This window comes from Salvelinus sp. IW2-2015, linkage group LG1, assembly GCF_002910315.2.
Source record: "Salvelinus sp. IW2-2015 linkage group LG1, ASM291031v2, whole genome shotgun sequence".
Classification (NCBI taxonomy): Eukaryota; Metazoa; Chordata; class Actinopteri; order Salmoniformes; family Salmonidae; genus Salvelinus; species Salvelinus sp. IW2-2015.
Genome location: NC_036838.1, coordinates 31148975 through 31291672, shown reverse-complemented (window position 1 = coordinate 31291672; position 142698 = coordinate 31148975). Strand labels below are relative to the sequence as shown.

Below are 142698 nucleotides of genomic sequence, written 5' to 3'. Positions count from 1 at the left end.
TTCTATCTTGGCGGAAAATGTTATAGTTAGGGATGGAAATTTCAGGCTTTTGGTGGTTTTCCTAAGCCAGGATTCAGACACGGCTAAGACATCCAGGTTGCAGAATGTGCTAAAGCAGTGAATAAAGCAAACTTAGGGAGTAGGCTTCTAATGTTAACATGCATGAAACCAAGGCTTTTACGGTTACAGAAGTCAACAAATGAGAGCACCCGGGGAGTAGGAGTGGAGCTAGGCACTGCAGGTCCTGGATTAACCTCTACATCACCAGAGGAACAGAGGAGTAAGGATAAGGTACAGCTAAAGGCTATAAGCCTGGCCATCTAGCACGTTCGGAACAGAGAGTTAAAGAAAGAGGTTTTGGGAACGATAGATTCAAGGCATAATGTACAGACAAAGGTATGGTAGGAAGAGAGTACATTGGAGGTAAACCTAGGCATTGAGTAATGAGGAGAGAGATATAGTCTCTAGAGACGTTTAAACCAGGTGATGTCATCGCATATGTGGGAGGTGGAACAACATGGCTGGTTAAGGCATATTGAGCAGGGCTAGAGGCTCTACAGTGAAACAAGACAGTAATCACTAACCAGGACAGTAATGGACAAGCATATAGATATTAGGGAGAGGCATGCGCAACCAAGTGAATTGTATGGGTCCAGTGAGTGGTTTGGGTTGGCTGGGGACACGGCAATTCAGACAGTTAGCAGGCCGGGGCTAGCAAGCTAGCAGAAGTGCCTTAGAGGGACGTTGCAATGGGGGAAAGTCTGTTTTGCATCTCGTGCGGTGACGTCGATAGACCAGTCGTGGAATTAGTAGGGTTCCAAGTAGCAGAGGGGTCCAAGTCCAATTGGCAAAATGGGTATAGTGGTCCAAGAAACTGGCCGATGGATCAGCTAACAGTCCAATATGCTCTAGATAGCTAGCAGGCCGCGTTTAGCAGATGGGCCTTCAGGGGACGTCCGCGCCTGAGGGCCTGTTGGAATCCCTCGGGCAGATTTATTCGGTATTACAGTCGTGAAGGATCGGCGGGGTTCCGTGCCCCGTACCGGCAGTAGAAGGGGTCCGGATATTGTAGCCGAGGAGTGGGCTTCAGGAGTAGCCCAGGAGCCCTCGCCGGGAGATGGGCATAGCATGGGCTAGCTCTAGGCTAATTGGTGCTTGCTCTGGGACGGAAACGTTAGCCAGGAGTAGTCAACCTGGGTTGCGGTTAGCTAGCCGCAATGATCCAGATGAAAAGGTTCAGGGTTTGCGGTAGGAATCCTGGGATATGGGGAGAAAAATAGGTCCGGTATGCTCTGGTTTGAAACGCGTTGTACGAACTGGCGAGAGCTTTCCGAGCTAAAGGTTAGCTGATTACCGCTAGCAGTGGTTAGCTGACTGATAGCTGGTAGTTAGCTAGCTAGCTAGCTTCAGTTGAGGAATTCCAGTTCCGGTGTAAGGTCCATACAGAAATGTTTTATTGAGATCGGTGTGGAAGAAATTGACTGGCCTGCACAGAGCCCTGACCTCAACCCCATCAAACATCTTTGGGTGAATTGGAAAGCTGACTGCGAGCCAGGTCTAATCGCCCAACATCAGTGCCCAACCTCACTAATGCTCTTTTGGCTGAATGGAAGCAAGTTCCAACATCTAGTGGAAAGCCTTCCCCAAATAGTGGAGGCTGTTATAGTAGCAAAGGGGGGACCAACACAATATTAATGCCCATGGCTTTGGAATGAGATGTTCGACAAGGTGTCCACATACGTTTGGTTATGTAGTGTACCTGAAATCTAAATATTAAGTTGAATTAAAATATTATATTTCCTTAAGTACAACATTTAAAAAAAATCTTGCTCCAAGCTGATATTTCACTTTGGAACTAATTATCCAAATTACTTAAACTGGGTTACAAGCAATTACATAAATTCCATGTAAATCTACATATTTATATAAATGCAATCTAATATTTCTTGTAAATACAACCCATTTAAAAAAAATCTTGCGCCAAGTTCGTTTTTGACTTTGGAATTACCTATCTGAATAACTTCAACTGGGTTACAAGCAATTAAATCAGAATCATAACAAAGCCACGTCAATGTGTGCGCATCATTTTCATGATGTTGTCAGCCAACCCGTCTATGCAGTGTGCATGTGCTTAAGGTGTTGAAAGCAATTTAGAAACTTTCATTCAATTCAAAAAATCACATTGATCTGTCAAATTCGTTGTTTGATTTCAGACAAATTGAATAGAATAAATTGAACGAACMAACACGTAATTTTCAAATCATTCCAATCAGTAAAAGCACTTCAGATGAACAACAGCATCATCCCACTTTTTACTGTGTAGTAAGATAGAATACTTAGCAATATAACCCACATGAGAAAGATCAGGGAACACTTCTGCTTTTCACCCACTAATGGTTAGGGTTAGAATTGGGGGGTGGAGCTGGTCCTAGATCTGTACCTACCCCTCCCAAGTGGTACTCTTATTTTCTATCAATTTGTGTCAATTAAGAACTAGACCAGGGAAGTTTCTCACTAATCAATTGCCTTAATTGATCAATCAAGTACAAGGGAGGAGCAAAAACCCGCAGGTGCTCGGCCCTCCAGGAATTGAGCTGGGTATTCAGTTCCTGAATTCCGAGAATTTACCTTTAGAGAAGATGCCAACACCTTTAACTGTCATCATACTTTTTTTTAGGGCTGTAGGGATAGACCTGTCTGATCTTGTTGGCATAATACCTTGACGTAGCCACGTGCAGATTTTTTCCGCTTGTTGCGCTTCAAGCAGGGCTCAGCTTTTGTCTTGGCACACACACCCTCCACACACCAACACACCCACGCAAACTACCGTTTCTCAAGCTGCACCTACTCTGCACCCTTTTCCCTGAAGTATGCACTTGTGCACTCCCCATTGGTGTGAACTGTTACACCAATCCTATGCTTTTAAATCTATGCAGGGGAGTGCACAAGTGCACGTTGGGGAAAAGGGTTGAGATTTGGGACACAGGCTTTGTAGACTGTTAGGCTATAGGCTATGGTAATTATATAGGCCAAATCATTCATAAAAAGGCTTTAAATATTACAATATGTAACGTCATTAATGTCTTATGTCATTAATTAGGGTTACCCTTTACATTACAGTGCAATTATTACTGTGTAATTATTCATGTATGTACAGTTTAACAAGTATTGTAATTACTCATTGTTGTTACATTGTACTTAGAAGATAGGCCTACTGCTAGACCTTATAGCCATTGGGTTAGGCCTAACTGAGCAATTGTGTTTATAAACTCCTTATATGTATGTTCCTGTTTGCAAATTATTTGTTAGACTAGACATACTAGCCTATATATATATAGGCTACATCGTGTACAATTTGAATAGCCTATAGTGTAAATAGACTTAAACAAAACGACCCAGCATTTAGGCTTTACAAGGACTTCCTTGAGATGACAAACCTATAATTATTATTATTTCTGGCACTCATTTGTCAGTTATCAATTTTAAATTCCTTTTTAGCAATACAATGTCATCATCAGACGTTTATTTTTAGCCTATACCAGGCGGTAATAGCACCACGTATGTAAAAAGGTCTAAATTTAGATCAGACAACTCCGCAGGCGCTTGCGTCAATGGAATCCCGAGCGTGCGTCAGAGTGATGAGGACGTCTGTGTGAGAACGATGCCATTGGCTCCTGACCCGGAAAAGTCACCGCCCCGTTTGCCTTTTATGGGAAAAGACACGCCTAGAGCCGGGACTACCTGACGTAACGGCAAAATACAAGTGACTGTATATATTGCGCTGTACCTCAAGTCTGAAGATTTCATTCCCTTTCAGAATTGTAAACAGAGGTTGTAACACACTTGATGTTTATCCATCACTCGGAATAAATGAGACGTTGGCTAAGGAATTGAGGATTTATACAGCAGGTTAGTAAAAGTTATTTCTTATATTTTGCATGCATGCTTAGTGCGCTTCACTGTTTTTTATGGATCCRATTGGCAGGGATGCCTTTTTATTCTTTGAAAACTTTATCCCACTAAAACGCTTGCTTAATGTAATGATTTGTTGCATTTTAGCCTACTTGCAATTGCTTATTTTTGTTTTCTTGGTAATTAAAATGTTCTATTTTCTAATGGCATACAGCCAATTCAATGTATAGATGCTACGTTCCCATTCGAGTAGGCTACAGCTGCTGAAACTGTCAATCAAATAATAAGTAAATAACATGTCAGACCAAATGCTAGATGTCGTGTATATCGTTGTAGACTTGACTGCATTCAACATTGAGCGCTGTCACACTTGTGACTTGCGTATGTGTTGGTCAGTGTTGTGACCAGCCGCACACTCCCTGTTATAGGGCTATTTTATAGGTCCTTTTCTATGGGGCCAATAGGGGTGTATTGATGGTCTTGAAATAGCCCAAGTATTGTTTGCTGTGTAGCCTTTATGATTACATCATTTCGAGGCTTGAAATATTGAAAGGAAATAGTTGAGCATGTGAGTGGTTGGATATTTCTAGTTTTGTATGATTTGCTCTTCATGGTYGGTTATTTGAAACTTAATCCATCTGTATTATTTTAAATAAATAGGCTTATGCGTCACATTGCTACACATTTAGGCTACTATTATGAAAGGCAGACAGGTGGAGATATGGCCAGTCGTTTTACTGTGTTCAAGAGGCGGTGGCAGTATCAGATGTCTCATTGTTGTATCCTCTTGTCTTCAGCTTATCAGATGATGCACACATATCCTTTGCATGCATGTTCCACACAGAGTTCAGAAGTTAACTTGTGACCTTTTGATGTTGGCACCCTTTTCACAGGTCAACGATGTTTCTTACTTTAGTTTGTGTGCAACAGGTGTATAGTTCTCACCAAAGCACATGCTAAGAGATAAAAACAGTCACTGCTTAGGGGCAGAATAGGGCTATAGAGATTCCGTGAGATAACACCTCATGGAGAAAAGTCCACCAGATCCAAAATTGATCTGATATTGACAGTTCTGAGGTAGACATGAAACACACACACATGTCCAGCTGCTAAATACACCCTAGCACCCCCCCTCCCCCCGCCGGCAGGGCTGGGGGGGCCCAGCCCTGCCGTCCCTGTCACCTTCCCCTCTTCAGCTGGCATTTAGCCCACCCTGAAACCCAATCCCCCGGACTCCTTAGTACTGTCAGTCCTTGGGGAGGAGGGTTGCCCTGTTCATAATCGTAGCATTAAAAGCCAGTAACGCAATATCCTCCAGCAAGACTATCTCCCCATCATCCGGACAACTGGTTTTCCAGGCTTTCTCAGAATCACCAAAGGGGTACCAACAGGCCTAAAGCTGTGTCAGTGTGAGAAGGGGGGATGGAAGTGTTTCTGTATGGGATGGGATGATGTCAAGATGCACTGTTGGAGAGGTGTTAAAAAGGGATTCCTAAGAACGGTTAAGTTTCTTCAGTGTTGTTGACTTGTTTATGGTTATTGCACCTGGTTTGACTGGGGTGATGGTGAGCTTGGAGCGTACGGCAGGTTGGCCTACATTACTCAACATTACTGGCACCATTTCAATTATTTTCCTATGTGAATGTCTTTGGAATATTTTTATTAAATACTCTTTTCAATTTTTTTTCTAGCAATGCCCTGTGTTCAAACTCAGTATGGAACTGTGCCCTACGACAACAACTACTACAGCTCTGAGTTCCTGAACCCTGAACTCAGTGCTAAGCTGACCATGGACATTGGTGCCGAGCGGGACCAGCTCACCGCCTCCTCCCTCCCCAGCATCAACACCCTGGTGGGCAGCGGCTATGTGGGCGAGTTTGACACCTACTCCTGCCAGATCACCACCTCCGCCTCCACCGCCCCCTCCGGCTACTCAGCCGGCAGCGCCTCCAGCCCTCAGGCTCAGCACTCAGCCTTTAAACTGGACGACATCCAGGTATACAGCTGCTACCCGGGCTCCTTCGCCCTCAGCTACCTCGACGAGACGCTGTCCTCCTGCGGCTCCGATTACTATGGCAGCCCCGCATCAGCCGCCCCCTCCCCACCCAACCCGGGCTTCCAGAGCCAGCCTGGCCCAGTCTGGGACTCACCCTTCAGCCCCTACTCCCCAGACCCTGGGTGCTGGGTGCCCGATAAGTCAAGCCTGGCTCAGCAACCCTCCTTCTTCACCTTCATCCCCACCACAGAGCAGCACTCCCCCCTGGGGCAGCACCAGGGCCCCCAGCAGGGTGAGGAGGACCCTTTCTTTCAGCCCTCCCAGAGGCATGCCTCCCAGCTCCATTATGCCCCCTTGTCCCTAGACCAGGGGTCCATGGACAGCCCCGGGCTCATGGAGAGGCCCATGTTGTCCCCTAAGACCGGCAGCCCCGGGGCCAACGAGGGTCGCTGTGCGGTGTGTGGGGACAACGCCTCCTGTCAGCACTACGGGGTCCGCACCTGTGAGGGCTGCAAGGGCTTCTTTAAGGTAGGACGCTTCACAGTAGTTATATTATTATTATTATTTCATGATTTTTATGATTAATTTACAAATAATAACATCTTTAATATTCATACATTAACTTGGCTCCAGTTTCAGTAGAAGTGTTCACTAGTAAGAAACTGATTATAAAAGAGAAAGGGGAACTTTGACAAATGCGCAGGAAAATAATCACACTGTTCTTTGTTTTTTGTTCTTGCAGCGAACTGTACAGAAGAATGCTAAATATGTGTGCCTAGCCAACAAAGACTGTCCAGTAGACAAGCGGCGAAGGAACCGCTGCCAATTCTGCCGTTTCCAGAAGTGCCTGGGGGTGGGAATGGTGAAGGAAGGTAAATGCCATGTCACACTCCCTTAAAGCCTTCAGTGTCTAGTATATGTGACGTGAAAACTAAGTTGCAATGACAATCATGTGAAACCCAAGCTAAGAATGAAAGCCATGTGAAACTGAAGCTTTTTTATTTTATTTAACTAGGCAAGTTTACTGTGCCCAGTCATATAAAAAGATCAACTGAAATGGATATAGCCGTTATTCAGTGAAACGGAGGCTTGCGGTGACAGTCACATGAGAATCTCAGACAGGTACAGTCAGTGAGAGTAATTATTTTTTTCTCTCACTTACAGTCGTCCGCACAGACAACCTGAAAGGTCGCAGGGGTCGTCTGCCCTCTAAATCCAAGACAGTGCTAGAGTCAGTGTCCACCACCCCACCCGTCAACATCATCGCCTCTCTTGTCAGGGCTCACATAGACTCCAACCCCGCCATCGGAAAGCTGGACTACTCCAAGGTAAGACCTCCAGACGTGACTCATGGAACATCATATTATCGGTTGTCTGAATCTCTCTCAGAATTTAGCCAGTTGCTGTTGTTAAAGTTAAGCTTCTCGCTATAATATAGTTATGTAATTAAGCTTCTTTGATGGCAGTGATCTCGATCCCATTTCACACTACATGTTGTGAAGAGGACATCAGAGGCAGTGAGTCATCCCTTTCTTTCCTCTATCCACTCCTCAGTACCAGGAGACAGTGGCCAGCCTATCAGAGAAAGAGGATGCCAATGACATCCAGCAGTTCTACGACCTGCTGACAGGCACCATGGATGTGATTCGGAAATGGGCCGAGACCATCCCAGAATTCACCGCCTTCTGCCCGGAAGACCAGGAGCTGCTCCTGGAATCTGCTTTCGTGGAACTCTTTATCCTCCGGCTAGCATACAGGTATAATTACCACTGTAACCATTGTCTGCATCCCAAATGGCATCTTATTCCCTATGGGCACTGGTCAAAAGTATTGCAGTAAATAGGGAATAGTGCCATTTGGGATGCACACATTTACTCCGTAAAAAACACAAATGTGTGCCCAATGTTTCTACAATATATGTTAAGACTGTTCTGTGTCTAGGTCGAGTCCTGAGAAAGACAAGCTGATCTTCTGCAACGGCGTGGTACTTCACCGTATGCAGTGTGTGCGAGGCTTTGGCGACTGGATCGACTCCATCATGGACTTCTCCCAGAGCCTCCACCGCATGAACTTGGACGTGTCCTCATTCGCCTGCCTTGCAGCACTCGTCATCATCACAGGTGAGACACACACACACACACACTTTCACTATACAGTTTTAGTGAGCCACTTATTTGCTCCACTAGGAGCTGAAAGGAATAACCAAGTGTACAGTGCCTTCAGAAAGTATTCACACCCCTTCACATAAAATAGATTGAATTTAGATTGTGTGTCACTGGCCTACACATAAGGTCAAAGTGGAATAATGTTTTTAGAAGTTTTTACAAATGAATGAAAAATTAAAGGCTGAAATGTCTTAATAACCTTTTTGGGCTAGGGGGCAGTATTTTCACGTCCGGATGAAAAGCATGCCCAAAGTAAACTGCCTGTTACTCAGGCCCAGAAGGATAGGATATGCATATGCATATATAGTATTGGATAGAAAACACTCTAAAGTTTCTAAACCTGTTAAAATAATGTCTGTGAGTATAACAGAACTGATTTGGCAGGCGAAACCCCGAGCACAATCCATCCATGGAAACATTTTTTTGAGGTCATTGTGTTTTCCAATGCTTTTCTATGGGAAACCTGATTTATTAGGGCCCAGATTGCAGTTCCTATGGCTTCCACTAGATGTCAACAGTCTTTAGAAATTGTTCCATGATTTTCTTTTGAAAAATGAAGAAGTAGTCTTATTCTTTCTATGTGTCACTCAGGTGGACTCTAGTCTTTTTGTGCGTGTGAACAGGAGCGCGCTCCTCGTTGTTTTTCTCCGGTATTGGAAACAGTTTATTCCGTCTTAAATTTGATTGATTATTTACATTTTAGGGTACCTGAGGTTGGATTAGAAACGTTGTTTGAAATGTTTGGACCAAGTATACAGGTAACTTATTAGATACTTTGTAGTCATGTTGTGCGAGTTGGAACTGGTGTATTTCTGAATCAAACGTGCCAAATAAATTGACATTTTGGGGATATAAAGAAGGAATTTATCGAACAAAACAACCATTCATTGTGTCACTGAGACATTTGGGATTGCAAAAAGATGAAGATCTTCAAAGGGAAGGCATTTATTATATTGCTATTTCTTACTTCCGTGTCGCACCTGCCTGGTTGAAAAATGGTTTTCATGTTTTTGTACGCGGGGCGCTGTCCTCAGATAATCGCATGGTGTGCTTTCGCCTTAAAGCCCTTTTGAAATCTGACAGCGGCTGGATTAACAAGAAATTTTAAGCTTTATTTTGATGAATTACACTTGTATTTTCGTGAATGTTGAATATTTATATTTCTGTGGTTTGAATTTGGCGCTCTGCAATTTCACCAGATGTTGTCAAATCTATCCTGTTAACGGGATTTGATCCGTAAGAAGTTTTAAGTCAATAAGTATTCAACCCCTTTGTTATGGCAAACCTAAATAAGTTCAGGAGTAAACATTTGCGTAACAAGTCACATAATAAGTTGCATGGATTCACTCTGTGTGCAATAATAGTGTTTAACATGATGTTTTACTACCTCATCTCTCTACTCCACACATACAATTATCTCTAAGGTCCCTCAGTCGAGCAGTGAATTTCAAACACAGATTCAACCGCAAAGACCAGGGAGGTTTTCCAATGCCTCCAAAGAAGGGCACCTATTGGGTAAAATGGATAAATGAGTCCAAAAAATTATAATACAGACATTGATTATCCGTTTGAGCAGGGTGAAGTTATTAATTAAACTTTGGATGGTGTGTCAATACACCCAGTCACTACAAACATACAGGTGTCCTTCCTAACTCAATTGCCGAAGAGGAAGGAATCTGCTCAGGGATATATATCGTTTTTTTTGTATTTTACCCCCTATTTCTCTGAAAATCCCCAACAGTCTCGGGAGGCAAAGGTCGAGTCATGCGTCCTCCGAAACATGACCCGCCAAACCGTTGTTCTTAACAGCCGCCCGCTTAACCCGGAAGCCAATCGCACCAATGTGTTGGAGGAAACACCGTTCAACTGACGACCGGAGTTCAGCCTGCAGGCGCCCGGCCTGCCACAAGGAGTCGCTAGAGCGCAATGAGCCAATTAAATCCCCCCCAGCCAAACCCTCCCCTAACCTGGACGACGCTTGGCCAATTGTGTGCCGCCCTATGGAATTCCCGATCATGGCCGGTTGTGATACAGCCCAGGATCGAACCCGGGTCTGTAGTGACACCTCTAGCAGTGCCTTAGACCCCTGCGCCACTTGGGAGGCCCACCGCTCAGGGATTTCACCATGAGGCCAATTGTGACTTTAAAACCGTTACAGTTTAATGGCTGTGATAGGAGAAAACTGAGAATGGATCAACAACATTGTAGTAACTCCACAATACTAACCTAACTGACAGTGAAAAGAAGGAAGCCTGTACATAAATACAATTATATTCCAAAACATACATCCTGATTGCAACAAGGCACTAAAGTAATACTGCAAAACAAATGTAGCAAAGCAATTAACTTTTTGTCCTGAATACAAAGTGTTATGTTTGGGACAATTCCAAAACAACACATTGCTGAGTACCACTCTCCATATTTTCAAGCATTGTGGTGGCTGTGTCATGTTATGTGTATGCTTATAATCGTTAAGGACTCTGGAGTATTTCAGGATAAAAAATAAATGGAATAGAGCTAAGCACAGGAAAAAATCCTGGTTCAGTCTGCTTTCCACCAGACACTGGGAGATGAATTAATCTTTCAGCAGGACAATAACCTAAAACACAAGGCCAAATTCACACTGGAGTTGCTTACCAAAAAGACAGTGAATGTTCCTGAGCGGCAGAGTTACAGTTTTGTCTTAAATCTACTTGAAAATCTATGGGAAGACCTAAAAATGGTTGTCTAGCAATGATCAGCAACCAACCTTGAAGAATTTTGAAAAGAACGTGAGCAAATGTTGCGCACTCCAGGTGTGGAAGGCTCTTAGAGACTTACCCAGAAAGACTCACAGCTGTAATCTCTGCCAAAGGTGCTTCTACAAAGTATTGACTCAGGGGTGTGAATATATATGTAAATGAGATATTTCTGTATTTCATTTTCAATAAAGATGTTTTCTCTTCGTCATTATGGGGTATTGTGTGTAGATGGGGGAGAAATAAAATAAATTTCATACATTTTGAATACAGGCTGTAATTCAACAAAATGTGGACTAAGTCAAGGGGTATTAATATTTTCTGAAGGCACTGTAGTTCTAACACTGAAACAAGCATAACATATGCATGTGATATAGGCTATAGCCAAATCAAAATCAAAATCAAATGAATCAGAGTTTATTGCTCACGTGCACAGGATACAGCAGTTGTAAATGGTACAGTGAAATGCCCATTCACGTTTCTCATCAAGATGTTTCTCCTTTTGGTTTCTCCTCAGATCGCCATGGCCTTAAAGAGCCCAAACGGGTGGAGGAGTTCCAGAACTGCCTCATCACCTGTCTGAGGGACCATGTGAACAGCAGTGGCTCCGATGCGGGGAGGCCCCAGCCCAACTTCCTGTCCCGACTACTGGGGAAGCTCCCGGAGCTGCGCACCCTCTGCACCCAGGGCCTGCAGCGCATCTTCTACCTGAAGCTGGAGGACCTGGTTCCCCCACCGCCCATCGTAGACAAAATCTTCATGGATACCTTACCTTTCTGAAAGGACAGATAAAAAGATGAAGAGGAGTGATTAAGTGATGATGTGAGGGGACAAAAATACGATAAACTGAGGAGGTGAATAGGGGGCCGTTGTCCGAGTCCATTACATTTGGGACTTCTGAGTGATGAATATGGATAGGAGGCACCCCCCCTCCACTGAAGTGGCGTGGCCTTGCCCCTTTCCAGTGCACTGACTTAATGACAAGTGTCTGATTCTGCCTGTATTTTTCTCACATTTAGTTTTAAAAACAAAGACCTGTGGGTGGCAGAATTGGATGTCTATTTTCCAATCTGTGGAATTCTCATGGACATCATCCAACAAGAGAGAAGAAGACACAGACACGAGTGGACATTTCAAGTTTTTGGTCTCTTTTGTAAGTGTGAGTTTGTGGAGTGGCTTTATCGCTATGCAAAATGTTTACGTTTGTTTCTTTGTAGGTTGCAAAATATTGGGAGACAGTTGGTGTGTATGTACAGCTCTGAGGGAAATAAACTGCATTATGTTCACACCTGAACACCCACTTAAACCCAAGTTCTCAAAAATCCTATGGAGTCTTCACATCCCAATAGATTTAATTTAATAGCTGTTCAAAGTTGACGCGTCGAGAGACAAACAGAGTCAAACACTGGGGTCTCCAGTTCACAAGCCTTTCTTAACGACAACTGTTAGGTCTTACATTTCAAAAGTGAATATTTTCACTAAAACTGTTATAATAGCCATTTGTAGTCCTGATACCACACCTTTACAAGGTATTGGACCAAAGGGAAGCTTTCCATCTGTCTGCCTGCGGTGATAGCTGGCTATTGTTGTGACATTTACAGCTCATAAACCCCAAAGCCTTAATGTTTCTAAAAAGGTGCCATCATTTTTACTCAAACTACACCAACATTTCATGTGGGTTTTAATGGCAGGAAAATCATATTACTGAAACAAAACAGTTATTTTCCTTAACTCTAATGTTATAGCCATGAGTCCTTAAAAAGAGAAACATGCCAGCAGAATTATAATGTTTGAAAAGTGCCTTTAAAAAAAGTTTCAAATCATTAAATAGTGACGAACTCCTGTGTATTTAGGTTTTCATTCCAACCATCTCACTGCTATAAAGTCTGTAAATCTATAACATTCAAACAGACTTGGTGAAGTACGATTGGCTGAAATGAAAATGTGCATACCAAGAGATACTTGAAAACAGAGGTTAGAAACCCCATGATTTGGAATAGCCTAAGAATAGTCCAGGGATAAAAATCATAAATACATTTATTTTTATGAATGTGAACGATTATAGCATAGTATAGTTTCACAGTTTAGCTGTAACATGGATCCACTCACACATGTGACCCTATAGCTTTCTATCCTTAACTGTGTGTATATATAAACCTCTGCTACTGCAAATGTTGCCTTACACACGCTCCTTCAGGAGGAGTGTGTGCAGTTTTATTATATGTTGTTTTTATTTTGTTCTTGAAATTAACTTCAAGTGATTTCTTAAGTCATTACATGGTGAAATGTGACAAAACCACGAGCAGCTAAGAGCACTTCAGCGTTCTAACACAGTATATAGATTTATAAAAATGTTTCCTGCTTCTTTTTCTATGTTTGTTTGTGACACGTGTGTCTACTTATAACATAAATACTTTATATTTGTGAGTTTTCGTAATGTGGTACATATATATATTGAGGAAGAAAAAGTTTAATATTAAAATACAATTTCAAAATACAACATTTGTTGCCATTTTTCTTAAATGTCATGATATTATTTCACAGACATACTTTTATGATGATGTGTGTAGTAAATTATTATGAGCCGTCCTCTCCTCAGCAGCCTCCTGTGGATAAAACTCTTTCTCTAGTCTAGAGGCTGTTCTGCAGCCGAAGTTGTACACCATTGGTTTGATTTTCATGACATCATTACCGGGATCAGTTCCTTCCTTTCAGTAAAACCACTTGCTTAGTTTCTAGATAAGATTGATAGAAAGGGAACTTTCATGCTCTGTGCCACACAGGGGCACATGATGTCATAACTGTGTGGGCGTCTTCTTTTCCATAGTGTTGTCTAGGCATATTATATGATATACTCAAAGTAGCTGATACTAACACCTTACAATATGAATTTTGGTTGTTCCCCTTTGAGTTTCTTTGTTATTGGGCTGTATAAACCACACAATGTATTACTGTACATAGTATGGCAGAGCTTTTCTGTAGTATCCCATATGGGAAAATAATATAATTAAATAGATTGGGAAAATCTCTATATCAAATATATATGAAAAAAAAGACATGTACTTATATTTGTAAAATATATGCATACAATACACACACACACACCTCACAACCTTCCCGGATGGTAATGTTGAGTCTCTATTGACCTCTGGTACCTTAACATTAGGTTCTGAAATTTGTGTTTTACATGCAAAAGATGGATCATTGAGTTGTAGTTAAAAATGCATTCTACAGTTATTGAGGTATGGCCTACCTGCCACTTATGAAACAGTACAAATAAATTAGGTGTTTATTTCGAAAAGACACTTGAATCTATAACATATATTTTTCCGGGCTGTCAGTCAAAAGTTGTAATGTTCCCGAGCCCTGCCTTCAACCGACAGAGCAGCCATTGCAATTTAGAATTTTYTTCAGAAAGAGACGAGCAGCTGTCATCCCCAAAAATATCTCTTGGATAATGCCATTTTATTTGATTATACATTCTTAACATTGAATTAAAATACTTTTAACCTGGTGGGTGACATAGGAAGAAGTGATTTATTCAACTGCAAGCAAGAGTTTTTGTCGGGCTAGCTAGCTCCTTCTTTAGCTTGCCACAGAAGTGCAGTGTGACTGACCAAGGTAAGAATTGTTTTGAAAATGAAAGTTGAGTAGAGTTAATGTCATGTTTGTATTAGATATCATTTAATTGCCAAAGCTATTGTTTAATTTTCTAGGCTAACCAAGCAATGCGTTGCTTGCTAGCTAGCTAATTTAGCTAGTTTTAGTGAGGGTTGGGTGTCTCAGAACTGTCTAGCTAGATAGATTATTTCTAGCAAAAAATAATCATATTTTTCTCTCCTGCAGTGGATCCTTCTGGTCTGGATCCTCAGCTGCCAATGGACAGACCCCAGCCAATTTAAGTAGTATTTTGTATCATTTTGCTTTGATGTTCATGAACATTAACCCCTAATTTATTCTTCATCTTCTGTGGAATATTTTCACTGACTCTGTCTCTGCTTTATCCAAAGGGTCACTGTCAACTTGTGTGTCTGAAAATGGGCACGAGGTGAAGGAATCGGTTGTAATACAATACATTATTTTCACATACAGATGTTAAGTGCACAGAGATAATTTGTACATTATATTTGTGTTTCAGATGCGACTTTACAGTGACTCCCATGCCACAATTCACCAATGGTTATTTGAGCAAGAAATAAAGATTATTGAAAGCACTCTTTTAGTTGTCAGTCACGAGTCATTCATTCATAACTTTTTTAAGTATACCACATTATGCTAATGTAATTTAGTGCTGAAATGTGTAGTTTTATGCATTGGATTTTAATGTAGCCTAGCTACAGTATGTAAGGTAAAAATATACATTTTCCATTCACATGGCAACATATATTTATGAAATATATTTTGGAATATATTTTACTAGCTATCACAGCATGCTGTCAAAATGTATTCCCACAGCATATTTTTAAATATATAAACATATATGTCGAAATATATGAAAACAGGCAATTTTGTTATATGTTCATATATTTTTGTACATACACTGCTCAAAAAAATAAAGGGAACACTTAAACAACACAATGTAACTCCAAGTCAATCACACTTCTGTGAAATCAAACTGTCCACTTAGGAAGCAACACTGATTGACAATAMATTTCACATGCTGTTGTGCAAATGGAATAGACAACAGGTGGAAATTATAGCCAATTAGCAAGACACCCCCAATAAAGGAGTGGTTCTGCAGGTGGTGACCACAGACCACTTCTCAGTTCCTATGCTTCCTGGCTGATGTTTTGGTCACTTTTGAATGCTGGCGGTGCTTTCACTCTAGTGGTAGCATGAGACGGAGTCTACAACCCACACAAGTGGCTCAGGTAGTGCAGCTCATCCAGGATGGCACATCAATGCGAGCTGTGGCAAGAAGGTTTGCTGTKTCTGTCAGCGTAGTGTCCAGAGCATGGAGACAGTACCAGGAGACAGGCCAGTACATCAGGAGACGTGGAGGAGGCCGTAGGAGGGCAACAACCCACCAGCAGGACCACTACCTYCGCCTTTGTGCAAGGAGGAGCAGGAGGAGCACTGCCAGAGCCCTGCAAAATGACCTCCAGCAGGCCACAAATGTGCATGTGTCTGCTCAAACGGTCAGAAACAGACTCCATGAGGGTGGTATGAGGGCCCGACGTCCACAGGTGGGGGTTGTGCTTACAGCCCAACACCGTGCAGGACGTTTGGCATTTGCCAGAGAACACCAAGATTGGCAAATTCGCCACTGGCGCCCTGTGCTCTTCACAGATGAAAGCAGGTTCACACTGAGCACATGTGACAGACGTGACAGAGTCTGGAGACGCCGTGGAGAACGTTCTGCTGCCTGCAACATCCTCCAGCATGACCGGTTTGGCGGTGGGTCAGTCATGGTGTGGGGTGGCATTTCTTTGGGGGGCCGCACAGCCCTCCATGTGCTCGCCAGAGGTAGCCTGACTGCCATTAGGTACCGAGATGAGATCCTCAGACCCCTTGTGAGACCATATGCTGGTGCGGTTGGCCCTGGGTTCCTCCTAATGCAAGACAATGCTAGACCTCATGTGGCTGGAGTGTGTCAACAGTTCCTGCAAGAGGAAGGCATTGATGCTATGGACTGGCCCGCCCGTTCCCCAGACCTGAATCCAATTGAGCACATCTGGGACATCATGTCTCGCTCCATCCACCAACGCCACGTTGCACCACAGACTGTCCAGGAGTTGGCGGATGCTTTAGTCCAGGTCTGGGAGGAGATCCCTCAGGAGACCATCCGCCACCTCATCAGGAGCATGCCCAGGCGTTGTAGGGAGGTCATACAGGCACGTGGAGGCCCCACACACTACTGAGCCTCATTTTGACTTGTTTTAAGGACATTACATCAAAGTTGGATCAGCCTGTAGTGTGGTTTTCCACTTTAATTTTGGGTGTGACTCCAAATCCAGACCTCCATGGGTTGATAMATTTGATTTCCATTGATAATTTTTGTGTGATTTTGTTGTCAGCACATTCAACTATGTAAAGAAAAAAGTATTTAATACGAATATTTCCTTCATTCAGATCTAGGATGTGTTATTTTAGTGTTCCCTTTATTTTTTTGAGCAGTGTATATTTCAATATATGGACAATGGAGATTACTCACTCCATCCACTACCACTGTGTATCAACCCCCTGGCTGGATAAAAGAGGCTACAAAGCAGATAAATCAAGATCAGACATACAGTAGGGCAAGATGTGATCATGTGAGCACCGAGCTGTCTGCTTGAACTGCTGACGCACAGCTCGGACACCCATGCATACCCCACAAGACATGCCACAAGATGTCTCTTCACAGTCCCCAAGTCCAGACTATGGGAGGCGCACAGTACTACATAGAGCTATGACTACATGGAACTCTATTTCACATCAAGTAACTGATGCAAGCAGTAAAATTTGATATAAAAACAGATAMAAATACACCGTATGGAACAGAGGGGACTGTGAAGCAACACAAACATAGGCACAGACACATGCATACACACACGATAACATGCGCACTATACACACACACGTACACATGGATTTTGTACTGTAGATATGTGGTAGAGTAGTGTTGTGAAATCTGTGAATATATTGTTATGTATAACAGCTACTCTTCCTGGACCCCAGGAATAAATACAAATCAAAGCAAGCAATATGTTGCTGTTATCAAGACTTGCTATTACCACTGTGGTGCTTTTTGAAATTGGGCTGTCAAGGGGAGAGGTGCGCAAAATGTGTTCACATTGGCACAGCACCCATGATCGGCAGTCTGTCCTTTGCCAATCACAGCCCAGGGAAATTGGAAACCGTGTTCAGCCAATACTCCCCTGGACATCTGATCTCAGACCACACTCCAGCCATCTGGATTTTAATGTTGGCAGCCAGAGTGGAAAATGGGGGCATGAGGAGAAAAGAAGGGGAGGCTATATAAAAGCTCACACAGAGACATGTATTACAATTAAAAGGTCCAGTCATGCTGCCCACAATCTGATGGGTACAGTGAGTGGATGGACATATGGGTGTAGTCCCCATTCAGGGCTGACAGAGGCTAGACATCATCAGAGACCAGTGGAYATATAACCTAGGGACTATTCTGTACACCATCTCTACTTTCATTAGGAATACAGCGTATGACAATATACAGTCATATACACTTATGTAGTATACACTTGGCATCTGGTCATTTTGGCAGACGCTCCTATCCAGTGGGAGATTTACAGGAGTGCACATGGTGGTATCTAGCGGTAAAGGGAATGTTGACCTTTGTGGACAGATACTGTAAATGTTATCCAGAGTGACTTACAGTTCATTCAGTATACAGTGCATTCGGAAAGTACTCCGACCCCTTAACTTTTTCCACATTTTCTTACGTTAAAGCCTTATTCTAAAATGGATTCAATTCTTTTTTTCCTCATCAATCTACACAAAATACCCCACAAAATGTTCATTATGGGGTATTGTGTGTAGATTGATGAGGAAACAAAACAATTGAATCCATTTTAGAATAAGGCTCTAACATAACAAAATGTGGAAAAAGTCACGGGGTCTGAATACTTTCCGAATGCACTGTATGTGGAAATCAAATCCAGACCCCTCTGGTGATGTAAGAACCAAACTACAACCAACAGAGCCAGTGGAACAACATGTTCGAGCCAGTGGAACCACACAAAGGTAAAGGAGTCCAAACTTATTTGTTACTCATCATTTGAATGGGGATCGATGTACTGGATTTGTCCATTGTTTTTGATAGGCAAGCCTAAACTATAGATCAAATTTTGAAGATGGGTTAAAGCTGTAAAATAAGGTCATCCTGGAACGATGGTGATATAAAATCAACCCCTAAGGTTTGACCTGACAATAATTAATCCATTCCATTCCACCCAGACAACCCATACTGTATCATACTACTAAGATTTCACTCACATATCATACTACTAATGGGTAAAATATGTTCACCMTAATGACATAAACTGGTGGCCAGTTCTGGCCTTTAGAAGTGAAATGTTAACACGCACATAATCATTCTTCTCTTCTTTGTGGTGCAGGAAATAACAGCCCCAAAGTTGACTTAATTGTAGAAAACAATATGGTGTTGTTTAGTTTAGCTGGGGTTTAGAGTAAACATCTGAAAACCAGACACTTTGCTGGTTTAGCACGGCGCTTTGCCTTAAAGTAAACGACATAGCGACACTGCAACAGCCGCAGAAACTACTTCTGCACATTTATTGTGGATGTTTCGGTCAGAGACGTATGTTCTGGCCTGGCCATGACTGCCGGGGGGCAAGTGTCATTTTTAGGTAACAACAGCACTCCCCCGCCCCCCCCCCCCATGCATGTTATGGACCACACTCCAAATATTTGGGGTTACATTTCGGTCCATGTTAGTCATGCACAATGTGCGGCACCCCACCATATTCTTCCCAAAGTGGAAAGGTACCATCTGGAGCTGCTGCTGACCCACGGACCTCTGACCTCTGACCTCATGCAACACTCAGGACTTGGAGACGCGTTTAGCCTTATACCACCACCTAAAGGGGTAGTTATAACACTGATGTACTGTATATAAAAACCCTGGATTGCTGATGCTATATATTGGCCAATTAGAGGCTTTGAAGCCAACAGCCGCATATTGGCAATCCTCAGGAGTCCTCCATAGGAATGAATGGAATTCTACAGTATTTCAATAAAAAGAAAAACATTTATATTTTAGTATTTATTTGTTGTAGTGGGAACAGTAAAATTTGTACTCTCTACATAAAATACTTGAAAGAACAGGTTTCTATATATATCTTTTTTAATGTTCAGTTCATTTATAATTTAAAAGTATGCATTGAGCTGTCTGTAATGGAATATACTTGTCAAAAATGAATGCATTTTTATAGCTTCCAAAATCTTTTTTATAATGAAGGAGTACCAAAATGGCTGCATGGTGGCTTCAATACAGTGCCCCCTTTCAGTCATCCTGGGTTTATACACATYATTGATTTGGAGCTTAGCAGTGTTGCAATGTTGTTTTTCGTAACATAAGGCATGGCTCCTTGTAGTACACTCGACCATTCTACGTATTCCTGTGTGCCATGACATTTGGAACGCACAGTATAATTCCTTATGCAGCCGTGGGGGAAGTGTTGTGTAGGCAATGAAGCTGTATTTTAACACCAACTTGCTTGGTTCCTTGATCAGGGCCCGGTTTACCAAAAGCATCTTAAAGATAAGTTCATCATAAGAACCTTTGTAGGAGCATATTTAAATCTCAGTTGTTTCCCAAAACTATTGTTACTTAAGTTGAACTTGAAAACACTCGTTATTTACCGACTGCCTCCGAAGATCTCCGCTAAACATGCAAACAAGATGTTAATCTCTCTCTTTTTGACCGCAAATAACTTCAGAACAAAGTTGCCAATGTCTTTGCAATTGTCAGCCTACAAACAAGTAAAGTTTAAAAATATGTTTAAATGAAAACCGAGATGACTGTATTTTAAAAGATGAATACTGTGGGCCCATACATTTAAATCACATTAAAATCTCTCATGTTCATTCCATTGAGTTACATTTTGCTAACTGTAGGCTACTGTAATTTTTGCCTCAATATACACTACAGTGGGGCAAAAAAGTATTTAGTCAGCCACCAATCTGTCTCTTATACACATCTAGATGTGTATAAGAGACAGGATCATCTCCCTCGATCTGGGGCTCCACGCAAGATCTCACCTCGTGGGGTCAAAATGATGACAAGAACGGTGAGCAAAAATCCCAGAACCACACGGGGGGACCTAGTGAATGACCTGCAGAGAGCTGGGACCAAAGTAACAAAGCCTACCATCAGTAACACACTACGCCGCCAGGGACTCAAATCCTGCAGTGCCAGACGTGTCCCCCTGCTTAAGCCAGTACCTGTCTCTTATACACATCTAGATGTGTATAAGAGACAGACCTTAAACAGTCACACTCCAAACTCCATTATGGCCAAGACCAAAGAGCTGTCAAAGGACACCAGAAACAAAATTGTAGACCTGCACCAGGCTGGGAAGACTGAATCTGCAATAGGTAAGCAGCTTGGTTTGAAGAAATCAACTGTGGGAGCAATTATTAGGAAATGGAAGACATACAAGACCACTGATAATCCTGTCTCTTATACACATCTAGATGTGTATAAGAGACAGCATCAGTAACACACTACGCCGCCAGGGACTCAAATCCTGCAGTGCCAGACGTGTCCCCCTGCTTAAGCCAGTACATGTCCAGGCCCGTCTGAAGTTTGCTAGAGAGCATTTGGATGATCCAGAAGAAGATTGGGAGAATGTCATATGGTCAGATGAAACCAAAATAGAACTTTTTGGTAAAAACTCAACTCGTCGTGTTTGGAGGACAAAGAATGCTGAGTTACATCCAAAGAACACCATACCTACTGTGAAGCATGGGGGTGGAAACATCATGCTTTGGGGCTGTTTTTCTGCAAAGGGACCAGGACGACTGATCCGTGTAAAGGAAAGAATGAATGGGGCCATGTATCGTGAGATTTTGAGTGAAAACCTCCTTCCATCAGCAAGGGCATTGAAGATGAAACGTGGCTGGGTCTTTCAGCATGACAATGATCCCAAACACACCGCCCGGGCAACGAAGGAGTGGCTTCGTAAGAAGCATTTCAAGGTCCTGGAATGGCCTAGCCAGTCTCCAGATCTCAACCCCATAGAAAATCTTTGGAGGGAGTTGAAAGTCCGTGTTGCCCAGCAACAGCCCCAAAACATCCCTGCTCTAGAGGAGATCTGCATGGAAGAATGGGCCAAAATACCAGCAACAGTGTGTGAAAACCTTGTGAAGACTTACAGAAAACGTTTGACCTCTGTCATTGCCAACAAAGGGTATATAACAAAGTATTGAGATAAACTTTTGTTATTGACCAAATACTTATTTTCCACCATAATTTGCAAATAAATTCATTAAAAATCCTACAATGTGATTATCTGGATTTTTTTTCTTCTCATTTTGTCTGTCATAGTTGAAGTGTACCTATGATGAAAATTACAGGCCTCTCTCATCTTTTTAAGTGGGAGAACTTGCACAATTGGTGGCTGACTAAATACTTTTTTGCCCCACTGTATGTGGCATATTAAGAAGCTGATTAAACAGCATGATCATTACACAGGTGCACCTTTTGCTGGGGACAATAAAGAGCCTCTCTAAAATGTGCAGTTTTGTSWCAMMACAMWRYSMCASATATCTCAAGCTTTGAGGGAGTGTGCTAATGGCATGCTGACTGCAGGAATGTCCACCAGAGCTGTTGCCAGATAATTTCATGTTTATTTCTCTATTATAAGCTGCCTCCAACATAATTTTTGTAGAATTTGACAGTGCGTCCAAACGGCCTCACAACCGCAGACCACGTGCATGTTGCTGTGTGAGCGAGCGGATTGCTGATGTCAATGTCTGTTTAAATTCATCCTCCGCCATCACCTCATGTTTCAGCATGATAAWGCACGGCCCCATGTTACAAGGATCAGTACACAATTCCTGGAAGCTGAAGATGCCCTAGTTCTTCCAAGGCCTGTATACTCACCAGACATGTCAGCCATTGAGCTGTTTGGGATGCTCTGGATCGACGTGTATGACAGTGTGTTCCAGTTCCTGCCAATATCCAGCAACTTTGCACAGTCRTTGAAGAGGAGTGGGACAACATTCCACAGGCCACAATCAACAGCCTGATCAACTCTCTCCGAARGAGATGTTTTGCGGTGCATGAGGCAAATGGTGGTCATACCAGATACCGGACGGTTTTCTGATCCACGCCCCTACTTTTTTTTAAAGGTATCTGTGACCAACAGATGTATATCTGTATTCCCAGTCATGTGAAATCCAAAGATTAGAACCTAATAAATGTATTTCTATTGACGGATTTCCTTATATGAACTGTAACTCAGTAACATATTTGAAATTGTTGCATGTTGCGTTTATTTTTGTTCAGCATAGTTTGACCATCAATGTTAAGCAAGCTAGTTCCCACTGGACAGACTACATCATTTCAATGTGAAAATGTGGGTAATATTTGGTTGAAATGTTGATCAATGAGATTTAAAYCTTTATTCACCCACTCAAAAAGCCAGCCAGAAGTTTGTTGAATTCCCAATGTGTTATCACTAYGCTTCAACCATTTAAAAGCGCAACGAAATTCCAATGGAAAAACAATGTCTGATTTTTAGTTGTCATCTAAATGTGCTATCTGCGCTTTCAACCATTTAAAAGCACGACAAAGTCAAAATGGGAATACAACGTCATATATTTTGTATACAACAATTTAATGTGCTATCATTTACATTTACATTTACATTTACATTTACTATCACTTATTAAACAACAAAAACCGAAAATATAAAATGTACATAAGCATTTACTTTACTCAGTACTTTGTTGAAGCACCTTTGGCAGCAATTACAGCCTGAGTCTTCTTGAGTATGATGCTACAAGCTTGGCGCAACCGTATTTGGGGAGTTTCTCCCATTCTTCTCTGCAGATCCTCTCAAGCTCTGTCGGGTTTTTATTTTCAAGTTTCTCGATCGGGTTCAAGTCCGGGCTCTGGCTGGGCCACTCAAGGACATTCAGAGACTTGTCCTGAAGCCACACCTGCAKTGTCTTGGCGGTGTGCTTAAAGTCGATGACCTGTTGGAAGGTGAACCTTCACCCCAGTCTGAGGTCCYGAGTGCTCTGGAGCAGGTTTTCATCAAGGATCTCTCTCTACTTTGCTCCGTTCATCTTTCCCTCGATCCTGACTAGTCTCCCAGTCACTGTAGCTGAAAAACATCCCCACAAGCATGATGCTGCCACCACCATGCTTCACTGTAGGGATGGAGCCGGGTCCATGCTTCTCATGGTCTGAGAGTCCTTTAGAGGCCTTTTGGCAAACTCCAAGCGGGCTGTCATGTGCCTTTTACTGAGGAGTGGCTTCCGTCTGGCCACTCTACCATAAAGGCCTGATTGGTGGAGTGCTGCAGAGTTGGTTGTCCTTCTGGAAGGTTCTCCCATCTCCACAGAGGAACTCTTGAGCTCTGTCAGTGTGACCAGCTCTAGGAAGAGTCTTGGTGGTTCAAAACGTCTTCCATTTAAGAATGATGGAGGCCACTGTGTTCTTGGGGACCTTTAATGCTGCAGAATGTTTTTGGTACCCTTCCCCAGATCTGTGCCTTGACACAATCCTGTCTCGKAGCTCTACGGACAATTCCTTCAACCTCATGGCTTGGTTTTTGCTCTGACATGCACTGTCAACAGTGGGACCTTATRTAGACAGGTGTGTGCCTTTCCAAATCATGTCCAATCAATTGAATTTACCACAGGTGGACTCCARTCAAGTTGTAGAAACATCATCTCAAGGATGATCAATGGAAACAGGATCAACCAGAGCTCAATTTTGAGTCTCAAAGCAAAGGATCTGAATACTTATGTAAATAAGGTATTTCTGTTTTTAATACATTTGCAGAAATGTCTAAAAACCTGTTTTTGCATTGTCATTATGGGGTATTGTGTGTAGATTGATGAGGGAAAAAATGATTTAATCAATTTTAGAATAAGGCTATAACGTAACAAAATTGGAAAAAGGGGTCTGAACACTTTCCAAATACTTTCCGAATGCATAAGAAGAAATTTGTAGTTACAGTAGGCTAACCTCAAAATGTGGCCATGGATGTGTTACTCATTTTAAGGTTGAATAAATACGGTGTAACGGCAGATTTCCTCCTCTTCGTCTGAAGAGGAGGTGTAGCAGGGATCGGACCAAAGCGCAGCGTGGTTAGTGTTTATCATGTTTTAATAATGACAAAAACGTGAACACTACAAACTACAAAACAATAAATGTGAAAAACCGAAACAGTCCTATCTGGTGCATAGACACAAAGACAGAAGACAACCACCCACAAACCCCAACACAAAACAGGCTACCTAAATATCGTTCCCAATCAGAGACAACGCAAAACACCTGTCTGATTGAGAACCATATCAGGCCAAACAAGAAACCCACATAGAAACAGACAACATAGAACGCCCACTCAGCTCACGTCCTGACCAACACTAAAACAACGAAAACACAAAAGAACTATGGTCAGAACGTGACATACGGTTTCATCAGTTTTATAGGATAGCCTTAACTTTAGAGTATTTACAGTATTAGATTAAAATATTATTGAATCGTTTGTTTTATTTTTTTACCTTTATKTTACTAGGCAAGTGAGTTAAGAACAAATTGTTATTTACAATGACGGCCTACACTGATTGATAATTGATAATGCAGGTAGTTTCATCTGAGCCACTGGTTTAATCCTATTCTTTAACTTTTATTTTTTATTTAGTTGGAGACGTGAATCTAACATATTTGTTAACTTGTCGATAGGCTATTTACTGTATTGCAAGTGTGATATTGAATATTGTTTGGTTGTCAACAAATTCCAGTATGTCTACAAATTAATATTTTATATGTTGGATTCACCATATCAATTATTAATTTGTAGACAAACAGGAATTAAAGCCAGACTTAGTCAGTGGCACAGACGGAACTATCCAAGCAGAAGATACATCTCCTTCAAATGTTGTTATTTGGTTGCGTTGACAACCAAACACAATTCAATATCCAGTTTGTCTACAAATTAATAATTGATATATGGAGACGTGAATCCAAAGTATTAATGATTAACTTGAAGATTACATTTTAAATAAACAAAAGCTTGAAACCCTAGGCTTATGTATTGTTTATTTTTAGTTGGGGTTGAATTGAAACAATAGCTGTTGATGACTTTTCAAATGCTATTTAGGCCTAAATATTACATTTGCTCTGTTAAACCTACCCTTTGGAATGACTTCGATAGCAGCAGTGAATATATTTAGTTATTAAGAGGTCGAACAGTAATGATGCTCACCATAGCACATTGGTAGTAGTAAGTGACAAATATAAAAGCTAAGCAGGGCTTGGTTAAAACCCTGTATGGGAGACCAAATAAATAGCTGAATGTCAACTCTCCAGTAGGAGGTACTGCCCAGCCAATAGTAAAAAAAAAGTGATAGTGGAATATATCGTKGAAGATCCGATGTTTTTTCAAAAGGTACAAATTCAACATATTTTAAACAAGGTTTGTCAATGTTGAAAATTGGTTACAATGGTAACATAATCCTGCGGTTGAAATTTCACCCTCAAAACAACAGTTTACGTTGATCCAATGTATTTTCCGTGTAGATTACGTGTCACAATACGTTGACAAATTATGTTGAAACAACATTGATTCAACCGGTTTGTGCCCAGTGGGATAACTTTATTATAAGCAACGTTAGCTAGCTTATTAAAGTTTAAGAATTGTTCTAACAAAAAAGCACATGAATGAAACAAAGTTGTATTTCCGACATGAGGAAATAGGAAGCTCCGAAGAGCATGTGAATGCCACATTAGTCTACTGCCAGTGGAGGCTCCTCAGTGAATTTTTAGATAAAACTATAGTAAATATATTCACGCCCCCAAATAATTGATTAAAACACACTGTTTTGCAATCAAGGTCTACAGTAGCCTCAACAGCACTATGTTGGGTAGCACCATGGCGTAGCCGGTGGACAGCTAATTTCCGTCTTCCTCTGGGTACACTGACTACAATACAAAACCTAGGAGGCTCATGGTTCTCACCCACTTCCATAGACTTACACAGTAACTATGACAACTTCCGAAGGACATCCTCCACCCTATCAGAGCTCTTGCAGCATGAACTGACATGTTCTCCACCCAACCAAAGGATCAGATAATGAATCTAGTAATGAAAGCATAAGCTACAGCTAGCTAGTGCATAAAATGTGGTGAGTTGTTGACCCAAAGAGAAAGACAAAATTAATTTCTTAAAAATTGAAGGAGAAGCAAGAGAGAGCTACCTAACTATATTTTGTTGTATTTTTTTCACTTTTCACTTCCACTTAGCTAGCGAATGCAGCTAACTGGTTTAGCCTATTCAAACACCCGTCTCAAACAGAGAGGGATGCTATGTTCGCTAGCTGGCTATGGCTATCCAACACTGGAACTCTTCCAAGCTTTTGGTTTTGCCACTGGGGCCCGCCGGTGTAACTGCTAAACTGCTTCCTGACTGTACACTGTACCGCATGATTGTAGAGGGTTTACTGACGCGTTAGTTCTAGTAGCTATGTTGACTATGATATTAGCTAATATGGAGACAATGAACGTTTTTTTCGCCTGGTCACAGACAGCTGATGTGTTGTGCACTGAAGTCCAAAAGCGAAGGGAAAAGGTGAGAGGAGGAGAGAACGTAGATGCGAGAAGGAATTGTACAACGAGCAAAATGGTCATGCTTTTGTATGTGGCTGCTATAAAAGTAAACTGTTTTTCCATGTGACAATGGGTGTATTTATTCCGCCGATTCTGTAGAAAAACATTTTTTAAATGGAAGCAAACGTAACAAAACAGGGATAAACATAACTGAACTTGTCCAATAGAGACTCTCGTTTGCAACTGTTTGACTAATGATTACACCCTAGATCAGCTACAGTAGATACAGGCAAGAGTGTACAAGGCGGCATTGAATGTGTCACTGTTTGAATGTGCAACTTGAATGTGTCATTTGATTACTCCAATTTTGCTTTTTGCAATTGGAAACCAAAATCTAAATGTGTCTTGGTCAATGTCTAAAGTGGTCAATATAAACTGACATTCAATAATTCTCAACAGATTCTATTAACGACTGAGGAAAAGACCCAGACGGCTACCAACTGTTATATGTCTTGAATTTAAAGGAGCATGCACAGAATAAGGATGCTGTATATGTATGTCAGGTATTCTATCAAGCCCTATATGAAGCTGAATGTACAGAATTGAAATGTGCAACCACGGGTGTCCTTAGAAGAACACTTTTATATTCCAACATTGTTATTTTGTGTAAAAGCAAAACAGGCGTGCCCATTCACCCTATGAATGGCACACATACAGTTGAAGTCAGAAGATTACATACACTTAGGTTGGAGTCATTAAAACTAGTTTTTCAAATCACTCCACAAATATCTTGTTAACAAACTATAGTTTTGGCAAGTCGGTTAGGATATCTACTTTGTGCATGACACAAGCCATTCTTCCAACAATTGTTTACAGACAGATTATTTCACTTATAATTCACTGTATCACAATTACACTGGGCCAGAAGTTTACATACACTAAGTTGACTGTGCCTTTAAACAGCTTGGAAAATTCCAGAAAATTATGTCATGGCTTTAGAAGCTTCTGATAGGCTAATTGATATCATTTGAGTCAATTGGAGGTGTACCTGTGGATGTATTTCAAGGCCTACCTTCAAACACTTTGCATGACATCATGGGAAAATCAAAAGAAATCAGCCAAGACCTCAGAAAGAATTGTAGACATCCACAAGTCTGGTTCATCTTTGGGAGCAATTCCCAAACGCCTGAAAGGTAACACGTTCATTTCTGTACGAAACAAGTACGCAGAATAAACACCATGGACCGCAGCGTTCATACAGCTCAGAAGGAGACGTTCTGTCTCCTAGAGATGAACGTACTTTGTGCGAAAATGTGCAATCAATCCAGAACAACAGCAAAGGAGCTTGTGAAGATGCTGAGAGGAACGGGTACAAAATTTATCGATATCCATCAGTTAAACGAGTCTATATCGATCATAACCTGAAGGCCGCTCAGCAAGAAAAGCCACTGCTCCAAAACCGCCATAAAAAAGACAGACTACGATTTGCAACTGCACATGGGGACAAAGATCTACTTTTTGGAGAAATGTCCTCTTGGTTCTGTATGAAAAAAAATAGAACTGTTTTGGCCATAATGACCATCGTTATGTTTGGAGGGAAAAAGGGGAAGGCTTGCAAGCCGAAGAACACATTCCCAACCGTGAAACACGGGTGCAGCATCATGTTGTGGAGGTTGCTTGCAGGAGGGACTGGTGCACTTCACAAAATTAGATGGCATCATGAGGGAGGAAATTATGTGGATATAATAAGCAACATCTCAAGACATCAGGCAGGAAGTTAAAGCTTGGTCCAAATGGGTTCTCCAAATGGACGTTGACCCCAAACATACTTCCAAAGTTGTGTGCAAAATGGCTTAAGGACAACAAAGTCAAGGTGGAGTGGCCATCACAAAGCCTGACCTCAATCCCATAGAACATTTGTGGCAGAACCTGAAAAAGGTGTGTGCGAGCAAGGAGGCCTACAAACCTGACTCAGTTACACCAGCTCTGTCAGGAGGAATGGGCCAAAATTCACCCAACTTATTGTGGGAAGCTTGTGGAAGGCTACCTGAAACGTTTGACCAAAGTTAAACAAGTTAAAGGCAATGCAACCAAATACTAATTGAGTATGTAAACTTCTGACCCACTGGGAATGTGATGAAAGAAATAAAAGCTGAAATAAATCACTCTACTATTATTCTAACATTTCACATTCTTAAAATAAAGTGGTGATCCTAACTGACCTACAACTGGGRATTTTTACWAGGATTAAATGTCAGGAATTGTGAAAAACTGAGTTAAATGTATTTGGCTAAGGTGTATGTAAACTTCCGACTTCAACTGTACACAATCGATGTCTCAATTGTCTCAAGGTTTAAAATCCTCCTTTAACCTGTCTCCTCCCCTTCATTTCCACACTGATTGAAGTGGATTGAACAAGTGACATCAATATGGGATTACAGCTTTCCATGTGAAAGAGCAGGTGTTCATGATTTGTACACGCAGTGTACACATGCTAATTCTAAGGTCTCCAGGGACTCATACTATGGTAAAACAAACATTGCCAACAAGCACATACATCACAAGCTAGGATTGGGGATAACTATGCCCTATGATGTCACTTTAAACATGAAGATAGACATACAGTACATGAGACATATATGTGTGAGTGGGTGGCCTACAACAGACGCAAGCGCAATGTATGAGAGAGAGTTACTGAGACAGAATCCACAGAGCGCTAGCTGGAGAGGATATTTCAGCATTCCAGGGAGAGGAAAGCCAATAGGCCTGTTTGTGAGGAAGCTGCACCTGCCATTTGTTGATGGACTGATCTGTAAATAACTCTGTGAAGCTGTTTGGTGCTCAGCGGGGGGCTCCTGTACCTCACCCTCTCTTTCTCTCTCTTGCCCCTCTCTCTTTATTTTATTATCTCTTTCATTTTCTCTGTCTCTCATGCACACACATATAGAAACACCACCATAATTTCTACTCATTTACCAGAAACAGCCAAAATGAGCTCTTACAAGGGGGATGAGTGTGTGTGTGTGTGTTTTTCTCTCGTTCCCAGTGCCTTCATCCACTCTCCTCTCTCCACCCAGTCCCCAAGGCCAGGTGTGGACACCTGATGCACTTCCCCTGGCTTACCTGACAACATTTCTCATCTTGGGTTAGCGAAGAGTCCTGTGTCTGTCCCGTGATTGTTCTATGACCACATTCAATCCCTAATACGTGCGACTCCGCCTGTATCTCTGTTCTGGGCTGACAGGGTGTCGGTCTGCATGCGTGTGCATGTGTGTGTGGTTTTGTGTGTGGGTGTGTGGAAACCCTCGGGTGAGTATTTTTAGCCAGGCCATAGAAACCTCTGGAATCCGATCTCCCCTTTCTGACTGAGAGAGTCTAGTGATAAATGAGTTGGCAGACACCATCGCTCAAGCAATCCCCACGCATACCATACGGCCCCTATAACTTTTTTAAACTCCTAGTGCCCAGGGGRTTAAATCCAGAACTGAATGGTAAGCCTCTAGTATTATCGTTCTATCAAGCACAATAAAACATGTTAGGAGTCCCACGTGTTCAGAAAAATCCACTGTATACTGTATATTCCCTTACTAATATTTATTGATTTGTGACGCATGTGATCCTGATTCCACATATTCATTGTTTCTGAAAACTTCAAAGTGTGACTAGTGATGAGATGATTGGTTCATACAGAGGGATTGAGAGATTATATGAATGGGTTTTGTAAAACCATTTGTTGATGCATATCTCTCTAGGTAACATTGTGGTTAGATGAGGCTGGCTGATGAAATACAATGTATAATATGTACTGTATGTTTATATATATATATACACACACAGTTGAAGTCGGAAGTTTACATACACCTTAGTCAAATACATTTAACTCAGTTTCACAATTCCTGACACTTTACTCAGAGTTTACATTAGAGTGTCTAGTTTGAGAAACAGACGGCTTACAAGTCCTCAACTGGCAGCTTCATTAAATAGTACCCACAAAACACCAGTCTCAACGTCAACAGTGAAGAGGCGACTCCGGGATGCTGACCTAGGCAGAGTTGCAAAGAAAGAGATATGGCTTTTTCTTTGCAACTCTGCCTAGAAGGCCAGCATCCCAGAGTCGCCTCTTCACTGTTGACGTTGAGACTGGTGTTTTGTGGGTACTATTTAATGAAGCTGCCAGTTGAGGACTTGTAAGGCGTCTGTTTCTCAAACTAGACACTCTAATGTACTTGTCCTCTTGCTCAGTTGTGCACCAGGGCCTCCAATTCCTCATTGAGACTGGTGTATTACTGCCTAATACTGCATTTCTGATCAATTTGATGTTATTTTAATGGATAAAAGAAATGTGATTTTCTTTCAAAAACAAGGACATTTCTAAGTGACCCCAAACCTTTGAACGGTAGTATATGTACAGTGGGGAGAACAASTATTTGATACACTGCCRATTTTGCAGGTTTTCCTACTTACAAAGCATTTAGAGGTCTGTAATTTTTATCATAGGTACACTTCAACTGTGAGAGACGGAATCTAAAACAAAAATCCAGAAAATCACATTGTATGATTTTTAAACGTAAGTTAATTTGCATTTTATTGCATGACATAAGTATTTGATCACCTACCAACCAGTAAGAATTCCGGCTCTCACAGACCTGTTAGTTTTTCTTTAAGAAGCCCTCCTGTCTCACTCATTACCTGTATTAACTGCACCTGTTTGAACTCGTTACCTGTATAAAAGACACCTGTCCACACACTCAATCAAACAGACTCCAACCTCTCCATAATGGCCAAGACCAGAGAGCTGTGTAAGGACATTAGGGATAAAATTGTAGACCTGCACAAGGCGGGATGCGCTACAGGACAATAGGCAAGCAGCTTGGTGAGAGGCAACAACTGTTGGCGCAATTATTAGAAAATGGAAGTTCAAGATGATGGTCAATCACCCTCGCGTCTGGGGCTCCATGCAAGATCTCACCTCGTGGGGCATCAATGATCATGAGGAAGGTGAGGGATCAGCCCAGAACTACACGGCAGGACCTGGTCAATGACCTGAAGAGAGCTGGGACCACAGTCTCAAAGAAAACCATTAGTAACACACTACGCCGTCATGGATAAAAATCCTGCAGCGCACGCAAGGTCCCCCTGGTCAAGCCAGCGCATGTCCAGGCCCGTCTGAAGTTTGCCAATGACCATCTGGATGATCCAGAGGAGGAATGGGAGGTCATGTGGTCTAATGAGACAAAAATTGAGTTTTTTGGTCTAAACTCCACTCGCCGTGTTTGGAGGAAGAAGAAGGATGTATATGTGTGCGGACACCCCTTCAAATTTGCGAATTCGGCTATTTCAGTCACAAAGGTTGCTGACAGGTGTTTAAAATAGAGCACATAGCCATGCAATCTCCAAAGACAAACATTGGCAGTAGAATGGCCTTACTGAAGAGCTCAGTGACTTTCAACGTGGCAACGTCATAGGATGCCACCTTTCCAACAACTCAGTTTGTCAAATTTCAGCCCTGCTAGAGCTGCCCCGGTCAACTGTAGGTGCTGTTATTGTGAAGTGGAAACATCTAGGAGCAACAACGTCTAAGACCGGCAAGTGGTGAAGCGCGTAACAATCGTCTGTCCTYGGTTGCAACACTCACTACCATGTTCCAAACTGCCTCTGGAAGCAATGTCAGCACAATAACTGTTTGTTGGGAGCTTCATGAAATAGGTTTACATGGCCGTGCAGCCGTATACAAGCCTAAGATCACCATGCGCAATGCCATGCGTTGGTTGGAGTGGTGTAAAGCTCACCGCCATTGGACTCTGGAGCAGTGGAAACGCATTCTCTGGAGTTATGAATCACGTTTCACCATCCGACGGACAAATCTGAATTTGGTGTACACCAGGAGAACGCTACCTGCCCGAATGYACAGTGCCAACTGTAAAGTTTGGAGGAGAAGGAATAATGGTCTGTTTTTTCTTGGTTCAGGCTAGGCCCCTTAGTTCCAGTTAAGGGAAATCTTAACACTACAGCATACAAGGACATTCTAGACGATTCTGTGCTTCCAACTTTGTGGCAATAGTTTGGGGAAGGCCCTTTCCTGATTCAGCATAAAAATGCCCTGTGCACAAAGTGAGGTCCATACAGAAATGGTTTGTCGAGATCGGTGTGGAAGAACTTGACTGGCCTGCATAGAGCCCTGACCCTATTGAACACTTTTGGGATKAATTGGAATGTCAACTGCGAGCCAGGCATAATCGCCCAACATCAGTGCCTGTTCTCACTAATTTTGTTGTGCCTGAATGGAAGCAAATCCCTGCAGCAATGTTCCAACATCTAGTGGAAAGCCTTCCCAGAAGAGTGGAGGCTGTTAGCAGCAAAGGGGGGACCAACGCCATATTAATGCCCATGATTTTGGAATGAGATGTTCGACAAGCAGGTGTCCACATACTTTTGGTAATGTAGTGTATATACAGTGCATTCGGAAAGTATTCAGACCCCTTGACTTTTTCCACATTTTGTTACGTTACAGCCTTATTCTAAAATAGTTTCGATTATTTTGTTCTACACAAAATACCCCATAATGACAAAGCGTAAACAGGTTTTTATACATTTCTGCTAATTTATTAACATTTTTAAACAAAAATATATATATGTATGTGTGTGTGTGTGTGTGTCAAATCCATCCTGTAATAGAAGATGCTCCTATGATCTCCAAAAAAAGGATCCTCTCAGTTTTATGCCATGGTAATACAATATAACTCTGATAATCAACATATCAASTGTAGAAGCCATTACTGAATCACCCCCTTCCTAAAACAGACTAACAACCCTCCCTGCTGTACACTGACCTTAACTCGTCACACCCTTCCCCCTGACCTCTACTTGAAGGTCTACTGACCTTGCTTCTCTATAGGGTCTAGAGTCTATGTCAACCATACAGGGCCGAATGGGACAATGTCGAGATGAACATTATATTTCCTTGCTTTTATTTGCATGCCACTAGCAAAGTTTGTCACACCAAGGAACACAATACAACAGGTGCATAATGAGAGTGAGAGAGAGATAGTAGGGTTAGAAGCAAGGGATAATGGTTTTAGGTCTTTTAATCACCATTTGACCATGTTTATGTCCTTAGAAGAGGAAAATGCATGCGTTCATGTGCAGCCAAAAAATGTGGTGTACTGATAGTGTCCCACTGATGGTGTACCAGCCTGACAGTAAGACATCTTCAAAAAGATGATATTACACCCCACCCATCTCATCCCTCAACCGCAGAGAGCCTGCACACACACACACACACACACACACACACACACACACACACACACACACACACACACACACACACACACACACACACACACACACACACACACACACACACACACACACACACACACACACACACACACACACACACACACACACACACCACACACACACAAAGACACACACTGTATTGGAAAACTCTCTGCTCGCTGACAGAACATGAGAATGTTACAATTATAAAACAAGAGTGACAGGAAGGCTTGGGTTTCACCGGCAGATGACAGCCCCTGGCCGTCCGCCTGGAAGTTGTTCACAGCAATACCACCCCGCCCCACGTTCTCTCCCCACAAAATCCCAATGTAAACGGGGAAGGAATGGGGTGGGGGGGGGGCAAGGTCAGAAGGAGCACATGCCATTGAACACACTGGTCCAGGTGGGAAACCGTCGGGCGATGCTTTCATTCCCCTCCAAACCTCAACACACAGCCGCAAACCATTTGGGCACCATGCCGGAGGCTGACTGGTAGGTTACATAAGTTAGTAATGACTGGAGTTATAATTGGGGAAAGCAGTTTACCCCAACCATATAACCTGTCTAGGAAACCCTAGACCTTAGTTATAGGCTATAACTATTGGGGGGGGGGTCGTTTTAGATTCCTTGTATACATATATGCACAATTGTTGCCAAAATTATGCCAAGGCATGAGGGTGAGAAAGCGCTCATATGTGGACACTTACATCACATGTAACAAAACATTAACTAAGCAAGCATCACACATCATCCATATGAGCTTCTGGCAACCTGAGAACACATGCATGGGCCCCCGGTCTTAAACAGACATTAACATGCTAGCTCTAGCACAATGTGAAGAAAGGGGAGCAGCATAACAAAGAAGTGGCCCTCTCAGCACTGTGGAGTTTCAGGACGATGTCCTTCACCGAGTCGGACACATTACAAACTGTGCGTTCCAAATGGCACCCTATTCCGAATGTAGTTCACTACTACCCATAGGGCTCTGGCCAAAAGTAGTGCACTACATAGGTTATATTCCATATGGCACTCTATTCCCTAAGTGTTATGTAATACTGCTAGAGGACAAGGACAGGGAGTCGGCGCGGCGCCATTTTAGGTATGGTCACTGCCCGCTGTAGAGGACAAAATTCATAGCACTCCATTGGGGTGATGCCACCTCCACTGTACCACTTGCTGTCTTGGGACAGGAAGTACAGAGCTATTTCTGAAACGATGTGCACCACAACAACACCCTAGCCTGGGTTCTGATTGGAGAGCATTGCTGCATCTGCAAAATATAGCCTGGCAGACTGCAGACAATGGCTCAAGCTCAACTCTGCAGCCAGCGTTCATTTTTGGGAAATAAACCATTAGCAAGGGTCACATAGGATCCTGCTACAGAATATCCCTGTCTGTGACACGGTGGACAGTGGTGCCAATATATCAATATAACGCCATGTCAAGTGTTCAGTGTCCAAGTACCTATTGACTGTTCACTTGTCTGTTAACTTTATTAGCCTTTCTATATTCATCGCTGTCAGTACAGTATGATTTAATCATATGATATGACAGGTGTTTGTACTTACCATGGCCTCTACCAGGGGTGGTGGGGAGTTGTTGGGGGAATAGGCCCTGGGTAATATATTTTATTGCCATAAAGAGTAGTATACAGTATACTGTAGCTGCAGTATGTGGAGAGTAATACGGTGGTAAAGAGCATTAGAATAGTATAGTATGTAGAAGCACCTAACAATGTGATGAACTATCTCCTTCTAGTTGTGCTTGATAAAGTTGAAAGTAACTACAGTGTAGTAGGAAAGCACACAGGCTTATTAAGGGACTCAATTATACAGTATACCGAGAAGCCCATAGCATGAATCATCAAGCCAATGCCAACTCCTGTACACAATCTTACCCCTGACAAAAACTGATGAAAACCCCCAACAAAAGAATCCTATTTTCCTTCTTTCTTTTTTTGTCACTTTTTTGTTCATACCCCTTCTCACTCTATAATGGAGACATATTTGAATGTGTGGGCATGGGAAGTCCTGCATCACCAGAAGATTTCATCTCCACTGAATGGACGTTTTTGACAGTTTTTTGTTGTTGTGGGAACTGTTTCCCACTGTGCGAGTGGAGAATAAGACATGTTGTTCGACAGAGGAACCATTGCAGCGAATGACGGTTGTGGAGGCAAGACATGAATACAATTATTTAAATGGATCACTCCCATTCACTTTTGTCTCCGACTCCTTCGCCCACTCAGTGTTTTGGAACATGTTTCAATAATGACATGCTGAGTTCATCCGTAGGACTGGCTTTGTGAAAGACCCCCAAAATGCTAGAAACGGCACTGGAAAAGACCCACATGAAAAATGAGACAAAACCTACTTTGTGAGGGGAAGAAGACAGCAACGAGTTTGTTGACAACACATAAAACCACTTCTTTACCATTCAAATAAAATACAATTGTATTAGTCACGTGCTGAATACAACAGGTGTAGACCTTACAGTGAAATGCTTACTTACGAGCCCCTAACCAACAATGCAGTTTAAAAAAAACGGATAAGAATAAGAAATAAAAGTAACAAGTAATTAAAGAGTAGCAGTAAAATAACAATAGCGAGACTATATACAGGGGGTACCGGTACAGAGTCAATGTGCGGAGGCAATGGTTAGTTGAGGTAATATGTACATGTAGGTAGAGTTATTAGAGTGACTATGCATAGATAATAACAGAGAGTAGCAGCAGCGTAGAAGAAGGCGGGGGGGGGCAATGCAAATAGTCTGGGTAGCCATTTGGGGGGTAGAAGCTGTTGAGAAGCCTCTTGGACCTAGACTTGGCGCTCCGGTACCGCTTTCCGTGCGGTAGCAGAGAGAACAGTCTATGATTAGGGTGGCTGGAGTCTTTTACAATTTTTAGGGCCTTCCTCTGACACCTCCTGGTATAGAAGTCATGGGTGGCAGGAAGCTTGGCCCCAATTATGTACTGGGCCATTTACACTACCTTCTGTAGTGCCTTGCGGTCGGAGGCCGAGCAGTTGCAATACCAGGCAGTGATGCAACCAGTCAGGATGCTCTTGATGGTGCAGCTGTAGAACGTTTTAAGGATCTGAGGACCCATGCCAAATCGTCTCAGTCTCCTGAGGGGGAATAGGTTTTGTCGTGCCCTCTTCATAACTGTCTTGGTGTGCTTGGACCATGTTAGTTTTTTGGTGATGTGGACCCCAAGGAACTTGAAGCTCTCAACCTGCTCCACTGCAGCCCCGTCGATGAGAATGGTGCGTGCTCGGTCCTCTTTTTCCTGTAGTTCACTATCATCTTATTTGTTTTGATCATGTTGAGGGAGAGGTTGTTGTCCTGGCACCACACGGCCAGGTCTCTGACCTCCTCCCTATAGGCTGTCTCATCGTTGTCGGTGATCAGGCCAACCACTGTTGTGTAATCGGCAAACTTAATGATGGTGTTGGAGTCGTGCCTGGCCGTGCAGTCATGAGTGAACAGGGAGTACAGAAGGGGACTGAGCACGCACCCCTGAGGGTCCCCCGTGTTGAGGATCAGCGTGGCGGATGTGTTGATGGCCGGTCAGGAAGTCCAGGATCCAGTTGTAGAGGGAGATGTTTAGTCCCAGGGTCCTGATGAGCTTTGAGGGCAACATGGTGTTGAACGCTGAGCTGTAGTCAATGAATAGCATCTCACATAAGTGTTCCTTTTGTCCAGGTGGGAAAGGGCAGTGTGGAGTGCAATAGAGATTGCATCATCTGTGGCTCTGTTGGGGCGGTATGCAAATTGGAGTGGATCTAGGGTTTCTGGGATAATGGTGTTGATGTGAACCATGACCAGCCTTTCAAAGCACTTCATGGCTACAGATGGGTCGGTAGTCGTTTAGGCAGATTTCCTTAAGTGTTCTTGGGCACAGGGACTATGGTGGTCTGCTTTAAACATGTTGGTATTACAGACTTGGACAGGGAGAGGTTGAAAATGTCAGTGAAGACACTTGCCAGTTGGTCAGCGCATGCTCACAGTACACATCCTGGTAATCCGTCTGGCCCTGCGGCCTTGTGAATGTTGCCTTGTTTAAAGGTCTTACTCACACCGGCTGCGGAGAGCGTGATCACACAGTCTTCTGGAACAGCTGGTGCTCTCATGCATGTTTCCGTGTTATTTGCCTCTAAGCGAGCATAGAAGTAGTTTAGCTCGTCTGGTAGGCTCGTGTCACTGGGCAGCTCTCGGCCGTGCTTCCCTTTGTAGTCTGTAATGGTTTGCAAGCCCTGCCACATTCGACAAGCGTCAGAGCAGCGGCAGCTCCACCCTTTAGCTCAGTGCGGATGTTGCCTGTAATCCATGGCTTCTGGTTGGGGTATGTACGTACAGTCACTGTGGGGACGACGTCATCGAGGCACTTATTTATGAAGCCAATGTCTGATGTGATGTACTCCTCAATGCCATCGGAGGAATACCGGAACATATTCCATTCTGTACTAGCAAAACAGTCCGGTAGTTTAGCATCTGCTTCATCTGACCACTTTTTTATTGATCTGGTCACTGGTGCTTCCTGTTTAATTTTTGCTTGTAAGCAGGAATCAGGAGGATAGAATTATGGTCAGATTTCCAAATGGAGGGCGATGGAGAGCTTTGTATGCGTCTCTGTGTGTGGAGTAAAGGTGGTCCAGAGTTTTTTTCCCCTGTGGTTGCACATTTAACATGCTGATAGAAATTTGGTAAAACGGATTTAAGTTTCCCTGCATTAAAGACCCCGGCTACTAGGAGCGCCGCCTCTGGGTGAGCGTTTTCTTGTTTGCTTATGGCGGAATACAGCTCATTCAATGCTGTCTTAGTTCCAGCCTCAGTCTGTGATGGTATATAAACAGCTACGAAAAATACAGATGAAAACTCTCTAGGTAGATAGTGTGGTCTACAGCTAATCATGAGATACTCTACCTCAGGCGAACAATAGCTCGAGACTCCCTTAGATATCGTGCACCAGCTGTTATTTACAAAAATACATAGTCCGCCGCCCCTTGTCTTACCAGATGCCGCTGTTCTATCCTGCCAGTACAGCGTATAACCAGCAAGCTGTATGTTGATAGTGTTGTCATTCAGCCACGACTCTGTGAAGCAAAGTGATATTACAGTTTTGAAAGTCCAGTTTGGTAGTTTAATCTTCCGTGTAGGTCATCGATTTCATTCTCCAAAGATTGCACGTTTGCTAGCAGAATGGAAGGAAGTGGGGGTTTATTCGATCGCCTATGGATTTTCATATAGTTTGCTTAGGGCCCGTCAGACTCGTTAAAGGAAATAAGGATTCTGCCAGTCCGTGGTGAGTAATCGCAGTCCTGATGTCCAGAAGTTCTTTTCGGTCATAAGAGACAGTAGCGGCAACATTATGTACAAAATAAGTTACAAAAAACACAAATAAACAAACAAAAAAACACAAACGGTTGGGGACACGTAAAACATCAGCCTTCTTTTCCAGAGCCATTTTATCACTTGTTTTGCAGTGGTGGCTCCTGGCTTCCTACACTTTTTTGTGCATTCGGAAAGTATTCAGACACATTTACATTTTCCACATTTTGTTACGTTACAGCCTTATTCTAAAATGGATGAAATCGTTCAATCTGCACACAATATCCCATAATGACGAAGCAAAAACAGGTTTTCAATTTTTTTGCAAATTTATACAAAATAAAACTGAAATATCACATTTACATCGGTATTCAGACCCTTTACTCAGTACTTTGTTGAAGCACCTTTGGCAGCGATTATAGCCTCGAGTCTTCTTCAGTTTGACGCTGCAAGCTTGACACAGCTGTATTTGGGGAGTTTCTCCCATTCTTCTCAAGCTCTGTCAGGTTGGATGAGGAGCGTCACTGCACAGCTATTTTCAGGTCTCTCCAAAGATGTTTGATCGAGTTCAAGTGCTGCCACCACCATGCTTTACCGTAGGGATGGTGCCAGGTTTCCTCCAGACGTGACACTTGGCATTCAGGCCAAAGAGTTCAATCCTGGTTTTGTCAGACCAGAGAATCTTGTTTCTCATGGTCAGAGTCCTTCAGGCAAACTCCAAGCGGGCTGTCATGTGGCTTCCGTCTGGCCACTCTACTATAAAGGACTGATTGGTAGAGTGCTGCAGAGATGGTTGTCTTTCTGGAAGGTTCTCCCATCTCCACAGCTCTGTCAGAGTGACCATCGGGTCTTGGTCACCTACCTGACCAAGGACCTTCTCCCCCAACTGCTCAGTTTGGCCATGTAGCCAGTTCTAGGAAGTGTCTTGGTGGTTCCAAACTTCTTCCATTGAAGAATGATGGAGGCCACTGTGTTCTTGAGGACCTTCAATGCTGCAGAAACGTGCTGGTACCCTTCCCCAGATCTGTACCTCGACACAATCCTGTCTTGGAACTCTACGGACAATTTCTTCGACCTCATGGCTTGGTTTTTGCTCTGACATGCACTGTCAACTGTGGGACCTTATATAGACTGGTCTGTGCCTTTCCAAATCATGTACAATCAATTGAATATACCACAGGTGTACTCCAATCAAGTTGTAGAAACATCAAGTATGATCAATGGAAACAGGATGCACCTGAGCTCAATTTCAAGTCTAATTGCAAAGGGTCTGAATACTTACATAAATAAGGTATTTCTGTTTTTCATTTTTAATACATTTGCAAAAATTCCTAAAAACCTGTTTTTGTTTTCATTATTGGGTATAGATTGATGACGAAAACAATAATTTCATCAATTTTAGAATAAGGCTGTTATGTAACAAAATGTGGAAAAGGGGAAGGGGTCTGAATACTTTCTGAATGCACTGTATGTGATTTGTCACACCCTTAGTTTTAATCTCACATCTTTCAAAATGACAGTCCTTCCTGCATGTCTACACTCAATTACTGTAGCTACTTCAAAGCTTACCCAGTGTCTTGTAAATGTAGTGAGCATGTGGGTTTTCAATTATAACTTGACAGTTGACACTCTGAAAGGGGGAACTTCTTACAGTCAAGTAGGAGAGAATGCACAGTCAGCACTCACAGCCTGAATAAGAGACACACACATGTATGATGCGTCTGCATCGATTTACTGAGTCACACATGTATGATGCGTCTGCATCGATTTACTGAGTCACACATGTATTATGCGTCTGCATAGATTTACTGAGTCACACATGTATGATGCGTCTGCATCGATTTACTGAGTCACACGTGTATGATGTGTCTGCATAGATTTACTGAGTCACACATGCACAGACAGAAAACACGGTATTTGTCCAATAATTATTTTATGCAAGCCCACCGGAATGTTTACCATACATTTTGGGCACAAAATAATCTGAAACACAACCAAAACAAACAACACGTTTGTAGAGTCACAAGCTTGATGTAATCATTGCGTGCTAGGAATATGAGACCAAACACTAAACATTTGAATACTTCAATACACTGTGAATTTGTCCCCTAAAATTTCTAAAAACGGGTAACCTGATATGGATGAAAATATCCATATAACGCTGACAGTCTGCACTTTAACCTCATAGTCATTGTATCATTTCAAATCCAAAGTGCTGGAGTACAGAGCCAAAACAAACAAAACATATGTCACTGTCCCAATACTTTTGTAGCTCACTGTAGTTAATAAATATGCAGGTCAGTGAGGAAGGACAGAGCTTCAGCATACGTCCCAAATGGCTCCTAATTCCATATGGACCCTGGTCAATAAGTAGTTTACTAAATGAGGAATAGAGTGCCATTTGAGATGCTGCCTCAGTAAAAGACAAATTGTTACATTAGACTGTGATGAATGGGTCTGACCCATCAGCGACTGCTGTGGACCACATGCTGACGGAGTAGTGGCAAGGGGGTAAGGCCGGGGCACGGGGGTGGGTGGGTATCACAAGAATGTTTCCAATATTAGCCTTGGTCTGGCTTTAAAAATAGAGCTTCATCACATTAAATCAATAATGCCACTTAGAAGTGAAGTGACGGCGTGTGTGTTGGCGGCGTGGAGCCTACAGTGGACCCTACACTCTGTGCTTGGTAATCACTAACACATTTGGATGGCAACAGTACTAGAAAGGCCTGTGGAGAACTCAAGTTTATAAAGCCTATATGAATAATGTTGTTCAGCTTTTATCTTTGTACAATGACCATCTTCCATTTGACTGGCATAATTGATGCTTGATGCTAGAACTGCCAAGACTTTGATGCTAGAACTGCCGAGGTTTGATGCTAGAACTGCCAAGGTTTGATGCTAGAACTGCCAAGGTTAGGCCACTCGTGGAGGTTGCAACCTTGATTCATATAGAATTGAGTTGAGAAGTCATCAGTGATGAGGCTCATTTGAGTAATGCTTTCTATGCAAACAGTGTGGTGTGTAGAATCCAGTATTCAGTAATAAATACTTTTCCATTTCATTCATTTGCAAATATCTTTGCAAACATATCCATTTCCAGGCTGCATCACATCCGGCCGTGATTGGGAGTCCCATATGGCGGCGCACAATTGGACCAGCGTCGTCCGGGTTTGGCCGGGGTAGGCCGTCATTGTAATAAGAATTTGTTTTTAACTGACTTGTCTAGTTAAATAATGGTTAAATAAATTAAAATATTTTAAAAATTCCAAAACTTACTTGCAACTTTATTCATAGCATTTTCATTCATCCATTTGCAGTTTTGCACTAAAATAATAAGTACTTCAGTTGCATAACACCTGATCACGGAGAACATAATCAATTACAGTCAAAAGTCATACACTGATGAGAACCATCATGGTGAAGTAATTTATGGTACAAAACTAGGTAATTTCCTCAAAATACACATTGCCTCGCTCTCACTTACTCTATAATATTAAAAGATAGATGATGGTTGCTGCGAGAGCTTCGTGTCCACTGTAACTTGTCCAACCACAACACGAGATACCCACTAGAATTTTCTCTGAACTAGCCACTACAAATCTTCCCTGCGATGCTCAGACAGAGACCAATATAGATCCAAGAGAGAGATATCGCATGGCCGATAAACTTGAGGGACAGGCTGACCCCTGGATGCACTGTGGCTCAGTCGAGGTGACACTCTCTGAACCAGGCCCTCCACCAGTGTCTAATTTAGATCAACCGCATGATAAAGCCAGCATTGTATTGTAGCACCAGCTATAGGCAAGAGTCTCACTTCTAGCTAGTATCTCACCTCACCCTCATCTAATGGCGGAAATGACTGTTTCATCCCATGTAATTTTAATAAAGCAGTGTCTGGTATCATATGCATATCCTGTTTTAACTGTGATATGTAAATACCTCACTCTGAACTTTAATTTTGCAAGCACTCCAAACACAGGTCTTCACCTTTAACTAGTCTTGTTCGGGCTTCACCAGCTGGCAACTTGTAGGCCTACTCATCTGGCAGACTGCCCTACTCAGCTGCTCAGCCTGATGTGCAAGATTGACATCTGCAGGCTATTTAGTGTCCCTACAATGGATCCATCCATGGCATCTCAATTGTATCAAGTGAATTCAGTTACGTTTTAGATAAATGTGACCTACATGCTGAGATTACATGTTGTAGCTACAAAACTATTTAATTTTAGAGTTCACAAGTCAATAATATTCTAAATATTTCTGATATATATACACAACTATATAAACTATTGCACACATTATGGTAATCGTTCCAGCCAATGGAAGTGACATTTGATCCCTGCTGTCTTGCACGCATGGCAACGACAGTTTCATGGACTCACCCTGCAAATACCACCATGGCGCTGTGCAAGAGAGGTCCAATGCTGTGTAACAATGACAATACAGTTATACTGTAGCGACCCGCACAGACAGCTGTGTGTTATGTGTTAGGCTAGTAGGTGGTTGTGTTGTACTTACTAGTACCCAGTGTTCGCGGGGTCCGACATGCCAATCACGGGAATGCCTGGAATGTTCTGATGCTGGGCATCCTGGCGGCTGGCGGAGTGGCGTGGAGGGGGGTTGGGCAGGGGGATGGAGCATTGGAAGTTAAGACCAGGTTTAGCCTTTGTTCTCTCTCTTATGTCTGGCCTTCACAAGAGAAGGTCACGGTTGGCTTGTGGTTATCTTTCACTTATTTGGCGTGGGTTAGGCCAAACAGTAGCCTGTGTAAAGTTGGTTTAATAAACCGTCAATTCGTAAACTCAAGCCTCTGTCTGGACAATTGTTCCTTTATGATCTAGTCAGGTCATTACAATACATTTCAACAGTGTCAATATACACCCCAATGTAGCCTACCAAAGACTAAGGTACTGAATAACTCGAACATTATCTGAATATTATTGAAAGATGGAGAGTAGCCTGCTCGAAATGCTTTGTCGGTCATTCAGTCATTCTAGGGCTAGTCATCCTCTGAACCAGTATCTGGGTAGAGGAGACGATGAATATGTAGCCTAGGCAGCGGATAGTTAGTGCATGGGCGCTAGATCTGCACTACCGGCTGCCTAGGCTAATAGCCCAGATGCTACTATATATTTTGCCATTAGACAGCACTGCAAGCTTTATGTCAAATACGTTCGTTACTCACCAAATATCGAGTTTCGCTGAGCAACTATCGTAATTTACTGCCGTCCAGCCCGGTATGTACTTCCAAAAAAGTTTTACATTAACATTTCCAAGCAACGAAAACATATATTGTCTGGCAAGAATGTATTGTTTTTGACCCAAGTGCGCATGCACCAGGACCTACAGTGGGGCAAAAAAGTATTTAGTCAGCCACCAATTGTGCAAGTTCTCCCACTTAAAAAGATGAGAGAGGCCTTAATTTTCATCATAGGTACACTTCAACTATGACAGACAAAATGAGAAAAAAAATCCAGAAAATCACATTGTAGGATTTTTTATGAATTTATTTGCAAATTATGGTGGAAAATAAGTATTTGGTCACCTACAAACAAGCAAGATTTCTGCTCTCACAGACCTGTAACTTCTTCTTTAAGAGGCTCCTCTGTCCTCCACTCGTTACCTGTATTAATGCCACCTGTTTGAACTTGTTATCAGTATAAAAAGCACCTGTCCACAACCTCAAACAGTCACACTCCAAACTCCACTATGGCCAAGACCAAAGAGCTGTCAAAGGACACCAGAAACAAAATTGTAGACCTCACCAGGCTGGGAAGACTGAATCTGCAATAGGTAAGCAGCTTGGTTTGAATAAATCAACTGTGGGAGCAATTATTAGGAAATGGAAGACATACAAGACCACTGATAATCTCCCTCGATCTTGGGGCTCCACGCAAGATCTCACCCCGTGGGGTCAAAATGATCCCAAGAACGGTGAGCAAAAAATCCCAGAACCACACGGGGGACCTAGTTAATGACCTGCAGAGAGCTGGGACCAAAGTAACAAAGCCTACCATCAGTAACACACTACGCCGCCAGGGACTCAAATCCTGCAGTGCCAGACGTGTCCCCCTGCTTAAGCCAGTACATGTCCAGGCCCGTCTGAAGTTTGCTAGAGAGCATTTGGATGATCCAGAAGAAGATTGGGAGAATGTCATATGGTCAGATGAAACCAAAATAGAACTTTTTTTTGTAAAAACTCAACTCGTCGTGTTTGGAGACAAAGAATGCTGAGTTACATCCAAAGAACACCATACCTACTGTGAAGCATGGGCGTGGAAACATCATGCTTTGAGGCTGTTTTTCTGCAAAGGGACCAGGACGACTGATCTGTGTAAAGGAAAGAATGAATGGGGCCATGTATCGTGAGATTTTGAGTGAAACCTCCTTCCATCAGCAAGGGCATTGAAGATGAAACGTGCTGGTCTTTCAGCATGACAATGATCCCAAACACACCGCCGGGCAACGAAGGAGTGGCTTCGTAAGAAGCATTTCAAGTCCTGGAGTGGCCTAGCCAGTCTCCAGATCTCAACCCCATAGAAAATCTTTGGAGGGAGTTGAAAGTCCGTGTTGCCCAGCAACAGCCCCAAAAATCACTGCTCTAGAGGAGATCTGCATGGAGGAATGGGCCAAAATACCAGCAACAGTGTGTGAAAACCTTGTGAAGACTTACAGAAAACGTTTGACCTCTGTCATTGCCAACAAAGGGTATATAACAAGTATTGAGATAAACTTTTGGTATTGACCAATACTATTTTCCACCATAATTTGCAAATAAACTCATTAAAAATCCTACAATGTGATTTTCTGGATTTTTTTTCTTCTCATTTTGTCTGTCATAGTTGAAGTGTACCTATGATGAAAATTACAGGCCTCTCTCATCTTTTTAAGTGGGAGAACTTGCACAATTGGTGGCTGACTAAATACTTTTTGCCCCACTGTATATAACTAGGCGGTGTCAGAGAAGGCCCAACAAATTGTCAGACTCCAGTCACCGAAGTATGAGACTGTTCTCTCTTCTACCGCACGGCAAGCGGTACCGGAGTGCCAAGTATAGGTCCAAAAGTCCTTATCAGCTTCTACCACCAAGCCATAAGACTGCTGAACAATTAATCAAATGGCCAGCCGGACTATTTACTTTGACACCTGCCCCCTTTGTTTTTACACTGCTGCTACTCGCTGTTTATTATATGCACAGGTTGGGTAGTGTACTTCTAAATGTAATCCCTTACGTTACTAGTTATCTGTCCAAAATTGTTATCAGTAACGTAACTTTTGGATTACCCAAACTCAATAACGTAATCTGATTACATTTAGTACTTTCCCCTTAAGAGACATTAGAAGAAGACAAAAATGTATGTTACCATTGAACGACATCTATTGAGAAAAAATCAATGTTAAATTTACATAGCTGGCCATATATAGATGCTAAATTTCTCCTAACCCATCGCTTTCTACTACATATAATAACACGATTAAATTATATATTTACATTAAAAACAAAGTCTATCAGAATTCCAGTCATTCCAATAAATGTTATACCCCTTGATCTTCAAGAATAGGACTTGGAAATATGGAAGTATAGATTAGCCAAATAGTTTTACCTGAGCATAATCCCAAAACTAAGGATTTATTAGCCAGCCCTACTCTGTTGTCATGGAGGACTGATTGATTCCAGTTGAAAAAGAAATGCTCCGCTCATGGAATGTCATGCTTTGAGCACTACTGAAAAGTGCTATTTACATGTGGAAAATGAATGCCATATGCTGCATTTGCTATAGGCCTATTGTTTACCTTTTTGTTGGTGACACTGTGATATATTTCAGCTGTTAAAAGGGCAATTCCATAGATGAAACAATAACAAAACGGTCGCCCTCGCCTCTGTTTTGGTAAAAAGCTGAGGGATGGGCCTGGAGAAATGTAACCACACTCAGATTAATAGACAGAGCTATGGATGCAAGAACTGACCATCTATGATATCAAAATTCTAGTTTTAACCATGTTATGAGGCTATACAGTGTTTGTTTACATTTACAATGTTTACAAACATTGGAGGAAAACAATCTTATATTTTGGGTTCGCATGGATTGTGACAGTTGAACTAAGCTCATGAGGCATTTATAAATTATATTCTTCAAGAATCAATGGATATATTTTTTTATTTAATTTATAGGTCCAAAAATGGATGTAGCAACTACAAATTGCCCCTTTAAGTCTATCAAAAGTGTGCGAGTTTGAGCATGTGTCCATTTTTTTATCAGCATGAATTAGATTGAGAAAAAAAAGCCCCACATTTATTCCATAGTCAAGCGTGTATGCGCCCGGCAGAGCCACAAGGAGTCGCTAGAGCGCGATGGGACATGGACATCCCAGCCGGCCAAACCGTCCCCAAACCTGGACGACGCTGGGCCAATTGTGCGCCGCCTCATGGGTCTTCCAGGCGCGTCCGGCTGCGACACAACCCGGGATCGAACCCGGATCTGTAGTGACACCTCTATCACTTTGATGCAGTGCCTTAGACCACATGCTTTCTTCCTCTGGTCAGGAGCTGGGGTAGTTCACGGAGAGCAGGACCATGTTGTGCAGCAGTAAAGATGTCTCTGATTCTAGAAAGCACAGAGAAGAGGACACAGCAAAAAATAATGCATACTATCTGAGATTTATGAGCATGACTGACAAGTGACACAATTGGAAATTAATTAATTAACATCCATGTCAAATTCAATAATATATATTTTTACAGCTTTCCAGGCCGTAGCCCCAGCTATGGAAGTATAGGCTGTCAGTTAAACTTCTAAATATCAATGATGTAGGAGTAGTTATCACTATTACATAAACACATTACTGACGGGCCTCTCAAGGGGTGCAGCTGCTGCAACCAGACTATTTGTTAAATGTATTCATTTGCTCTCAGACTAATTCTAATGGAACAGAAACCATTAATCTAATTTTCTCTGGACAGAGGCATAGAATTATACGAACTGATCAATTGTTAACATGTGGAGAATCAATGAGTCAGTGCATGGATGGCTTTGACTGTTATGTATGTCTTAATCCATTCCACTGTGCATGAGACGTCACACATATGGTTTCAATCACACGTATGTACACACACACACACACACACACAAGCTCTCACAATAGACTATTTCCTCTGCTGCCGCACGGCAAGAGGTACCTGTGCATCAAGTCTGGAACCAACAGGCTCTTGAACAGCTTCTATCCCTAAGCAATACGACTGATAAATACCTAACAAAATAACTACACAGACTATCTGAGTTAACCTTGTATCTTTATTGACCTTTTATTTCAATCTTTGCACTGTCTCTATGCAAACTCTCAGGGCCCTACACACTCGCACACAMTGTCACTCCAACACACACACAAACACTCACTCCATCTTTTGCTCGCTCAGGCATAATATGCACATCGATTTATACTGACTCTACACACCTGCACATCCACTTGCATACAAGTTGCTGCTACTCTGTTTATCTTATATCCTGTTGCCTAGTCACCTTACCCCTATACATATCTACCTCCATCGCTCCAGTATCCTTGCACATCTCCGTGCTTCTACACCTGCGTTACTCGCTGTTTGGGGTTTTAGGCTGGGTTTCTGTACAGCACTTTGAGATATCAGCTGATGTAAGAAGGGCTATATAAATACATTTGATTTGATGTAAATATGGTATTGGAACTGACTTTTTAAATATTTACTTAGTTACTTTATTGTGTATTTCATWTGTCTTATTCTTATTTCTCATGTTTTTTTCTAGTCATACATTGTTACTGATTATTGCATTGTTGGGTTTTGAGTTTGCAAGAAAGGCATTTCACTGTACATGTGACAATAAAACTTGAAACACACACACACTTTTCCAAAATGTCATGTTGTGGGGCAGTATGTGGAGTGGAGATAGTATGGGATATGTTGTGTGTGTAGGTGGTGGTACTGTAGGTGTCACTTCTTTAGTTAACTACTTAACTTTGTAAGTATGGTGCATTGTAAAATGATCAAGGGTCTGTCTGGTCAAAACATAAATCTGTAAAGTATGTATTACATACCTTATTAAATTGTTTACATAACCATACCACTGGAAAATAAATATATATTTTTTTTTATTTAACTAGGCAAGTCAGTTAAGAACTACTTGTAATTTACAATGACGGCCGAGGAACAGTGGGGTAACTTCCTTGGGGCAGAAAGACAGATTTTTACCTTGTCAGTTTTGGGATTTGATCTAGYAACCTTTCGTTTACTAGCCCACCGTTCTAACCACTTTGCTACCTGCCGCCCCAGGTGGTGGGCGTGTTCTTTGTTTTACCTATAGAAAGGTTCTAATCATGGACTAAAAAAAATAAAAAATACGTAACGTGATACTTCGTGTGTATATGACACTATGAGATGTATAACCTTTTGTCTGCATCTGTGCTGATCAATATATGTCCACTTTAAATCCTTGATTCACCAACTAAGAGATCAACAATGTGTCATGTGCTGCTCCGAAGCTCAGCAGTTTTTCCGGAAATAACTCAACTTTCTTGTTGTTCTCCTTCTTGAAAGTTCAACAGATGATCCGGTTATAATGGCATTCGGTAAGAACAACGTGTCCTGTTCCTGTTTCGGGGATTATTGTGTTTAACAGGTAGGCTAAAATCAACAGTAAGGCAAATACTCTCCGCTTCTTCTTAATATATGTAAGATATGAACTCGTGTTCAAAGTGATATCCTGTCGTGTCATTGGGGAAGACCATACAAGGTCGTAAGTTATATTTATCTTCACCTTTGTCAGTTTAAGTGTGTTCACTATGGTGTTTCCATCTTTAAAATGCCTGGACCAAATTTGCCCAGAGTTGACCTTATCTCAACTTCGTGTACAGTAGATTAAATCAGTGAAAACAACGTCTGAAGCTAGGAGAACATGTGCTTTSTTTTCAAGAATTACAGTTGGCTATTTTAAATGTAATGACAGAACATAGCATATGTAGGTTTCCAAATACAACTGTAAAAGATAATCACAAAAGTCCTATACACTTCAACATGTAATTTAAGTGGTAATTTGTAGGTTGGCTATATCAAACATGTATGGAACTTTAAATATGACCTTATAGAAAGCCTGTACAAGACAGGCACATGTAATGACATTGTCTGTGTTTTCCTGGTTTGTTATGAATGTGTTATTAGTGCTTTCTGTTTGAGTTCCTTGTAGAGAGTAAGAGTGCATGTACAGTTTACAATTCTTGTCATAAATCGAATAGAATATGCCTCTTGAAAAAGACAAATGTGATTGATTATGTCTGGAGGGAAAATATGTGTTTGAAATACCAAATATCAGTTGTAATTAGTACATTTAGAGCCAGGTATTACTAAAAGTGTTCACTGATGTCTATATGTATTTGACTTTGCACGTAAAGAGACCCCACAGATGTGTTTTGTAGGATAGGACTCCATTCTCTCCCCTCGACTTGGTTCCCTTTTTCCTTATTACTTCCTTCTTTAGACTCAATTTGAGGGAAGGGAACTATACATGGCACATTGCTGACAAAAGCATAACATGCTTTAGCATTTTACAATCACAGGAGCAGAAGTCCCTCCTCAAAATCTATTTTTAGGACTGGAACATTAGCATTTTTCATGTACATTGTAATGTACGGGTCTCTTTTCAGATGGCTTTGTAAAGATCCCTGTGCTCATGAGATGGAGGAGGCGTACACAGAGCTGTACAGGGAGTTCCTCCAACTGCGCTTGCTGTGTCTGAAGCAGGCTGCTTTACTCAAGAAACTCACAGAGAAACTGAGGACACAGCAAGGTCACTCCCATTTCCTTGTTGTAGTACCAAAAATGATATACTTCTCATGCCATGCCTATTCTGCAGGTTCTTATCTTTGTGTTACGATGAGTGTCAAAATCAGTGAATTCAGTGCATATATACAATATCAATGAATCTAGTAGGCTACATTTACATTTTTGTCATTTAGCAAACTGATCTTATCCTGAGCGACTTACAAGACATTCAAGATGTTTGACAGACTTATACATGCTTATTCCTTCCTTAGGAGGAGCCCCTGTTCCTGATGGAGACCCCAGCGTAATGGCATCAATCCCAATCCAGTGCACCCAGAAGAGCTCCGGTGCTCTCCCTGCATGGCCAGAAACCTTAATGGTCCCAACACACAACCCTGCTGCACACTATGGCATTATAAGGCCATCTGGGGCCATGGGGTCACTCACTAATCTACTGGCTGGGGATTTGGGCAGACTACGGCTAGACTTCGCTCATCCACGGACAGAAAGGAAGGAGGTCCTCAAAGCCACCCTCCTAGGACCTCTGGACCTACCTGGGGGTAATGGAGAGATGGCACCCTCCAGTGTCTCTGGGGACCCGAAGCAAGCAGGTCGATTTTGGGGTGATGATATGACCCGACAAATGTTCAGGGTAGGTTTTTTTTTTTGGACTAGTCATGTCATTAAACATAACATCTGTTTGTCCTCTCCCTCCCCCATCCCTGTGCCTCTCCTAAAACCTCTCTCTCCTCCCCCCTGCTCAGATGCCCTCGGCATGTGGCTCCTTCCTGGACAGTGAGTTTCTGAGCGAGACCGGGGGGATGATGCTGATGTCAGAGGTGGCGCTGCAGTCTCATGTGTGTGACTTCTGTAATGCTGTATTCCCCGGCCACACCACCACCAGGGGAGACTTCATGTGCCACCTCCACACACACATCACCTAGAACATTATTTCCCAACCAGGGGTACTTGGCTTATCCACAGGGGGTACCTGAGAAGACCGATGAGACCATAGGCTTACTGATAAAGTGCACATGAGGGGGTAATTCAGGGGTACTCCAGGCAGAGCAAAAAACTGTTTGTGTTACAGTAACCGAAAATGGTTGGGAACCACTGACGTAGAACTCTGCTTCCCTGCACCACCTCCATCACACACACATCACCTAGAACACTAGTTCCCTGCACCAACTCCACACACACACATCACCTAGAACACTAGTTCCCTGCACCAACTCCACACACACACATCACCTAGAACACTAGTTCCCTGCACCACCTCCATCACACACACATCACCTAGAACACTAGTTCCCTGCACCAACTCCACACACATCATCTAGAACACTGGTTCCCCCATAACATCTCCACACACACATAATCTAGAACCCTATTCCCCATAACATTGTTTCTGCATCAGCTAGAGTAGCTGTTTCCCCATAATGTTGTTTCTGCATCACTTAGAGTAGTGGTTTTCCCATAATATTGTTTCTGCATCACCTAGAGTAGTGGTTTCACCATAATATTGTTTCTGCATCACCTAGAGTAGTGGTTTCCCCATAATATTGTTTCTGCAATCACTAGAGGTAGTGGTTTCCCCATAATATTGTTTCTGCATCACCTAGAGTAGTGGTTTCACCATAATATTGTTTCTGCATCACCTAGAGTAGTGGTTTCCCCATAATGTTGCTTCTGCATCACCTAGAGTAGTGGTTTCCCCTTAAAGTTGTTTCTGCATTGTGACCTACCTGCCACCTCCACACACATCACCTAGACCATTTATGAGATTTGTTTGTTTTCCCCAAGAAATGTGTTATTGATTTCAATGAAAAAGGTTCTTACAACGTATATGTATTGATTAAACAGTCTGTTTTCTATGAAACAGAAGTGTACATATACCGCTTATGAAGTACCACTGTTTTCTTATAGCACTAGAGGGCAGTAACAACATACGGTAGGCTACATCATGGGATTTGTCTCAGTTATCTCGTTATTACTGGTACTGTTTTATTACTAGTAATAATAAAATGACATACAGTCATTTATAAACAGCTACACAATCCATTATAATGTTACACATAATATATGTATAAATATAGAAATATACTTGTATATTTATCCTATCGTTGCTTTCGAAGGAAAACCTCGTAACTTCGTAACCATTCATTTTTTTCGTTGTGCATTGACATTTTTACATGCATCAACTCTAGGGCCAAGAAAATGTATTCAAAATAGCTTCTGAAGTTTCTTAATTGTMTGTTTGTTAATGGTAAAGTATGGCTGTTTTCTATATTGGAGATAAGAGGTTTCATCCAACACAGACACTATGTAGGTAAAATTTCTGTCATGATTCTCTGTTGAATGTAGAGCTGAATTGATTAATACATTAGGCCAATTATCTTCAAATAATACTTTTGATATTGTCTCTTTGTGTATTTATGTAGTTTTTGTAATTGTTATGTAAATTCTAGTTTGAAAAGATGATGTATTTCTTTTTTGGAACAGGAAGCTTATTATGTTGCCACAGTGATCAGTCAATTGTGTTTGGGATGTGTCAAATGGCACTATATTCACTATATTCCCCTGATCAAAAGAAGCATACTATATAGGGAATAGGGTGCTATTCAGAATACAACCTGGGTCTTTCAGTCAGAGCAGCGATGCAAAAGTACACAGCAGAATTCCTCAACGAGCCACCAGGTTGGCAGCTATATCTCACTATATTTAGTCTGCTCTCCCATCATGATGCTGGTGGGGTGGGGGAAGGGGGGGCTCACAGGGAGTTGAGGCAGGTGACATCACAAATACAGTCATGTTAGCTTAGAACTGGAAGGAACAAACAACTTGATGGAGCGGAGGCGGTGATGATGATGGTGGTGGTGATAGTGCGGGGAGAGTGGGAATATGACTGTTTGGACCTAGTGCTTTTCTATTAGTTCTGGAATTACTGGCAGCATTCGAATGACGCAGGATTCTTCAGCCTTATCATACATTTGACACTTATGCTCCTCACAAGGAGTGCAACAGATGGGGTGGATGGATTTCCTCACACGGAGTGCAACAGATGGAGCCACAACAAGAATTTTAAAACAATAAAATAACATTTATTGAGATTTAACAAAATAAATAATCTGCTGTTCAGCATAACAAACAGAAGAGGTTGTTTAATGCTTGTGAGGCAGGAGGTTACAGTTTAGGTACTTCATGGAAATAATGTGTCCATCCCAAATTGCACCCTTTTTCCTATATAGTGCACCATCTTTGACTAGAGGTAGGCCCTGGTCAGAAGTAGTGCATTATATAGGAAATAGGGGACCTTTTCGGATGCAGAAAATGTAATGTCCTGGATTCTCCCTGATTTCCTAACCATCCAAACACCTTTCTTTTAAACATTCATTCCCAAGTAACATCTGACTATGTATTCTTACCAAAAAAAGTGAATTCTCCAAAACTCCATAATCAAAGAATTTAGTGTTTGATACGACATACATACTGTATTAAAAAAATAACATTGGGAGATGAGCATTCTTGTCATTGTTAACTCAGTAATTGCCTCAAGAGTTATGCAAATTATTGTTGCTTGTTTTAAGCCTTATTAAGTTAAATCAAAGAATGTTGAGTTCACCAACAAATATAATCTCAGGGCTCAATAGTGTTAACATATTAACATCCCAACCCACTCCTCTAAATTAACATAGTTTCAGTGGATGTCAGTGACAGTTGCTGCAGTATTGGAAGAAAAAGGCCTCTGAACCTGATTATCTTCTCTGTACACATTGCCTTTATCATCTAACGGTCAACACTCAAAATAGTGACACTTTGTAAAACCAATCTTTAACGGTAGTGTCATAACAGATACTTATCCTAATCTCAGTGACAACCTTGTATCAACAGAACGAAAATAGCACCAAAAGTTAGTCATGATATCAACATTTTGCATCCATTGTCCTGGGGGCGGGGTGGGGGAGGAGGGGATTATGGGGATTGGGATTATGTTAAAAGTGGGCAAACTGAGACATTGTCACATCAGTGTGTGACAAACCTCCTACATTTGTGTAAGTGTTACCGTAGCCCTGTGGATGCATGTGGCTAATGCCCTCGCAGGAGTGTTTGGGCACACTATATACAGAGGTAAAGTTGTAGAGTGCCTATCCCTCAATTTCAGTACTGGAGGGCCATAGTATTAGAAGGTTTATGATGCTTTACCTCTCCCTGAACCACCCGATTCAGCCAATCATGGGCTCCGTCCAAAATAACACCCTATTCCCTATATAATGCACTGCTTTTGACCAGAGTTCTGATCAAAAGTAGTGCACTATGTAGAGAATTGGGTGTCATTTGGGATCCAAAATTTATTTAGATTGGAATGATTCATTCCACCTCCCCTCCGCAGTACTCCCAAGTGTCAATGGTTTAAGTACAGATGGAAAGCCTGCTGAGTTGTGCCCTCCAAGATCTGAATGGAGCTGAGAGGCAGGGTTGTTGATGGGTTCTCAAGATGATGAGTGGTTGGTTTCACTACTTTCCCCCGTGGTCCGAGTCATCTTTGGTGCTGCCAGGGCTGCTGCTGCTGCACACTGCTATCGAGCCCCTTCTCTCCACCTTGACCTCAAAGTCTGGAAGAGGAACGATAAGGGCTGTTAGCCTATATGGCCGACTGAGACAATTTGATGACAATACATTATTACTCCCCCTGAACATTTGATTGGTATAGAGTACTTCACTTAATCAAAATAATACAAGGGGAAATACAACACCATGCAACTATGGTAGCACTCTTTAATATTTGAAATTTAATATGTCAAGAACTTGAATTTAAATGTCAAAATCTGAACCCACTTATAAGCTAATAGGATAATACTGTCGATGGAGTACAGTCAGAGAAGACAAGTCATGTTTCCTTGAGTTAGTGTGAGAGAAATGGAGAAGGAAACCAGGGTGAGTGAGAAGAAAAACGGATGACGGAGGGGAAGTGAGAGGGAGACCGACGTCATAGAGAGATGAAACATGTCATTTTGGTTGTTTTTCCCCTCTACTTAAGAAGTCGAGGAATAGGTAGAAAAAAAAGCCTGTGCCATTTCCCTGCCCACAGGTTTTTATTTTTGTTCTCTGTCGCCTGGTGAGTCAATGCAACGCCCCTCCAATTACCGCCCACTTCTTAGCCCCCTCTCTCGATCCATCCCGCCCTTCAGCCCACACGCCTAACACAATGTGACGTCAGCTGGTGAGGAGTGAGGGGGGAGGGGGGGTTCCGTTTCTACTGCCCCCACAGCACTTCCTCTGGCCCCCCACCATTATTCTTTCTCTCTTTCTTTCTATCTCCCACTCTTTCTCTCCCACTCTCTCTCTGTCTCCCTGTATCTTCTCCACCCTGCCTACTGTGACAGCCCAGTACTACTGCACAGTAGCTTTATTAACATCTCAATGGCTTGACTTTTACATTTTAATGATGAGTGACAAGATGTGATAGGGCAAGGGTTAAGTACAATCATTTTAAGTGTTGCTATTATTAACATATGCTAGAAGACCTCAAGGCAATTTGACTGTACTAACATCCATGTCAACTTTCATTATGACTTTCTAATCTAAACTGTAGCTGGATGCTCCCTCCTCAGCCTCCCTTCTCTATCCCCCAACTAATTTCTCTCCTTTCCCTATTCTCCAGTCCCAGCTAGAGAAATAGCTCTGGATAGTGGGAGGCATCACCCTAGACAACAATACTGGCTACAGGGGCAGTATGTTAAAGTGATAATGTAAGTTTGTCAAATGTTTTCATACCTCGAAAGTGGTTTAATATCAGGAGACAATGTCCCAGTCAATGTCCCAGGACATTTGTTGTGTTGATTTAGCTCGATTCTACTGTATGTCTCAAACTCAAATGAATAGGAAAGATAGGCACCGTTTAAAAATTATGAAATGAGACAATGCCTATCTTTCCTATTCATTTGAGATAGAGACATGTAGCCGAATCTACACAACAAATGTTGTGGGATGGACTCGTCTCAACATAACACCAATTTTTAGGCCTGAAAAAGTCAGACTATCACTTTAAGAGTGTTAGCATGATAACTCTTGCATGATAACGTTTGTAAGCCATTACTCAGAAAGTCACCTGTGGTATGTGTCCCCTCTGACCTAAGGCTGATCTTGCCAGCTCGGTCATGTGACACCATCTTAGCCAATCGCAGCCCCTCATCCATGAGCGTTTGTTGCATGAGATGGCGACTCCAGTTTGCAGGGATGGAGGTGTCGGTGGGGGGGCGGGGGGATGGAGATTGGTTGCACTGTGAGGCTACGTCTATTAGGACAGACAGGGTTAGGTGTGAATGCCATTTTGAACCAATCACATATAGCTGCTTCTTGACAAGACTGCGGCTGCGTCAAGATTGGCATCCTATTCCCTATGTAATGTACTACTTTTGACCAGGGCCCATAGGGCTCTATATAGAGAATGGGGTACCATTTGGGACATAGCTGGACACTACAGAAAACATGAACTATTGTCAATAGTGCTTTGTAGTCAGTGGGGCTCTGTGACATTTAGAGAAACACATAAAGAATGTCTGGGAATGAAATATGATTAAGTGACACTTACTGTACAAGATCAGCGCTAAATGTGTTCAACAATTACTGTATTTACATGCAAGACTTACTGACTTGAGCTGATATACATACTAGTGTTAAAGAAAATATATTTGGATCTGGACACTGTATGTACAGTTGAAGTCGGAAGTTTACATACACCTTAGCCAAATACATTTAAAACTCAGTTTTTCACAATTCCTGACATTTAATCCTAGTAAAAATTCCCTGTCTTAGGTCAGTTAGGATCACCACGTTATTTTAAGAATGTGAAATGTCAGAATAATAGTAGAGAGAGTGATTATTTCAGCTTTCCGAGTGGTTCAGAAGTTTACATAAACTCAATTAGTATATGGTAGCATTCCCTTAAAATTGTTCAACTTGGGTCAAACGTTTCAGATAGCCTTCCACCAGCTTCCCACAATAAATTGGGTGAATTTTGGCCCATTCCTCCTGACAGAGCTGGTGTAACTGAGTCAGGTTTGTAGGCCTCCTTGCTCGCACACACTTTTTCAGTTCTGCCCACAAATTTTCTATAGGATTGAGGTCAGGGCTTTGTGATGGCCACTTCAATACCTTGACTTTGTTGTCCTTAAGCCATTTTGCCACAACTTTGGAAGTATGCTTGGGGTCATTGTCCATTTGGAAGACCCATTTGCGACCAAGCTTTAACTTCCTGCCTAATGTCTGGAGATGTTGCTTCAATATATCCACATTATTTCCCTTCCTCACGATGCCATCTATTTTGTGAAGTGCACCAGTCCCTCCTGCAGCAAAGCACCCCCCACAACATGATGCTGCCACCCCCGTGCTTCACAGTTGGGATGGTGTTCTTCGGCTTGCAAGAATTTCCCTTTTTCCTCCAAACATAACAATGGCCATTATGGCCAAACAGTTCTATTTTTGTTTCATCAGACCATAGGACATTTCTCCAAAAAGTACGATCTTTGTCCCCATGTGCAGTTGCAAACCGTAGTCTGGCTTTTTTATGGCGGTTTTGGAGCAGTGGCTTCTTCCTTGCTGAGCGGCCTTTCAGGTTATATCGACATAGGACTCGTTTTACTGTGGATATAGATACTTTTGTACCTGTTGCCTCCAGCATCTTCACAAGGTCCTTTGCTGTTGTTCTGGGATTGATTTGCACTTTTCACACCAAAGTACGTTCATCTCTAGGAGACAGAACGCGTCTCCTTCCTGAGCGGTATGACGGTTGCGTGGTCCCATGGTGTTAATACTTGCGTACTATTGTTTGTACAGATGAACGTGGTACCTTCAGTCGTTTGGAAATTGCTCCCAAGGATGAACCAGACTTGTGGAGGTCTACAAATTTTTTCTGAGGTCTTTGCTGATTTCTTTTGATTTTCCCATGATGTAAAGCGAAGAGGCACTGAGTTAGGCCTTGAAATWCATCCACAGGCACACCTCCAATTGACTCAAATGATGTCAATTAGCCTATCAGAAGATTCTAAAGCCATGACATAATTTTCTGGAATTTTCAAAGCTGTTTAAAGGCACAGTCAACTTAGTGTATGTAAACTTCTGACACACTGGAATTGTGATACAGTGAATTATAAGTGAAACCTGTCTGTAAACAATTGTTGGAAATTACTTGTGTCATGCACAAAGTAGATGTCCTAACCGACTTGCCAAAACTATAGTTTGTTAACAAGAAATTTGTGGAGTGGTTGAAAAACAAGTTTTAATGACTCCAACCTTAGTGTAGGTAAACTTCCGACTTCAACGGTACCTTGTGTTAAGCTGTCCAGACTTTCTCCTGATAAGCTGTCCTCGTCAGCCCTCTGGGACACGCCCTCTGAACCCTCCACACCATGGAGGGAGGACACACACTCTGACACTATCACCTGAAACACACACCAAACATCATAGTGTGTGTGTTACAATGCAATTACTACTGAAATGTACTAATGGCATACATTGATATATAGTATAGGGCTGATTGAAAAGTATCCATGGTATAAATTGCAGTGTATGAATTTTTGCAATTTCATTGATTTATTCTAATTACAGCTTATTCATTGTCGACCAATGCTGTATGGATCAACATGGTACTAATATTACGTTGACAAAACAGCTTTTGTACACACACTAACTAATTTAAACAGATTGAGATAGAGTTTGATATAGTTTTAATCTTTCTTGTTAGGGGTTCAGAAACTTTAGCCCACTCACCTCATGTTTCACTCTCTTTTGGGATGGTAAACTGCAGTCATCTGCACTTGTTCTGTAATAACAGAAATAAATAATAAAGTAAAAGAGCAATCCTCTTGTGCAAATTCCAGGATTCAGTTGATCCTGCTGTCTGTTAGTTCATTAGCAAGTAGTAGCTCATTACATCCAATTAAAATGCAAAGTGTTGGTCCCATGTTTCATAAGCTAAAATAAAAAATCCCAGAAATGTTCTATTTGCACAAAAATCTTATTTCTCTCCAATTTTGTGGACAAATTTGTTTACACAACCGTTAGTGAGCATTTCTCCTTTGTCAAGATAATCCATCCACCTGACAGGTATGGCATATCAAGAAGCTGATTAAACAGCATGATCATTACACAGGTGCACCTTGTGCTGGGGACAATAAAAGGCTACTAAAATGTGCAGTTTTGTTACACAACACAATGCCACAGATGTCTCAAGTTTTGAGGGAGCGTGCAATTGGCATGCTGACTGCATGAATGTCCACCACAGCTTTTGCCAGAGAATGTAATGTTCATTTCTCTACCATAAGCCGCCTCCAACTTCGTTTTAGAGAATTTGGCAGTACGTCTAACCGGCCTCACAACCGCAGAATACATGTAACCACGTCAGCCTAGGCCCTCCATATCCGGCTTCTTTACCTGCAGGGTCGTCTGAGACTAGCCACCCGTCAGCTGATGAAATTGAGGAATATTTCTTTCTGTAATAAAGCCCTTTTGTGGGAAAAAACTCATTCTTATTGGCTGGGCCTGGCTCCCCTGCCCAGTCATGTGAAATCCATAAATTATGGCCTAATAAATGTATTTAAATTGACTGATTTCCTTCTATGAACTGTAACTCAGTAAAATCTTAGAAATTGTTGCATGTTGCATTCATATTTTTGTTCAGTATATAAAAACTGATGTTGTGTAACCAAAACTTGAGGCGATGTGACTAACAGTAAACACATACATTATTCATTGATTTTGAAAGATATTTAAAAAATCTTATTGATTATATAAGACGCTTGAGTTTTTGAAAGTGCTTTCATTTAGCTGATCACAAAGTATGACTTTGTTTTGGAGTGGATGCACTAACTGCAGTGCTGTCTGACGAGTAGCATGACCTTGGCCAGCCTTAGCTATGTGTGCTAAGTGCATAAGTCTCTCTATATTTGGGTTTCCCTGGGTGCGTCCCAAATGGCACCCTAATCCCTACAGATGTAGCATCTTAATTTGAGCCAGTTTGCTTCAGCAGGAACATAATCCTGCAGCAACAGGAAATGTGAATTATTATGTGGATTATAATGAATGGACATTTTTGTAGGGGTTGATTAATTTTTCATTGGGGAAAGTCAGAATTTTCKAAGTGGAAATGTCTAACTTTAGATGCCTTTTTAAAACTCAAATACACTAAAAGTTAGCTTTTCTGCTATGCAGGAAAATTCTCAGCAACAAAAGAGTGATCAAATTAAGATCCTACAGCTGTATGTAGTGCACTACTTTTGACCAGGGCCCATAGGGGACACAGCCTAGTTGTAGAGGAAGAGACAGAAGGTGAGAGGGTGGGAAGGTCATCAGACGGGGGTGGGGAAGCCCCTAAACAGTGGAACCTCGTGCCCTTACCTGGCATGCTTGAGTGTGGAGGTGTAGGCGCATTCTCTTGCCACCTGTCTAGCCAATGAGAAGAGCTCTACCCGTCGCAGAAGCAGAGCGTTGTCACGCATACAGAACTGGGCGGCCGCTTCATTGATGATCAGCTGAACATGAGGAGGACATCAAATAAGGTGAGAGGGGAAAGAGAACATTAGAATGATATGAACACTATGATTTAAAAAAATTATACAACCCACTGGGCAAAAACTGGTTGAATCAACATTGTTTCCAGGTCATTTGAACAAAAACATTTAATGTGATGACGTTGAAGCAACGTGGAAAACTGATTGGATTTGAAAAAAGTAATCAACGTAATTTCGTGTTTTTTTTCACCCAACTTTTAACCTAAATCTAATGACATGGTGACATTTTTGATTGATTTCACATTGAATTCAGGTTATTTGACAATTCAAAACTAGATGTTGAACTGACGTCTGTGCCCAGTGGGAATGCTCAAGCCTCTCACATATACTAGTACACAGATAACTCTTATTAGTGGAAACACTGATACCCTCACCTCGTGGTGTGTGAGCTGCTTGCCCTCCCTCCTCTTGGAGTCGAAGCGGCCGTAGATGAGGCTGTACTTGCGGATCTCCTCCTCCTTGGCCATGTCCTGGGGTGCCATCTTGAAGATGTGGCCCACCGTCTTGGCCATCTTCTTGTTCATCCTAAGGAGTGTTTTCACCTCTCTGGGGTCCGACCTGGGCAGGGTCCTCAGGAGCCTGTCTACGCTCTCCCCCACTGCCCGTGCCGTCTCCCCGTCCAGCTGGCCCCCAGGCCAGGCTGAGAGGACCACCGGGGAGAGGGAGGAGGAGGAGGCTGTGGGCGTGGAGGGACCTGGGGTACGAGTGGGGAGTAGAGGTGGGCTGGGCTGCTCCTCGTCCACCCCTGAGGCAGACACCGAGACACTGTTCCCATCCGGCTCTGGGCTGAGCCAGTGCGGGTCCATTGGGGACAGCTTGCCCCTGTAGTGGGTGTCCGGGGGCTGTGGCGAGGCCCGGGAGCAGGGGCTTCTGGGGCTCCCGCTGTGCATAGGGGTGAGGCACGCCCTGTCCTCCCTGTCGAATGGCGACCCCGGCTGCCCATTGCTCAGGGACTTCCTGGGTCCGCTGGCGGCGGTTCCGCTGGCACCAGTTCCGTCCACCTTGAACAGCGGGATGCCGCCCAGGGGCACGTTGGCCAGGGGCTGGTTGAAGAGGGCCGGGTTGGCTGCCCAGTCGCGGAGGGCCTTCTGTAGACGGCGCACGTGCAGTGGCTTGGTCGCCATGCCGACCAGCGCCATGATCTCCAGGAACTCATCCTCTGCAGCCTCACAGAGCTGCTGCAAGTCGTCACCGCCCWGCTGGATGAAGGTGTCGTAGTAGGCCAACAGGTTGGCCCTCTGCAGCACCCGGTACAGCTGCAGCTCGCCCAGCATACGCGGCAGAGACATGGCGTAGGACTGTAGACAGGAAAGAAGGAACAGACCGGAGGAGAGTTACTCAAGACTCCACTTAAGTTTAATAAATGTCTCATCAATGAAAGGAGAAAACAGTTATGATGTATTGTGTTGTGTGGACAGAATGCTTTATTAATTTGTTTGCTACATGGAATAATCCTTCCTCCCCACTCCATTCTCTCTCCCTGCTTCTTTCCCTCCCTACCCCCCTCTCATCCATCGCTCCCTCCTCGCTCTCAATCCCTTCCCTCCTTCACCATCTCCCTCTCTCCCCTTCCCCACTCTCATCTGTCTTTCTCTCTCCCATCTCCACCTATCTCTCTCTCCTCTCTCAAAGCACAGACATGATATTGAGGCATAGATATGCGTCAAGTGAATTGACACAAGTCAATACATTGCATTCAATGCAAAAGGATATTCAGGCAGACAGACAGACTCTAACCTCAACCATAAACCTAACCCTAGCTTCATGTCCACACCTTGGCTCAACCCTAACCCTAGCCATGGGGTTGGAGCTATGGTTAGGGTTGAGGTTGGATGTGGACAAGAAGTTATGGTTATGGCTAGGGTTACGGTTACGGTTGAGCCAATATGTGGAGATGAAGTGAGGGTTAGTGTAGGGTTGAGCCAGGAGTGGACATGAAGCTAGGGTTATACTCTTTAAAAAAAGGGTTCCAAAAGGGTTCTACGGCTATCCCCATAGGAGAAATTTTTGGTTCCAGGTAGAACTATTTTGGGTTCCATAAAGAACCCTCTGTGTAAAAGGTTCTACATGGAACTCAAAAGGGTTCTACTTGGAACCAAAATGGGTTCTTCAAAGGGTCCTCCTATAGGGACAGCCAAATAACCCCTTTTAGGTTCTAGATAGCACCCTTGGAAAAGGGTTTTGGTTAGGTTAAGGGTTGAAACGGGATGTGGACATGAAGCTAGAGTTAGTGTTAGGCCCTAGATATCACCCTAACCCTAATCCAATTAACAATACATTTATTTGCCCCTACCCCCACTACATGGCAGAAAGGTAGGGTTCATGTGTTTTTGAGTGAAATCGGCGGTTGATCCTAGAAACACAATTCACATATGGGATCATTCACCAGACGCTCCCGATGAACACAAGCCTACACCTGACCGGGGGACCGCCATGACCCGGCATATGAAAGTTAAAGTCAATAGACCCAAAATATTTTTTTTACCTCCATTGGACACAATGGTCKTGCAGTTCTAGAAACTAAGAGTCTTGTTAAAATGAATTCTGAAGACAATGTCAGTAAAAAAAAAAAAGTATTGACGTGAAACTTAAAACTGCCTGCCTGCCTGCCTGCCTGCCTGCCTGTCTGTCTGTCTGTCTGTCTGTCTGTCTGTCTGCTGTCTCTTATACACATCTAGATGTGTATAAGAGACAGCTTTAGAAGCTTCTGATAGGCTAATTGACATCATTTGAGCTGTCTCTTATACACATCTAGATGTGTATAAGAGACAGTCTATACACAATACCCCAGAACGACAAAGTGAAAACATGTTTTTTCACATTTTTACAAATGTATTGAAAATTAAATACGGAAATACAGTTGAAGTTGGAAGTTCACATACACTTACGTTGGAGTCATTAAAACTCGTTTTTTAACCACTCCACAAATTTCTTGTTAACAAACTATACTTTTGGCAAGTCGTTTAGGACATCTACTTTGTGCATGACACAAGTAATTTTTCCAACAATTGTTTACAGACAGATTATTTCACTTATAATTCACTGTATCACAATTCCAGTGGGTCAGAAGTTTACATACACTAAGTTGACTGTGCCTTTAAACAGCTTGGAAAATTCCAGAAAATGATGTCATGGCTTTAGAAGCTTCTGATAGGCTAATTGACATCATTTGAGTCAATTGGAGGTGTGACTGTGGATGTATTTCAAGGCCTACCTTCAAACTCAGTGCCTCCTTGCTTGACATCATAGGAAAATCAAAAGGAAAAATTTTAGATATCCGCAAGTCTGGTTCATCCTTGGGAGCAATTTCCAAATATCTGAAGGTACCACGTTCCTCTGTACAAACAATAGTACGCAAGTATAAACACCATGGGACCACCCAGCCTTCATACCACTCAGGAAGGAGACGCGTTCTGTCTCCTAGAGATGAACGTACTTTGGTGCRAAAAGTGCAAATCAATCCCAGAACAAGGACCTTGTGAAGATGCTGGAGGAAACAGGTACAAAAGTATCTATATCCACAGTAAAAYGAGTCCTATATCGACATAACCTGAAAGGCCGCTCAGCAAGGAAGAAGCCACTGCTCCAAAACCTCCATAAAAACGCCAGACTACGGTTTGCAACTGCACATGGGGACAAAGATAGTACTTTTTGGAGAAATGTCCTCTGGTCTGATGAAACAAAAATAGAACTGTTTGGCCATAATGACCATCATTATGTTTGGTGGAAAAGGGGGAGGCATTGAAGCAACATCTCAAGACATCAGGCAGGAAGTTAAAGTTTGGTCGCAAATGGGTCTTCCAATTGGACAATGATCCCAAGCATACTTCCAAAGTTGTGGCAAAATGGCTTAAGGACAACAAAGTCAAGGTATTGGACTGGCCATCACAATCCCATAGAAAATATGTGGGCAGAACTGAAAAAGCATTTGTGAGCAAGGAGGCCTACAAACCTGACTCCGTTACACCAGCTCTGTCAGGAGGAATGTGCCAAAATTCACCCAATTTATTGTGGAAAGCTTGTGGAAGGCTACCTGAAATGTTTCACCCAAGTTGAACAATTTAAAGGCAATGCTACCAAATACGAATTGAGTGTATGTAAACTTCTGACCCACTGGGAATGTGATTAAATAAATAAATGCTGAAATAAATAATTCTCTCCTATTATTCTGACATTTCACATTCTTAAAATAAAGTGGTGATCCTAACTGACCTAAAATAGGGAATTTTACTAGGATTAAATGTCAGGAATTGTGAAAAACTGAGTTTAAATGTATTTGGCTAAGGTGTATGTAAACTTCCAACTTTAACTAAGTATTCACACCCCTGAGTCAATACATGTTAGAATCAACTTTGGCAGCGATTACAGCTGTGAGTCTTTCTGTGAGTCTCTAAGAGCTTTGCACACCTGGATTGTACAATATTTGCACATKAATCATTTTTAAGTTCTTCAAGCTCTGTAAAGCTGGTTGTTGATCACTGCTAGACAGCCATTTTCAAATCTTACCAAAGATTTTCAAGACGATTTTAGTCAAAACTGTAACTAGGCCACTCAATATCCATTCAATGCGTCTTGGTAAGCAATTCCAGTGTATATTTGGYCTTGTGTTTTAGGTTATTGTCCTGCTGAAAGGGGAATTTGTCTCTCAGTATCTGTTGGAAAGCAAACTGAACCAGGTTTTCCTTTAGGATTTTTCCTGTGCTTAGCGCTATTCTGTTTATTTTTATCCTAAAAAACTCCCTAGTCCGTGTCGATGACAAGCATACCCAAAACATGCTGCAAACATGCATGAAAATATGAAGAGTGGTACTCAGTGATGTGTTGGATTTCCCCAAACATAACGCTTTGTATACAGGACACAAAGGGAATTCCTCTGCCACATTTTTTTCAGTTTTACTTTAGTGCTTTATTGCAAACAGGATGCATGTTTTGGAATATTTCTATTCTGTACAGGCTTCCTACTTCTCACTCTGTCATGTAGGTTAGTATTGTGGAGTAACTACAATGTTGTTTTTCCATCCTCAGTTTTCTCCTATCACAGCCATTAAACTATAACTGTTTTAAAGTCACCATTGGCCTCATTGTTAAATCCCTGCAGGATTTCCTTCCTCTGAGTTAGGAAGGATGCCTATACCTTTGTAGTGACTGGGTGTATTGATAGACCATCCAGTGTAATTAATAACTTCCCCAGGCTCAAAGAGATATTCAATGTCTGCTTGTTTTTTTAAATCTACAAATAAGTGCCCTTCATTGCAAGGCATTGGAAATCTTCCCGGGTCTTTGTGGTTGAATCTGTGTTTGACATTCACTGCTAGATTGAGGGACCTTGCAGATAATTGTATGTGTGGGGTACAAGGACGAGGTAGTCATTCAAAAATCATGTTAAACTTTTACTGCAAAATCTGTGTGTTCTTGGTAGTCTTAAACAAATCTACTTTGAAACAAAAGTATAAACCTCACACACATGGTTATGGGCTTTAAAAAAAAGAAATCTGTCAGATATAGAGTTGAAATGTATTACATTTTTTGTTTGCATCCCAATATGACACTTTATATACATCACAGAAGACATTTGGCATTTCCTGTGTAAAAAAAGTGTATTAATTATGAAATTATGAAAAATATTAATAACATTCCACACATGAGGCCACTAGAGGGCGATTTGGTCAGATGACTGCAGGAATGGGGTGTACCCTATTATTGCACCATGCAATTTATTATGTGACTTGTTAAGCAAATATTTTTTTAGGCTTGCCTTAACAAAGGTGTTGAATACTTAATTTTTATGTTTTATTTTATTTCACCTTTATTTAACCAGGTAGGCTAGTTGAGAACAAGTTCTCATTTACAACTGCGACCTGGCCAAGATAAAGCAACGCCCCACTTAAGCCCCGTGATTGCAAAATTCGAGCTGTTTCGAATGGAAGTACCAAATTCGAGCTGTGTCTAAGGAAACCTGGGCCAGTGCAGCCCAGTTTCACAACAAGTGCCAGCTCGATTAGAATTCGGGCTGGTGGAGCCGTTACTATGCAACCACCAAACTGATCACCGCTGGATGCTGACACAATGTAGCTAACTCGTCTGGGCATGTTGCTGTTAGCTAGCACTTAGATAAGCAGTAGTCAGACATGACACGAATTAGCACCATAGCTGGGTCCTTCATTCATTTTTTGCACTACACAAACGTTTATGAGGACAGTCAGCCCTCAAATGCTAGCAAATCAGAGTTGAAATAAGCTAGCTAGCTGGCGGGAATGTTTGCTGGCCAGGTCGTATTGAAAGCTAGCTAGCTACATCATATCAAACCTGTCGTCTGGTTTGCTTGGTTAGCTAATAGCCAATGTGATGGCAAACAAGGAATTAAGCTAGTTAGCCTGTTGTGCTAGTGACGACGCTAATAATTTAGCTAGCTAGCTAACGTCAGCAAGCCAGACTCACTCAGATATAAATATATATAACGCTAGTTACAGCATGGTGAGGGTGAATTAAATTCTTCAACATCTTGCTAGCAACATTAGCGAATACAGCTGCAGTCACATATTAGCTACCTAGCAACATGACATAATTTCTTATTTTTGGAGGCAGTGGAAACGCAATTTGAGATGGCCTACCAAAGTCATGCCAACAGGGTTGATTTCAAAGTGCCAATGCAGACGGGGCTTTATTGACTCAAGACATTTCAGCTTTATATTTTTTATTAATTCGTAAACATTTCTAAAAACATAATTCCCCTTTCCCCATTATGGGGTAATGTGTGTAGATCAGTGACACAAAATCTCAATTGAATCCATTTTAAATTCAGACTATAACACAAGAAAATTTGGATAAAGTTAAGGGGTGGGAATACTTTCTGAAGGCACTGTATGTCTGTCTGTCTTTCACCAGTTTTTGCCTAATGCTCAACCATCTTGATGCATGTTTATGTATCAATTTCTGAGGCATACACAGCACATGCGTCAAGACGCTTACCTACTCGCAATGAATGCAATAAATGTACTGAGAAATTTGTCACATCTTTTGACTATCTGTTATGTTGCAGAATGTCTCATATAAGAACACATGAAGTCAATATCAATCAGATGTCTTGAATAAGAAAACACTAAATCCATACCATTTTTTATTTGAACCCAAATTACACATGAGAGACTTATACTAGCGTACAATAGCCTACTTTTCCTGATAGTTTATTATTATTGATGATCATATTTGACAACACTTCACGTGTGGGTGCCCAATCCTCTATACCTCAAATATGCAGGATGTGTTCTCCAATTACGCATGGCATTGTCATTGGAAAAATGTACAGTTTAGACATACACAATTGTTTTGTTTTTTCAAGATCTGAGAATTAAAAAATAGTTTGTTAAAAATAGTTCGTCTGTTCTTATGAGGACAGAATTTGCGAGTTCATATGATGCACAAAGCGACGGTTACGAAAATAATAATTTAAAAAACAATGACAATTTTTAAAAACAATGACAATAGTATTAAGCGAACATCCATAGTGCAAGGCAATACCAGACGATCCATCTTCCTACGGAACTAAACACGCATGTGAAATGTAATATTTCATCATAAAAATGTAAATAACTCCAGCATAATCTCTCACCTCGTTCAAATCGTCCGATGGCTGAATTGGCAGAGGGGACCTGCGCGCACTGAGTGACCCGAATCCAGTTTTCGCGCAATCTGTTGAACCTCGTAATAGGCTAGATTATCTAAAAAATAAAGTTATATCAGCAATCCTAATTGTTATCTCACTTTTTACCTTATCGAAAGTCTCATCCCTCGACGACTCTTTTTTTAAGTGCCATCCAGTCCCGTTAACTAAGTTTCCATCAATGTAAGAGATTTGATAAATACACACTATTTAAAAAGCTATTGTACACAACCTATTGTAAATGCCTTAAATGTATTTATATAATCGCTTTATTTCCCTRTACAATCGTTATCTTTCTCACTTCTGACTGCTGTTGACACCAGCTAAATCCCATAACTCGTCTGAATTCGTTGGCAGTTATCTTCCCCCCGGCGAACCGTATTGGTTGCTGGCTGCCTTTTTGCTGGTTGTGTGGGTGCGAGAAACCTGGGGGCGGACGCCATCTGACCGAAAAAGAGCTTTCCTCTCTCCCAGTAGAGAGGCGGCTTTCAAATTGGAGATGTGGGAGGCGGGGGCCTGAAAGACTGAGGTTTGCTTAGTAACCCTTTCATTTTCGGATTTTATTTGCCCACTTTTCAATAAGATGCACCTGTCTAAAATGAGCCTATTTAATAAAAACGGAGGACCACATAGCCTACCATTCTGCCTGGTCAGTCACAGAAATGTGTGAGGTGAGCTGTATGCTTCTATAGGCTATGCTGCTAGCCTAACCTTCAATTTAATTAATCTCCTTTTATTGTACTAGAAAAGTTATTTGGGTGCTGTTTCACAAATAAATATTTTTGATCTACAGCACAGTCGTAAACAACATGGACATACAGTAATAGCCTAATAGTGCGGCAGAATCATCAAGTGGTTGGCAAATGGTGAAAGACTGTTTCCGATCGTTTGGGTAAATTCTTTGCGTGACGCATGAGATAGGGGATTCCCCGATGACGCAACAGGCATCACTGTGAATTTGATTTACACTAGGTCTACAACATTGCAGTTTTTTCATTAGAAATAGGCTAACTTAAAGGGGAAATCAGCAGTTGAAACAATAATAAAGCATTATCTATGCCCTGGCCTGTTTCGATGAAAAGCAAAGGAATGGGGATGGAGAAATGTAACCACTCTTAAAATTCAAAGACAGAGCTATTATCAGAATAAGGTAAAACCCAGATGCAGACCTTGTCGAAGTAACAATGTTTATTACAGCAACAGGGGCAAAGGTACAGGACTGCAGGCAGGCTCAGGGCAGGCAGAGTGGTCAGGCGGGCGGGCTCAGAGTGTAAGGGTGCGTGCTGGTGGCAGGGAAGTCAGGCGCAGGAGATCGAACTTGGTATAAAACGGAGCAGTTTAATAAGTGCTCAAAAACTCTGAAAACCAAAATATACAAAATAAAACAAGTGGGTACAAAACTCGTCACACACCAGAGCATATCTTGCACAATGCTTACAAACAAACAATCACCGACAAAGACAATGAGGGGGAACAGAGGGTTAAATACACAACATGTAATGAATGGGATTGGAACCAGGTGTGATACAAGACAAGACAAAACCAAAGGAAAATGAAAAGAGGATCAGCGATGGCTAAAAGGTCGGCGACTTCGACCGCCGAACGCTGCCCGAACAAGGAGAGGGACCAACTTCGGSGGAAGTCGTGACACAGGGTCAGGACAGGCAAGGGTTAAAACCAGGAGGACGAGAAAAGAGTGACTGGGGAAAAGCAGGAGATGAATACAAAAAATGCTGGTTGACTAGACAAACAAGACGAACTGGCAACAGACAAACAGAGAACACTGGTATAAATGGAAACAGGAGACAAAGGGCTGTGAGACATGGGTTTAACTCAGGACACATGAAAGGTGGGGTGTATTTGAAGGGTACGGGGCAACAGAAGACGAACAGCAGAGGGACTAATAATTTTAGAGATGGTAAACGGGCCAATAAATCAGGGGGGGAAAGAGATTGCGGGATTCCACCCGGAGGGGCAGATCCCGGGTGGATAGCTATACCTTCTGCCCAAGACGATACCGGGGAGCCGGGGGTCCGATGGCGATCCGCTTGTCGTCGATGCCTGGAGGAGGTCTTGAGGAGGGCCGACCGGGCTCTCCTCCAGGTACAACGACAGCGGCAGACAAACATCTGGGCAGAAGGTACGCCGACCTCTTCCTCCTGCTCGGGGAAGAGCGGGGGCTGATACCCCAGAGAACATTCAAAGGGCGATAGGCCCGTGGCAGAGCAGGGAAGGGTGTTGCGTGCGTATTCCACCCACACAAGCTGCTGGCTCCAGGTGGTGGGGTTGGCGGAGACCAGGCAACGCAGAGTTGTCTCAAGGTCCTGGTTGGCTCGCTCCGACTGGCCATTGGACTGGGTGTGGAACCCAGAGGACAGGCTGGCCAACGACCCAATGAGGGTGCAGAACGCCTTCCAAAACTGGGACGAGAACTGAGGACCCCGGTTGAAGACCATGTCCACAGGCAGTCCATGGATCCGGAAGATGTTCTGCACTATGAGCTGGGCCATCTCCTTGGCCAAGGGTAGTTTGGGGAGAGGAATGAAGTGGGCGGCCTTGGAAAACTGGTTGACCACAGTCAGGATGGCAGTGTTGCCCTTAGGCTCCAACATGACTGGCCATGATTGTTTTGATTGTTTTAACTTGGGGACACATTGATTAAATGGTTTATGTTGAGTATATGTTCACCACAGCTGTGATTTTACACAAAGCAACATTGTCTCTATCATGTCCCTCCTTCGGGTCACCATGTAGGCGTTGAAGCATGCTGACATGTTCTATCTGAGCCCTCTCAACCAAATAAGCAGGGCCGGTCCTTGCCGTTCTGCCGCCATAGGTGAGACCAAAAAATGAAAATTGAAAATACTTATTTTCATGATGGTGAAAATACATATTTTACAAACGTTCAAAATATGTATTTTCTGGATGTTGAAATCAGGCTAATTTTTGGTTCTGAATGAAAGTTGAAAATAAGTCATTTATAGACATCTATGTTTGGGCCAAATTAAGGCTGTTCTAGACCGGACAAAATCTGAACCAAACATAGACGTCTAAAAGGCGTCGGTCCTGTACCAAAAAAATACGTCCAAAAGGCGTCGGCGTCGGTCCGTGCTTACTAAGGTGTAGCTTACAGTGTTGTCTGATATTGAATTTTATGAAAGCCCATCTATGTGGTAAGCCTACCATTTGTAAAACACAAAAAAACATATCCAGACAGGACCAAAAAAAGACGTCCAAAAAACATCACCTTATGCTTACTGGGGTGTAGCCTACCATGTTGGCCTGCAATAGAATTTTATCCATGTAGTAGGCCCACCATTTGTAAACCAGGTAATTGCATTGGTTAATTAGTCCTGATTCCTGGGACTAATCAATTTGACTATTTAAGCTCTGAATATCAGCTACCCAACTTTATCATGAGTTATCATGAGCCTATTTGCAATGTGTTTACCCAGCAGGACATGCAGAAGTATTTTATTTTTCATTATGATCAGCTTGTCAAAAATGTGCAGATACAAACTTGTAACCACTGATCATGACAATGCGGTGAAACTCCTGGACAACATTTGTGATTGTCCATTCCATGTTGCCCACTTTTCTTTGACCTGTCCTGTTTTTAGGATATGTTGTTTGTGAACATGACAACTCATTTTTTATTTGATTGAGTGCCCTTTAGGTTAGGCTATTTGATCTGAGAAACCTGCATGTTGTTCGTCTCAATACAATGTCATACATTTTATCTCCAGACTGTTGGCTACAGAAAAGGCCACATACTGTCTACCATATCCTATATCAGCCACATGATTTATGTTCGCTATTTTTTTTGACAGAACGTTGGTGGAGCACCGCAGTTGCTTCTCTCCAACAGAGGCACGCTGGGAATGGACAAAGTGGGCACTGCTTACCAAAGGGCGACATCAGCGCTCACTTAAAAAGCCCATATGCCACTGGTTGAGAGAAATTGTCAGTGTTTTTGGGCAGAATTAAGTGAGGTTTTATGTGTTGTTGTTGGACGTGCGGTTTGGCCAGTTTAGCTCAGAAAATGCCGCCTCGTCAATCTGCAGCCATAGGTGGCCGCCTAATACTGCCTAATAAGCGGGCCAGCCGTGCAAATAAGCAATACTTTTTTCTAGATATCAAAATACGTGTGTATGAAATGAAAGTCTAGAGATTGAAATGAAAACTAAGCTATAGGCTACACTTTTTCTATTAGACCTATAGTACACTTTCCTAACATTCAAATAATAGTAGGCCTATTAGTTGGACCAGAGAATTCAGATTTMGTTTTGAATACGAAATAATGATTGCCCTCTTAAAATATCAGATTGACTATCTTCAAATTCGTCATACATGTAATTGTGTGAATAAAGGTGATATTTTTAGGTCTTCTGAGGCAGAGGACACCCACAGTGTGTTCAGTCCATCCTGCCTCCTTTATATCCATCCATCCCCTGCCTGTCACTGATTGACACAAATCCCCTGGAGAGTGAGCTGTGCCCCCTCCGGTTGCAAGCCCCCCTTTCCTACCTCTCTCTTCCCCAGACCTCCCCCTTCTGAAAGCCCTGGTTGATCTCACAGCCGCCCACACAGACTATTCGCACACACACACACACACACACACACACACACACACACACACACACACACACACNATGCTCCCCATCCAACCTGACAGAGCTTGAGAGGATCTGCAGAGAAGAATGGGAGAAACTCCCCAAATACAGGTGTGCCAAGCTTGTAGCATCATACCCAAGAGGACTTAAGGCTGTAATCGCTGCCAAAGGTGCTTCAACAAAGTACTGAGTAAAGGGTCTGAATACATATGTAAATGTATTTWTTTTTWTTAWTTTTTTTWATAAATTTGTAAAAATTAAAATAAAATAAAACTGTTTTTGCTTTTTCATTATGGGGTATTGTGTGTAGATTGATGAGGAAAAAAACGTTTTAATACATTTTAGAATAAGGCTGTAACGTAACAAAATATGGAAAAAGTCAAGGGGTCTGAATACTTTCCGGATGCACTGTTCACTTTCCTAAAATTCTTATAATAGTAGGCCTAATTGGACCAGAGAATTCTGATTTTCTTATGAATAAGAAATAATGATTGCCCTCTTAAAATATCAGATTGACTGTAGGTCAAATAAAGGTGATTCTGAGAGGTCTTCTACTTCTTGGTCTTCTGAGGCAGAGGACATCCATACTGTGTTCAGTCCATCCCACTTCCTTTATATCCATCCAAGGATGTCATGCACCCCAAAAATCTGAGGGGGCAAAAGTTACGTGAGGATGGCGGGGGGTGGTCTGGAGGGTGCTAGATCCCCCATCCGTAAATTGGATAATTTAACATTTTTCACCTGAATCAGCTTTTTTTCTGCAATCTAGAGCCATAATCATTATGCTTAATTCTATGTAACAAAAAATGTTATATTTTTCTGTATATCTAAGCAAACCTCTTGAGCTGTCTGTATCCTCCTGACTGGTGGTTCTTTTTTTAAAGAAACTAAATATGCTTCTCTGTATCGCTGCTCAAATCTGGGTAAAATATGAAAGGAATGTGATTATTGTAAAGTACATCTAGTTATTTCTAAAGTCTACCAACCTTGCCAGCAGGCATGCCAGCTAAGATAGTTAGACAAGCTAGATACTCTAACTGATTGATAGCCTAAAATGGCTTCTTGGTAGCTAGTTATGAGGTTGATAGATTGGAAACCCACAGGATAAATCCGAGGGGGCACGTGCTCTCTGTATCCATCTCCAGCCTAACTAACTAGACACTTGGCCCACACAGACTTCTTGCACACACAAACACACACACTCCTTGAGGAACACACAGCATCCAGAATGGGCAGAAATAGGCTAGAGAATGCAATGCACCGGGGAGTGTGTGGGTGGGTGGAGAAGGCAGACATGAGAAAATGGATGGTGTTTGACAGTAGGAAAAAGTGACTGCATGATATCCATGTTTGCAGTGTTGAATAAACAATGACTTGTTTTGTTTAAATAGGGAATAAGTCAGAAAATAGTTTGCCTATTATAATTCTAGTCTTTGAATTATTATTTCATTATTAGTCCTTTATAGACTAATTTGAAGATAATTACTTAAAGATAATACAATTGCAGACCCATATCTTTTTGTTTATATAAAGATAAACATTATGATTAACGCTACATTCATCCTCTTTCTTTGTACTCAGTTGCCATTTAAAGTTGCATTAGAAACATTTTTGAGAGAGCGTAAACTTGTTCTGGCAAAGATTGGGTGAATCTAGGGGAAACAAGGTTGTGGGTTGTGTACCGTTGGCAAAATGTCCTTTCCTATTAAAGCCATAGGCAAAGTCATTGGTCATATTCCCCCTTGCATGTGTTGTTACTTTACTTTCATCAATATGATGACTGTTATTTATCTAATCAGCTAACGATTAAATTAATCATGTAACAATGAACTCATTAGGATTTGGGGCACCACGAGAGCGTTCTTTAAAGAGTTACCATCTCCGGGAAGGTCTTTACCTATCACATCCATAAACAGTCAACTTATCAATCATAACCTCGTATCATATCATCATTCTTTACAGTCGTAACCTTGCATCTGCAAAAACCCGGGCCTTACTTATGATTCAGTACTACACAAATTGGTTTAATTATTTATTTACTAGCTAACTAAATGGTAACACAGGATAAACATACACACTTAATACATTAGAAACAGGTCCCTAGCGGACTGACAACAACATGGCTGCTTGTTACAAAAGACATAGAGTGGGCGAGAGAGAGAGGGACAGATAGACTTAACGTTGGTACATTTAGAAACTACTCTCACTTATACTTTGCACACRAACCGCTGCCTGCTTAGAGTAAGAAACCATGAATGTATTTACGTGAAAATCCTTGTTTTCTCTCGGTGTACAGGGCCTTCTTGGAAAGGGGGTTGGGCCTTTTCGCGGGACGCTTGTAAGGCTCTGATTGTCCAAACGGGGTTCCTCTGTTGTTCTCCTCTGCTGGTCGTCCGGTATCCGGTGACTTGTCGTGTAGTCCTGAACAGAACTACAGAGTTTATTCTACTTACATTCACTCTGGAAGATGCTTATTTGAAGATAGGCTAGCCAGCCCTGTCGATGGTTCCCAGTTGGGTTGTTGAGAGTAGCGTACTACGGTGATTTGAAAAGAGTAGTAGAATGGTCCCACTTAAATTCACTTTCGAAGATACTTTACTTAGGACAGCTAATCAGCCTTACCAGTGATTGTCTGGGAGGTGACTTTATCACCTCTACCTCGTGTTGAGATTCAGAGTTCAAACCACTTTAAACGTGAGCTGCAGCTCTACGTCTCTCTGGCCTAATATGTTCATTCTTAACCCATAATTTTATACAGTTCATTCAAAAGGGTGGTTCCGTCAGGCTGACACTGTCACATGGAATGACGCTGGAAAGACGAAGCAGCTACAGGGAGTCAAACATTTAATAAGGAACGGACATGGAGCGAGAAAGGAACAGAGTCAGCAAACGAGTAACACAAACAAAAAACAATTAATGCAGAAGCAGGGAACAGAGCAAGGGAACTGACAAATATAGGGGTGGAAATAAACAGGTGATGACTGAGTCCAGGTGAGTCCAATATCGCTGATGCGTGTGATGAGGGAAGGCAGGTGTGCGTAATAGATGGCAGGAGTGCGTGATGCAGGGCAGCCTGGCACCCTCAAGCGCCGGGGGGGGGGTTTGGGGTGAGAGGGAGCAGACGTGACAGAAACGCTCTCTGATCTCACTTAAGAGGGTGGTGACTACTTACCACTCTGATCCCTCTCTTAACAAAAACACTTTCATCATTGTTCATATAGCATGCACAACGTAGAGGATGGACATTTTGTAAATGTAGTGTGTTACAGTATTTCCTTTATAACAATTTTAATGACATTACAAAATAACAACCAAACCGACATCAGTGTTCTTTTAGGTCGCCTCTGACCATTCCCCTTGTTCTCTGTTAGAAAGATTGTTCCATTATTCGCTTTAGAATGTGTTCGAGTTTCGGCAGGAAAATCTGTGAAACAAAGGCACATTCCTCAGGTGAATTTGGAGAGGAAGAGACCTGAATGTTCTTTCCTTGATTTACAACAGGGCGTGAGCTGTCAACCCCCACCAGTTCCCTTCTCCCCACCTCTGCGGGTGAGAGGGGGTCTGGTTGAAGTTATTTATTTCAAAGCTTATCTGACCTATTTGGATCCTCACAGGACAGTCATGACACATGCATCAACCAATGGTTGCATGCCATGTCATCGACTGTGTCATCGATTGATATATTGCAGTTATTCCGCGTTCAAAACAACTGGGATCTCGGAATCTCAGGCTTCCAACTTCAGTGCGTTCAAAACAACTGGGAACTCTGAAAAAAACTAGCTCAGACTGGGAAAAATTGATTTGAGCGGTCATCTAACTCGGGAACTCGGGCCTCTTTCTAGAGCTCCGACTTTCTGACCTGAAGATCACTGACGTCATGATTTGAGTTCCCAGTTGTTTTGAACGTGGCATTTGCTGATATGTAAAATACCTATCCTTTAACGCCAAACACAGGAGATGAGAAGCAGGTACAGGGACTGAACCATTTAATATAGACAGACATACAACGGAACAAGAACAGCGTCTGTAMAATAACATGACACGGCAAACAATGCTACAACAGGGAACAACCCAGAGGAGCAGACATATATGCAGGGGCAATCAACAAAGTGAAGGAGTCCAGGTGAGTCCAGTGAGCGCARCTGCGCGTAATGATTGTAACAGGTGCTTATGATGACGGGTAGCCTCGCGCCCTCGAGCCCCAGGGAGGGGGAGTGGGAGCAGGCGTTACATATCCAGACGTTGTAAGAATGGGCATGGGTCAGCAATGCTTGGGCAGAGGAACACGCCCCAAATATCTGTCGGATGATTGGTTGACCTTTCTTGGGTGCCTGAAATCACTCCGAGCCCTTACCAAAACACAAAACATGGTGGACAATTTCTCTCGCCTCGGATTTAAAACCAGTAGTAATCATCAACTTCAATGACAGTTATCTTAAAATTAAAAGATATATCTGATATTCCCGCACCACAATAACATTGTCGCAGAGGAGGGATTGCAATGTGCACACACTGGCCATGCAGTAGCCAACTAGTTAGTTAATAGTTAGCTAATCGTGGACACCAAACGACGACATTAGCTAGACTCGGGAGCTCATGGGCACACGGGCTACAATAACTAACTGGTTAGCAGTGGTGTAAAGTACTTAAGTAAAAATACTTTAAAGTACTACTTAAGTAGTTTTTTGTGGTATCTGTACTTTACTATTTATATTTTTGACAACTTTTACTTTTACTTCATTAAAAGAAATTAATGTACTTTTTACTCCATACATTTTCCCTGACACCCAAAAGTACTCGTTACATTTGAATGCTTAGCAGGACATGAAAATGGTCCAATMCACGCACTTATCAAGAGTACATCCCTACAGACTCTGATCTGGTGGACTCACTAAACACAGATACTGTGTTTGTCTGAGTGTTGGAGTGTGCCCCTGGCTATGCGTAAATTAAAAATTAAAAATGACAATTGTGCCCTCTGGTTTGCTTTATATAAGAAATTTGAAATTATTTATAATTGTACTTTTACCTTTAATACTTAAGTATATATTAGCAATTACATTTACTTTTGATACTTAAGTATATTTAAAACCACATACTTTTAGACTTTACTCAAGTAGTATTTTACCGGGTGACTTTCACCTTTACTTGAGTAATTTTCTATTATGGTATCTTTACTTTTACTCAAGTATGACAAGAAGAGTACTTTTTCCACCACTGCTGGTTAGACATGATGACACCATGGGCAACACTAACTGGTGACTGGTTCTCTTTCAGACAAATATGTTCAACTCATAGTTAGTTTATCAACTGACCACCATATTTAGGAGGATAGAAACATTACTGAAATGTAGCTAGCTAGGCAGTAGCCACTACTAGTCAACTAATCGTGGATTACCTATTATTTGATACATTTAGGTTAATTTACTCATATCAAGCCACAGACAGTTTGTGGAAAGGTACAAATAACAATTAGTGGACTCGTTTAATGAATGATCGGACAGTGAAACTTAAATTGATTGATAGCTAGCTGGTGAAGCTTTCATTTATTCCCAATTAATTAAACTGAAGCTAGGTATCCCAAATCATGTTTACTGCTCATGCAGGCGAGCAAGCACACGGACACGGGCATCACACATCAAGAGGTCTCAGCCTATCCTCCCGACGCAACTCATGAATATTAATCAAATCTGTCAAGTGATTGGTTGAGCCTTCTTGGGTGCGTGACATCACTCTCATTTCTCTCATCCTTATGATATTTTTGCACTTCTTAAAATATATGCTCATTAGGAGTCAATGCATATTATAGGGATCAGCTATGTTTATTTTACTGTTATACAATGTACAGAAATTTGTGTATGGTGCAATGTGTATGTCCAATATGAAATTAGCAGTGACGATGCTGGGGGTGTAAACTCTGTGGAGTTGCTCCTGAGTAGAATGGGACACAACGTACAGGGTTTGGCCGGTGTAGGCCGTCATTGTAAATAATAAATAATAATAATAATTTCTTAACTGACTTGCCTAGTTAAATAAAGGTACAAAAAAAATGTGATTTGTAGATCAGTCAGTCGGCATGTCGAACAAACCCAATATCTGTGGGGCTTCTCATGGCAACATTATTTAGCTGAGTCTATCTTTAACACTATTGTCAATGTAACATTATTTGCTTTAAGGAACTATTTGAATTTTTATTGTTTTGTTCGATTGTTAAACTAAATTCTAAGTCTGTTTCCAAATAAAATGTTACGAATTTCGACTAGTGTATTATTTTTTACCATCGTCACTGGCTGACTTTTATTTTGAAGGGAAATGGCCGAGGTCACGGCACGTCCTTATTTCTTGCTAGGTCTTGCTTATTCTTTCTCGCGTCTCAGTAGTGGTTTATGTGAGGTGTCTGCTGCCCTCGGAAGTGAAAAATAGTAAGACAAACAGCAAGGACAGCGTTAGCCAAGAACAAGATAATAAAAAATAGATCATATCTGCATAAGCAGAACGAAAACACTCTCCTAATACAGAATAAGAATAGTTCCATACACAATGCAATAACTACATTTTCTTTCTACGACAAGCATTTCTGTTTGCCATATTTGGTCAATTTGAGGAGCAAAGCTACAGGGCTCGAGTTAACCACTTCGAAAGGAAGACTACATTTTATCATCTTCCCTTCCTTTACGGAAGAGAAAAGTGAGTTGCTCTTGCTGTCATCTTTCCCAATGTTATTTCAGTCAGTGTAAGCATTAAAATAGCTCAAATAATATTATCAACAATCCGCCGTTAAGATTATTTAAATTGCATTAGCTACAGTAGCTAGTTAGCTAAACACGAACAACTAATAATGTTAGCTAGCTGTTAGTCTTGAGACAGTTGGTCATTTTGCTCGCGACGTTGGCGACATAGCTAATTTGCTAGAACCGAAGATTGCCCCCATTATTCTCTGATATATTCCATCCCAGTCAGTTATTGTTTTAGAAATTAATTATATTTTTAGCTAGTGCAACTACTGACAACCAGATAGCTTTAGAGTTTGGTTTATCTTTTCAAAATGTCGGCGCTGTGAAGCAGCTCGTTGAGTGCTGCGGTCATGCAGCGTGCTATGGAGAATATTGATCAAGGCACACTACAGTAGAAAACAGAATTGATAATAACATGTCATTACTTTGACAATAACAATGATACATGCAGATACTCCATATCCCATTTAATGTCATTTCTTTGTGAGCCTTGCCTTTAGATTATACCCTTTGTTCTAGTGCAAATAAAGTGAAAGTGTTACGGCTAATGTTTAAACTTGCTTTCTTTTTACAGGCAATAACCAGATACAAGATGAGGCCAGTCGTGCCCAAGGATTGTAATGATTGATCCTTGATCCAATGTCTTCAAAGTTTCTGCATTGGATAGGCTACCGTGGACAATGGCGCCTGCCATTCCAGTATTATTCAGCCGTCCTTATCTGACTCTTCAGCCCTGCTGAAGTGTAGTGTCAGAGAAGGTGCGGTCAGTGAGAATGGGTCAAGGTCCCTACCTGCCGTGAGATTGGATACTTTTTTTGGCACTTTAATCAAGAGACAGGGCTGAAGATGGAGAAAGGGGTGGCTGAGAGCGAGATGGAGGAAGAGACATGGACTGTAGAGGCAGCTGAGGAGAGCCCTGAAGAGCTGCCCTCAGGTGTTCCTACCCTCTTGTCTTCCACCTCCATGCCTGACCAGTGGGAAGTCAGAGGAGATGAGGAAACTCATCAACCAGTTCCCAAAGAGGACATGACAGACTATCTCAAAGCTACCCCTCAGGATATCCCGACTCCAATCAACCAGGACTCAGGAGAAGCAGAGTATTGTGGGATTGCAGAGGCCAAAGAGGATGAAGTCTCTCTGAAACAGGAAGGGGCGGAGCATGTGGTCAGAGAAGGAAATGAGGAGACTGAGGGTGGAGATGAAGACGAGAATGGAGGAGGAGGCCGAAACGAAGTCGGGAGGGAGCCTGGCATGAACGGGGAGTCGGGATGGAAGAGCTCAGGGGCCGGAGGGAGGAAAGGCCGGTTCCGGAACAGCGGAGGAGGAGTGGTGGCAGCCTCCGAGCAGAATACCCAGGCTACATCATCATCATCCTACCTCCCTAAAGGGTCCCTGTCATCGGGCGGTGGGAGGCACAAGCAGGCCCGGAGGCGCAACCACCACCACCACCAGGGCCGGGGCCGGCGGCAGACAGGCACCCAGCTTACCTTGGCCTTCAGGGAGCTGCTGTCAGAGTCGCTCAGCCCCTGGTGCATCTCCTGTATCCACATGGTGGTGGAGCTCATTGTCTCTGTGACCCACCGCTGCGGGGTGGCCGTGGAAGGCGCAGGGATAGCCCTCTATGACCTCGGCTCACAGCTGCTCAACAAGGTCACAGACGTGCCGGGGATGAAGGCGGACGCCCGGCGCGTGCTGGAGAGGGTGCGTTGTGCTGGAACGGTCCTGGTGGATAAGAGCATCCGGTCGGTGGAGTGGGTCTGGCAGGCCTCCCTGACCTGCTTCGGACTCCTCTGTGCTGTGGTGCTGCTGGGTTCCCAGTGGGCCCAGTTCACGCTCGTCCGGCTGGGCGGGGAGAGGGGCCAGCGGTGGTGGACAGCCGTGCAGGACTCCAAGGTCTGGAGGAGGGTGGCCTCGCTGCTGCAGAGGATCAGCAGCTGGTTCAGGAGGAGGAGAGGCACCACCACCCAGGTGCCCCCTTTCACCCCAGATTCTCCCGGTGGAGCAGTTAGGTACCAGCCTGGGCAGGAGCTGGAGAGACTGCTGGCGCTGGCTCAGGTCCCTGAAGAGGAGCTGGACCCTTTTATAGTGTTGGGGGTGGAGGCCCACGCAACTGAAGCTGAGCTAAAAAGGGCCTACAGACAGTTGGCTGTCCAGGTGAGTGTAAATGAGATGGGAATGACATTTTATGAGTACAGGTGAATGATAAAAATTAGTGGAACTGATCAACTGGCGAGTGTGTAGCCATTATCGTCAAATAATTTCAGCTTTGCCTGTCAGAACACAAGCCAAAGAATTTTTGCCCTTAGCTCTGCATGGCTGTATGCATCTTTGTTGTCTTATATCCACAATATAAAATGTAATCAGAAAATGACTAAAAGTAGCCAACCTGTTGAGCCTTCCTTAGTTGCTCTAGCTCTTGCATGTTATCTGCACTGCACCTTACATCTGTCCATCTTTCTCCTTTCCTTCCTCTCTCAGATCCATCCAGACAAGAACAAGCACCCGCGCGCTGGGGAGGCCTTTAAGGTGCTCAGGGCTGCCTGGGACATCGTCAGTAACCCAGAGACACGGAGGGAATACGAGCTGTGAGTAGAAGACACACAAACTACTTGGCCAGTACTTAAACCAAATGCCAGAAACTATGATAAAATGACTGCACCTTCAAGAAAAAACATCTGTTAGATCTCAGGCCTCTCACAATAGGTAATGCATCCTCATCTGAATTTCCTATCTGTGGTCCTTAGCATGGTATAGTCAATCTAAAGGCCTGTGAGATGTTTGGTTTAGTTCCTCAGTAACAGGATACATAGAAAATACATGCTGTGAGTAGATTACTTAATTCAAATGCAAGAAACCGTGATCGAATGACTGCACTGAAGGCTGATGGAATGTTTTGTGTAGTTGATATGGCGTTGAATTGTTTGCCTGGTCCTCTCAGGAAGCGCATGGCGCAGACGGAACTCTCCAAGTCGATGAATGAGTTCCTCACCAAACTGCAGGATGACCTGAAGGAAGCTATGAACACCATGATGTGTACGAAGTGTGAGGGTAAACACAGGTACGTCACTCAGACTGAATTAATATCTGTAATATCTAGAAAAAATATCATACATTTACAACCAACACCCTGCAGACTTTTGTGAAAGTGAGGGATTGGAATAGTAATATAATTTACCTACACTGCAGTCTTGTCATTTACAGTATATACCTAAATGAATATGGTGACTACTCCCAATCACTCAAATTGTATTTATACATTTAGCTTGCTATGAAATCTTTATTACAGAAAGAAAACACAAGCATAGGCCAGACACAAAGAGCATCCCATTCTGCATGGTTTAGTTTACGTTGCGGACTCCTCCCTTCCTGATTACTCCCTGTGTGTGCAGGAGGTTTGAGATGGACCGGGAGCCTGCTGAGGCGCGGTTCTGTGCAGAGTGTAACAGACGCCACAGCGCCGAGGAGGGAGACCTGTGGGCCGAGTCCAGCCTGCTAGGCCTACGCATCACCTACTTCGCCTGCATGGATGGCAAAGTCTACGACATCACAGGTACTGGATTGATTATGGCTGTGTTCACGAGCGTCAAAACTGTAATGCATTGTGGGTCAATTTTGACTGACTGCTCTACAAATAATAATGAGTAGTTATTTATAATGCAAGGTGATTTGTAGATCAGTAAGTCTGCAATCGCTAACTGCAATGCGGTCGATGTCGAACAAGCCAATTGCTTTGACAAGCCGTGTAATGACACCCACATGGATAGTTAGGCTCTCATCGATGCTAATGCCATACCCTTTTATGTATTGACTTAAAGATGCACTGCAGAAATCGCTCCGGCATTTCCTGGTTGCAAACATTTTAATAGTGTGGCTAATTTCAGTTTATGAGACAAAATAAGCAAGTATAGTGTAGAGAAAGAAACATTGTATCATCTAAACTGTGAAATATATTTTCAATAATAGTTGAAGAAGTTATGTGCCAGACCATGCCCGCGTGAATGTTTATTGGTCAGTAGTGGCCATGTTGTTTGAGTTGCTAGACTGGAGAAACATACTTTGTGAGAGCTTGGTGATTGGTCATTCGGTGCCAGAAGAGTAGCGTCTTAAGTGTTTTTCACAAAATTCAAAATGGCGGAAAATCCATCATGGTGGACCTTATGGGTCCTTGAGGCAAATTTGTTCCTTGTGAGGGGAGGGACCTAAGTACCAAATGTCAGGAGTCTAGGACACACAGTAAAGGGGTGTGACCTTTAAAAGTTTGCATTTTCAATTGCTTGTTATAGTGCCACCGTGTAGCCATTTGGAATGGCATTGCATGAATGGGTGTGGCGCTTGGCCCTTTACCATCTTGCAAAGTTGCACCCTCCTGGGCCTTACATCTCACAAGAATTTGCATTTTCACCAAATCGCCAGAAGGAGAAAAATAATAAACGGCAACAAATACAATAGGGGTTTCACCCAGCTTCGCTGCTTGAACCTCTAACAAGCCAACTGACAGGCTCAAAAGCTCTACAACTAAATTCAATTCTAAGCTACCAAATAATGTTAGGTTTCAAGTTTTTATTGTCACGTGCACAAGTACAGTGAAATGCTTTTTCTTGCAAGCGCGTTCCCGACAATGCAGTAATAAAGACACCTAAAGTCAGACAGACTGTTTCTCCTCCTAGCCGCTTGCTTCAGTATTGTCACATTGATTAATTTGTCACCTTCTCCGCTCTCACCTTTCAGAGTGGGCCGGCTGCCAGAGGATAGGCATCTCTCCAGACACACACCGCGTGCCCTATCACATCTCCTTCGGCTCCAAGAACAACAGTAGCTCCACGCAGCGCCACAGGTTGGTCCCAGGGCACTGAGGGTTGCGTTCCAATAATCTCATCTTCCTCCTGAAGTCTGCACTCTTTAACTACTTCACACAAATGTAAAAGCATTGGATTGGTGTAGGCATGGGCTAGAAAAGTGGTCCCCAACTTTTTTATTTTTATTTTTTTAAATCTTTTTTTTTTACATTAACCTAATAAAAACAGTTCAAATAAATGTGTTTTGTGCAGTAGGCCAAATACATTATCACAGCATATTGGCTATATTCCTGGCCTGCCAGTATTGTTCTTCTCAGACCATATTATATATCAAAACTCAAGCTTTGATAACAAAATAGATCAGTTGGTGTAGCACTTGCGATGCACAGCTGAGCATAAATGTAAATAATTTGCTAATAATTATCAATTTTATTTTACTGGACTGATGGTACCTGCATCTGATGTTTGTGCTTTCAAGACAACTGGGAACTCTGAAAAAAGAGGTCAAAGATGCCTGAGTTTCCGTATCGTTCAAAACGATTTTTCCCAGTCGGATCTCGTTTTTCCAGAGTTCGCGGTTGTCTTGAACACACTGAAGGCAGAAGTCTGAGATTCCCAAGTTCCCAGTTGTTTTGAACATGGCATTAGTCTAAGCGGAGGGAGGGAGAGTGCAGCAGAGGAACTGCCTCTCATGGTCCCTGCTCTCTCAATTCCTTTCCTCCGGTGAGACTGACCAGAGAGGGGACATAGTCTTCCTCCTGATGGTGAAACTCGACTCGCACCGCATCTGCCTCAGGCACAAATTCATGTTGTTCCTTTGACCAGAGAAAGTGAAATACTCTTCGATATTAAAATAGACAMGACGAGCTGCTAATAATAATAAAAACGCAGGGCTTTCGATACACTTGGCTACTCATTCATTGCAGCTGCAGCGCCAGGGGAAGTAGAGAGAAGAGCGTTTTGTAATAGTGTTTAATAAAAAGTGTTGACAGTGCTGAATAAAATATAGACATGAACTCACTCATAAGAAAAGCAGCTCTTTGCTGTATTCTTTGACAGCCTCTCTCTGGTCATGGTTTGTGGACGCTGTAGGTATGCACAGTGATTTGAGCTGTCTGATTGGCCAGCACAGTAGGCGTACTCGATTTAGCCACAGATCTCCTGGTCTGCCGGGTAGACAGAGTTTGTCTTTTCAGACAAATTAAATGGTTAAAAATGAGAACACTTTGCCTACCCGGTGCGCAGAGCTTCTGAATAAAGTGCACCTATCGCCAACAGCGCAACACAATTTTTTTTAATAAAAAGGATTTCGCCTTTAATCGTTGGCTTTTCTACAGAAATGTTTGATGATCGACTAGGAATGCCTTGAAGATCAACTAGTCGATTGCAATTGACCGGTTGGTGACCACTGGGCTGAAGGGAGTTTCCATATACCAGTCATTTTCTTTCAAATCCATTAAGGGAAGTGAACAAGTGCATGCTTCGGGAGAAAGGACAGATTATTGGGACTCAACCGAGGTGTTATGTGATCGACYGCTCTAAATGAGCACAAGCTGTGGTCAGTGCAGTTGCTTGTGCAACTATCTCATTGTCACTTGCTTCAGGGTTAAATATAGGCTAGATTAAAATAGAATGAATGTAGTAGAATGAAAGGCCACCCAAGGCTCTGATGAAGCCTGTTTGTCCCGTGAATAAAACTCAGATCTATGTAGACGGTGAGTGCTGCTATTACTTTATTTTCCTGGAGTCACCTGTTGAAGTGTCCTGAGGTAAAGAATGTTTTTAGAATTAATGTTACTCTGCTCCCATGCTTTCCAGGACACCTCCAGGCCCAGAGCACCCTCCTCCAGGCCCGACCAACCCCGCTGACCTGCAGGACTTCTTCAACCGCATCTTCCAAGGGGGACCTCCCCCCGACATGGCTGCCAACGGGGGTTTCTTCCCCTCAGGACCGCCCCCCCACCAACCCTCTGGTGCTGGACCGGGACCTAGTGGACTTTTCTCCCCTCCTCCATCACAGACTGGCTTCTTCATGCCTCCGGGAGGGCCCCGGCCGGAGCCCAGTGAGACGTGCGCCGATAGTGGAGGCAAGCCTCCTCCCCGCAGGAGGAGGAAGGTCCGCAAGCCCTTCCAGAGGTGAGAGCGGCCATTGTTGTGACGTGTCATCGTAGCAACACGGGGACACTCAACACACGGCCATGTCTGTCGACGAGCCTGGACCTCCCCCTACTGTACATAAGTTGAAGGATCAGTCAAACTCAGGAAGATTCACACGGGTCAGGGGCTGCCTCATGTATCAAAAGACTGACAATACAGAGGCCATGAGCCAGAGGTTTGAGCCTGGACCATGTAGAAGAAGACGGAACTAACTCAGAGTTTAAGTATATTTGGGGTTAGGAGGTGACAGTCTTTTTGCTTCTCCCCCTCACATTGTTTTTTTTGTCGTTTTTTTTCTTGTGAAACAGCTGTAGCCATGCCACTGATATCACAAGCCTATTGCTAACAATGCAAACACATTTCCTTAGGTCTTACTTCCCTGCACAATCCTGCATCATTACATGCCATTGGACGCTTATGTTCTTGACACGTTTGTAATAATTTTTTTAAACAAAAAGGGTCATCTATTCTTGCTTCAGGTCTTGGTGCAGACTGTGAAACTGTGTGTGTGTGAGAGGGGACAGGGCTGGAAGAAGCCAATCAGAATTTATGAATTGCTGGATCGGACGGCTCAAGCTACATCCTGGAGGAAGACGGTGTCCAGAGAGAGGGCTGGTCTGCCCGTTACTGCTTTGACACACCCATCCTTCCGCCYGTTGCCTTCTTTGATCAATTGTTATCTGGTTAGATTATCATTTGAGCAACTGATTTTCTGCAATTTTTATTACTTTTAATGAAGTTAGAGTGAACGTTTGCATAGTTGTGACATTTGTCACTATTGGAAAGTAAGTTGGTGAGTGAAAGTTGTCTCTCTGCCAAATGTAGATATCAACTCTGTCTAGAGTACAGTGAATACTTTAATCTGTCAACAAATTGAATCCCACGTAGAAGCACTATGATGAGGCGTCAGACTTAAGCAGGTTCACATTAAAATCAAGACTGTTATATTGTGAGAGTCAAGGACCTAGGCTATTTACTGCTTTCAGTCCTTAAGTATTGGTGTTATTGTCTGGACGGCATCCTATGGATCAAGAAAAAGCTAGTTTCAGCTCCTAATTGCATTTTAGCACCCTTTAAAGATTGGAGGTGACTAAGTTTCCATTGAGAACACAATGACTGTGCAGTGTAAAAGATTAGTTATCAGAGGCTACTCTTTGACATTTACTTTCCAACAGTTTAAAGGTTGATTGAAAGTGTCAACAGTAACAGTTCTATTACCACCACATTTTATTTCAAAGAAAAGCTACCACTGCCTTTGCTTTCACCCCACGCTCAGACAATATACTCCAGATTGAAGAGGGATAGAGCGAACAGAATTCAGATCTCTAACAATATGTCTCTACTCATTATGGCAAATCATTGTGTTTTTCCTGTGGAGATGGCGTATTGGAAATAAATGTGGTAAAAGTTTGTCTAATTCCTCTTAAATGTTGAGGTCTGGGGCAATATGAATCAAGCTTCTCAGAGTAGGCGTGCTGATCTCGGATCAGTCCTGTCCATGAAAAGGCTAAACTGATCCTAGATCAGTGCTGCTACTCTGAGATGCTTAATGAATATGGGCCCTGGTATCAGTTCCATTAGCCTCTTGTTGGTTGTACCTTTGATTTGTGTCATTCTGTGGATGTTGGGAGATTAAGTGGTACCTAGGGTCCCTTGTTGCACATGTTTATTTGCTCTCTTTAAAGTGAAAAAAGTTGAATGCAATTGTCCACTTAATTGGAGGTATTATAGGAGGTTTAATTTAATCTCAGTTTTAGGCTGAATTGCTTGCGCTGTCAATTATGTTTTAGATACCCTAGTTGACTTGAGAATGTATGGCTTAAGTAGCAGCCTAAAACGGCAAGTCAACTAACGGCTCCCAGCGTGGAAGAGCCAACATCCCAGATTAATTTTAGTTTTTCCCATGATATTTTTAAACAGTATATGCAAAAAAAAAGATTGCAAAAAATCTGACAATCGGGGTTAAATGTGCATTTTTAAAAATTTGTTCTGTGGTAGGAAAGTGTGAGTTTGCTGGCAAGAGTTTATTGCAATTGTGAAACATCACTGTTCAGTTGATTTTAGCTTTTTTCTGGATTTCATAGTAAAGTTGATTTCCTACAGACGGATGAATGGACTTTCATTGCTTGTTTTGTGAATTACGTGGATTGAATTGTGTCTTAAAGTCACAAGACAGGAGAGTGCTGTGTCATTCCAATGGAGCAGAAACCAGGGGACCTGCTAATGGCCCTTCTGGAGCACACTCATTCATTTAGAATTTACACTAGATCACACCTATCTTTATACACAGGTGGTGTGGTCCACAACACCACTTGCTGGTCCTTTAGGATGGCTCTGTTTTTCTGATGGACGACCATAGAGACAGCAACATTTAGGGCTGGATTCAATCCGTATCACCGAAGTTCAGCGCTATAGCAAGCTTGAAATTGAAAGGTTATTACCGATTGAGCCGACATATGCAGCGTTTACCGTGAATGCAGTCTCCGCTAATGCGGGAACATTGCCTTTAAATGTAAATTGGTGTACAACGTGGCTCTTCAGCACTATGGAATGAATCCAGCTCTTCGTAATGACTACACATTTGGACAGCATCACACTAGCCTCCGGGGTGTGTCAATGAAGTGTCGATGGTGGAAAATAATCTCCACAGGTTGACTTCTATTGAACAAACCTGATCCCATAACAGAGCAAAACTCTTGTGAACCTCATGACCCGGTTTACCCGTTTTCTACATTTGCTCCAGAAAGCCACCGGGCATCGCTACGTGACAGTTCTTCCCCATTCCTTAAAAGGGGTTTAATCCTTCATTTACAGTAAACCAACAATTAAACGGCAACTCATGTCTTTTTCCTCTTCTGACCTGACTTATCCTAAGTCATACAGCTAGCGCTATGGAAACAGTGTAGAACACACCTCTCTTCCATAAAAGGCCTTTTCTGGGCCGCTGCAGATTCCCAGAAGCCAGCTTATTTGAGTCTTCTCCGCTATCGCCTCACACACCATTAGTGCTTCTGTCAAAAGGGAGACACTTGGGATATTTACTAAACGCCTCCCTGTCCCACTACTTCACAATTTCAACTAAGTCATCAAGAGATTCTCTGGTAGGACCAGCAGTGATCCTTAACGAGTGTTATTTCCATTAGCCATATTTCGGTATGATAGACAAAAAGCATGTTTCATCTGTGCAGTGTGTGCTACTGTTTCATGAACCGTGCCTGTTCCCATTCTTACCTGTATCTTTCAATTCTGATTATCTTGCTTTGGAATATAAGTGGGATACTTAAACAGCACTCAGGTCTTCCCTGAAGTTTGATTTGCCACCAACACACTTCTTGACAATGAGAGAACCAGTAACTGTAAAGAGACCTTCCATTTAGGTATAGCTTAATTGTTTACAAAACACCTTTAAACATACCAACTACTGTAGTTAGTTTAATATGTTTATATTCCTTCATTTACATTTGCAAATATATAGCTGTTAAAAGTAACTTGGACAGCATAGTCGATAGAAAAACACCACTGACCCTCCAAAAATAGAATATTAAGCAGCACGACCCTATAAGCAATGATACTTGTGCCCACCATCATCAACTACTCTTCCTTTAAAACTTGCCCTTCAGTTCCCCAATAACCCTATGGAGAATTTGACAGTTGAGATAGGCCACCAGTCCCCCCTGGTTGGCCCAGTGGTCTGCCCCAGTGCTCTCTGTGTGGGGTTGGTGGTAGGTCAGTTCCCCCTGGTCCTGGTGCCCCCCCTGACAGTGGCTGGAGCCAGAGGAGTGGAGGCACTCTTTAAGGTCCACCATCCCCCCACCCAGTGCACGGAGCAGGGCATGGGGGCCGCAGGAGTCCCACTTGAAGGTGCTGCCCTCTGAGAGGACGTAGACGTCAGCCAGGCCCAGGATCACACACAGGATCTTGTATCCGGCCCCTGACGCGTACATCAGCCTGTCAGGCCCGCACAGAGGGGCCAAAGCCTCTTTCACTGCCTGCTTCTCACTGGAGCTCATCACCACTGAGAGCCCTGGTCCTCCTGCTGCTGTCGTCTCTGCAGGTCTGTCTTTAGGTCTGAGCACCGAGCAGGCTTTGACGCTCCCACACGACACACCCCAGAAATGCTTCCCCTTCCAGCTGCAACAAATATGTACATCACATCAAACATGTTATTGACAAAGGCAGCTTTGTTGGTGAGAACTGAGCATTATTGAGTATGTTATTTCTGTGTCAGACTGGTTTAATTATAATTCAATTCAGTAAGTGGATTGAAAATCGTCATTGAAAATAAAAACGTTCCAATAATTTAATTGGTAACAATGAGTTATTTGAATTAATTGAACTGAAATAGCATTGACCATAACCCAGGGGCCTCATAACAATTTAGTAAATTTCACACTAAATATCTGCGCGCAACATTTCTGAAAAGACTAAGTCAAAACATATTGAGATTTATAAACTTGCCGCATGCCATACTTGCACATATTTCCCATTATAAATCAGACTTGTCGTAAACTGTGCGCATCGTGAACAAGCATTATAATTCCGCCTGGGAAAAGCACATCATTTAGCTTTTATGGTGACAATAACCCCCTTATTTTCTGTTTTGATTTGGAGCTTTTGAAATTAGGCCACAGCAGTTTCTAAAAGATAGAGCCATGGCAAATTAGATCAACTGTTCTCAGAGGTGATGCTACATTTCCCCCCCAGTGATTTTGATGTAGCAAAGGAAAGGAGTGACTATGTCTGAAATAAAATAAACGGACAAATTGTTGTGGAGTTTGCAGAACATTTTATTTAACAATGTTTTGCAATTACTTTTCCCCCTGACCTAAATATGATGCGCTTCCCGCGAATTCTGAAACATTGTCGATGCCCACTTCAAACATTTGAAATTACAAGGTGAACTGTCAATTCTACTGTTATGTTTTCATTTTAACCGCGCTCCGGATCGGATCATATGGAGCAAAATATTTGAAATACCTTATTTACTACTGTGAATTAGGTCAGATTAAATGAGAGACGGGACGAATTGTATCCTAATTTGTTGAATAGGCTTCTTTGGGAATTTGAAACCATCACAGTCAGAAAAGGTCAGGAATTTATTCTGAAATGATCAGGAAATAGATTCCTATTACTATATATTTTTTAGATTGCAAAAATAAAATAAATAGATCTTCGCTATTCTCATTAACGACAAATGATTGAATATTGTTATATTTTCCAGTTGTTGGGGTTTTATGAATAAGCTAGTCATCATATCCCCCATTTGCCTGCTTGCAATACAATAGTTCAACCACCAAAAATTGTGTGCACTCAGTCTAAAGTTTGCAGGAAATTAAGCACATTCTCACATCAAGTAACATTTATATAAATACCTACTTTTGCGTTAAAACTGGCGAATGCACGTTTTGGGGTATATTTTGTACATACGCAGCATTTATAAATGAGGCCCCTGGTGTCAGAACTGATTGCTGTTCTGGTTCTATAGCAGGGATCTCCAACCTTTTCTAGCATGAGAGCTACTTTAAAAAAAATGTAACCTGTTGTGAGCTACATTTTTTTTTTTTTATGCTTTCAAATAGGCACATTCTTCTCTTCTCTACCATTCAACTCATCCCTGGTTACTGTACCTAATAAAATAATGGTTGATAAACAGTATTCGGCATGACAGGCCCCATGAAATTAAATTCAGTTCTCTCTGTTTTATTGTTCCTGGTTTGGGATTTTAAAAAACGTTTTTAGACTCTCAATATTACAATTATTCATAGAGCATCAACGAAAATGGATGTCCATATCAATGCTTAAATCACATCAGAACACCATTTCTGGAAGATTTAAAAAAGGAATACATTTAGATTTTAGTGTAATTCCCCTTTAATTGCACATCTAGCAAAAGAGGAATGTGTCAATGTAGCAATGTTTCTGCTGTTAAGCCTACTGTCATGGCGGAGTTTCCAAAACAATGGCCACCCAATTGATACAAACAATTATCATTTATAGCTCTGTCAGGTAGGCCGGGCACATGCTCGCTGACACGGTCGCCAGTTGTACAGTGTTTCCTCCGACACATTGGTGCGGCTGGCTTCRGGGTTAAGCAAACAGTGTGTCAAGAAGCAGTGCGGCTTGGCAGGGTTGTGTTTCGGAGGACGCATGGCTCTCGACCTTAGCCTCTCCCGAGTCCGTACGGGAGTTGCAGCGATGGGACAAGACTGTAACTACCAATTGGATATCATGAAATTGGGGAGAAAAAGGGGTATAAAAAATAACAATAGTTCTGTAGGTAAGCCTACTTTGCAGTTAACATTTAATTGAGATGATTTTTGGGGAAAGTATTTCTGTCTACCCACAAAACGGTTATCATTAGCTTTGCTAACTGGCTACATATGGAGTGATTGACAAATGCACATACCATACAGACAGACAGGGCCATATTGCTGGAAATGAATTTGCAGGTATTGTGTTACGTTTGGCTTTTTAAGCCAATAGTGGCTAACCACAGTTGGGATAACGTCAATGTGGCTTTGATTTGATAGTAGCAGGGAGCTTTATGTTTATGACATTGCGATGGAAGGATGCATGTACTTTTAGAATTGATTGGCGAGTTACTCATAGGTGGGCTGCGAGCTACTGGTAACTTGTGATCTACCTGTTGGAGACCCCTGTTCTAGAGTCTCACCCTGTTGGGTCTTTGTGGTTGAAGGGCTGGTTGATGACCCCCATGACGGGTTCCCCAGTAGCGCGGAGGTAAACCCCGATCAGGACCAGGGCACACTGCAGACCTGACGGACAGAGATGCCCCTCCACCGCCACCTCCTCACGACCTTCAATGTATTGGCTGGTGGCATCTGAACGACAACCAAACCGATAGGAACAACGTACATACAATGCCATGCTTATAACAGTGTTAAAGGACAAGGAAAAATCTCCCCCATGGTGTTGGCGTAGTAATTACACCATACAATACAAGTGGATCTGCTCAGTGCTAAACATTATCCATAATTTCCATTCATGTATGTCTACGGAGATACAACAAATCTTGTTTTTAAATAGTGACTCTAGGCCAGGTGTTACCGATGGGGTCGATCCAGATGCCCAGGTCAGAGGGGCTGAGGGGTATGTGGAGGTCGTCTGTCCCCGTGTCAGTGAGTGTGAGCTTAGCGTCCTGGTGGATGGCACGCGCCAGGAGAGTCGCCGCCGTCTGGTCCCCATCCAGCACTGTGGCCAGCAGGGCTGCGGTCTCCTTCTCCGTCCCACACACTGTGACTATCACACTCTCCCCTGGGACGCATGCATGAATGCACACACAGTCAACAGGTCGTCAACAGGTCTAGTGTTATTAAAAAGTACATGTTGCATTGTATATGTTGCTCTTATACCCATGTTATAACACTGTTATTAGTCATGTACCTGCATTGTATTAACATATTGTTACATAGTAATAAGTGTTACTGAACTGTGGGTGTTATTACTAACCTAGTCCATTCTCAAACTTGTTAGACTCCTCTCCTTGTATATGGTCAATCATTTCAGGAAACTAAGGTAAAACGAGTAGAGGGTTAAGATTGCCAAAAACATTTGATTATACTAGAGAGGGATATGCCACAAATCCCCCAGAGGCTTGCCTGGAAATATTTCAAACATGAAAAAATCCTCATCATGATAACATGAGAAGTGTTTTGGTTCCTGTACCTGAGCTCCAACATCATGGCGGATCATCTCTTGGATCACAACATCAGCCAGCGTCTTGAAGTCCTGGACAAACTTCTTGTTCTTATCCACTCCAGTCTTCTCCTGGACCAGCAGCTGGAAGAGAGGGGCTTCTTTCCTGCACACACGGGCCACGTTGGCCGCCTTCTCTGCCACACGCAGCAGCAGCTTCAGCAGATCAGCCATACTTGACACCTGACCTGAGAGATAGAGAGAGACAGAGAGAGATGGCCAACACCTTTAATACCTGTGTAGGCTAGCAGGGCCTTAAATAGTACCTTCGATATGGGGTCAGAGATAGTGATTTGTTTCCTCCAGCAAATTGTGCTGTGAGTGGCTGATCTAAGGGGTTACAAAATGTCCTTGTGACCCTCCAGATAAAAGTGACAATGATTAGCCACAGCCTTGTAGGCCATAGCTTCTCTCAATGGGGAAAGGATCTTGAAGATGTCAAAGACAAACTCTGTAGAGGTTGTAAAGAAGCAATTAACTGGATTACCTGGGGAGGTCTGCTCTGATATTGATAGTTCATGAATGTATGTGGCCTGCCTCTGAGTGCATGTCTAATTATAGCCTCTGTAATAATGAAACTAGGACATCTCTACGTAAGTGAGAGCAAAGAAAAAGAATGACCCCCATTCAATAGCCTGTTTTATAAAACCATGCACTCTCTATCCACATGCAAATAAGTCCAGTAGCCTAAAACTGATATTTCTGTTTGCTCCTTCTTGTCAAAGTGAAAAGTATGGCACTTATGGAATTTGGGCAAGTTGAGTCAGCTGTGTGGTTGCCCCATTGGACAGGTGTTTTACTCTGGTTATGGTACTGCAAACACATAATGTTTTAAGACAAAATATTAACATTAAAATATCATATTGTAATTCTGTAAGAGTTAAACTGATTAGAGTCTTCTTCAAATATGACAAGAGTTCACCATCAAGAATAGGCAACTGACACAGGGGAAACAATATTTTCATGTCACTTCGATACAGAAGTTACTTTTTCGTAGCAGGTTAGGAGAATTGACGTAGCAGGTTAGGAGACTGCTGTTAAGGTTAGGAAAAGGGTTAGGGGAAATGCTTTCCTAACCTGCTATGTAAATAAATCACTTTTTATCGAAGTGGCGTGAAAAGTGTGTGTCCCATTGACACAGAGAACAGTGACACAGAACAGGAAAGCAAGCACGACCAGGCATATAAATGCTTAATCATTTAAATTCAAATATTGCGATCAATCCATCCAGAATATAGGGTACTCTACGTGCGCATATTTCACGCCTTTGTAGTTGATTACAGTAGAGAAAAAACATAACCCACTCGCCACTTGAGTAGGCTATTTGAGCAACATGGACCTAGAAACGAAGTTAACATGTTTATATAAACAAGCTTTCAACAGTGAACGCTACCTTACATAAAAACATTGTAATTTATTTTACTCTTACCGGGAAATGTTCTGGCTGATTCGTATTAGGGTATTTTCTCGTCTAGCGCCCTTCAAAGCTGACCTGTCACGATCCAATCTGCTTAATGTTTCCTGTGTCAATCCAGGCTAAGGATGTTTCTGAATGGGCGTAATGCCGTGTGCTAGTCTACAGTCGGCTACAATAAAACAAATAGGCTACGGGCGACAATTCAATCTCGGGATATAATTTCCCTACTCCAGGAACGTAGTTTCCTGTTCTTGTTTGATTACGTCGGTGCGGATGTTTTTGCGTATCGGAAGGGCGGACGGAGGTGATTTTCCACTGAGCTCGCGAAGGCTTTTCCATCGCAGCCGACGTGGGCGGAGGTTAGAATAATGCAGTACTGTAGCCTGCCTACTAGTGTGTAAAGTTGTATGATCTTGCTGCAATATGTCTACACGTGCTACGTTGGTTTAGCTACAATGTGACTACTTGAACTGCACCAGTTCTAGAACTAGACCCTACGTCCTATTAAGTATGCCTATGAATTATTTTCAATTAAAAACGATTCTACATCCCTCAATACATTTCTCTTTACATAGAAAGGTGAACGGAGAAGACAGCTATGCAACACAGCATTTAAAGTGTTGAATAAAAGCCTATTCTTCTTCCCATCGGCACATCAATTATATATACTCAATCCAAGGCAGATGTGACCTAAACAAATCTAATCCTATGTGCATTTGTCATTTGATATGAACACAACAGTAAGAGAATCCCAGTAAGTGACGCAATTGAAGAGGAAATGGCTTTAGTGGTGCCCTATTGCCTCTATTACCACCAGAAGCATCCATTATCATACTGCATACATCAATCATTACTGTAGCAGGCCTGCATGGAGAATAGCAAGCTATTCCCTTTACAGTGCAATACTTTTGACCAGGGCCTATATGACCAAAGGCCATAAAAGTAGTGCACTATAAAGAGAATGGGGTGTCGTTTGGGATATAACCACTGTCTGGCTGACTGATAGGAGCTTTCATGGGATTGATCAATACAGTTTAGCTGTTCAGAGCACTGAGAGACAGGGCTGAAAAACACAGCCACTGCACAATGACTTATTCCCTACAGTGCCTTCAGAAAAAATATTCACACCCCATGACTTCTTCCACATTTTGTTTTGTTACAAAGTTCGATTAAAATTGATTTCATTGTAAAAAATAATTGTCAACGATCTACACCAAATACTGTGTAATGTTAAATTGGAAGAAAAATCATAACAGTTGTAAAACATTTTTGAAAAATTAACATACCTTTGGCAGCGATTACAGCTGTGAGTATTTTTAGGTAAGTCTCTAAGAGCTTTCCACACCTGGATTGTGCAACATTTGTGTCATGCCCTGACCATAGTTTGCGTTGTATGTTTCTATGTTTTGTTTGGTCAGGGTGTGATATGAGTGGGCATTCTGTGTTGTATGTCTAGTTTGTCTGTTTCTATGTGTTTGGCCTGATATGGTTCTCAATCAGAGGCAGGTGTTAGTCGTTGTCTCTGATTGGGAGCCATATTTAGGTAGCCTGTTTTGTCTTTGTGGGTTGTGGGTGATTGTTCCTGTTACTGTGTTCACGTTACGGGACTGTTTCGTCTTCGTTCATTTTGTCGGTTTATTGTTTTGTTCGTTGTTTAAGTATTCTATTCAAATGGATAATCATCACGCTGCATTTTGGTCCTCCTCTCTTTCGCCCGACGAAGAACGTTACAGAATCACCCACCACCAAAGGACCAAGCAGCGTGGTAACGGGCAGCAGCAGCAGCAGCGGCCGAAATATCGAGAGGAATGGACATGGGAGGACATTCTAGACGGCAAGGGATGTTACACATGGGAGGAGATTCTGTCTGGAAGGGATCGCCTTCCATGGGATMAGGTGGAGGCAGCCAGGAGAACGGAGGCAGTAGGAAAAGGGAACCGGCGTTACGAAGGAACACGGCTGGCTAGGAAGCCCGAGAGGCAGCCCCAAAAATGTATTGGGGGGTCACATGGGGAGTGGAGCTAAGTCAGGTAGGAGACCTGAGCCAACTCCCCGTGCTTACCGTGGAGAGATGGTCCAGGCAGGCACCGTGTTATGTGGAGATACGCACGGTGTCTCCAGTACGTGTGCATAGCCCGGTGCGGTACATAGCAGCGCCTCGTTTCGGCCGGGCTAGAGTGGGCATCGAGCCAGGTGCCATGAAGCCGGCTCTACGCATCTGGTCTCCAGTGCGTCTCCTCGGGCCGGGGTACATGGCACCAGCCCTACGCATGGTGTCCCCGGTTCGCCAGCACAGCCCAGTGCGGCCTATTCCACCTCGCCGCACTGGCATGGCTACAGGGAGCATTCAGCCAGGTAGGGTTGGGCAGGCTCGGTGCTCGAGACCTGCAGTGCGCCTCCACGGTCCGGTCTATCCGGTGTCTCCTCCACGTACCAGGCCTCCAGTTCCAGCACCACGCACGAGAYCTACAGTGCGCCTCCAGAGGTGTGTGTTCCCAGCCCGGTACCACCAGTTCCGGCATCACGCACCAGGCCTACAGTGCACCTCCAGGGTCCAGTATGCCCTGTTCCTCCTCCCCGCACTCGCCCTGAGGTGCGTGTCCCCAGCCCTGTACCACCAGTTCTGGCACCACGCACCAGGCCTACAGTGTGCCTCGGCAGGCCTGAGCCGCCCTCCTGTCCAGCGCCGCCTGAGCCGCCCTCCTGTTCAGCGCCGCCTGAGCCGCCCTCCTGTCCAGCGCCGTCTGAGCCGCCCTCCTGTCCAGCGCCGTCTGAGCCGCCCTCCTGTCCAGCCGCCTGAAGCCGCCCCTCCTGTCCTGAGCCGCCTTCCTGTCCTGAGCCGCCTGAGCCGCCCTCCTCTGTCCTGAGCCGCCTGAGCCGCCCTCTCTGTCCTGCGCGCCTGAGCCGCCCTCCTGTCCTGAGCCGCCTGAGCCGCCCTCTGTCCTGAGCCGCCTGAGCCGCCCTCCTGTCCTGAGCCGCCTGAGCCGCCCGTCTGTCCTGAGCCGCCTGAGCCGCCTCTGTCTGAGCCGCCTGAGCCGCCCGTCTGTCCTGAGCCGCCTGATCCGCCCGTCTGTCCTGAGCCGCCCGCTGTCCTGAGCCGCCGTCTGTCCAGAGGCGCCTGTGCCGCCCGTCTGTCCAGAGGCGCCTGTGCCGCCCGTCTGTCCAGAGGCGCCTGAGCCGCCCGTCTGTCCGGAGCCGCCCGTCTGTCCAGAGCCACCCGTCTGTCCGGAGCCGCCCCTCAGTCCGGAGGCGCCCCTCAGTCCGGAGGCGCCCCTCAGTCCAGTGGGGCCCTTTATTAGGGTTCACAGTCCAAGGTCGGCGGCCAGGGTCGCCGCTCGAAAGAGGCCACTGAAGCGGGTAATGACTATGGTGGAGTGGGGTCCACGTCCCGTGCCAGAGCCACCACTGCGGACAGATGCCCACCCAGACCCTCCCCTATAGGTTTAGGTTTCGCGGCCGGAGTCCGCACCTTGGGGGGGGGGGTACTGTCATGCCCTGACCATAGTTTGCGTTGTGTGTTTCTATGTTTTGTTTGGTCAGGGTGTGATATGAGTGGGCATTCTATGTTGTATGTCTAGTTTGTCTGTTTCTATGTGTTTGGCCTGATATGGTTCTCAATCAGAGGCAGGTGTTAGTAGTTGTGTCTGATTGGGAGCCATATTTAGKTAGCCTGTTTTGTCTTTGTGGGTTGTGGGTGAATGTTCCTGTTACTGTGTTCTTGTGTTTGTGTTCATGTTACGGGACTGTTTCGTCTTCGTTCATTTTGTCGGTTTATTGTTTTGTTYGTTGTTTAAGTATTCTATTAAAATGGATAATCATCACGCTGCATTTTGGTCCTCTCTTTCGCCCGRCGAAGAACGTTACAATTTTCTCATTATTCTTTTAAAATTCTTCAAGCTCTGTCAATTTGGTTGTTGATCATTGCTAGACAACAATTTTCAGGTCTTGCCATAGATTTTCAAGTAGATTTAAGTCAAAACTGAAACTCTGCCACTCATGAACATTCACTGTCTTCTTGGTAAGCAACTCCGGTGTAGATCTGGCCTTGTGTTTTAGGTTATTGTCCTGCTGAAAGGTGAATTAATCTCCCAGTGTCTGGTGAAAAGCAGTCAGAATCAGGTTTTCCTCTAGGATTATGCCTGTGCTTAGCTCTACCCCATTTCTTTTTTATCCTGAAAAAGTCCCCTGGCCTTAACGATTACAAGCATACCCATAACATGATGCAGCCACCACTATGCTTGAAAATATGGAGCGTTGTACTCAGTAATATGTTTTGGATTTGCCCCGAACATAACACTTTGTATTCAGGACAAAAAGGTCATTGCTTTGCCACATTTTTTGCAGTATTGCAAAACTGGATGCAGGTTTTCAAATATGTATTATTCTGCACAGGCTTCCTCCTTTTCAATCTGTCAATTAGGTTAATATTGTGGAGTAACTACAATGTTGTTGATCCATCTTCAGTTTTCTCCTATCACAGCCATTAAACTCTGTAACTGCTTTAAAGACTCCATTGGCCTACTGGTGAAATCCCTGAGCGGTTTCCTTCCTCTCTGGCAACTGAGTTAGGAAGGATGCCTGTATCTTTGTAGTGACTGGGTGTATTGATACACCATCCAAAGTGTAATTAATGATTTCACCATGCTCAAAAGGATATTCAATGTCTTATTTTTTTTTTAAATATACCAATAGGTCCCCTTCTTTGCGAGGCATTGGACGACTTCCCTGGTCTTTGTGGTTGAATCTGTATTTGAAATTCACTGCTCGACTGAGGGACCTTACATGTAATTGTATGTGTGGGTTACAGAGATGAACTAGTCATTCAAAAATAAAGTTAAACATTATTATTGCACACAGAATAAGTTAAGCAAATGTATACTCCTGAACTTATTTAGGCTTGCCATAACAAAGGGGTTGAATACTTATTGACTCAAGACATTTCAGCTTTTCATTTGTAATTCATTTWAAAAAATGTCTAAAAACATAATTCCACTTTGACATTATGGAGTATTGTGTGTAGGCCTGTGACACAAAATCTCAATGTAATCAATTTTAAATTCAGGCTGTAACACAAAAAAAGTGGAAAAAGTCAAGGGCTGTGAATACATTCTGAAGGAACTGTATATAGTGCACCACTTTTGACCAGAGCCCTATGGACCTAGGTCAAAAAAGTGCACTATAAAGGGAATATGATATCATTTGGGACGCAATCAAGGAGTGTCTCAGGTTTAGAGCATCAGTTTGTCATTAGCCTACCAAGCCTCACAATACAGCGAAAGACGGTTGGGTTCTGTCTTCAAATGCAGGTAATATAATAAAGCAAATAATTGACCAGTAATTGTTGCATTTGTGTGGAAATGTTTGTGTAGTTAGTTGAGGAAAATAATTTTGGTGTTGTATTGTCCCACGCCTCAAGTGTCTTTCTGTAGTTATAAATGTAATTTTGTATTTTACATCTTGTCAATCTATGGTCAGTTGATCTGAATTAGCTTTTTTTCCATTTATAAGACGATAAGGCAAACACAATGTAGACCTATTAGAGCATTGAGTTTAGCTAAGGAGCGATGAGCAATATGAAAGAACGTACAATGAAATCATAGGCTATAATACAATACAGTTCTAAATATGCCTCATAAGACCGGCGATGTTACTAATCTTATAGGGAGTATCTAAGAAACTAGTAAAAAAAAGTGGTAATTCAAATACTTTCTATTTAATTCCAATTTACTTAAATAATATTGAAATATAYATATATATTTGTGTATATGGGTAGCCTACAGTAATTATATCAACCAAAACTCTGAACATACAAAGTCATTTAAAGGTCCAATGCAGCAATTTTKATCTCAATATCAAATAATTTCTGGGTAACAACTAAGTTCCTTACTGTGATTGTTTTCAATGAAATGGTCAAAAATAATGAAAAATAGCAAAGAGCAAATCTCAAGCAAAAATTTAGCTAGGACTGTCTGGGAGTGGTCTGAGTTGGGAGTGGAAAACTGAAAACTAGCTGTTATTGGCAGAGAGGTTTGGAACGCTCCTTCTTATTGGTCTATTAACTAATGTCACCAGGCAGGCCAAAACTCCATCCCACCAAAACAGGTAGAAATTTCAGGCAGTCTTTTCAAACAGCTCTTACACTAAAAGTGCATTGTCATCATTTTCACAATTTCACTTTTTTATTTCAACCTCTTAGTGTTCACTTCAATCACTGTAGATTATGGGGTTGAGATAGGTTAAAGAAGGATTTTTAAGCCTTGAGACAATTGATACATGGATTGTGCATATGTGCCATTTGAGGGTGAACGGGCAAGGCAAAAGATTTAAGTGCCTTTGAACGGGGTATGGTAGTAGGTGCCAAGCACACCGGTTTGAGTGTGTCAAGAACTGCAACGCGGTTGGGTTTTTCACGCTCAACAGTTTCCCGTATCAAGAATGGTCAACCACCCAAAGGATATGCAGGCAACTTGACACAACTGCGGGAAGCATTGGAGTCAACATGGGGAATGCTTTCGACACTTTGTAGAGTCCATGCCCTGACGAATTGAGGCTGTTCTGAGAGCACAAGGGGGTGCAACTCAATATTAGGAAGGTGTTCCTAATGTTTTGTACTGTATAAAACACAGAAAAATCACATTTTTGACTGCACTGGGCCTTTTAAACATAGATTTGAAAGGTGATTTATGCTTGCTGTGTCTGTTCTGTGCCTGGAATGTTCTATATGTAATTATATGGTTCTGTGTTCCTGACAGAGAACTGAGCAGAGCATGTCAGAGCTAGAGAGTGCCATGATCGCCATCATCCATGTGTTCCATAAATACTCGGGCCACAAGTGCAAGCTGAAGAAGGCAGAGCTCAAAGATCTTATCAATAACGAGATGAGTCACTTCATAATTGTGAGGCACTCTCTGGTTGTATCCCAAATGGATCCCTACCCTCTTARGAAAAAAGGTGCTAGAACCTAAAATAATTATTTGACTGTCACCTAGGATAGCCCTTTGAAGAACCCTTTTTGGTTCCAGGGTATAAATGACCCTTTTGGGTTCCATGTAGAACCCTTTCCACTGAGGGTTCTACATGGAAGCCAAAAGGGTTCTTTCTAACTGGAACCAAAAAGGGTTCTCATATGGGGACAGCCGAATAACCTTTTTTCTAAGAGTGTATTCCCTATATAGTGCACTACTTTTGACCAGAGTCGTACAGGCCCTGGACAAGTGTAGTGCACTATAATAGGGAATAGGATGCCATTTGGGACAGCTCCTATGTCTGTCCTCTGAGTATATTACTACATATGACAACACCCTCTATCATTTAAATTCAGCTGGAGTGTGTCATCATGGMGTTATACCACTGGCCTACATCCAATTAGAAAAAGAGGAATCGTTTTTTAGCCTTCTGTAGGAATTAAAAAATGAGTATTCTATGATTATTAGATTATTACACCTTATTAAAGCCTGCAGGTGAATGCTTTATTACTTGTTATAAGCATGTATGGGCCTATAGGACATTGTTAACTCAAAAACCTGACACAAGTTCTAATCAGACACAGATTACTCTTCACAGTTGACTGTTCTTGTCTCTTAAGAATATCCAAGAGAAAGAGACTCTGGATGAGCTGTTTGCAGACCTGGACCAGAACGGAGACCTGGAGATCGACTTCGAAGAGTTTATCGCTCTGATCGCCATGATGACGTCAACGTGCCATGATCTCTTCAGCACGGATCACCGCCGTTAGTGACACAATGTAAAGGGGAAGACTTGAGCGAGTGTCTGTGTGTGACCAGCAAAACACACACACATACTGTGTAACACTCTCACATAAAGATTATGTAATGATGATAAAGCTACTTTGTTTACATTACATTGATTTTATTATGGTATAATAGTTGTGTTTATAAAAATCAAACAAATCAATGACAACAATACATAGACGCTTACATAAAAATCTGTATCGTGAAAATAGTGAAAGAAAACATTGAGTCCACTTGAATTTGGACAGTTGGGTGAGTTTTGAGTCTTGCATTGAGGAGTGATGCATGTGAGATGGAACGTTCTATCCCAATGTGGTCAAAAGGCTATTTGTCTTCCTTTCCCCTTAGATGGCRWTCCATAAATTCCAGGGTCCTCTTCCARGCATCCTCTTGGGCGGCAGCATGGGGTACCAGGTGCCCTCCCCAGAGARTGATAACTATATGGAAAAACAACAGGACAGCATGGGAAATAACCTGAAAATACAAATCACAATGTAGTTCTCTCATTTCTGAGATACTGTATGTTAATTATAATGTCTATTACCATTTTGTCAAATACCCTTATTTGGAAACCCTTTAAATTCGAATACATATGTTAGTGCTTGTAAGTGGATATATAAATCAAGAATAAAGGACTGATAAATGTACTTCAAGACAAATCTTTCAAAGTATGATTATCATTTTAGGATACAATCATGACTATTTGTAAAAAGGTATCACTGAAAACAAGGTCATAACTGCATGACAAACTAAATATGAAAGAGAGGTGAAGGTGTGTATGGGAAGAGAGGACCACCCACGTTTCTTGGGTTGTGTGGTCCACATGGAGGCTCGGGAGTTGGGGGTGTAGGGCGGCTCAATCAGGTGACCAGCACCGGGGTATGACAGGCGGGTGAACAGGTGGGATCTACCAGCATCTTTAATCTTCTTCTCAATCTGAAAACCAAGGAAATATCTGTTCATTCAACTGGTCACGACTTTTGACTTCGACATTGGAAAAGTTATTACTCTCAGCAGCTATGACTAGCACACATTTCATTTGTGGCCAAATATATTGGCACCCTTGTACTTTAAAACAAATAATTCCCAATTTCTTCTAAAATAAGTTGAAATTRAAAAAAAAAACATTTGGACGTCACACCTTTTCATTGGATTTTCAGCATTGCAGAACCRAAATTTATTTTTGTAATGAAAATAAAAACATGGCATGGAGAAAATGATTGGCACCCAGGAGCTAGTGCTTGGTTGCATAGCCTTTGGCCAAGATAACTGCATGCAAAATAAACCTCAATTCTGGGGGAAGTATTCTGTGGACCAATGAAACAAAATTAGAGCGCTTTGGCAATACAAATCAGCGCCTGTCTCTTATACACATCTAGATGTGTATAAGAGACAGGGCCTTGAACGTGCACAAGGCATCATTGAAGGTTGTGGTTCCAGCAGGACAATGACCCCAAACACACATCAAAAAGCACCCAGGAATTGTTAAGAAGAGATGCTGGACTGTTCTGCCGTGGCAAGCTGAAGAGTCCAGATAACAGCAGTTGGTGGAGGGCACCCCTGACATATTGAAGTTTTCTACTAAAAAGTGGCCCCAAATTGTCAGTAGAAAGGTGCACAAAGCTCAATGATGGCTACAAGAAGCATTTGTCTGCAGTTATCTTGGCCAAAGGCTGTGCAACCAAGTACTAGGTCCGGGTTGCCAATAATTATGCCCATACCATTTGCCTTTATTTTCTCAATTAAAATTGTAAACTTAAGTTTACAAAAATAAAAGTGGTTCTGAAATGTTCACGACTTTTGACTTCGACATTGGAAAAGTTATTACTCTCAGCAGCTATGACTAGCACACATTTGTGGCCAAATATATTGGCACCCTTGTACTTTAAAACAAATAATTCCCAATTTCTTCTAAAATAAGTTGAAATTGAAAAAAACAACATTTGGACGTCACACCTTTTCATTGGATTTTCATAAAATACAATAACAATGTAATGGTGATCCACTTTTTTTTATATATAAAAAAAAAGAAGTTATTTTAGAAGAAATAAGGACTTATTTAAGAAACGTGCAAGGGTGCCAATATATTTGGCCGTAACTGTATATACTACCATAGTATGCCATAWTGTAGTTTAATGGTAAGGCAATCCCATGAAGTAGGCCTACCTCATCTGCGTTCTCAATAGCTGCACAGCTCAAGTCGTCTTCACCCAAAATGTACAGTAGGGGGCAGCACAGGTTTTCAACCTGCACAGATAGACGATATCTTTGTAGATGTACAGGTAGTCTTGCGTAGCAATAACTCCAAATCAAGTTGTTGTCACGCYTCCTTTCCAAATAGGGAAGCCTGGTCCTTGACGAGGCTAATGTACCTCTAACCCTCTGAATCAAATTCTACATTAATTGCCACAAAAGATGCACAAGTACTCCTCACACCGATTCTCTAAATAAAATATGTTCTGCTTGATTTTTTTTTTTTTTTTTTACAATTCTGTGCAGCTGGCTGGAGGGGGTTCTTGACCCTATCAATATTTGAGAGGGTCACTCAGGGTCGTACATTTGCTTTGTTCTCAGGTGGAATGTTGTTGGGCATGGACACTTCTCTGAAACTGACGTAGCCCTCTTCATCGTAACTCCAGTGCTTCTGATCCCTATAACATAATATAACAGTGGGTGGGATAAGAAAAGAGCAGCATCCCTATTTAAGCAATAACACAATAGATTGAGAATTACCTCATTTAGTTCCTGTCAAGTCATCTTTTCAGGCATACTCTCATTCTCAAACCTTATTTCTGTTATATGTTTGCATGGTAACTAACCCTTCAAAGCTTTCTGTCATGCCGTCGCTGTCCGAGAGTTTGTTGAAACTTCCTATTGGACCATTGACTCCGATCACACACCTGGGCTGAGGGAGAAAAAATGAGTGAATGGGAATATCAGGTATTTCAAACCAGATGCAGTCCTACAAGGAGACTCATATTATTCATCATACTAATAGGCCTGTCATATTTGAATATAGCCTTTAGTCTCTACTTTCTTATTTGCCCAAATTCTGGTCATTCCACCTCAGGCTACATCAGACATAACAGCTCTTGATCACAACACAAGAGGTATAAACATCATTTCATATTTCCAAGGCTAGTAGTTGTTTGATGACTGGTAAACAATAATTCAGATGACCGCTTCAGGGGGTTGTATGGCCAGACTTACATTGACATCAATCTGAGTGGCGATTCGCAGAGCCAGGTAGACCCCGAACGAGAGGCCCATGACCCCCATCCTGTCCCCACACACCTGGGGGTGGTCCTGGAGAAACTGGAACGCAGTCTGCCAATGCCCATGGAGAAAACAAGGAGAAAATAAAGTTTTGCTCGGGTGCCAGAATGTTAGGTACATAGAGGGTTGAATCACCTTGGTACTTTGAAACATAGCACATATTACCTTGAAGTAGGCATCTCCCACATTGAGAGTGTTGAGTGGACCAGGGATGTCTTTATGGCCAAAGTAGGCCAGGGAGAGACTGGCAAAGCCTCGGGAAGCAAACAGGGCTGAGCGGTACTCTATCAGCCCCCCGCCCATACCCCACAGGTCCATCATGGCTGGGAATGGACCTGGACCTATGGAGGCAACAACAGAGAACATCAAATACTCTGAGCATTTGGAATAAAGTCTCAGTCATAATACTTTGTGTAAAGACACTCTGTAATATATATCGTGCTATAATCGAAGATTCTAAATATGATTTGATATGTAGAATTTAACAAAAAAAACCTGGGGGTAAGAACAAGGTCCCCACTACTCCGTTCTGCCGGATCTCTATTCTCCGGACCCCTGGTGCCATGTACCAGCGTTCCACAGTCACTGCAGCCAGCTCCTGTTCCCCTCTCTGTCGCTGCTCCTTGTTGGAACCATGACTGGATGGAACCGGAATGTGACCCTCTAATAAGGACAACTGTACAGAGTACGGAGTCTCAACGTTTTTCTTCCGCAGCCTGTGGGAAAATACACAGATGAAACTGTCACTGTCATGGGCTTTGCATACAAAACAAAGACTGTATCCAACGCCTCCTGGACCAATATATATATAATTGTATTATTTTTTATTAACTATCCCTTTAAAAAATATATTTTGTGTTGATTGACTTTGTTGATCAAAAGCATGTGTCTCTGAATCATATTCAATGTGTCCATGGCTTTGCATGATTTGTTAATTATTATCCCTGTTCCCACCTCAGACCCTCTCTCTCTCCAGGTGCAGGCTGCAGGGCCCAGAATAGTCCCATGGGCTCACAGCCCACATAGGAGCCCCCTACAGACTCATCCCTGGTCACTGTGAGGAGAAGAGGGTTAGGGGAGGGAGAATGAAGAGAGGGTGAGGTAGTCTGAGAGGAGAGTATAATAGTTAAAATAAAACAATTTGCTATCAGATTCCCAGCCCCTGCATACTGTAGCTCGGTCACGTGACTCACAGTTGACGACACCCCTCCCATCTGTGTTGTAGTGAGAAAACGCTTCCCACAGGTCACCGTCCTCGTTATGCATGCGGGCACACACCGTAATAGGTGAGTGGGGGGGGAGGTGACGTCCCTCTAGGGTAATCGGCTCATCTATGAGGGCGCGGTTGGGTTTAGCTGTCAAAAAGGGAGCTGGTCTACATGTCTTCCATCTCACTTGGCCTAAGAAGCACACCGAAACAACATGGGATCAAACAAGGGATTTTGCACTTCATGCAATTTAGTTACACTTTAAAAGGACAAGATATAAGGAGGTAGACTGTGGCTGCTTCATAGCCCTGATGAGACACAGGCGTTTCAGTAAATGGAAAACATGGGAAAGTCACGGTAAAAGAAAGATAGTCACACATAGAACATCATCTGTATTGACAAGGACAAAAGTTTGGTCAATGTAATGTGCTTTCAGAGCTTCCAGAGGGATATGACGTCTTTTAAATGTCAGTATTTTTTAAACCTTCCGTTTTGGACTCGATGTGTCAATGTACGGCTCATAATACACCATCTGTAATGCAATACTTAGTGAACGCGCATTTTCAAATTCTACATATTGGAATTCGTAACATATCATGCGAATTGGAGGACATAACACATCATCATGCAAAATGGATGATGGACATCCACAAATTCATACATACATTTCCCTACTTATTTATTTGGACAGTGGAGTTAAATCGTTTAATTCGGCTCTATACTCCACCATTTTGGATTTGTGATCAAATGTTTCCTATGAGGAGACAGTACATCTAGTCCCCCCATTTGAAGGTGTCATACGTATTTGGACAAATGCACTTATAGTGTATTAGAGTAGTGAAAAGTATTTGTAGTATTTGGTCCCATATTGCTAGCACGCGATGCCTACATCAACTTTGTGACTCTACAAACTTGATGTGTGCATTTGTAGTTTGTTTTGGTTGTGTTTCGGTTTATGTTGTGCCCAATGGTAAATAATATATTGTGTCATTTTGGAGTCACTTTTATTGTAAATAAGAATAGAATATACAGTGTTTTTGTAACACTTCTAAATGAATGTGGATACTCCCATGATTACGGATAATCCTGTATGAATTGTGAATAATGATGAGTGAGAAAGTTGCAGAGGGTCAAAGACCATACCCCCAAGACATGCTAACCTCTCACCATTACTATGAACAGGGGAAGTTAGAATGTCTTGGGGGTATGATCTTTGACCACCCGTAACTTTCTCACTCATCATTCAGGATTATCTGTAATCGCATGATCAAATTGACAGGTGACTCCTGCTCGCTGGAAAAACTTTGGCTTTCTCGTCCGGGGAAGGCAGCTTGTAAAACGATAAAACTGTTAATAATTTAGTCTACCATGCTTCTAATTTTGAGAATAAAAATGTAATATTAGGATATCATTCCACAAATTGGACAGAGAGCATACATCACATTTCTATAGTTGCTGGATCATTTGGAACTTGCCAGAAGATGCCGTCGCTACCATTACGCTTGTTTACACTGAGCTGCACTGAGGTCGGAATGCAATCATGGTTACATTAAGACACCATGGAGCCGACGCGAGATATGGGTCGGAAAACCTACCTCAATGCAGGGATGGAATATGCCACTGTACTCCAAATGTTATCTTTATCCATACTGCTCCATCGAGAAGACTGAAATACTGCTAGTTTCCCCAGAAAACTGCCCTTTTCGTCCTCGTGCTAGCTACTAGTAGCCACAGCAGCCATAATGGAATGGCGAGTCGCGTTGAACAACAAAGAAGCTGATTGGCTGACACTGCCATTCCAAAATGGCCACGGTGGCTACTGCTAGCTAGCATGAGGGCAAAAAGGTCAGTTTTCCGGGAAAACTAGCAGTATATAAATCTTCTCAATGGAGCAATGTGGATAAAGGTCAAATTTGGGTTTCCTGACCCATATCTCGCGCCGGCACCACATCTTAATGTAACCATGATTGCGTTCCGACCTCAGTGCAGCTCAGTGTAAACTAGCATAACGGTAGGGTCGGTATCTTCTGGCAAATTTGTAACGGGCATTTTTTTTCTTCTTCAAGGGGCTGATTGTTGACAGAATTTGACTGAGTTTTCTTGAATTTGTGGCTGTGGTAACTAGTGGTAAGCAACTGAACGTAATGGACAATTGATTGGCAGGTGGAATGATGTCCAATGAGACTGCAAACTAAAAGTGGGAAGCGGGATCAGGTCAGCCCAGTATTGTTCAATGAGGTTGCATGGTGGGCCCAAGTCTGCTCAGTGCACACCACAGAGCACGTGCACACCACAGTTTTGTTTTTACTCTCTTTATGCACACGCTGCAGGACTCGAGAACAATGATGTGATATACATGTCCAGGTAACTGCCAAAATAAAGGAAACACCAACATAAAGTTGGGGGCCGTTGGGTCACCACGAGCCACCAGAGCTGCCAGAACAGCTTCAATGCGCCGTGACATAGATTCTACAAGTGTCTGGAACTCTATTGGAGGGATGTGACAACATACTTCCATGAGAAATTCCATCATTTGGTGTTGGAAAATGCTGTCTCAGACGCTGTTCTAGAATCTCCCATAAGTGTTAAATTGGGTTGAGATCTGATGACTGAGACACACACTCTTTAAACCCCCTATGCTCATTTGAGACCCATCCTTCAAAGTCACTGAGATCTCTTCTTCTAGCCGTGGTAGCCAAAATAATGGGCAAGTGGGCATTTTTATAGGGTCTTGCTATCCAGAATCCTTGGGATTTCCCTACCCCATTGACATTGAAATTTAAAATGGTTAGGGTAAGGGTTATGGTTTGGGGTTAAGGTTAGGGGTAGGGTTAGGACGTCCCAAGGATTCCAGATAGCGCTACCCTTTTTTTTTTTTTATACATGACCCTAAGTGTAACAGTTGTTCAAATACTTCGTGAATTTCACCAGGTTCAGATATTAATATAGCATGTTGATTTGTTACTATGCATGCCTGCATCCTGGGAATAGGGGAGCGCATATTTACGTTTTGCCCTGCTGAAATAATTTTGATGCACTAGGAGAGGTAGGCACGCTTTTTCTGTCGTCTTCAGAAAAGTTAGATTCCTTTATGCACAAAGTCATGACACACAGTGTTTTGTTCATGAATAATGTGTTTTGTTCATGAATAATGTTGTATATTTAGAGTTTACTCATAAGGGTATTGTATTGTTGATGCAATTGTAATTGTACTTTTTAGGATGATATTAACATTCTGAATTCAACATGTGGTTACTAGCTAGCTAAGGTATTGTATGTGTGAACGATGGCTAGCTTCGACTGATCCCAGTCATTTGTATTGTGCGCCTGTTGTAGAAAGAGGTGACGATTGGCAGAACATATTTGTGCTCTACAAATGTGAGAGAGAATTCTGATATATTAAAACAACCTGATCTCCGAAGTCCATGTCTTTAGTCTCAATCAATCACACACAACGCAGAGGTACAGCGGTGCAGTACAGCACCGGTTACATAAGCATGATGGGATGTTTTAATGGCTTAATTAACTCAGGAACCACACCTGTGTGGAAGCACCTGCTTTCAATATACTTAGTATCCGTCATTTACTCAAATGTTTCCTTTATTTAGGCAGTTACACGTATGTGACGTGTACACAATTGTGCACAATTTTTGGGACCCTTTTTGGCTCTTGAGCGCTACTTTCTAAACTTCTGGCTTAAAAGTATACAAACCCTTTGTAGCATCACTTTAATCCATCACTTTCTTACCCACGGCAGGTTGCACACATGCTATCTTCCTGTAGATGTTGACCCATTGAAGCACAAACTTGTCTGAGAGACGACATAGCACCGACACACACAGGTGTGCTCTAAGCATGCTAGCCAGTCAGTACTCCCTATGTAGAGAAGAACATGTGCAATGATCAAACATATACATGAGAATATAAAATATTGTTAAGTGTTTGTGAGAGTTTTTGTTGTCTTACCCCGAGTAGCCTAGTACTGAAGTAATGTAAGTAATGTTTCTCTAGCTCACTGTAGTTATTTTTCACTAACAGAGACTGAACTTCAACCTCTATCTTGTGCAACTTGCCAACTTCCCAGCCCAATGCCTAGTCACTGTTTCGGGAGTTAACTTTTCATTAGATTACCTGGGGCCTCATTTATAACTGTTGCGTCAATTTCACACTAAATATCTGCATGCACCATTTCTTAAAAGACTGCGCACATACAAAAATATTGAGATTTATATTTGGAGCACACCATACATAGGCATGTTTCCTGTTATAAATCAGCCCCGTCAAATCAAATCAAATCTAATTTGTCACATGTGCCGAATACAACGGGTGTAGACCTTACCGTGAAATTCTTACTTACATGCCCTTAAACAACAATGCAGTAAAGAAAAATATCTACTAAATAAACTAAAGTAAAAAAAAAAAGGTATAACGATAATGAGGCTATATACAAGGTGTACCGGTACCGAGTCAATGTGCGGGGGTACAGGTTAGTCGAGGTAATTTGTACATGTAGGTAGGGGTAAAGTGACTGTGCATAGATAATAAACAGTGCGGTGGCCATTTGATTAATTGTTCAGCAGTCTTATGGCTTGGGGGTAGAAGCTGTTAAGCACATACCCCTGAAGGGCCCCCATGTTGAGGATCAGCGTGGCAGATGTGTTGTTGCCTACCCTTAACACCTGGGGGGTGGCCCATCAGGAAGTCCAGGATCCAGTTGCAGAGGGAGGTGTTTAGTCTGAGGGTCCTTAGCGTAGTGATGAGCTTTGTGGGCACTACGGTGTTGAACGCTGAGCTGTAGTCAATGAACAGCATTCTCACATAGGTGTTCCTTTTTTCCAGGTGAGAAAGGGTAGTGTGGAGTGCGATTGAGATTGCATCGTCTGTGGATCTGTTGGGGCGGTAGGCGAATTGGAGTGGGTCTAGGGTTTCCGGGATGATGGTGTTGATGTGAGCCATGACCAGCCTTTCAAAGCACTTCATGGCTACCGACGTGAGTGCTATGGGGCGGTAGTCATTTTTGGGCACAGGGACTATGGTGGTATGCTAGAAACGTGTAGGTATTACAGACTCGGTCAGGGAGAGGTTGAAAATGTAAGTGAAGACACTTGCCAGGTGGTCCGCACATGCTCTGAGTACACGTTCTGGTAATCCGTCTGGCCCTGCGGCCTTGTGAATGTTGACCTATTTAAAAGTCTTGCTCACATCGGCTAAGGAGAGCGTGATCACACAGTCGTCTGGAACAGCTGGTGCTCTCATGCATGCTTCCTTGTTGCTTACCTCGAAGCGAGCATAAAAGGCATTTATCCCGTCTGGTAGGCTCGCGTCACTGGGAAGCTCGTGTCTGGGTTTACCTTTGTAGTCCATAAGTTTGCAAGCCCTGCCATATCTGACGAGTGTCAGAGCCGGTGTAGTAGTATTCAATCTTAGTCCTGTATTGACGCTTTGCCTGTTTGATGGTTTGTCTGAGGGCATAGCATCTGGATTAGTGTCCCGCTCCTTGAAAGCGGCAGCTCTAGCCTTTAGCTCGGTGTAGATGTTGCCTGTAATCCATGGCTTCTGGTTGGGATATGTACGTATGGTCACTGTGGTGATGACGTCATCGATGCACTTATTGATGAAGCCGGTGACTGAGGTGGTATACTCCTCAATGCCATTGGATGAATCCCGGCATTGCGAAACTGTGCGCTTGAACGAGCATTATAACTTCACCTGAAAAAGAAAAATGCCCATCATTCACCTTTTATGGTGACAATAACGCCCCTATTTGTTGTATACTTTGGAAGTATTAGAATTAGGCCGAGGCAGTTTCTAAAGGAAATAGCAATGGTGAACTTGATCAAATGTCTTTGGAGGTTTGATGGCAGAATGTTAAACTTTTGCAGTGACATTTGCTGTAGGCCTCAGCTATCTGACAAACAAAATGTTTCAGAAGAACAAAATGTATTTCAAATTGCTGAGGACCTGTAAACAGATCGTTTGATCATTTGTTAGTGTCTAATGTTTTGTATTGACTTTTTCCTTGAACCTATATGCTGCACTGCCTGCGAAATCTGAAACACTATCTACTTACAGTGGTGGCCATACACACTTCAATGCAAAAAAATACTGTCAGTTCACCTGTTAAATTATACGGTATGTTATAAACCACCATCCCTATCTTATTCATAGAGCTAAATACTTTAAATAATAGCCTATCTAATAGGCCCAATTACATGAGAGATGCGCATGGTATTTGTTGTAGGATACTTTGGGAAAAAGGTGAGGCCAGAGAAGGTGAGGAATTTATTCTGCAAAGGTTATACAAATATTTATTATGTTTAGAAATTAAATATTGTCTACTTGAGAAATGTGAAATTACAGTATTCAGACTTAGAGAAGTAGCCTATAATTGTATGTTCTACTGTTATTAAACTGCGCTCCGGATCAGATGGCATAGAGCAAAATACTTTAAATGGCTCATCTACAGTGGCGACCCGCCATTCAGGGCAGGTGGGGCGAGCCCTTATGCTCTTGGGAGAATCCCCGATACCACCTTGGAGGGCAGTCCAAATGATTAGCCAAGCAAGGGAAGTTTGCAACGTAAGCACCTCAGCCATCGTTTTTAGTCGAGTTTGCGAGGGTACAATTACGTTCACTCCGGGGCCTGAAACTCAATTCAATTTGCGACGATTGTACATCCGCAAAGAAAAGTCTGCCAAAACTTAAAAACAACATCAATGGAGAAGTCAACATACAAGTGTAAGTAAAAATGAATGCAAATTGTGCTACTAATGCACATGATGGCACAAACATGTCTCGTAAAAAGTAAATACAGTGGGGAGAACAAGTATTTGATACACTGCCGATTTTGCAGGTTTTCCTACTTACAAAGCATGTAGAGGTCTGTATCATTTTTATCATAGGTACACTTCAACTGTGAGAGACGGAATCTAAAACAAAAATCCAGAAAATCACATTGTATGATTTTTAAGTAATTAATTTGCATTTATTGGCATGACATAAGTATTTGATCACCTACCAACCAGTAAGAATTCCGGCTCTCACAGACCTGTTAGTTTTTCTTAAGAAGCCCTCCTGTTCTCCACTCATTACCTGTATTAACTGCACCTGTTTGAACTCTTACCTGTATAAAAGACACCTGTCCACACACTCAATCAAACAGACTCCAACCTCTCCACAATGGCCAAGACCAGAGAGCTGTGTAAGGACATCAGGGAAAAATTGTAGACCTGTACAAGGCTGGGATGGGCTACAGGACAATAGCCAAGCAGCTTGGTGAGAAGGCAACAACTGTTGGCACAATTATTAGAAAATGGAAGAAGTTCAAGATGACGGTCAATCACCCTCGGTCTGGGGCTCCATGCAAGATCTCACCTCGTGGGGCATCAATGATCATGAGGAAGTGAGGGATCAGCCCAGAACTACACGGCAGGACCTGGTCAATGACCTGAAGAGAGCTGGGACCACAGTCTCAAAGAAAACCATTAGTAACACACTACGCCGTCATGGATTAAAATCCTGCAGCGCACGCAAGGTCCCCTGCTCAAGCCAGCGCATGTCCAGGCCCTCTGAAGTTTGCCAATGACCATCTGGATGATCCAGAGGAGGAATGGGAGAAGGTCATGTGGTCTGATGAGACAAAAATAGAGCTTTTTGCTCTAAACTCCACTCGCCGTGTTTGGAGGAATAGAAGGATGAGTACAACCCCAAGAACACCATCCCAACCGTGAAGCATGGAGGTGGAAACACATTCTTTGGGGATGCTTTTCTGCAAAGGGGACAGGACGACTGCACCGTATTGAGGGGAGGATGGATGGGCCATGTATCGCGAGATCTTGACCAACAACCTCCTTCCCTCAGTAAGAGCATTGAAGATGGGTCGTGGCTGGTCTTCCAGCATGACAACGACCCGAAACACACAGCCAGGGCAACTAAGGAGTGGCTCCGTAAGAAGCATCTCAAGGTCCTGGAGTGGCCTAGCCAGTCTCCAGACCTGAACCCAATAGAAAATCTTTGGAGGGAGCCGAAAGTCCGTATTGCCCAGCGACAGCCCGAAACCTGAAGGATCTGGAGAGTCTGTATGGAGGAGTGGGCCAAAATCCCTGCTGCAGTGTGTGCAAACCTGGTCAAGAACTACAGGAAACGTATGATCTCTGTAATTGCAAACTAAGGTTTCTGTACCAAATATTCAGTTCTGCTTTTCTGATGTATCAAATACTTATGTCATGCAATAAAATGCAAATTAATTACTTAAAAATCATACAATGTGATTTTCTGGATTTTTGTTTTAGATTCCTTCTCTCACAGTTGAAGTGTACCTATGATAAAAATTACAGACCTCTACATGCTTTGTAAGTAGGAAAACCTGCAAAATTGTCAGTGTATCAAATACTTGTTCTCCCCACTGTAGGTTTTTGTTCGGTTATCTTTTGGAGATTGTAGAAATAAAACAATTTCCTTCAGAAGTTCCAGCTAGGCAGGCGTTAGTTAGCTAATTAATTTGCTAGCTATCATACAGTAGGCATATATTAATAATTATATAGTTAATATAAGTAGACATGCAATCATAATTGACTGTAGAGCATATAAAGCACCCACAAGCTACCGGTGGCTGAAAACACAATCATCACGGAATGCAAGTGTATACTCGTCAGACGTCATCAGAAGTGTCCACTTAATTTGAGGGCTGAGGGGATGGGGTGTATCTTTAAAGTGTTCGGACTGCAGCCCAAGAATGTGAGCCCTTGGGTCAGTCCAAAGACTTAGATTAGAAGTGCCCTTCCAAGAAGGCTCAAGGTCATTGGACAAAGATAAAATGACGTATAATCGGGCCTCCCTGGTGGCGCAGTGGTAGCTGTGCCACCAGAGACTCTGGGTTCGAGCCCAGGCTCTGTCGCAGCCGGCCGCGACCGGGAGGTCCACGGGGCGACGCACAATTGGCCTAGCGTCGTCCGGGTTAGGGAGGGTTTGGCCGGTAGGGATATCCTTGTCTCATCGCGCACTAGCGACTCCTGTGGCGGGCCGGGCGCAGTGCACGCTGACCAGGTCRCTAGGTGTACGGTGTTTCCTCCGACACATTGCTGGCTGGCTTCCGGGTTGGATGCACGCTGTGTTAAGAAGCAGTGCGGCTTGGTTGGTGTCAGGACCCGGTGAGAGAAACAGTCACTAATAGTCGGCAGAACCCAGAAGATGAGGCAGACTCAGCAGTACTAGAGATGGTGGTTTAATAAAAGGACAAGATCTTCAGGCAAAGAATATAAATCCACCACGTCCACAAATAAAGCCAAGAGGCACAAAATGGATATCCTCCAAAAATACAAAGAAACTCCACAAAGTGGGAAAAACAGCAGGGAAAAACAAACCTCAAAAGACTACTCAAAAATACACAAGCACTAAACCAGAGAACCTCTGGAAAATCCAATAAGATAAATATATGTTACAACAAGGCTGGGGCTGGGTGCTAACATACAAACACTGAGCAAAGAACTGAGGAACACACAGGGTTTAAATACTAACAAGGGAACGACACACAGGTGCAAACAATAATTAGAGCAAGGAAAAACAAAAGGTACAAAAAAGGTGCAATGGGGACATCTAGTGACCAAAACCTGAACAGTCCTGGCCAAAACCTGACAGGTTGGGTTGTGTTTCGGAGGATGCATGGCTCTCGACCTTCGTCTCTCCCGAGCACGAAGGTCGAGTATGGTGGGTCCAATTAAACAAGAGACAGGAAGAATTGTATCCTAACTTCTTGTAGGCCTATAGGCTACCCAATGAGTATGAATGAAACCATCCTAGAAAAGGTGAGGAATTTATTCTGCAATGATCATGGAGATGGCGCCGGAGAAGATGACAGATGTTTTACGTGCCCCCAGCCGATTGTGTTTTTTTGTTAGTTCATAACTTATTTCTTTACTTATTTTGTACTTAATGTTGCCGCTACCGTATCTTATGACCGAAAATAACTTCTAGACATTAGGACTACGATTACTCACCACGGACTATCAGAATCCTTTTTTTCCTTTCACGACTGTGACGACCTCAAAGCAAAGGATATACTGCTTCCTCAGAAACAGGCCCCGATCCCAGTGATCTGCATGAAGAGTAGGCGGGCTGCCTTCTGAGAATTTGTTGGTGATCGAATAAACCCCCCCCCTCCATTCTGCTAGCAAACGTGCAATATTTGGACAATAAAATCGACAAGTTACGCGGAAGATTAAACTACCAACGGGACATTAAAAACTGCAACATCTTATGCTTCACGGAATCGTGGCTGAACGACGACAACATCAACATACAGCTGGCTGGTAATACGATGCACCGGCAGGATAGAACAGCGGCGTCTGGTAAGACAAGGGGCGGCAGTCTATGTATTTTTGTAAACAACAACTGGTGCACGATATCTAAGGAAGTCTCAAGCTATTGCTCGCCTGAGGTAGTGTATCTCATGATAAGCTGTGGACCACACTACTTACCGAGAGAGTTTTCCGCACTGAGCTAAAGGCTAGAGCTGCCACTTTCAAGGAGCGGGACTCTAATCCGGAAGCTTATAAGAAATCCCGCTATGCCCTCTGAAAAACCATCAAACAGGCAAAGCATCAATACAGGACTAAGATCGAATCGTACTACACCGGCTCTGACGCTCGTCGGATGTGGCAGGGCTTGCAAACCATTACAGACTACAAAGGGAAGCACAGCCAAGAGCTGCCCAGTGACACGAGCTAAACTACTTCTATGCTCACTTTGAGGCAAATAACACTGAAACATGCATGAGCTGTTCCGGAAGACTGTGTGATCACGCTCTCCGCAGCCGATGTGAGTAAGACCTTTAAACAGGTCAACATTCACAAGGCCGCAGGGCCAGACGGATAACCAGGACGTGTACTGCGAGCATGCGCTGACCTCCTGGCAAGTGTCTTCACTGATATTTTCAACCTCTCCCTGTCCGAGTCTGTAATACCAACATGTTTAAAGCAGACCACCAAAGTCCCTGTGCCCAAGAACACTAAGGTAACCTGCCTAAACAACTACCGACCCGTAGCACTCACGGCTGTAGCCATGAAGTGCTTTGAAAGGCTGGTCATGACTCACATCAACACCATCATCCCAGAAACCCTAGAACCACTCCAATTTGCATACCGCCCCAACAGATCCACAGATGATGCAATCTCTATTGCACTCCACACTGCCCTTTCCCACCTGGACAAAAGGAACACCTAAGTGAGAATGCTATTCATTAACTACAGCTCAGCGTTCAACACCATAGTGCCCTCAAAGCTCATCAATAAGCTAAGGACCCTGGGACGCCCCCATTCTCATCAACAGGGTTGCAGTGGAGCAGGTTGAGAGCTTCAAGTTCCTTGGTGTCCACATCACCAACAAACTAACATGGTCCAAGCACACCAAGACAGTTGTGAAGAGGGCACAACAAAACCTATTCCCCCTCAGGAGACTGAAAAGATTTGGCATGGGTCCTCAGATCCTCAAAAGGTTCTACAGCTGCACCATCGTGAGCATCCTGACTGGTTGCATACTGCCTGGTATGCAACTGCTTTCCGACCGCAAGGCACTACAGAGGGTAGTGCGAACGGCCCAGTACATCACTGGGGCCAAGCTTCCTGCCATCCAGGACCTCTATACCAGGCGGTGTCAGAGGAAGGCCCTAAAAATTGTCAAAGACTCCAGCCACCCTAGTAATAGATTGTTCTCTCTGCTACCACACGGCAAGCGGTACCGGAGCACCAAGTCTAGGTCCAAGAGGCTTCTAAACAGCTTCTACCCCCAAACCATAAGACTCCTGAACATCTAGTCAAATGGCCCCCCCTCTCACCCCCTCTATACACCAATGCTACTCTCTGTTGTCATCTATGCATAGTCACTTTAATAACTCTACCTACATGTACATACTACCTCAACTAACCGGTGCCTCCGAACATTGACTCTGTAATCGTACCCCCCTGTATATAGTGTCGCTATTGTTATTTTACTGCTGCTCTTTAATTACTTGTTACTTTTATCTCTTATTCATATCCGTATTTTTTGAAACTGCATTGTTGGTTGGGGGCTCATAAGTAAGCATTTCACTGAAAGGTCTACACCGTTGTATTCGGAGCATGTGACTGATACAATTTGATTTGATATGAAATAATACAGCCTAGGAAATAGATGCGTTTCCAATTATTTTAGAACGCAAAGATAAACAAAATTGATATTCTCTCTTTTCACTAACGGCAAAAGATTGCATCTTGTTATTAACCTTATTTATTTGTTATGAACAAACCTATCCATCTTATCCCCATTTACACAAAATAATAGGTATAATGTAGTGAACATTATGCCATAATCCAGTCCATGTATTGGTACTGTGGGATTCCAGTCCCATGTTTTACAGTAGCCAGACGGTAGGAGTGATATGCCATGTGAACTATGTAATGCCAGCATACCTCGGAGTAAAGTTAAACTAAAGTGTACGAACGCCCCGGCTTCAGTTCTTATAAACATACGCAACCTGAACAACTGTGGATGTTACACTAGGTTGCTTACAATGCAATACTTCAACCACTAGAAACTGTGCATACGCGTCTAAAGTTTTGCGGGAAGGTGAGCACATTCTCACTTCAAGTTCAGTTTTTATAAATGCTAAAAACTGTCGCACGCATGTTTTGGGGTATATTTGGTCAATTCGCACTGTTTAAGAGGCCCCAGAGTTATATGCCTTGTGATAGGTTTATACTATCTGTAACTGTGTCTTCATTAATTTAAGAGCAATCCAAAATCAGACAATTGTGAATGAATAGAATAGCCTATAACGCAGATCGGCAGTGATCGATAGGATTAATTTAGTAACAGCTGTCATTCTAACTTTGTTTAAATAACATTACTTATGAGAGGAGTGAGAGAGAAGTAAGCAAAGCATTTAAGGAACGGTAATTGTTTCAAAACGTTGATATGGCATTGTCTTGGATACCTACCTAATATTTTTCACAGTGTTGATCGCTAGAAACTTTTATTTGTTTCCTCTTGGCCCGGCAAACTTTCAGGGCCCACCCAGTAAAGAAATGTGAGATCTAGGAATGTGTGTCAAAATAAAAGTCTCAGAAGAATGAAATACATTACTGCAACTTGTAAAGGCCTTAAAACAAAATCCTAACACCAGAAGTAGTAACCTCGGCAGGCAAAAGCAGTGAAAAAAATACGTTTTTATTCAACTTATTTTTTTTTAAATAGCCGGATTTCCCTTCCCATTCCAGATACAACATACTTTTCTTGTGAAATTAAGTTTATAGAGGAACATCTCTTCCGGGTCAATTGTGTTGCTATTTTATGTTATTCGTCATCAGCTCCACGTTATCGCGTAGTTTTATGGTGGGATTTAATGTCTGTTGTACTTTTGGATATCTCACTACCTAACACTCCAACTCGATATTGAATATCAGTAAAAGTAGGCGACGCTTTGTAAAGTCAATAATACCTACTGCTAACAAGCCAGCTAGTTATGTTTGGTAGGTAGCTAGCTAGGTTGCCAGGCAGAAGATACCGACCCTACGGTTAAGCTTGTTTACACTGAGCTCGGAAAGCCATCGTGGTAACATTATGACACAATTGAGCCAGCGCAAGATATGATTTCGGAAAACGTACCTCAATGCAAGGATATGATATGCCACTGTACTCCAAATGGTACCTTTATCCGCACTGCTCCACGGAGAAGATTGAAATACTATTAGTGTTCCTATGTTGTTCAACACAACATGTCATTCCATAATGGCTACCGGTAGCTAGCATGATGACGAAAAGAGCAGTATTTAGATCTTCTCGATGGAGCAGTGTGAAATCGTCACATTGAGTAAGTACATAGTATATGCCATCCCTGTATTGCGGTACGTTTTCCAACTCATATCTCTCGCCAGCTCCAAAGGTGTCTTAATGATGATTTCGTTCCGACCTCAGTGCACCTCAATCAGCGTAAACAAGCGAAATGGTAGGGTCGGTATCTTCCGGAAAGCTAGCTAAGAAGCTATCAACCAGTTGTTGACGTACTGCTAGCAAGCCAGTCAGCCAATGTCGGTCAGCTATCAAGTTGCTAGAATTGTTTTTTTTTACAAGAGGACATGTAAAACACGAGTTTGTCACTTAGTTAGCTAGTTCGTTGGCAAGTAAGCCTAGCAATGTTGTTAGCCTAACTAGACAACTAGAATAATGCTTATAACAGCTAATAGCTAGTTAGCTAGGTCGTCATGTACTAGCTAGCTAACTCAATTGAAATGGATCTGTGAAATGTCTGCCATTTCATTCCAGGTCTTGCGTCACTGACTCCATATACATCAGAGTAGTAGCCTTGCACTCATTTTCAGCTGCTCGGGGTTCCCTGTGTCCCCTCCTTAAGCGTTGGAATGGGCAGTCATTTCCGCAGCTACATCTGGGACCCGGTCCTCATCTTGTCCCAGATTGTGTTGATGCAATGCATCTACTACAGCTTTCTGGGTCTGTGGTTGGCTGGAGTGGACAGTCTCGTACAAACCAACAGATCGCTGGACCAGATCTTCAGTTATGAGGTGTGTCCTCATGAAATGTGTCCTAGATGGTTTTCTATTTATTGTCTTTTGAGTTGACAGTGGACTGATTAATAACATGGCTCTATGCTTGCAGGTTCTTGGTTTTGCAACAATGCAGGGTAGACTCTCAATGATGGCATTCATCTTGAACTCGCTTACCTGGTAAGTGAATGGGCCTAAAAGCCGATTTATGCTTGATACGACTCCGTACGTGTGACGCAAATGGGAGTCTCGGAGGGACTGCGGAGGCCAAATCAAAGTCTGCGTTGCGACAATGGGGAAGGCTCCGTATAGTTCCACATTGACATGATTGGATGATGATTGGATGATGATAGGTGAGGGCGGTATGTCGTGTATAAACACAAACTCCCTTCCTTGGCAGTAGCTCTGCTCCTCACAGTGCAAGAAGTTATGAATGCCAAGACTTCCATGTTGTCCAACCACTCTGGGTGAAAGTGAGATTTGGTGATGAAATTTCACTTCCTTATGTTATAAAATGCATTTTACCAAGATAAATATGATTATTAATGTTCTGAATTGTTCCGTGGAGTCCTTCTCTAACATATCATTAACATTATATCCAAAAAGTCAGATTTCGTAAGTTATTAAGACATTGGAGCTTTTTTGACAGAGCGGTGCGCTTTCTCGCAGGGACTTTTTGAGGATTTTACATGTTGTTGTGGTCATCTGCAAAGTTGTTTCCGTTGGTCGCAAAAAGCTAAATTAACATGACGTGCTGAATTAAATGTAAAAGGCTTTGAAAATAAAGAACTTGCGGTACGCTCAGTGCTTCATTGACATTTCACAGAGATTTTGTGATAAATCTTCTTAAAAGAACAGGAATTTCGCATGAATATGAAAATGTCTACTAAAATATAAAAATACTACATGTCTTGTCTCAAAATAGATATCTATCTTACCTTTGAATTGTTTTACGTCCTACGGATTTGAGAAGAAAGATGAATTCAACGGTGAGCCTGTCGCACAGCGTCCAGCCTAGGTGACGCAATGCTATTTTCCAGATTTTTGACCATTTATTTGTCTAGTCTCAATTGATTTAGTCACCCTAATGTTGGCCATCCTACAAGGGTAAAAACTCCAATAACTTTTTATGATAGAGACATGAGGTTTGGACCATTTTGTTTTCTTAGAGGAGTATCTACACAATTAACATTATTTTACCCATTGGTCAAAATATGCATTTTGATTGGGCTCCTTAGCCTAAATCTGAGTGCTACATGTTCACTCAACAGTTTGGTATGAAGAAGTTCAGTCATGTACCATTTATGAAAGGCTGGCTTATTATGAGGTCAATAATCCATTATGCTCTATAATAGACTACAATCTTAAAGGGATACTTTATCTACTTCCCAAGAGTCAGATGAAGTCGTCGATACCATTTGTATGTCTCTGCGTGCAGTTTGAAGGAAGTTGCTAACTAGCGCTAGAGCAATTGCTAACTAGTGTTAGCGCAATGACTGGAAGCATGCTACTACATACTATAGACCTCCAGTCATTGCGCTAATGCTAGATAGCATTGGCTCGCGAAACTACCTCTAACTTCCTTCACACTGGACACAGAGACATACAAATGGTATCCATGAGTTCATCTGACTCGGGAAGTAGAAAAAGGGCCTCATTGTCAAAATTCCGAAGTATCCCTTTAATGTTTGGTAATTTTACCTAACTATGAGCTATGAATAAAACACTTTTTAAAATTTATTTACACACGCACTTCAATTGAAAGATCAACCTGTTTTGAGTCATGTTGTCCTTCATCGTGCATCTGTCTCCCTGTTTCGTCAGTGCCCTGGGCCTGTGGTTCTTCATCCGCCGAGGGAAGCAGTGTCTGGACTTCACCGTCACTGTGCACTTCTTCCACATGATAGGCTGTTGGATCTACAACGCCCACCTCCCGGCGGCCCTGTCCTGGTGGCTGGTCAACGTGGCCTGCATGGCTCTGATGGCCGTGATTGGAGAGTACCTGTGCATGCGGACTGAGCTCAGGGCCATCCCAGTCAACAGTGGACCTAAGTCTAACCTCTGACCTGACCCCACTCTGTGACACTGACTTACCCCCTGTGAACTGTTCACCTACAGTTATCTGTCCAGTATGATGTGGGGTATGACATTTGTGCCCAAAAACTTGGTGGGACTGGGAAGTGAGCTGCAGTAACACAGTAATTGTTTCTAGAGACATAGATGCTCAGAGTTGGAAGATTGCACACCTCTCAATGGATTCAAGGACTTGGAGATAAACTGAATTGGTTCTGGTTGCTGTATTTATTTGTACACATGTACTACACATCTAAGAGTGAATGCTAACTTCTTCCTTGAACCACTGACTAAGATACCACTCTCTTTGAGACCGTTTGAAGCAGAGTTTAGTTACAAAGTGTTACAAAGATCTGAATGGTTTCATAATTGTATTAAATTATGATATTATCACACGATGAATCTAGAGAAATGGTTGTCATGCACATGCTTTTCGGTTATGTCCTATCAAGTTGAGAGAGAAAAAAGTGCAGCTTTAGTTGAGCCAGTTGAATGATAAACATTGAACATGGTACAATAACAAACTAGTCATACATGTAAAGAACAGATCACCAAATATGGAGTTCTATTTTATTCCTCATTAAAGTATGTGAGCTTGAGGGGTGAACGGAATCAGCAAAGCTCAACCATACAATCAACGTTAGGAAGTTAACATGACAAGAAAGCACATGGAAGTAGGCCTACTGAGCCATGTTACGGGAGCAGCAATTAAATATTGAAATACAACACTTAATACAGGCTTTTTGTAAATAATGTACTCTGTAGTTGGTATCTCTGAAAGACCACATACATATTGAATTCTTACATTCTGTAGTGTTTCGGGAGCAGCGAGTATCTGATAATCATTCCTCGCTCAGCATGATGCTATTGGTTTTAAAGTGTTGCGTGTATATGATGGGATGCTGTGGAGAGCAGATGGTCCCTCTGGGGATGGTCTGTCAGCCACCAGCTGTGTTATGACAGGATGCTGTCACTGTGTGTGTGCCTGACTGTGCTCGTTGGTGCCGTGGCTAGTCTATGGTAAATTTAAACGTAAATGGTTGTCCGCTTGTTTTCAACACACTTTCTCTTTCCTTCTCATTGTCTGAAAACTATTTTCACAAAAAAACAACCTAGGCTATGTCTATCTAGGGACCTTTCACATTTGTGGATCTTAATTCGGAACTTCTGTGAGATCAGAGGTTTAATTTTAATTGCGGTGGAAATCAGGACTATGCAGTGTAATGTTTCTACACCAACTTTCTCCTCTAGCGTCGGTGCTAAGGGGTTTTATATCACCAAGTTGTTGAACTCTTAGTAAGTTTGATCGTTAGAAGTCTTGAAGGGAAACTCTGCCACTTTTCAACCTCATATTCATTTTCTCCAGTACCATTGTCTACATATGTGAAAGCGATCTGTGGTTAAAACGATTAGAAAAAAGGTCCTACAAAATGCTTCTCTCTGACATCACATGGTAGGATTAAAAGTAAGCAAGAGGGAGGGTGTTTTCTTGCACCCCACTTCACCTCGAATGTCAAAGTTTAAAAATCATTGTTAAAAAACAACGTTTTAACCTTTGATGATGTCATCAAAAATACACAGTATTCACAGATGTAGATACTGGATTGGTGCTGGAGATAATTAATATGAGGTTGAAAAGTGGCGGAGTTGCCCTTTAAGACCAAATCCTTTATTTTTGTTTTATTGTCACGACAAAGAGTGCTTCTCTTCACATCACAGATTTTCCTGGGATGGTTTTTCTCAGATTTGAAACCACAACTTGTTTAAAAATATATATTTTAAGCCATTTATGTAATAAAGCTAATGAAACTGTAATTGCCTGCAGTATTGTAAATGCATTTGTTGAAAGTTGGCTCTTGTTGTGGATTTAATCTATTCAAATCAAATCACATTTTATTTGTCACATGCGCAGAATACAACAGGTGTAGACATTACCATGGAATGCTTACTTAGAAGCCCTTAACCAACAATGCAGTTTTAAGAAAAATAAAGAGTTAAGAAAATATTTACTAAATAAACGAAAGTATATATATTTTTTACAGTAACAATAAAATAACAATAACGAGGCTATATACAAGGGGCACCTGTACCGAGTCAATGTGGGGGGGTACAGATTAGTCGAGGTCATTGAGGTAATATGTACAGCACCGGTCAAAAGTTTGGACACACCTACTCATTCAAGGGTTTTTCTTTATTTTTACTATTTTCTACATTGTAGACTAATAGTGAAGACATCAGAACTATGAAATAACACATATGGAATCATGTAGTAACCAAAAAAGTGTTAAACAAATCAAAATATATTTTATATTTGAGATTCTTCAAAAGTAGCCACCCTTTGGCTTGATGACAGCTTTGCATACTCTTGGCATTCTCTCAACCAGCTTCATGAGGCCTTCCTTTGACACCGCCTGGTAAAGAGGTCCTGGATGGCAGGAAGCTTGGCCCCAGTGATGTACTGGGCCGTACGCACTACCTGTAGAGCCTTGTGGTCGGAGGCCGAGCAGTTGCCATACCAGGCTGTGATGCAACCAGTGCAGCTGTAGAACTTTTTGAGGATCTGAGGACCCATTAGACCAGTAGACGATAAGCACAAAGGAAAGTCATGGATCATCTAATTTTCTTAGTCTTTGAAAAATGTCTCTGTAAGTAAGTGCAATGCAATAGTTTATACTTCTTCCATCACTGGAACCAATGTTAAGATTTTTTATACTTTTCATCAATAACATAGATCTGAATATTCAGTCGTTAGTCGTCATCCGATTTCTATCCACCAGCACATTACTTGACAGTGCAGGAAGAAGATACATACTGTAACATGCAATAAAAGCCTACTTTCTTATATCTACTAACGTTGACACACAAAAAAAGTGATTGTGTGCATTGTAATGTGGGAGATGTACACTGGATTGAAGAAATGTCAGCGACGGAGGAGGTAACATAATGAGGGGCTTAACTACCACCACACATGGATGTTAGCCTCCCATGGGGGAGCCCCGGGGGCCCTGAGCCCTGCTGGACCCTCTGCCTCTTCCCCTACTCCCTCTCTGCTCTCTTTGTGGCCAGGTGGGGGAGAGCAGATGGGAGCCCACTAACGAGCGGCTGATTGGCGGCTGGGCTGTTATGTACTGGATCCAGTCCTCATTATTAGCACCTAGCCACGGAATGACTAAAAAAAGAAATGTGTGGGGAAGCAGAGGAGTGACATCGTATCAACAAAAACACTCGGTGCCTAGAATCTATCTGTTCTCTATGATTGTGATGGAAAATATACAGAGTATCTGAGAAGCAGCGAGTGATCTTGAAGTAGTAGATCCCCTCTGTGTGATCATGCATGTATAAACAGAATGTCATATTTCAAACTTCATACTTTATTTCAAACACATTACTTTGCAATACAATACTTAATACAGGCTTTTTGTAAATAATGTACTCTGTAGTTGGTATCTCTGAAAGACCACAAACATATTGAATTCTTACATTCTGTAGTGTTTACTGATGTATTTTTCTCTGTGGTAATTCAATAATCAGTCAGTCATACATGTATAGTAATATACTTGGTGGTTATGATATCTCCCTTAAATAATGTGCTTTTTTTCATGCTTTTGTTAGCTGCCGATCTCACGGAAAAGGAAAGTAGTCACTCCATAAAGTGTTTACAACACATATTGCTCATGCTTTGAGAATAGCAAAACTCATTGCTGTTCAAAAATAATAATGGACACTTGACACCAGGCACAAAGATTGGGTGACAGAATGCTACCACATTCAGGAGCACAGACTAGGTGTGGAGGACAACCAGTACAAACATGCTTACGGAGGATTATGTCTCCTGAGAATGGATTCTAAACTGAATATCTAGCCTAATATCTAGACACAACCATGCAGAGAGAGATCCATACTATAGATAATGTTGGAAAGGTACAAAAGAAAAGAAGAAGAATGATCCTGTGTGGGCTGAAGTAGTGTGTGGAGATTTTGATTGAGAGATTTGCGCAAAAGTCTGAGCACTAAGTCAGCATTCACCCCTAATTTCCTATTTGGTTAGAGCACAGTAACAGAAAATCTATACACTAACACTACAATATATTGCTATAAAACTACTTAATGAGTTCAATTGCATATTTATATTGACTCAGTTTGATGATATATTGCAGCTGTTGACAACATCAAATACTGCATTGCACTGAGGCATTAGGGCTAACAATGCAGGGTGGTGCCCTAGGAGAATCCTTAACTTAAAGATGTCCTCCTGCGATTTTTTTTACGTTTACTGTTGAAAAGATATATCCCAAGTATAAATACAGTAAAGTACACACACTAAAGGGTAAAAAAATATGCTTTGAGCAAAATAGTGTTTTTTAGACACAACCGCAAACTTCGAGGAGTAGGGCATTTAAGGAGTTGGTCTGATGGGATTCCGTGATGTCATCAGCCTCCTTGCTTGATGAACAGTAGAGGAGCAATAGAGAACAAAAGAGGAAAGGCCCACCCCCCCACTTGTGCTATGTCATGACATATCTTGACCATCTATTGAGATGCACCTTTTTTTTTTTAATAAATCAGGTGTTAACTGAGGTGAAAAGGAGACTGGAGTACCACTTTAAGTCCTATATATTTTAGCTTTCATAATAAAGTCTATTGTCTTTATTTCTACTCAGTAAGCTGTGTGTTATTGTAAGGTTGAATGTGCTTTGACGTGAACTGTGTACAGTTGTGTATAGTTGTTATGGACTCAATGATATCAAATGAATTGACAGCCATACACTTGGACTTCCATACAGGACAGATTCATAAAACAACACTGAAGATTCTCACATAACCAGATACCATTTTCAGGTAGAATAACTATCCACAATGACTAACAGTAAATTAGGCATTTTACTGTAAAGTGCATAATAAAGCAAGGAACAATATTTTCCGTTAACAGCATTGCCTAACTTTAACAGCACCTGCTGTAACAGGATGACCAAAGAAATGGTTTAACAGAGCAAAAATATGGAAAAATGCCTTTTTGGTGTCATTATAGCAGCCATGCAACACCAAACATTGGGCTGGTGTGTATGGGTCAAAAGGTCAAAGTTGAAAGAATTCACTTGATTGTCAACAAAATTGACCAATTGCTTTAAAATTGCTTTTTTCATAGGCGTATACTGTAATAGGTTTTCATTACAATTGCTTGGGTCTTGGGTGTGTATTTTTATCCAGACTCATCAATAATGATGACATTAACATCTAAGGCCCTGATAACATAACCTTCTAAATTACCTAGTGCCATATACATCTATGGTGGGTAACCCAGAGCGATAGGTATCCCTCCGTCTCTCCACAGACATCAATGGTTCTGTGATATCATGGCCTTCTAATTACCCAGTACCATAGATGTCTATGGCGTCTCCATAGAGACATGGCTCTGTGTGCTAACCTTAATCCAATCCATATTCATTCTCTACTCACTGACCCCCCTCCCCCAATCCTTGGCTTCAGTTTTCAGATGTGCTCAGGATGCAGCCGGCCACCCCGGGGAATGTGAGAGTGCATGGGGTTGGAAGCAAGGAGGAGGGAGGCATCCCCCACCTATGTGGATGGCCAGATGGGCCTTCCCAGGATCAGCAAGCCTAGGAGCAGCAGGGGTAGAGGGGATAGAAGCGAGCGCAGGCTGGGGGCCGAGCTGGGGCTGCACAGGTCGAAGAGGCTGCCCTGGAAGCGGATCTTCCTGGAGTCTTCTTTCAGGGTCTCCCAGATGGAGCCCACCTCCTCCTGACACCCGGACAGTGCCGTCAGGGCACACGTGTGGAACGCCTCCCAGTGGCTAGGGGTGAAAGATCCATCAATCAAATGTATTTTATAAAGCCCTTTTTCCACCGACACATACACTGCCTCATTCATATTTGACATGAAAACATGCTATTGGTTACAATCTATTGGATTCAAGAATGTTATTAGTTTGATTTATCTGACACTTTAATCGGCGCAACATGCAAGGCTTCAAAGCTCGTATAGGAGTATTTTTTGTTGTATTATTGTTTTGAATTATTGTTTTTATACTACTGTCCAGCAATACTGTAAATTATTGTGTTTTGCAAGATCAACCCTCCTTTATTTTGTAGCCACAGAAATTAGATTAGAAAAAAGAGCTGACGCTGCAAGGGGACATTTTTCACCCAGGAAAGGCAGGCCCTGTGTAAGCTTTAGGCAGTAATATACTGTACTATAGTAATGGAATGCACACATTAACAATGACAAAAAAAACAAGATGGCCTCAGAATTTCATTACTGCTGCAGCAAAGTCATAAATTATTCAGTACAGTGGCTGTGTTTCAGCACCATTCATTTCTGCTATCTCCCTCGGAGGTTACAGCATCTTTTTCTTCTCTCCACTGTTCTTCCGCAAGGTACACACCTCGCTGGATTTCAATACAAGATCTGATATACACAAGCAGAAGGAGAATGCTTGGTAAAATACAGACGCTGTTCTATATACGTTCTATCTGCCTATGGTCGTAAGAGTAATCAGGTTCCATGAGATCCTGGTGCACTGCAAACGCAGACGTACAGTAAGTGCAGATGGATAGAGGATGCTGTACATTGCACACATACATACGCACACACAGGGGCGGATTGGCCATCTGGCAATTCTGGCAGATGCCAGATGGGCTGGACCATTTTTTAGTTGGGTGGGCTAGTTGAAATTGACACACTCAAAAATATATTTTTTTACATAAAAATTAAAACCATTAAAAGGTGACATGGCCGGTAGCCCATGGGCCTGTTCTCTGTTATAGTAATCAATAGTGAGCCTTCGGCAGATCAGTGGGGAACATCCAGCCTCCCTACCAAGATGGGCCAGCCTGGTTTTCTGATAAGCTAAGCTGAGGTCAAACAAACTCACATTCAAAGTCAAAAATGGCATCAGCAAAGAGACCTGCTCCGACTCTGTCATCAGTTCGGCATCCAAGATCATGGATCGTAAAAAAATGAAGAGGGTGCCTACTAACATAGAAAGAGCACATTCTACATTGCCACCCCACTCAAACATTCTGTTTTTTGCGCAGCTAAAACCATGATTTGGTCAAACAGTAAAGAGCATTATCCTCATGATTCCTGTAAGGAAAGTGTCTGCTCTGCCCCTGTGCCTGTGTCCTCGCTGGGGCCTGCTGCTGTGATGAGCGAGCCACTCTCCTCGCCCTCTAGGCGTTCTGATGGTATAACATTTTAAATGCAATTGCAGGGAAAACACAGCTTTGAAAGCTTGAGGGTCTCAGCTTTCTGTCCGTATACTTTTTATTTCTCATCTCTCAATATTCAGCTCAATAGCAACTATTTTACAACCAATATATTTGATATGGCTTTGTGATATGGAGCTGCGTGTGCGTGAAATGCGCACTGGCCATTGCGAGGGCATAGGCCTATTAAAAAATTATAATAGTAAGGTCTCATAGCCCACAACTAGTAGCTATGAGACATGTAGCCTACACATTTTTTTAGGACTTTACATTTATTGTTAGATAAATACACAGTGACCAGTTTATTAGGTACCTGGTCAGACACCCCTTTGCCGCCAGAACAGCCTGAATTCTTCAGGGCATGGATTCTATAAGGTGTGGCATTCAAATGTTGCTCTATTGGTATCAAGTGACCTAACGTGTGCCAGGAAAACATTCCCCACACCATTACACCACCGACACCAGGCTGTACTGTTGACCCCAGGCAGGTGTCAAACCACGGCCACGTGACTCACTGTCTGTAGGCGCGAACCATTTTTGTGTACGGGGTCGTGTACCTAATAAACTGACCACTGAGTATACATGGCTACTAGCAGTAGATATTATATTAAGTTAGCGATTTAGTTAATGTGTTTTGAGTTTCTACTTCCTTCGGTGTTGAACCCAAAGTTAATTAGCCTATGGTAGTGCACATAAAGATGAATGTAATTCATCTCTATTGAAAAAAATTGGAAATTCTGGAGTGCTATTCTGACAGTAGAATATAGCAACTAGTCTATAGTCTAATTGTCACTGGATTAGGTTGCACATAAAAATATATTGAATCATGCATTCCTGCTTGGACGTGTTAGATGGAAAAACGTATTTCTTGAATTGGCAGGGTGATATGGGCTAGTGTGGATAACATGTCAGGGCCGAATTGTCCCAGTCCCTGTCCCAGTCCGCCCCTGCACACACACACACCCCTCTCACCTGCACACAGCTTCCACTCCCATCTCGCTGGTCACATTCTCTTGGTAGTTATCCATGCTCTCCCCCAACTCCAGAACACAGTCAGAGAAGTCCCTATAAATATTCTCACACTTCACATCTGCCGCTGAGACTCTTGCCACAGCCAGGGACACTGCAAAACACAGAAAGAAAAATACATTCAAATGCATTAAGGAAATAATTCCCCTTTGTTCTCATAAGTTTCATTGTACATCTCAGGCATTGCACTTACAGAGGCCAAATATAATTGTTTTATGTCATGATAGAATAACAATAGGCTCTTGTATCACCTTTATCTAGATATTTATCTACCTCCCTATTTGAAGCAAAGGGTGTCTTCTGAAACAAATGGGAGGATGCCAAAAGTAGGTCACCCTCCTTCTATGTTGTTCTTGGAGTTAAAATGGAGGAAACAGAGGAATATCAGTCCTCAGCATCCCTCCCAGGACTTTAGGAGATTTGGCAGGATACGTTTTTCTTCCAGTCATTCCAAATTGCCTCTCAATGTAGTTTAAATGACGAGGTTTGCATGGGAGATATTTGGCCTGCTTGGACAGTGTGATTTAGATATAATCAGCATAGGCTACCTGTGAGAATGATTGTCATAATTCTCTCTCATCTCCCTCCTCTCTCCCACTCACTTATTGATTGCTTAGGGTCAGGGATAAGGTTTAAAGGCCACTGTAATAGCCACTGTCTGGGACATCAGCTTGAAATGATTGCTTTAAAAGCATAGAAAACATTGAAATGAATCAGGGAATGGGTTATATTGGGATTCTGAAGAAAGACCAACTGCTCCTAGATTTTGTTGGTTTGCCTGGATCATTTTCAAGAAATCTATTCAATTCCCAAGTCCCACTGCACTGTAGGCTGTCTCACATTCAATCCATTGCCCCCTGCCAAAAAGCAACGCCTTGCTAGATATAAGGTAGGCAGTGGTTATATTACTATTTGTTCAATATGAATATTGTTATAGTACACCAATATGATTCAGCTTGCATAGGTTCAAAAAGTTTAAAACCAGGAATTATTGTTTAATTTATCAGAATGGATATTAATGTACATGGTAATATGTGCAGACATTGCATAAATACTTATGTTCTGAGTGAATGCATGGGATTCATTTATTAAATTAACAAGAATGCCAGATGTAGGGTAAGTGACACTACAACACTTTAAAATATTTGTTGTCATTTGCTTTCAATCATTTGTGCATTAATGCATGCTTTATACATCAACACAACTCTGCAAGTCTATTTTTGGCCAAAGATCTTTCAAGCACTCCAAAATCTATCCTACTACACACACCTGAGGGATGATGAGTTATTGATAACCTCTTCAAATATGAAAAAGGCTCGTCACTGTCAAATAATTCAACTCTATTCTCACCCTGCATGCAACATCTAAATTTAGACTACACCCTTAATTAATAAAATATTACATATTTCATCCAAGATATTATAAAACGTGCAATACGAAAAAGTATTGTTCTACCAATAAATCTAAAATGATACTTTATCCAGCCTTACCTAATGCAATAAATGCACAAAATCTTGAAATCTTCACCGTCGTAAATCCCATATCCCATATCAAACCCAGCGGAGGGTGCCTTGCGCCATCTGTGGGATCCAACAAAATCGCTCATAAATTGAGATAAAATCAAAGCGAAGTAAAATGAATCAATCAAAATAAATGACTTGTTGCAGCATATATGTGTTAACAGGAGGCGATTAACGTTTGCAGAATCAGTTGCAGTTTATTCTCGATCAAAACGAATGTAACAACCGTCACGTTACCTGCCCCTTTCGTGCGTGCTGCCTCTCCGAGCGCTTCTCTCACTCACCTCATGGACGCTCCGCGCCAGAGATACGTTTAGTGCCATCCCATGTTTCTCATTTGCTGACAGTAAACAGACAAATAGCCCATTGGTACATATTTGGTCTCCTCAGTCGGTTCCCTGTTTATCTGACACCAGTCATCTTTTTCTTCTGAGAATAATACTGAGCAAAATCAAAAGACCAAATAATGTGCTTATTTCAGAACATCATAAATTGCGGCATGAAAGAACATCACTTCAACTTTAAGAAAAGAAAAAGGCAAATATTTCAAGAAAGTGAAAACATTTCTTATCCAGATTTTTTTACCTTTTATTTTTTTTGAAAACAATTACAGCATTTCACCAATGTACTGTAGGTACGTTTATGGTGGTATATGGTCTGGAAGAAAATGTAACCTGACACTAACAACCTGACACTGACAGCAAGTCATGTTTGAAATACATTTGCATCATTCACATTTAACATTGTAACTTGGTAGCGGGTGGCCTTTACTTTCTAAATTCTCTTCAACGAGCATTTCACAGCAGCTTTATGATATTTCAAAGTATGACATGAACAAGGAAAACCTTCCCTTGGAAGAACTTGGAGGTCACCATCTCAATTCCTGACTGTGTAGACAAACTGAGGGAGTCGTGAGGCACAGAATGAAATAGAACAAAACCCTTAATATCGTAATACTTCAGAAATTAAAGCATTCATTACAAAAAGTACAAAAAAAACAAGATGATTGAAATACTTGGTGTAGCATTACCGGTTTCTTTGGCAGGTATACAACTCCACGTCTTACCCATCTTTCATGGATCTGGCATGGTGATCAAATTACTCAGTCTTTAGTCTCATATCAGTCTCAAAATGTCCCGCTGGAGTGGTGTCTAAATGGGACACATTCATGACACCACTGTCTTCAGTCCAAGAACGTTTGGTGTAGGCCTATGTATCGGGGGTATATCGGAAAAGCTCTTGAGTAACTAACTAGGTCCACCCAGAGGTTGATGTTGGTTGGGTTGTTGGAGCTTGTGATGGCATGGGCCTTGAACATGGGCCTGGTGGACATTGATATGAAGATGGCCGCATCATGGAATGATTTATTGATCTACTCCAGCCGCTCTCTTGGTGCGTTTCCTCGGGGAGGCTTTAGGGGATGCCGATGCCTTGCCTGTAAAAGAGAGACAAAGAGAGAAACAGAGAGAGATAGAGGATGGTCAATGTAGAAATTTGAGTTGATATTCATCCTTGAACAGACAAGATGAAAAAAATAGGATGCCTTTTCAACCAAAGTCCGGTTCCAAAAAAGTGGTTGCATAAGGAGAGTATGAATTTGTCTCCCTGCACTCAGGAGGAAAAGCTATGGCAGAGTATCAAAGCTCATGACAAAGCTCAACTTACTCATGATGTTGAGGGTCTCCTGGGGAATCCAGCTGATGTCCACATCGTTCATCCCACCGGTGCCCGTCTCCACCTTCACTGGGAGCCTCTTCCTCTGCACAACATAGATCAAAGGTCATCACTTAATTTACCCTGGTGATATTTTTTTATGTAACATTCACCACCACATGTAAAGAGCTGGAGATATTTTAGACTATCACAATTTAGATGACAATGTTAAGACTCGTACCATCCTAGACTCCAGCACCTGGTACATGCCAAAGATCGCCAAGACAACTAATCCAGTCAGGAAGATGTACATGAACATTCTGGAGGAGAAACAAAGCAAAAAGTGTCATACTAACAGTTCATGGATAATGTAATAAAATAATAGTATAGACAAACAATATAACGTTTGTTACCATATTTAAACAAATGTACCTGACATAAATGAATTTAACCAAATACTAGTATAAAAATAGAATTGATATATGCAAAGAAATGGTTACGTCTCTCCATCCAGTCCCTCCTCCAGCTCAACGATAGTGACGGTCTGGTTGTAAATGGCCGTCTGGAAACCGTTGCCCTGCGTAACAGTCAAAACACAAGATCAGCGCCTCAGCCTCAGGCCATACATTCCAAGGGATTTCTGAACATCTAATCAAGAACCCTGGGCTGGGTATCTTGAAGATGCAAGACACTCTAATAATAATGTATCAATCAATCAACCAATCAATCTAGTCTCACCTCACTGTCCTGGTAGTTGAATAGGATGACCAGGCCGAAGGGACGACCAGCCATGGACTGAGCAGGGATGAAGGAGTACTCAAAGGAGGCCTGCTGCTGGGGCTGGACTACAGTGCTCAGGGGCAAGGCTGTGAACTAGATACCAAAAACTACTTTTCTGATCAACAATAGCAGAAAGTTCCCAAAACTGCATTTTACAGGGTATTCCATGTACTCTGAGTACAAAACCAACTCAAGGTGTTTATTTCCTATATTTGCTAACATATGGAATTGTTTTAAGATGGTCATACCAAGGATCATTTAGTTATTTGATTTTGAATTCTAAGACCCCTTGAGGTAACAAAAACAAATCTACAAAAATGATTGGATGAAACATCGAATTTGGCATACTGCTATTAGCCAATAGAAACACAATGAATAATAGATTCACTACATGGAACAACAGATAGTAAAAAACAAAACATTTAAAGGAAGTTTGTTCTGATGCGTCTGTCCTACATCTGAGAGAAGGAAAATCAGGAAACAATTTATGTACAATATTTATCCCCTTTTTTTAGGCTGTAAACTATCTCCATACTGTAGTTCCATTCATTTTTTAAAACTGGTACCAGGGACCTTCAGATAAGTCTTATGAGGCTTGTGGGCGTCCTAGAGCAAAACGGAAAACACCATTGTGTTCGTGAGAGTCTCATCACCATAAAGGGGTCATAATACTTTGTAGGCCAAACCGTTCAGTCATTTTTATGAGAAGACCGATTTTCGGGATGTCTCATGGTCTAACAAACACCGCTCTAGCTCTGCCACCCTTCACCGCAGATTCGGAAGGGCGATATCGGCGGATGTGGTGAATTGAGACGCAGCCCATGCAAAAAAAAAACAGATATCTCTAGCTTAAACAGACGGATTTGATGGGGATTTTTTAAAATGTTAATTAGATTTCCGCTGGGGCACAKAAATTGTAGGCTAAGGGTTAACATGACCTTTATGAATTATGAAGCCTTTTGTGCTTTTTTTATTATATAAATACTTCAAAATTCACAAAAATTGACATTAGCTGATGAAGATTATTTCATAGAACAAAACGTATAAGATCTCCTAAGCCTGTGTTTACAATAGACCTTATTTTTGTAATTTAGCCAAAAACCCTACAAATTTAAATTTTACAGTGGGCTTTGTCCAACGAATCATGGCGGAGTTAGTACCAACAAAAAGACAACATTACTATTGCTCTCTATTATGGGTAACATATGTTATTGGGTTTGTAAAGGCTTTATAAGAAGTTTATATTCTAGTAATTGTTAGATAATAAATTGGAAGTAAACAGACAACAAACCCCATTATAACGTATAACGTGTTACATAATGATGTGTGTTTTCAAGGAGACTTTCTATTTCTCAGATGAGGCATGCAAGCATCATGTGTTCCAGAACYCAGACTCACGTTCTGGATGTAGAACTGGAAGTCCTGAGGGTAACGGAAGGAGGCCTCCAGGGAATGGACAGTGAAATCCTGGCTTCCCTTATTGTTGAAACCCACCAGGAACTTCGAAATCTCATTGGCTGGGAACTCTGGATGGAGGGCACAATGATATACAAATTAAACCATTGATGTGAAYGAATAATTCCATTCCATGCTGTCTTGCATATTTCCCTTTAATTTACACAGAATGACTGAGTGTAAAACGATATGAGTATCCATAAAGGAAGAGAAGACTAACCTTCCCCGGTCACAAAGATGATGGTGGTGTCAGCATCAGGGTGAGAGGTTACATCTCCAACTGCGGCATCTTCATCTAAGTYATCTTCTGATTCCTGAGAGAAACTAGATTAAATGCACTGAATTGAGAAAATAGTACTTACATTCATTTGGCAGGGACAATAGAAGCCGCTTTCATCCCAGTTCGAACGTCACATACCGAGCCTGGGACCTGATCTTCCTCCACCAGAACCTCATCCTCCTCTTCCTCCTCCTCCTCCTCATCGACTGTTGCATGTGGGGCGATGTCTTCCGCAGACTCTTCTGCAGATACCTGGCCTGTCCCAACACAGAGAAGAATCCTTTAGCAATGAATCCATTTTAACACATACATGTGAAATAAATTGTTATAATAGCCAAAAACTGAGAACGAAGCCGCTTAACCTGTGTGCCAGAGGGTACTATAATAGTTGATGACAGTTGTGACGAGAAACTTTGGTTGCACTTGCACCAAAAACAAACATAGGATCCATTGGATCAAATGAATGTAAAATAGTGACAGCAGTAAATTGATACAAATGGTCATGAGAAGAGCTTTATTCGTTCATTGTGTAATACTATGATGGTGTATTATAATACTCTGTTCACAATGAATGTGTAGGGTAAAAGCTAAAACTGGGTCATGTTATGATTGATGATTGGTAATTATTTGAAAATGCTGTATAAAACTTTGGATAGCAAATTGTTAAGTCGGTCATCATTTAGCAGTAGGCCTTTTTAATGAATTAGATCACTATGTAACAGACAAAGATACAATGTAACAGTCAGGGGCCTCTTCACCGGTGTTAGAATGTATCAACACTAACGGAAAGGCGATCCTGGGACACGTCACCATAGAACATGGGAAACCCAGTGTAGAGCGACAATATTGCCTGTCAGAGACATTTCGTATTGGAAATTAATATAATTTCATTCTTCCAGATAAGGTATTCTTATTATCTTAAACCACAAAACTACATCTATGGTAATTATGCATTTGCATAAGCATGCGAGGTATCAATTAGCCTATATCGAGAGAGCTTCCCAAAGTGTTATGTTCCTCCTATAATTTGTGTTAAATGCATTTGTTTACTTAATTTATCAGACAAGGATATTGAGCATGAAGCTTTCTGACAAAGCAGTATTCATTTTTTTTATATCACTGAATGAAAAACTGCATTATGCCACGTCAATGTTAACTTTGCTAAGTTTTCAATATTGCAATGAACTCTGGACTGCTAGTGAAGAATGCAAATTCGAAAGAGTAAATTACTTACCGAAAGACATCTGGCCACATGGGAAAGTCACGAGGAAAAGTACAAGTATTTTTGATCCGAAATTAAACATTTTGCTGCCGTCAAGTTTGTAGCTTGCTACACATCAGCAGTCAGAAAAATTAGAAAGTTAGCGAAGGGGTGGGATAAGATAGTTTTTAAGACGCCCCATACTATGCACGTATTGGTGATGTCACCAATTTTTKGGGGAAATTGATTGAATCAACCTTATTGTACTAGGCTAATGGCAAGGCCCACACATTTGTGAGAAACCCGTACCCTTCCCATTTATGAAATGGATGGTTGTGTAAAAATATTTGACTGCAAAAGTGGTTAGATTGAAAGATATTGTGACACACCCCCTAAACCACTGCAGGGTGGTGTGATTGGCCCCCGATTTTTCTGAGCAACATTATTTTTTTTTTAAAATGTTGGTATAATTTTCGTTGTTGGACGTAAAAGACTGTAAAAACGCCAGGAAATCAGCTGCAAGTTATTTTAATGTAAGAAATCTGTTCTCAAGTATTCCCATGCACAATCGAGAGACACGTGATCGTATACAAATGTAAGCAAGGTTTGAAATTATTATGTTTTAGTCAAACATTATACCTGTTTGGGCTTCTTGCGGTCAATTTGCGGTCTACAAATGATTTGTAAATATGTTCCGGCCCCCAGACCATCCGCTCAAGAACAAATCAACCCCCGGTTGATGATCCCTGCCCTAAACTCAGCCTGGCTGAAGGGATGATGGGCCGCATACACTCATGTAACCCAATATTGCAAGCTCTGATATTGCAATTATTTTGAATACAAGTAGTCAATTGTCTTTCTTACACACACAAACAAACATCATTAAGATGTCTTAATGCATCTTGGAAATATAGAGCTGTAAATACAGAAATACAACAGGCAGAAATGTAAACTTGAATATTTATGATGATTGTAATCTTTACTTTTTGGTAGCTGACTAATAGACAACTTTCCAAGTCAATTTTGCTCTCATTCAGKGCTGTATGGTCGGTCCTGCCTAATGAAAATACATACAGTTACATGTTTTTTTAAATGTTGTGGCTATTGTCACAGGCTCTAAGGAAAACAAGTGGGCTCAGACAGAATTAGGTTCCTTGAAGGATTTTGTAAGTTTAGCCCCTACTCTTGTAATTAAGTCAGGGGCCTCCACAGACTATCTCTGGGGCCACCATGGATTTAACCTCAAATCCAATATGGCGTCCAACATCCAATATGGCTGCCACAGTACCATTTAATGGACGTTAAATCCGGTGTAAATATGTTTTTTTTTTCTTGTGTGCAACACTGAATCCAACATGGCCAACATAATTACACTCAAACACCATGACCTGCATAGTTGTTTATTTTGTATTGTGTTATTCTTTCTTTTTAAAGGGGTTTCATAAGGCTATTGGTATATCTAGGACTAGGGGTGGCGCTGCCACACACACATTGTGTTTGAATAGCTGAAGCCAAATAGTGTTTAATGTGTGTTCATGTTTAAAAGGTCATTCACAGATTTACAGCATAT

At 42.3% G+C, this 142698-nt stretch overlaps 10 protein-coding genes across 25 annotated transcripts; 5 read left to right on the top strand and 5 right to left on the bottom strand.

Annotated features, from left to right (window-relative positions):
- Nucleotides 1–3775: 3775 nt before the first annotated feature.
- LOC111965121 (nuclear receptor subfamily 4 group A member 1) lies at nucleotides 3776–13305 on the top strand. The gene is made up of 7 exons (XM_023989130.1): nucleotides 3776–3909; nucleotides 5604–6436; nucleotides 6651–6780; nucleotides 7073–7236; nucleotides 7463–7665; nucleotides 7850–8028; nucleotides 11329–13305. The coding sequence occupies exons 2-7, from the start codon at nucleotides 5606–5608 to the stop codon at nucleotides 11589–11591; spliced, it is 1770 nt and encodes a 589-aa protein (XP_023844898.1). The 5' UTR covers nucleotides 3776–3909; nucleotides 5604–5605; the 3' UTR covers nucleotides 11592–13305.
- Nucleotides 13306–50351: 37046 nt separating this feature from the next.
- On the top strand, nucleotides 50352–53957 carry LOC111965095 (uncharacterized). The gene is made up of 4 exons (XM_023989112.2): nucleotides 50352–50459; nucleotides 51364–51506; nucleotides 51754–52133; nucleotides 52246–53957. The coding sequence occupies exons 2-4, from the start codon at nucleotides 51395–51397 to the stop codon at nucleotides 52423–52425; spliced, it is 672 nt and encodes a 223-aa protein (XP_023844880.1). The 5' UTR covers nucleotides 50352–50459; nucleotides 51364–51394; the 3' UTR covers nucleotides 52426–53957.
- A 603-nt stretch (nucleotides 53958–54560) lies between these two features.
- Nucleotides 54561–70139, bottom strand: LOC111965075 (NGFI-A-binding protein 2-like). 4 transcript variants are annotated; one of them, XM_023989080.1, is made up of 8 exons: nucleotides 70011–70139; nucleotides 69659–69767; nucleotides 62424–63347; nucleotides 61877–62010; nucleotides 60251–60302; nucleotides 59808–59922; nucleotides 57591–57776; nucleotides 54561–56094 (listed from the first exon to the last, which is right to left on the bottom strand). In XM_023989080.1, the coding sequence occupies exons 3-8, from the start codon at nucleotides 63336–63338 to the stop codon at nucleotides 55997–55999; spliced, it is 1500 nt and encodes a 499-aa protein (XP_023844848.1). In that variant the 5' UTR covers nucleotides 63339–63347; nucleotides 69659–69767; nucleotides 70011–70139; the 3' UTR covers nucleotides 54561–55996. The 4 variants fall into 4 exon arrangements, with proteins under 4 accessions (XP_023844848.1, XP_023844831.1, XP_023844838.1 ...); XM_023989063.1 differs by having other exon boundaries at nucleotides 69659–70139; XM_023989070.1 differs by lacking the exon at nucleotides 69659–69767 and having other exon boundaries at nucleotides 69818–70139.
- Nucleotides 70140–80702: 10563 nt separating this feature from the next.
- On the top strand, nucleotides 80703–90113 carry LOC111965008 (dnaJ homolog subfamily C member 14). Of its 2 annotated transcripts, none has more exons than XM_023988948.2 (7): nucleotides 80703–81009; nucleotides 81631–83210; nucleotides 83535–83641; nucleotides 83995–84114; nucleotides 84446–84606; nucleotides 85785–85890; nucleotides 87671–90113. In XM_023988948.2, the coding sequence occupies exons 2-7, from the start codon at nucleotides 81903–81905 to the stop codon at nucleotides 87990–87992; spliced, it is 2124 nt and encodes a 707-aa protein (XP_023844716.1). In that variant the 5' UTR covers nucleotides 80703–81009; nucleotides 81631–81902; the 3' UTR covers nucleotides 87993–90113. The 2 variants fall into 2 exon arrangements, with proteins under 2 accessions (XP_023844716.1, XP_023844720.1); XM_023988952.2 differs by having other exon boundaries at nucleotides 80716–80744.
- A 1315-nt stretch (nucleotides 90114–91428) lies between these two features.
- On the bottom strand, nucleotides 91429–97421 carry inpp1 (inositol polyphosphate-1-phosphatase). The gene is made up of 6 exons (XM_023989002.2): nucleotides 97155–97421; nucleotides 95696–95913; nucleotides 95480–95540; nucleotides 95078–95284; nucleotides 94683–94851; nucleotides 91429–92140 (listed from the first exon to the last, which is right to left on the bottom strand). Exons 2-6 carry the CDS (start codon nucleotides 95897–95899, stop codon nucleotides 91612–91614), a joined length of 1170 nt encoding a protein of 389 aa, XP_023844770.1. The 5' UTR covers nucleotides 95900–95913; nucleotides 97155–97421; the 3' UTR covers nucleotides 91429–91611.
- LOC139027893 (protein S100-B-like) lies at nucleotides 97415–104903 on the top strand. Its single transcript, XM_070444018.1, has 3 exons — nucleotides 97415–97501; nucleotides 103895–104038; nucleotides 104728–104903. The coding sequence occupies exons 2-3, from the start codon at nucleotides 103910–103912 to the stop codon at nucleotides 104875–104877; spliced, it is 279 nt and encodes a 92-aa protein (XP_070300119.1). The 5' UTR covers nucleotides 97415–97501; nucleotides 103895–103909; the 3' UTR covers nucleotides 104878–104903.
- A 143-nt stretch (nucleotides 104904–105046) lies between these two features.
- On the bottom strand, nucleotides 105047–122433 carry LOC111965023 (peroxisomal succinyl-coenzyme A thioesterase). Of its 5 annotated transcripts, none has more exons than XM_070443990.1 (12): nucleotides 122349–122417; nucleotides 114048–115086; nucleotides 109363–109569; nucleotides 109124–109223; nucleotides 108665–108885; nucleotides 108335–108510; nucleotides 108104–108220; nucleotides 107713–107798; nucleotides 107451–107544; nucleotides 107060–107140; nucleotides 105694–105829; nucleotides 105047–105330 (listed from the first exon to the last, which is right to left on the bottom strand). In XM_070443990.1, the coding sequence occupies exons 2-12, from the start codon at nucleotides 114355–114357 to the stop codon at nucleotides 105218–105220; spliced, it is 1641 nt and encodes a 546-aa protein (XP_070300091.1). In that variant the 5' UTR covers nucleotides 114358–115086; nucleotides 122349–122417; the 3' UTR covers nucleotides 105047–105217. The 5 variants fall into 5 exon arrangements, with proteins under 5 accessions (XP_070300091.1, XP_023844735.1, XP_023844733.1 ...); XM_023988967.2 differs by lacking the exon at nucleotides 114048–115086 and adding an exon at nucleotides 113126–113253 and having other exon boundaries at nucleotides 105052–105330; nucleotides 122349–122433; XM_023988965.2 differs by lacking the exons at nucleotides 114048–115086; nucleotides 122349–122417 and adding exons at nucleotides 113126–113253; nucleotides 113344–114034 and having other exon boundaries at nucleotides 105052–105330.
- LOC111965045 (protein SYS1 homolog) lies at nucleotides 121773–127799 on the top strand. 8 transcript variants are annotated; one of them, XM_023989037.2, is made up of 4 exons: nucleotides 121773–121977; nucleotides 123673–123929; nucleotides 124024–124091; nucleotides 125736–127799. In XM_023989037.2, the coding sequence occupies exons 2-4, from the start codon at nucleotides 123768–123770 to the stop codon at nucleotides 125974–125976; spliced, it is 471 nt and encodes a 156-aa protein (XP_023844805.1). In that variant the 5' UTR covers nucleotides 121773–121977; nucleotides 123673–123767; the 3' UTR covers nucleotides 125977–127799. The 8 variants fall into 8 exon arrangements, 7 of the variants coding, with proteins under 7 accessions (XP_023844805.1, XP_023844801.1, XP_023844791.1 ...); XM_023989033.1 differs by lacking the exon at nucleotides 121773–121977 and adding an exon at nucleotides 122668–122742; XM_023989023.2 differs by lacking the exon at nucleotides 121773–121977 and adding an exon at nucleotides 122690–122818.
- Nucleotides 127800–129337: 1538 nt separating this feature from the next.
- LOC111965066 (neuritin) lies at nucleotides 129338–136066 on the bottom strand. The gene is made up of 4 exons (XM_023989051.1): nucleotides 135997–136066; nucleotides 135730–135819; nucleotides 134183–134333; nucleotides 129338–131796 (listed from the first exon to the last, which is right to left on the bottom strand). Exons 2-4 carry the CDS (start codon nucleotides 135779–135781, stop codon nucleotides 131562–131564), a joined length of 438 nt encoding a protein of 145 aa, XP_023844819.1. The 5' UTR covers nucleotides 135782–135819; nucleotides 135997–136066; the 3' UTR covers nucleotides 129338–131561.
- A 976-nt stretch (nucleotides 136067–137042) lies between these two features.
- On the bottom strand, nucleotides 137043–141338 carry LOC111964997 (translocon-associated protein subunit alpha). Its single transcript, XM_023988928.2, has 9 exons — nucleotides 141162–141338; nucleotides 140066–140184; nucleotides 139868–139961; nucleotides 139591–139718; nucleotides 138151–138285; nucleotides 137913–137989; nucleotides 137654–137732; nucleotides 137425–137518; nucleotides 137043–137194 (listed from the first exon to the last, which is right to left on the bottom strand). The coding sequence occupies exons 1-9, from the start codon at nucleotides 141229–141231 to the stop codon at nucleotides 137124–137126; spliced, it is 867 nt and encodes a 288-aa protein (XP_023844696.1). The 5' UTR covers nucleotides 141232–141338; the 3' UTR covers nucleotides 137043–137123.
- Nucleotides 141339–142698: the final 1360 nt, after the last annotated feature.

Excerpts from the sequence above, each read along its gene's own strand:
- LOC111965008 (XM_023988948.2), top strand. The coding sequence starts at position 81,903 with ATGGAGAAAGGGGTGGCTGAGAGCGAGATGGAGGAAGAGACATGGACT. Across the intron at positions 83,211-83,534 it reads ACAGACAGTTGGCTGTCCAG|ATCCATCCAGACAAGAACAA; the intron begins GTGAGTGTAAAT and ends TTCCTCTCTCAG. Across the intron at positions 83,642-83,994 it reads ACACGGAGGGAATACGAGCT|GAAGCGCATGGCGCAGACGG; the intron begins GTGAGTAGAAGA and ends TGGTCCTCTCAG.
- LOC111965095 (XM_023989112.2), top strand. The coding sequence starts at position 51,395 with ATGGAGGAGGCGTACACAGAGCTGTACAGGGAGTTCCTCCAACTGCGC. Across the intron at positions 51,507-51,753 it reads GAAACTGAGGACACAGCAAG|GAGGAGCCCCTGTTCCTGAT; the intron begins GTCACTCCCATT and ends TTCCTTCCTTAG. Across the intron at positions 52,134-52,245 it reads TGACCCGACAAATGTTCAGG|ATGCCCTCGGCATGTGGCTC; the intron begins GTAGGTTTTTTT and ends CCCCCTGCTCAG.
- LOC111965045 (XM_023989037.2), top strand. The coding sequence starts at position 123,768 with ATGGGCAGTCATTTCCGCAGCTACATCTGGGACCCGGTCCTCATCTTG. Across the intron at positions 123,930-124,023 it reads ACCAGATCTTCAGTTATGAG|GTTCTTGGTTTTGCAACAAT; the intron begins GTGTGTCCTCAT and ends CTATGCTTGCAG. Across the intron at positions 124,092-125,735 it reads ATCTTGAACTCGCTTACCTG|TGCCCTGGGCCTGTGGTTCT; the intron begins GTAAGTGAATGG and ends CTGTTTCGTCAG.
- LOC139027893 (XM_070444018.1), top strand. The coding sequence starts at position 103,910 with ATGTCAGAGCTAGAGAGTGCCATGATCGCCATCATCCATGTGTTCCAT. Across the intron at positions 104,039-104,727 it reads AGATGAGTCACTTCATAATT|AATATCCAAGAGAAAGAGAC; the intron begins GTGAGGCACTCT and ends TTGTCTCTTAAG.
- LOC111965121 (XM_023989130.1), top strand. The coding sequence starts at position 5,606 with ATGCCCTGTGTTCAAACTCAGTATGGAACTGTGCCCTACGACAACAAC. Across the intron at positions 7,237-7,462 it reads GAAAGCTGGACTACTCCAAG|TACCAGGAGACAGTGGCCAG; the intron begins GTAAGACCTCCA and ends TCCACTCCTCAG. Across the intron at positions 8,029-11,328 it reads AGCACTCGTCATCATCACAG|ATCGCCATGGCCTTAAAGAG; the intron begins GTGAGACACACA and ends GTTTCTCCTCAG.
- inpp1 (XM_023989002.2), bottom strand. The coding sequence starts at position 95,899 with ATGGCTGATCTGCTGAAGCTGCTGCTGCGTGTGGCAGAGAAGGCGGCC. Across the intron at positions 95,285-95,479 it reads CAAGTTTGAGAATGGACTAG|GGGAGAGTGTGATAGTCACA; the intron begins GTTAGTAATAAC and ends CATGCGTCCCAG. Across the intron at positions 94,852-95,077 it reads CATCTGGATCGACCCCATCG|ATGCCACCAGCCAATACATT; the intron begins GTAACACCTGGC and ends GTTGTCGTTCAG.
- LOC111965066 (XM_023989051.1), bottom strand. The coding sequence starts at position 135,781 with ATGGGATTTACGACGGTGAAGATTTCAAGATTTTGTGCATTTATTGCA. Across the intron at positions 134,334-135,729 it reads TTGTGCATTTATTGCATTAG|TGTCCCTGGCTGTGGCAAGA; the intron begins GTAAGGCTGGAT and ends TGTGTTTTGCAG. Across the intron at positions 131,797-134,182 it reads GGAGTGGAAGCTGTGTGCAG|CCACTGGGAGGCGTTCCACA; the intron begins GTGAGAGGGGTG and ends TTTCACCCCTAG.